This window comes from Hibiscus syriacus, unplaced genomic scaffold (assembly GCF_006381635.1).
Source record: "Hibiscus syriacus cultivar Baekdansim isolate YM2019G1 unplaced genomic scaffold, ASM638163v2 tig00110816_pilon, whole genome shotgun sequence".
Lineage (NCBI taxonomy): Eukaryota > Viridiplantae > Streptophyta > Magnoliopsida > Malvales > Malvaceae > Hibiscus > Hibiscus syriacus.
The window spans coordinates 409,675-513,722 of NW_024062873.1; the positions used below are offsets into that span (position 1 = coordinate 409,675).

The following is a 104,048-nucleotide window of genomic DNA, read 5'->3' on the forward strand; positions in this document are numbered from 1 at the left end:
ACTAGTAAAAACAATGGACATTTCAAGCTGAAAATGAATAATTCAACATAGGAGGGTCTAGCAAGACTTTTCAGCTAAAAAAGAAAAAAGAAAACCAAAAATGAATCAGTCAACAGTCAAAACGTTAACAGCCATATATTAGCGGATGAAGCTTAGAGACACAGCAAAACGCACTCACATCCATTCGAACGTTGAAAAAACCGAGTCTGTCAAACAAATTTATAGTGTAAAAAAAAGACAAACCCTAGAGCTAGGGGAAAAAACCCAGACTGATCGAAACAGATTATGCAACACAGAGAAAGGGATCAAAAACAAAAGGAGTATGCTAAAATTTCCTTTTTTGAGCTAATCTTGCCACTTTCTGAAGTGATGGGAGATAAAAGCAAAGATGTAAAGAAAAAAGGAAAGTCAAAGAAAGAAAAGATACCTGAAAGAAAAAGACAAAAATGAAAGTAAATCTCAGAGAGGCTGCTGAAGGCTGGCTTCAAAAATCTATGAGAACCAAACTTAAGAAGAAAAGAAGAAGACGAAGAAAACTACATTAAGCTCTTTGCTTTCTGAGCTTCTTCAAATTACTTCAAGTTTTCTTTTTCTGCTATGAAGAACTCGAAAGAACAAACAAATCCCAAATGGGAAAATCAAACATTTAGTGTGAGAGAATGATGATAATGATATGGTGAAAACTACAGAGAGAGAGAGAGAGAGAGAGAGAGAGCTGTGGGTCCATTTTCTTTTCCTCTTCCATAGTAGTAGTATAAGTGAGCTTTTGATTAAAGTTGGGTAAACTATATTTTTTATTTTCTGATCAGATATTTTTAATCTTATTTCTTAAAATAAAGTATTCTAATTTCTTAACCAACTAACATCCATCTCACTATCTGCATGCCACAAAATACTGAAATAGTATGTAAAGTTTAATTGGTGAGTGCTCGAATGATGGGTGATCATCACGCTTAGGCTGTTAGCGCGTGTGAAGAAATGATGGTCGAACCGCACAACAAATATATGTATATGTTGTTCAAACGCATATAATTGTATAGTTTATAAATAAATCGAGATTGAATAAATAAAATTATATTTTTTTATTTTTTAAATTATTTATAATTTATTCGTGTTTATTTAAATTTTTAATATTATATTTGTATTTTTTATTTATTTTTAAAAGTATTTTTGTTAATTCATTCAACGTTAGTGAATATATTCATTTAATATTGGTGAAGATGCATATTTAAATTTTGTTTAATATTCGGTAATTAACAATCTTTTTTATTCTTTTACAAACTAAAAATTGGTAAAATTGCGCCACTAGTATTTAAGTTCCTTAGACTTTATAGTTTAAACTCCAAAGTTTACCTTATGTCCAAAAAATAAATTAGAGTAAAAATAAAACAAAATAAACAAGTTTATAAACGAATTTGTTAGTGAATATAAATAAATCGAACATGCATCTATTTTATGTTTATTCGTTTATTATATGAATCTAAAATTTTTATTTATAATCATTTGTTTAATTTAATAAACAAACGTAAACGAACATTATATAAATTGTCTATCGTAGACTTTCTTGATTTAAATTCTTATAGGAAGGTTGAGACATACTCGACAATACGTTGACATGTAGGGTTTTAGAATGATGGATCCGGTATTATCATTTTATATTAGTGCGAGACATACGCAAGCTTGTTCTAGATTAATCATCTGATAAATTAGCATTAGGGCTTCTCAATTCAATTTAAATAAATTTGTTTGATTAATTGATAATGCATGCAAGTGGAGGTAGTATGCCACTTTTGTGTTGACCAAAACACCCATGTCATCTTTCTTCAATTTGGTTTTGGTCACCAATTTCCCCCCACCTCACTTCGCTAAGGATTATATTTCTTATGTTTTGCAAAGTGTCATCAAATAAATAAACAATAAACCATGAAATTCTCCCACTACTAAATATGTTGATATTTTATTGTTTATCAGCAAAATAAGCAAAGTGAAGCCTAACCAATTTTGTAAAGGCTAACCTTCTTTTCTTATTCTATGGCACTTAAGGAACTTAAATCTGTAAGAGTTGATTCTTCCAATGGGGAGGGTTTTGTCTTTTGATCATTCCCCAATTAAATCAATCTCCAAAACACACTATAATTTCTCCGGCAAATCAATGTTTTCCACCAAATATTAAAATGGCATTCCTGACTCGTCAAATACAAACCCAGAAAAAGAAAGCTCACTTGATATTGACCGAAGAAACCGCAGAAGTAATTTCCCGGCATCGTGGATCGCCGCTTTCTAAGCAAACACCTCGAGGGTCTTCCCTAACTAACAAGGCCAGGGTATTGTGTGAACTCCATGCATTTATCATGTTCCCGCTGGAATCGCCCAAGGTAACAGCAAAGACGGCATCAAATCCACCTGCTCCAGGAACCCCAGCCAATAATACTCCTTCCATGTCCATAGTAGCATCCAGAAGTTGAGTCTGTGATTCAGGTTCTATCTGCAAGTTGAATGCCAAAAACATTATAAAGGATGTAGATTTTTAAGGTAATGTGCTACACTAAAACGATAATCTAACATTTTGAAATCCATCATAGAATATACCCCTGTTCTTTTCTGCTAAACGTTGATGGAAGTTCTTGAAAAGTTTGATACCTATTAACCTTTGATTGCAACTGTTAAGTATTTTTTGGGAACATCCCAAAAAAAAAAAGATGGTCCATTTAGGGTCTAGCATTTCAACAGTAATAACCTCTTAATAGAATCAGATGAAATGAGGATAAAAAGTTATTCAATCTCTTACTATTTTTTCTACATCTTTAACAGACATAAGAACATAAATTTGAACATTTATATGCATCAAATCAAAGAAACAATAACATACCGGAATGCCTGCTGCCTCTCCCATCGTTCGCATTTGATTTCTGATATCTAGCATAGCATTCCTTGCCTTTAGCAATGCTTTAACAACTGCTTCTTTGATTGGCTCAGTCACTCCCTCCATCCACTGTCCATGCAAGTGATTTTGGAGACCATCTTAAAAGTCAGCATTTGGAAGGGAAGAGAACACAAAATAAAACGAGAAAACTAGACATTTTAACCAAACAATCGCACCAACTTTCTGAACATTTATGATGAATGGAGCCTTCTTTGATTATTGATCCAAACATCTACCAAATATACAAACCAAGAAATTGAAATCGAAATTTGACCTACCCATGCAATAAAAACAAGTACACAGTTCTTTTACAGCTTTGTAGATCTTCGCAGATCATAGTGTTGTGTGGTCTTGCCAACTATGATTATAGCTTGACATGCTTGGAAGGATATCACTACTTTGAAAAGAAGCTGATGTGGAACTAAGGATATTGTATACAAAACTAGGAATGGCAATATCCAGCCAACAGAGTCGACCTCTTCCCCATTGCTATCCCCACATCCACAAAGACACACATATAATCAAAAATGCATACAGCACAATTATGGATCGCTTTAGATCTTATCTTGAGTTTTGATCATTAATTCATTATTACAGCACATTGGAAATCTTGCTGTAGAATCTCCACCAAATTGTTGAGGTCAGCCACTTGGAACTATCCATTAGGCTACGTTTTATAATTAACAATCTTATATCAGGAAAGCAGTATTAACAATCCTTTGGTTTATAGTAGAGTGCAGCTGTCTTTAAACTCCCAATTGTCCTAAGCACTCGAGAATCTTTCTGAGCAAGAGACTACTGTGAATAATGGGTGTAACAAGATTCAACAAATCTTTAGCTATTAGTAAAGCAGTATTATTTTCAGCACTAGAGTATATTTCTCAGCAGGAGATCACACTGAAAAACTGGGTATGACAAAATTAAATAGTCCATTAGCTATGAAATCAAAAGTCTGCCTAGAAATGCAAAATTTAAAAAAAAAAAACAGTAAAAAGTTCATAAGGAAATTCTATTTGTTGAGTTCTTGAATTTATTTAGAAGTCTAAAACAATACCTTTGCTGGTTTAAGCCTGCTACAGCTATCAATCACACATTTATAGGCATCCCAATGTTCTTTGGCTAATTTTCTTAACATGTTGAGTTGGGTCTCAAGTTCTGAATTAGCCTCAGCCAGCTTTCTCCATGTTTCTTGGGATTTTTCAGGATCAGCCTTCTGCCATTTTTTAACAGCACCTACCATTGACGGTGTTGATGATCCACCAGTTCCTGGTTCTCCTAGTAACTGTGACAACCAACAAACTTTTTTACCATAGAATACTTGATTTTTAGTAATAGAATTGATATAAGATGTACAAGCCACCATTCATTTTCTTCACAATATAAGCAAAAAAGAAGAAGAAGAAGAAGAAGACATATTAAGTTCATAAGTCATAAGGAGCTAATTTTCTGACAATATTTAAGCAATTAAGCAGAAACACAGAGAAAAAGTACCATAAATGCTCCCAAAAGCATTACAGTCTAAGTGGAAAATAGTGAAGCTCATAATGCTTACGAGTGTCATTAATGGTGGTAAAGAGAATTCAGTCCTCTCATGGTCCCATTTTCCATTTAGAATGTTCCGAATTACTTCATCTAGTGGCACCCCTTTCACTGCAGCCTGCAACATTGCAAGAGATCTTATAAAGAACCCAAATAAGTCACTAAAACAGTCAAGGTGGTTAACAAGCAGCACTGCAATAGCATTAAATGATAACGCGTACACCTAGTATTATCTCACTCTATATCAATCTAAGCCTGTACACCAGAAAAATAAGGTTGCATAAATTTAAGGACTACAAATATTTTATGGGTAGCACCACTGTCCGACTGCCCAGAAAAGTATTGGTATTGCTTTCCTGGTCATTGAGCTAAGTTTATGTTTTCAGAACATCGTCATTGCACATTATTCCAACCTCCCAACCTTAGAGAACGTGTGTGTGAGAGAGAGAGAAAGACCTGAGCAGCAGAAAGCACTTCAGGTGAAAAACGAACATAACGCTGACTCCCATAGACAGCAGAACTGACATCAAAGCCACTGCCGACTTTTCCTTGGGCAATACAGTGGGCACTTTGAGCTATCATATGCACGATATCAAGATCCATGGAATTTTTATTTTGTTGGTGTTGATCTTCAGATGAGGTGGAAAGGTTAACAACACCAAGGTAATGAAGTAAAGCAGCAACTACAGCTGTAGTCATTGCTGCAGATGAACCCAATCCAGTTTTTGCAACTTCAGGTTTACAATTTCCTCCATTTGATTCCTCAGAATTGAAAGTAATTGATGTAAAAGGTGGTAGAGTAGCCAATGCTTCTGGTGTCAGTGGAAGTCCAAGTGCTTCGATCTGTGGAGGAACATGTCAGCAGCTTATATTGCAGTACTAACATACAAGAACAGGTAACAGTTACTAAATAGTAAATGCTCGTCTCAAGAATATGTATTTTATTTCTATAAAGAATATTAGAGAAACACTAAAATACCTGATTCCTGTATGAGTAAAAGTCATTGCAACCTAAGATCGTGATATCAAGCCCTGCATGATAAGTTCAGCTCCGTTCTTAGATCCCTGAAGCTATGGTTTCCATAAAAAGAAAATAAATAAATGCAACGTTAAATATTACCTTGTAAGAGCAGTTTATCTAATGCATCCTTCTTATTCTCATCAAATGTTGCATGTGCAGCTGCTACAGTGTATTGAATTGCATTCTCTACAAAAGGGTTTCTTGATTCACTGGAATTATATGCAAAAAAATTAGTGAACCAACTTAACAATCCTTAGCTTCTTTAATAATTGGCTATTTGACTTATATTTCGTACAACAATTGGAATGATAAAAGGCACACTTAATAGCTATTTAAACTTATTTAATGCTAGATACACATCAATAATAGAAAAGATGTGATCCACGATACTAGATAGACATCCATGATGAAAAGGATGCAATCTACGACGCTAGATGTGGGAGTAAAAAACTTTGATTACATGATGGAACTTGCCTTGAAGATACACATTGAAGTATTAAATGTTTCCGAGACAGTTCGTACATGCTTTCTCTGGAAAGCTGAGGAGATGTTAGTTTGACATCGGACCATGACTGAAAGACAATACAGAGGACATGAGTAAGTGTTACAACAAGCAAGAAAACTACTGTCAAGCCTCTTGTTTTTAGAGTAAGGCACCGAGCAAGGGATCAATATCATACACACAAGCAGTGAAGTTTTAGAAACTCTGCAAGCGACTTTGAATTTTGGCCATGTTCTTTAATCAAATGAGTTAACTTTCCAATTCAGTATCGGATTTCCTTATTTACCATTAAATTGAAACATGATAACCAATTAATCATTCATAGAAACTGTCAGATCAGAGCTTTCAAAAGGATGGGAACAAAAGGATTAAGCTACCCGTGCCCAGCTTTCAGGCTTGACATCTTCATAAATTGGCTTCACAACAGCAAAAAATCGTGCGCTAGTGCTCAGAACAATCCCAGAATTTGGCCTCTCCAAAATTAAGTACCCACCGGTCATCAAAACCTTCCCCGGAGCAGAAGCAACACTGTATATTAACATTAATCAATCACAAGAATTATCGAAAGGAAGATACCTTATCATGATTCGTGCTAACCTACAACAAAGTAAATCAAATTAACAAATCTGGGTCGAATGAACTTAAACTTACACTTCCATTGTCGTCAACGATTATGATTTGGGAGTTGAAATCTGGGTACCTCAAATGGATTAAAGAAAACTGAGAAATTTGAAGGCTTTAGAAAGAAAGGAAATATTTTATTTTTCTAATAGGGGCAGATTGATCTGTTGCCCGACCCCGTAATTGATAGGGAAAGCTTGAAGCAGAGATTCCGAAACTCAGTAATCAGCAAACGAAACATGAAGAGTAACCCGGCAGTGGGCAGTCAGCACAGAAACATACTGAAAATAGGGCCATTCACCAACCATATTATCACTTTCTAATAGAATATAGTTAATTTAATAATTTACGATGAATCAAAAATTAAAATGCTAACTTGTCAAATGTGTCAACTATAAAAAATATCATTCAAACATTTTTTTTATAATTTGGTATTTCGTTTTTATTTAATTGATTAATTTAGATAAAATATATACAAATTAATCTAATTTTTTAATCTAATTTTCATTTCATATCATTGGAATTTAGGATAAAGTACACAAACGGTCCTTGACTCTAAGATATTATTTTGTTAAGTCATGTAACTATTAAAACTTACAAAATGGTCTCCCGATTATAGAGAGTTGCGTAGAGTTCCTCAACTATTAAAATTTATAAAATAATCACTCAATTATTATTATATTCTAAATTTATCCTTTTTCGTTAAAAAATTAACGGTAGTCTAAGCAAGACATTAACATGCTTACTGAGATATGATAATTTGATCTCATAATCTCAAACGACTATCATATCTCAACCAGCATGTTAACTTCCAGCTCAACAATAGTTATTTTTTAATGGAAATGACAAATTTGGAACATAATGAATAGTCGGTGACCATTTAATAATTTTTAATAGTCGAGGGACTCTACAAAGCTACAACCCCATAGTCAGGATACCATTTTGTAACTTTTAATAGTCAAGTAACTTAACAAAGTAATATCCTATAATCAATAGACCATTCATATACTTTACTCTAAAATTTAAATCTTTAATCATATATTATAAAAATTAATTATATAAATATAAATTATTTCATTCATAATATCATAATTTAATTTTTTTTATTCAGTAGATGTTATGATATAATCATTGTATGCAGCTCAAATTTAAATTAATTCGCTATACTGACTAAATTATTACAACTAATTATGTATTATAATTCTAAATAGGCAAAATATAAAAAATAGCTCGCAATGTTTATTAAGATAGTCATTTTAGTCCATGTTTTCTTTTATTTTTGAAGCATTTTGGCTCCCCAACGTTTCACTTTGGGGCAAAAAGCTCCATCTATAGATGAAAACTATTAGATAACACATGATTAACGTTTCAAAATATGAGCATTTTTAACCTAAAATGAAACGTTGAGTGCTAAAATGTCAGACAAAAAAAAGAGTAAGGGACAGTTAATTTTGTTAAATGTTAGGGGCATTTTTACTCTAAAATAAATCATTGGGAGCCAAAATGTTCAAAAAATAAATTATAGAGTAAAATGATCATTTTGATAACGTTAAGAGTTAATTTTGACATTATGTCTTCTAAATATTAAATGAATCTAAGTTGAGCTCGCCGCTTTCTCTCTACTTGAACAACAAAAGGAGAAGGATTATATTATTAACATTTAAAATAAACTTATTATGCACGAAATTTGTGATTTTAGTAGTTTAAAAAATAATTGTTACTTTTAGAAGATTTTAAGTTTAAGCACAACATTTTTGTGTTTAAACATTCAGTGTAAAATTATTGAGAATTTTTTAAATAAATATGATATTATAATCATTTTATTTATAAATATTAAATTATGGAACCTAATAAAATTATACAGATAAATAACACCATTAATCGTCAACTTATTATTGCTTTCTTATTTTGATCATCAAACTCTTTTTTAGTAAAATTGTCACTAAAATTACTTTTTTTAAAATTTTAATCATTACTCATTAAAAAATTAAATACAACATTAATGTAATTTTTTACGATATATTTTCTCTCTTCATTAATCATTTACGTGCTATTTTAAAATAATTTTATTTAAACTAATAAGAAGATGATACGTGTTTTCGTATAAAAATCAAAATTTGACTTTGGGGAAGCTTAGACTCATGACCCCTTTATATTTAACCAAAGTATAAATTTAATTTTTATTTTAGATGATATCATGTTATTGTTTTATTAATTTAAATAAAATCATAAATAGTACATATACGATAGAGAAGAAAATGGTGTTGCTTAATTATAGTGTTGCTTTGTTAAGTTTTCGTACTATTAAAAATTATAAAATTATCTCTTAATTACATATTGTTATTTTTGTTGAGTCTCACGATTGTTAAAAATTACAAAATGGTCACATGATTATTTATATGTTCTAAAATGATTATTTTTGCTAAAAAAATAACGCTTGTTTAAGCTGGACATTAAATTGTTTACTGTGATATGATAAAAATCATATTTTAATATTGTATAGTGGCACCATTGTTGCTTTTAAGCACTGACTCGACAACATAATGTTTTAAGCACATGCTCAACGATATAATGTAAACATAGATTCAATATACAAAATACAATCAAAACGATTCTAGGATCAGACTTTATTATATATCGATCAACATGTTAACGTTAACCTCACGATCGCCAACTTATTAACTGAAAATGATGAGTTTGAAACATATGAATAGTCGAGTAATCATTATATAACTTTTAATAATCGAAGAATCTGATAAAACAATATTATATAATCGAAATACTATTTTATAATTTTTAATAATAATGACACTCAATACTCTATAAATTAAAATGCGTAATCCTATTTTTTTTTTATATAAAGATATTTAACCAAGCCCATGTTTTAGTAACTTGTGGCTGAGTCTGACGTTCGAATCGACGGGCATATTCGAACACGTGATGGCAAAGCCCTAAGAACATGGGTAGCCGAAACCAGAATTAGGATATCCAAATCTCATCCCCAAACTCCCCTCAGTCTGTACTGTTCCAATACAACTACCTTCTTTCTTCTGCTCGATATTTAGCGAAAACCCTAAACCCCTCCCTCTAAAATCCTCTTTTTATTTATATTTTTTCCTTTTTCTTTTTCCTTATATATACGTTGCCTGTCCCATTTACAACCCAAATTAGGATTCTGCCCAGAAATTCTGGAGTGAAGCCCACTCTTTGCAAGTCTGACTCTGGTCATGAGGTATTTTTTTATATATCTTCTTTCTTTCTTATCTAAAGGTTTGGGGATGAGAAAATTTTGATTTTGCTTGGAGTAAATATCACTGTGAAACTTGGTTTTGATTATTTTTTGGCTTCAATATTTTGATACATGTCCTTCCTTCAGCTATTGGTTGGAAAAAAATTGAAAAGCTTTTGTTTTTATTTAATCTGAAGTTGGATATGGTTTTGGTTTAGCATTCAAGATTTTTAGGCCAGGACTCAATCGTGTTTCGATATTCTTTTTTTGGAATTACGTTGTTGAGCTGTATAAAATTTGGTTGGTTAGCTGTTTCTGGAATTATTAAAGTTGTCTCATTCAACCTGCTTTTACCTTTAGCAATTTAATCATTTTCTTTTAGTGGGGCAATTTACTCTTTCAATGAGAGTAAACAATTAATCTATGTTTGAGGAGTCTGTTACGTGCTCAAATAATGAATCTTGAAGTTCAATAGATTGCTCTTGTTTGGTGAGTGGTTGGTCTCTGTTTGGTTTTGGGATCGTTTGAGAGAAAAGCGATGAATACAATCTTCAAATGGTAGTATTTCTTATCATTTTGATATTTAGCTTCTATCGATATATGTTTTCCTGTAATTGGGTCATGTACAAAATTGCAAATATACATATATATGTGTGTGTGTGTCAAGCTTTCTTAATGTCATATTCTTGCTCTGTGTATGTGATAAGTGGTATAGACGTCATGCTGACTGATATGGGCGAGATATGCTTCATGGTTTTGCAGCTTTTTGTTTTGCTTGCTTTAAGTTGAAGTGTTAAGATTTATTGAAGAAAGAAGTGCACTTTTGGGATTTAATGGTTGAGTTGGAGACTTCCAATGATAAGATTTTTCATTTGTTCGCTGGATGATCAATATGATCCCCTTTTGTTGAACATTTCTCCTTTGTGAAGATATAAGTTATATTTGAGGAACCATAATTTACTAACTGGTTTTTATTTCATGTTTTTGGGAAACATTTCTCCTGTTTTGCAGGTTTGATGCCATGTTGGCGCAATAGTAGATTTTAGACATAGAATTACGTAGATGGAGATAGTTGAATCAATACTCAATCTTCCAGTGCAAGATCCAGCAGAACAGGAGTTTTCTTCTGCTGATTTGACTTGGACAAAGTTTGGCACAGCTGAGCACCATGATGATGTAGCACTCATTCCTTATGCTCGAGTAGATGAATTTATAATTGGAGAATGCTCCAATGTGGAATGCCCAACACGATTTCATATTGAAAGGGGACGGAAACGATCAATGGGCAGTTTAAAGGAGTATAAGAGTGACGAATATTTGGAATATAGACTGTAAGTTCGAACCGTGGTTAACAATGTTTCCCATTCTGTGTTCTTCTAATATCTCTTTTGATTGATTCTATCTTCTGTGTAACAAAAACCTGATATATTCTTTAAGTGTTAGAAGATTTGATATTCATTTTCTCATTAATACGAGTTCTACCTGAGATATAAACATAAGTTTTTATGTTTTCCTTGTATGTGTGAAGATATTGGTGTTCCTTCGGTCCTGAAAATTATGGGGAAGGTGGAGGTGTATTACCTAGTCGAAGATATCGCCTAAACACCCGAAATCGGGCTGCTAGACCTCAATCCATGCGAGGATGCACATGCCATTTTGTAGTCAAACGTCTTTATGCTCGTCCATCGCTTGCACTTATTATATTCAATGAGAGACGCCATATAAACAAATCTGGCTTTGTTTGCCATGGACCCCTTGACAAAGATGCCATTGGCCCCGGTGCTAAGAAAATTCCATATATTTCCAATGAGATTCAACAACAAACAATGTCCATGATCTATTTGGGTATTCCTGAAGAAAATGTGCTGGAGAAACACATAGAGTATGTTCAACGATATGGTGGTTCAGATGCAACAGTTAGTACCCTTGCTTCCCAATATGTCCGCAAACTTGGGATGATCATTAAGAGGTCTACCCACGAGTTAGATCTAGATGATCAAGCTAGCATTCGGATGTGGGTTGAACGCAATAAGAAATCTATATTTTTCTATCAGGACACTTCTGAAACAGATCCTTTCATTCTTGGGATTCAAACAGAATGGCAGTTGCAACAGATGGTTCGATTTGGCCATCGCAGTCTCATAGCAGCTGATTCAACATTTGGCATTAAAAGGCTCAAGGTAATAAAATGGTTGTTTTTTGTTTGTTCAGAGCTTTAAAAAAGCTATTTCAGTTAGTATTACATTATGGTGTTTCTGAATGCAGTACCCTTTATGCACTCTTCTTGTCTTTGATTCAAGACAACATGCATTACCTGTTGCATGGGTCATTACCCGTAGCGTTGCAAAGTCAGACATGGCAAAATGGATGAAAGCCCTACTTGATCGAGCTCGGAGCATAGATCCCGGATGGAAGATCAATGGTTTTTTGATTGATGATGCAGCTGTGGAGATTGATCCCATCAGGCAGGATATTTTTTATCAGAAAGTTTGGCTTGAATAAAGTGTTTCATTTTCTTACTCCTGTTTTGTCTGTTTTATCAGGGATGCTTTTAGCTGTCCTATCCTATTTTCCATTTGGCGTGTTCGAAGATCTTGGTTGAGGAATGTTGTTAAGAAATGTTCCAACATTGAAGTTCAGCGGGAACTTTTTAAGCGCCTGGGAGAAATAGTTTACAGCATATGGGGTGGCGTAAACTCTTCTGTTCCCTTAGAAGAGTTAATTCTGGATTTTGTCGATCAATCTGCCTTCATGGAGTATTTCAAATCCACTTGGGTGCCTAAAATTGGTTAGATCTCTCACTATTTCATATGCAAAAATGTGCCTATGTAATGACGATTCCCTTGTTTAATACTTGCGTTTATTTTGGTTTAACAGAAATGTGGCTTTCAACGATGAGAACTCTTCCACTTGCAAGCCAGGAGGCATCTGGTGCCATAGAAGCATATCATGTGAAGCTGAAAACAAAATTGTTTGACGATTCACATCTTGGTGCACTTCAGAGAGTTGACTGGTTAGTACACAAGCTGACAACTGAGTTGCATTCAGCATATTGGCTTGACCGGTATGCAGACGAAAGTGATTCTTTTCTAAATGTCAAGGAGGAATACATTGCATCTACATCTTGGCATCGGGCGCTGCAGATTCCTGATTCTGCTGTTACATTAGATGATAAGAACCATCTATTTGCGAAGGTAACAAGTCAGAAAGACAGCAGCAGAACACATTTAGTTTGGAACCCTGGATCAGACTTCGCTTTCTGCGACTGTGTGTGGTCCATGCAAGGAAACTTTTGCAAGCATGTCATCAAGGTCAATATGATCTGTGAAAATGCCAAAGGCTACAAACTTTCCATGTCTTCTTGGTCATTCAGGGAGATATTGATGGATCTTTGGAAGAAACCAATGGACGACTCGATTGGTTTAGATGAGTCAGTTGCCTGGACCCACCAGATGCTTGATCAAATCAAACAACTTGTTGAACTGAATAATTCAAATGATATTGGCGTTGTGGTAAACAATATGCCATTGAAATGGGTTTCTAAGAAGGGAAGAACATTTGTTGGTATACCAGCTTCCCTTCCTGCTCTTGCATCTAGTTCGAAGGGCGTTGCAAAGAATCTGCAGAAGAATAGGAAACGAAAAAGATTATCAAGATTAAGATGATCATGGAAGTTGCTTATATTTGCCAGCATTTAGCCAACATCAGACCCTATGGTGCAGGACGCCTCTATTTGAAAATAGTCCGTTTCCATATTGGGTAACATCAACAATCTTCATTTCTTGCAGCACGAGAAGCCAAACTATTCTTTAGATAGAATGACTTTAGCTTCCAAAGACGGGTTTCAAGGGAATTAACCATGCCAATATATTCATTTCAGAGGAAAGCTCCAAGAGTTATCGACACATTCATGTTCACTCCAACACTCATCTATAGATATTTAAGGCCAACATCTCGAAAAAGAAGGTATGCATCTATCAATCAATCTATCCATGTTATTGAGGTTTGTTTTAGAATTTGGAACCCGAGTGTCGTCTTTCCTTTCTCAGGTCTTTATGTACGTTCTCTTCAGGGAAAACAGAGCAAAGCATCAGGCATCTTGCCAATGGATCCATGACTCACTATTTCTATTGATAGGCAATTACAAAATCATGAGCACTGTTCAGTTGATATTTGAATTTGAGCTTGGCATAGAAAGATTATAGTACATTATGTTTATTTGTATACCTTTATTAAGTATGATAAAAATTATACAAGATCTTTGTTTTCTTGAATGCAAAACTCAATTATGACTGAAATGGTTATTCTTGTTATTGAGGTATATCAACGGGTAAACTACCCTATTGGTTACCTAACTGTTACGACTTGTCTAGTTTGGGCAGGCAAATGTGCTTGTTTTTTAAAAAAATTAATGTTGACGAATAAGATGGCACGTGTTGCCCCTTATTGGTAATCAAAATTAGTTCAAACACATGATATATGTCTCTATACGCCATCAGTTGGGATGCCTCGAGCTGGGCCACGGTGGTGGCATAATCAAAGTTAACTACAACTACGCACCTTTCACGGCCGAGTATTAGAGAGCTGGTCCTCGAGGGTTGCTCTACAGATTCCGTCCAAGAATAACCCGACATCACTACCAGCAAGGACAAGGATGCCAGGTTCTTAACGCCAAAACGGCGAGCTGCTGCCATACAGAAGATCAGGCAGCATTATATATGCTACTCGTCCTCTTATGACGTATGTCATAGCCCCAGGAGCTAAACTTCCAGGTTGTGTACTTGATCCGATCGAAAAGGAAATGGTTAACGGATGCCATTAAGGGTGTTCAGTTAAAACCGAATTAATCGATCGAACCGAAATTTCGGTCGGTTAACAGTTAATTTTTTTTCTTTCAAATTTCAGTTTCGGCTAATTCAGTTCGAAATCGGTTAATTAAAGAATTAATCAAAATTATTAAATATTATATATATATATAATAATAATAACTTTAGGGGTGTTTGAAATCGATTTTTACTGAATTAACCGATCAAATTAAAAAAAATATTAAATATATATTATTTATAAATTTTGATTAATTCGGTTAATTTAGTTAACCGATTAATTAACCGAACTTAGTTCGATTCAGTTAAATTTTTTTAGAAAAAATTCGGTTCGTTTAACGGTTAATGGGGAAAAATTCTATTAATAAAATTTGAGTAATTCTGTTTGGTCGGTTAACAGAATTACCAACACCCCCAGATGCCATAAGAAGCAAGCTTCATTTGTGACCAGTAGCAAGCTCATGCCGTGGCTGGCTGCATGTGGTTTCGTTTCATTTCATCGCATTTCGCGTTTATGGGATGGGACTCGATTGAATCTAATCTCGGAATTATCAACGAATCACATATATCTAACTTTCAAAGAATTGAGTATACAAATGTGCAACCTTTCCCCTCTGTTAAAACAATACGTATGGAGAGTACAACGTCAACTAAATCATGGGAGTTGGAATGACCCTCCAATATCAGAATTTTGTGTCGGAGGCTTGATCGCCACACAGAGTAGAGAAATATAGATAGTAATAAGACCTGACCAAACGTATACGATCGTCGGCGTTTTCCCTTTGCAAAGGGGTAGAGATGAGCTAATACCTAGAAACTGAAGAACACAACTCCTAGCAGATGACTCCATTCAGGATCGGTACTGTATACCGTACGAATAATTCCGTAAGCGATGGCGATCAAGTTAACAAATATGATGGTGAGTGGGGGTATCATGAGAGATGTCCACTTGAAGATGTAGAGATCAGCGAAATCATCATCCCCTTCGTCACCGGCTGATTTTTCGATGCCTGCAATCACCTTTAATAGCCCCTGGAGCACTGCTGCAAGATGAGCACTGGTGCCTACGATCAACCAAAACTGCTCATTCCGCCACCACTCTTCTAGTTCAATGCCGGACCACTTGATCTCTAACACCGCTAGAGCGCAAAGGGTCAAGGCAGAGTTTCAAATAGCGGCCGAATAGCGGTGTCGCGGCCGTTATATCTCGGTCGCAACGGTGTCCGAAACCGCTATCGCAAAAAATAACGGTGTGAAGTGGATCACATCAATAACGGCAGATCGCGGCCGCAATTTAACGGATCACGGCTAATCGCGGCAATAGCAAACCGTTATTTCGCTATTATTCCGTTATTTTAATTTTTTTTAAAAACAGGTTTTTTATTAAAAAAATCAGCACCTTCGGAAAAAAATTCATGATCGTGATACCCGCAATGACCGTAATAGTATCCATTATATCCGCAACCGTGAAGATAAGCAATAGACGATGAATTGATTCGAAAAGAGGGGAAGTGCGGGAAGGAAGCAGTAGACGATGAGGAATATGGAAGTGAAAGGGTATATCCCAACGTTAAGATAAGCAATACTCTGCAGAAACATAAGCCTTGGGCTGCCTAGTAGAGCATTGTTGCGTGAGAAGAATATCTCAACCGAGCCAGTGGCCCAACGAAGAATTTGGTGAAGCCTATCGGTCAGATTTATCGGAGCAGTGCCACGAAAAGCATCTTTTTTGGTCAGACAAATAAACAGATCTCCACCCTCGATTATGCATCCTATACCCTGTAACAACATCTTCTGTCACTGATCCATAAATCCACCCTACACTTTGCCCCCATTCAGTCTTGTCCTCGTACCAGCACGGGATAACATTGATTGCCTCTGCAATTGTGGATGGATCAAGGGGCTCCCGAGGCACAGTGAGAGCAGTGGACGCCCATATTCGACAGAAGGATGATCTGCAAGGGGATGGCCTTGAATTGCTGCAACCCGGACAGAATAAGTAAATTTGAGTTTCCAAACTTCTTAGGAATGAGAGCAATATTCATTTCATCATCCTCCCTCAACTGAGCATCTTCAGTGTCAACATCAGGGGCAGAAGCAACAGTTGCGGGTTTCTTACAACGTGGAAAGCAGCAGCTGCAGCAACCTGGGTTATCTTCTAACCGAGGTGGCTCAAAACCATAGAGGGCAGTGCGACGAAAGAGGCATCCTGTTCCAACATATACCGGACCCTGAAGTCCATCAAGAGCTCGCATGTTAACATCAAAGAAAACTGTGTTGTGATTGGCATAGCGATCAGATGGATCAATTCCTTCAAACCTCTGAGGAAACTGGACATAACAAATACGCTCCCCATCTCTGTCCATCATAAAGCAAATTCCTTCTCTCATTGCTAGGGAATTGTAAATGTAGTGGTCACAATCAAGATTAAGTATGAAGGGACCATTGGACATGATTGCAGAAGCTCGAACGAGTGCATTCATGGCTCCTGCCTTCTCCTTGTGATCATAACCAGGTCGCTTCTCACGAGTAACATAAACTAACATTGGAAGACGAATATCAACCTCACTCAGATCCATGGAATTTCCATCACCTTCTGTACCATTTTGAGGCTCAGCACGGGGAGGGTCCAACATCACCTGCAATCAACAGAGTTCAGTATCTTAGTTGACATAATCACACCATCATTAGAAATAATTAGCAAAATCGTTCTAAGATTATATTAAAAAAATAAAAAGGAATTACAATTATCTCAACCTATCTAATGTTAAAATTATCGAATGTAATTTAACTGAGATATGAAATTACAATTATTATATGTACAAACTCCTTATATCCTTCTAAGAATATAATTCAATTAATGTTTTTTTTCACTTAAATTTTCTCTTAATGTTTTTGTGCCATCTTCTTTTCTTTTGACTTTGTTTAATCGTCGGTGACATTAGTCTTAATGTTAGTTGTCGACCGCTGGTGATTTTCAGTTCTTTTTTTTTCATAACATGTCATTTTTTGGAGTTTTTTTTAATTGAATAAAAATTTATGTTCTTGTGACACGTTTTTCTCTGATCTGGTAACACATGCTTTCTCTATTCTTGTGGCGTGATCCTTGGGACTTTTGGTACGTTTTTTTGCATACTTTTACGGTCGTTTTGATGCTCGCACAAACGACATTTGTTTTCTGATTAGTTTGTCGGTGGTTAAGTATAGTTAAATCCCTCTTTAGTAAAGGTTGTTTGTATATATAATCAGAATTGTGTAGCGAAACATCCTGTCAGATAATTTGATTTGCTCACCACTCCTTATCACTTCGTAAAGCGTCTCGTTCGACAGAGGTTAGAATTTTATTAAGGTTACTGATTTTTTTTATGTTGGTTGTCATTCTCAAGAGAATATTTTATTTTTTTCGTATCTTTAGATTTAATAATTTTGTTTTTGTATGAGTTTTTTGATATTATTGTCTCCATTTTTCTATCTGTACTGCATTGTAATTTAGATTCATTCTTTTATTTTAATTAATAAAATCTAGTTGATATTGTTAAAAAAGAAAAAAAAACTCTTTAATTCACTCTGATTTAAACTACATCCATCTGTTGATATATTTATTTTCTTCCTATGTTATATAATTTTTTATTTGAGATTTAAAATTCTTTTATTATTCTATTTGAATTTATTTTAAAAATCAAATATTTTAACTATTTAAATAATATCATTTTACATTAACTTTTTATACCTATTTTACTTTAATTATATATCATATAATTACATAAATCGAACGAAATGATCGAGAGATTTATTATTATCTTTTAAAGTTTTATTCCGATAAGTTGGCCACCAACCAAGATGAAATTTCTAACTTATCAACTTAATTTCTAGACAAATCTAACAAATCTCCACCTTGGCTTGAAATTACCAAGCCTACTCAACTTCTTCAACTCCCCAAATTTGTAGTGCCTCTAATTGTGCTCACAAGCGCCACACACCCGAAGGTGTTCATACTTTCAGGATGTTAATCAAGTTCAAACAATGATTGAATTTGATTACTGTTACCACCTTGGTCATCATATCTGCAGGATTTTCTGATGTCGCAAATTTCTGAAGTAGAATCTTTCCTTCTTCAAAGATCTCCCGCACAAAGTGACCTCACGTCGATATGCTTAGTCCTTGAATGATAGACTTGATTTTTTGCTAAGTGAATAGCGCTCTGACTGTCACAATAGAGACTAATGTGACTTTGAACAACTCTCAAGTCTTCCATCAACCAGTTAAGCCAAATTGCTTCCTTTACAGCCTCTGAAACTGACATGTATCCTGCCTCTGTAGTAGACAAGGCCACCGTAGATTGCAATGTAGACTTCCAACTTACTGGGGCTTTAGCAAGAGTAAACAAATACCCAATAGTTGATCGACACTTATCCAAATCACCAGCATAATCGAAATCAGCATATCCAACCACGCACTGACCAAGTGCTTCATCCTGTTCAAAAACTAAACCAACATCCACGGTTTGTTGGAGATACCGTAGAATCCATTTCACAACTTGCCAATGTCCTTCTCCAGGATCATGCATGTACATGCTCACAACTCCAACTGCTTGTGAAATGTCAGGACGCGTACACACCATTGCATACATCAAGCTCCCAGCTGCATTAGCATATGGAACTTTTGCCATATACACTCGTTCTTCGTTAGTTTTAGTAGATAATTGAGAACTAAGTTTCAAATGAGAAGCCAATGGGATACTTACATGTTTGGTATTTTCATTCATGCCAAAACATTATAATACCTTTCTCAGATACTGCTTCTGTGTTAAACAAAGCTTCCATCTCTGTTTATCTCTGCTTATCTCCATACCAAGAATCTTCTTAGCCTCACCTAGATCTTTCATCTCAAACTTTGATTCAACTGATCCTTTAATTTGTCTATCTCCTTTTGACTCTTCGAAGTGATCAACATATCGTCAACGTACAAGAGAAGATAAATGAAAGATCCATCTTTGAGCTTTTGCAAATACACGCATTGATCATATTTGCTTCTAGTATACTTTTGCCTCCTCATAAAACTATCAAATCGCTTGTACCACTGCCTCGGAGATTGCTTCAATCCATATAACGATTTGTTCAGCTTACAAACCCATTTCTCACAACCACCATCTTTGTATCCTTCTGACTGAGTCATATAGATCTCCTCTTCTAAATCATCGTGCAAGAAAGCCGTCTTTACATCAAGTTGAGCTAGCTCCAAATTCAACTGTGCTACCAAGGCCAACAATATTCTAATGGAGGAATGCTTCATAACAGGGGAAAATACTTCATTGTAGTCGATTCCCTCCTTTTGAGCGTAGCCTTTAGTTACCAACCGTGCCTTGTAGCGAACATATTTCTTGCTATGAGATCCATCTTTGTTTACAAATACCCACTTGCATCCAATGGCTCTTTTACCTTTCGGTAATTGTGCCAGTTTCCAAGTGTTGTTTTTTTGGAGAGATTGCATTTCTTCATCCATGACACTTTTCCACTTATCATTGTCCAAGCTTTGTATTGTTTCTTGGTAAGTGATAGGGATATCATCATCAACAACTGGAAGAGTATAGGCCACCATATCAACAAATCGAGCAGGTCTACGAATTTCTCTCCTTGGCCTTGTAACTGCAAGTGGTTCTGGTGTCTCCAATGGTTCTTGGGTTTGAACCTCTTCATCTTCTGATTCTTCTATTGGAGTTAAAGAATCAGCTGCATCAACTTCTGGGATCATCGTCTGTTGAAACTCCACCTGTTTTGGAGTATACTCCACCTGATGCGGAGTACTACTTGTCTGGACAGCTTCACTTGTTACCTTCTTTACTAGGGAAGATTCATCAAAGGTAACATCTCTACTACAAATTATCTTCTTGGTGTCTAAACACCAAAGGCGGAATCCCTTCACTCCATGGGTGATTCCCATAAAGAAAGTATTCTTTGTTTCTCGGATCAAGCTTAGATTCATTCACATGATAATAAGCAGGGGATCCAAATACATGTAAGGAATCATAATCAGTAGCAGGTTTTCCAAACCATACCTCCAATGGTGTTTTTCCTCCTATCGCTGATGACGGCAGACGATTGATGAGATGACCTGTATATGTCACAGCCTCAGCCCAAAATGCTTTGCCTAACCAGCATTAGACAACATACATCAAACTTTCTCCAATAGTGTTCGATTCATACGCTATGCCACCCCATTTAGTTGTGGTGTATATCTAACAGTGAAGTGTCGAACAATATCATACTCATGGCAAACGTCAAAGACTGGTTAACTTTTATATTCCCCTCCATTGTACGTCCTAAGACGTTTGATCTTTCTACCAGTCTGGTTCTCGATCATATTTGTCCATTTAAGGAAAATTTGAAGCACTTCATCTTTAGACTTCATCGGATACACCCAAACTCTTCTGGAAAAGGCATCTACAAAAGTTACAAAATAATGGTTTCCTCTCAAAGACGATGTCTTTGAAGGACCCCATACATCTGAGTGAATATAATCTACAATACCTTTTGTATTATGTACAGTGGTGCCAAACTTCACTCTCTTCTGTTTTCCCAGAACACAATGCTCGTAAAAGTTCAATTTGCAAGCCTTTGCACCTTTCAACAATCCTTTCTTTGCCAGAATTTGCAAGGATTTCTCTCCAGCATGTCCCAACCGCATATGCAACAAATGGGTTGCGTCCAAATCATCACCTCCGGAAGCTGCTGCAACTGTTCCAATAATTGTTCTACCTTGGTAGTAATACAAATTATTTTTCCTGATGCCCTTCATCATCACAAGTGCGCCATATGTGACTTTTAAAACTCCATCTCTCATAGTGACTACTGAGCCTTTGGATTCCAAGGCTCCCAACGAGATGAGATTTTTCTTCAAACTGGGCACGTATCGGACATCCGTCAGAACTCTGGTTGATCCATCTTGATTCTTCAATCGAATTGAACCTATCCCAACAGTTTTACAGTCATTGTCATTGCCTATATAAACAACTCTTGCATTTAGTTCTACTAAATCAGAGAACCACTCCCGATTAGGAGACATATGATAGGTGCAACCCGAATCTAATATCCACTCATCGGAATGGAATGTTGTTAATGAAGCAACCAATGATATGTCAGAGTCATGTGCATCATGCTCTGCAACACATGCATCTGGAGCAACTTTTCCTTTCTTCTTCAGCTTCGGACAATCTTTCTTCCAATGGCCTTTCTCATGACAAAAGGCGCATTCATCTTTTCCCAGTATGGACTTCGACTTTGATCTCCCTCTCCACTTTGGATTTTGACTTTTCGAGCGACCTCTTGCCACCATGGCCTCCGCTGCTTCGTACTTGCTATCCTTCTTGGTTTTCTTCATGAGTTCATAACTATACAAAGCAGTGTACATCTTTAAGGGTACATTATCCTTACCATGAAGTAACGTTGTCTCAAGGTGCTCAAATTCATCTGGAAGAGATGACAACAACATCAAGGCCAAATCTTCATCTTTGAAGGTTTCATCCATGCCCAATAAGTCTTCCACTAGCTCATTGAACGCAGTGATATGTTCATTCATACTGGTGCCTGGTTGATAATCAAATCTGAACAATCTTTTCTTCATGTGGAGACAATTCTAAGAGCTTTTCTTTAGGAATTTTTCCTCCAATGCTTTCCACATCTTACTTGCAGAAGTCTTGTTCTTGTAGCCATACTTCTGCTCTCTGGAAAGACAAGATCGAATCGTGCTGCACGCCAAACGATTGATTGTTTCCCATTCTTTATCTTCTATATATTCGGGCTTTTCTTCCTCAATGGTGATGTCTAGACCTTGTTGGAATAAAGTGTCTAACACCTCGCCTTGCACATGCCAAAATGACCGGATCCATCGAACAACTCCACCGAGAAATTTGCATTTGACATTACCCTCCTCACCGGTCCAGATGAAGAGTTTGATGTCTCAACTGATCCGTATTTTGGCATTTTAATTCTAACAACAATATTCAATATCACGAACTGTATCTTTTCAGCAACGGAACCACCAGGATAACCTCAACCAAAGCTTAATGCCAATTGTTGGGGAAATGGGTTATTTCTCACACGAACGTAGTTTCAAAATTGACCTAAAATGTCAAGATCAAACCACCAAAGGTTGTACAGCGGATAAATCTATCAAACTATTGGATATTGAAACACAATGGAAAAACCGAATAAAAAACAATAAAGGAGAGAACACACAAAATTTACGAGGTTCGACGAGAATATCGTCTACTCCTCGGGCACCACACCGGATGATAACTTCACTATATCGCCAATATCACAACAAATGGAATTCTTTAGAATTCCCAAAGTGGGAGAATGAAGAATACAAGAGGAAGAGAGAACTTGTTTTGGGATGATTTCTAATGGAAATACTTAGGCCTATTTATAGTTGAGTTTTAAGAACAATATGTTCAAAGTTTGGTCACCTACCAAAAAATTTTCCAGTGTGTAAGTTAGCCACCAAATATGAAATTCACATGTTCAAAGTTTGGCCACCAACCAAGATGAAATTTCCAATAAGTCGGCCACCAACCAAGATGAAATTTCCACCTTGTCAACTTAATTTCTAGACAAATCTAACACGGGTTTCTTACAACGTGGAAAGCAGTAGCTGTAGCAACTTGGGTTATCTTCTAACCGAGGTGGCTCAAAACCATAGAGGGCAGTGCGAAGAAAAGGCATCCTGTTCCAACATATACCGGACCCTGAAGTCCATCAAGAGCTCGCATGTTAACATCAAAGAAAACTGTGTTGTGATTGGCATAGCGATCAGATGGATCAATTCCTTCAAACCTCTGAGGAAACTGGACATAACAAATACGCTCCCCATCTCTGTCCATCATAAAGCAAATGCCTTCTCTCATTGCTAGGGAATTGTAAATGTAGTGGTCACAATCAAGATTAAGTATGAAGGGGCTATTGGACATGATTGCAGAAGCTCAAACGAGTGCATTCATGGCTCCTGCCTTCTCCTTGTGATCATAACCAGGTCGCTTCTCAAGAGTAACATAAACTAACATTGGAAGACGAATATCAACCTCACTCAGATCCATGGAATTTCCATCACCTTCTGTGCCATTTTTGAGGCTCAGCACGGGGAGGGTCCAACATCACCTGCAATCAACAGAGTTCAGTATCTTAGTTGACATAATCACACCATCATTAGAAATAATTAGCAAAATCGTTCGAAGATTATATTAAAAAAATAAAAAGGAATTACAATTATCTCAACCTATCTAATGTTATAATTATCGAATGTAATTTAATTGAGATATGAAATTACAATTATTATATGTACAAACTCCTTATATCCTTCTAAGAATATAATTCAATTAATGTTTTTTTCACTTAAATTTTCTCTTAATGTTTTTGTGCCATCTTCTTTTCTTTTGACTTTGTTTAATCGTCGGTGACATTAGTCTTAATGTTAGTTGTCGACCGTTGGTGATTTCTAGTTCTTTTTTTTCATAACATGTCATTTTTTGGAGTTTTTTTTAATTGAATAAAAAATTATGTTCTTGTGACACGTTTTTCTCTGATCTGGTAACACATGCTTTCTCTATTCTTGTGGCGTGATCCTTGGGACTTTTGGTACGTTTTTTGCATACTTTTACGGTCGTTTTGGTGCTCGCACAAACGCCATTTGTTTTCTGATTAGTTTGTCGGCGATTAAGTATAGTTAAATCCCTCTTTAGTAAAGGTTGTTTGTGGATATAATCAGAATTGTGTAGCGAAAGATACTGTCAGATAATTTGATTTGCTCACCACTCCTTTATCACTTCGTAAAGCGTCTCGTTCGACAGAGGTTAGGAATTTTTATTAAGGTTACTGGATTTTTTTTATGTTGGTTGTCATTCTCAAGAGAAGATTTTATTTTTTTGGTATCTTTAGATTTAATAATTTTGTTTTTGTATGAGTTTTTTGATATTATTGTCTCCATTTTTCTATCTGTACTGACTGCATTGTAATTTAGATTTCATTCTTTTATTTTAATTAATAAAATCTAGTTGATATTGTTAAAAAATGAAAAAAAAAACTCTTTAATTCACTCTGATTTAAACTACATCCATCTGTCGATATATTTATTTTCTTCCTATGTTATATAATTTTTTATTTGAGATTTAATTCTTTTATTATTCTATTTGAATTTATTTTAAAAATCAAATATTTTAACTATTTAAATAATATCATTTTACATTAACTCTTTATACTTATTTTACCTTAATTATTCAGTGCTCGAGAGATTTATTATTATCTTTTAAAGCTTTAATCCGAACACCACATATACAATGGCCCTCTTGTTCATCATTTGTCCCTTTATCTATACCCACGCAGCATCTCCACTCTTGACATTTGAAGCAGCAGCAGGAACAACTCAACCTGCATTTTGGGCATTTCGGTTTCCGACAGCAAAACCACTTCGGTCACCGGCAACATTTGCACTTTGGTTTTGGACATTTGGGGCATAATTTAATCTTACAGAACCCGTTACTGGTAACCGAGGAGATGGCATTCGACCTTGCTGGTAAACCGAGACTCTGCCGAATCCTTTTAAGGCGAGTCGATGTTGTCGTGTTCTCCATTTGATAAACAAACTTGCAAAGATGGCGAATATAATCAGGGTATAGCTCCAAGTTGCAGTGACCACCTCCTTTGATCCACAGAGGCTCGTTCGGTTCCCTTGCCATTTTCCAAAGTCCATTTCCTTGCAGCCAATTGACAACATCATCTTCCGTACCCTGACTAAAATGTTCGATCCGATTCCGACCAACTTTGAAATTCGATACAGGAGCTAATGAAAAACAGAAATTTGAAAGGTACTTGCATGAATTACAAGGACAGGACACTTCACCTTCTGAATCTTTTTTATGTTCTGCGATTATGAACATTGTAATTAGGTCAAGCATAGCAGCAGATATATAGACTACAAAGTACAAACACATCGATGCTGCTCGAATTTGGTTCACAGGCCATTAACAGTCCCAACAGTATAACCGACAAATTATCGGTTCTTACCGATTATCAGATTGTTCCTATAATTGATAATGTTGGAATATCTTCCTCAGAATGCAAACATAGATATATTACTACCTGATAAATGTCGAAGCAGAACGAGAACTTAACATGGCAGAGCACACTTAGGCCGGAAAGAATGCTTCTATGCAAAACTACACCTCTTAGCCTCGGAAGTTTAGCTGCCAAATGCAACATCGGTCCGCTTCCAACCGATTCTCCATATAAAATTAAGTCTTCCTGACTGATTCCATACTCGGTCTGAAGACACTGATACACCGCCTCTATATTAGCAAAGACACCACCATTAAGATAGCTTGAGAAGACAAAATACAAAATCCGGGACGAATCGACTACGACGATAAATATATTGAATAGTGGATGATCATCCCTGCATATGCATGATTGAAACAGCCATAATTAGAGCAATGCAGCATTATAAAGACAATGAGCTACCTTCCCAGTTGATGCACCATAGCCAGAATAGTCATACCTGGATCAATTGATAACATGATAGTAAATAGCAGAGTAAAAGAACAGCTAAAGCGATGAAGTAACATTTCTGCAACATCTGATTGTACACGAATTGAAACTAAAGTGATGAACAATTAGAGATGTAAGCCAAATAAGAAAAGCACTTAAACAAGCCAGTTGAATGACTTGTATAAGTGAAGTTGACCATTATTTTGAACCAGAAAATAACTGGAAAAGAAGAAATACTTACCCCCATGAGATTGACTCTGAAGTTGACCTTGAGCTGGACAAAGAGGTCATAGAGTTGGCCAAGGTCAGCAGCAGTGCCATGAGAGTAGAGCACGGCAAGACGTGCGTATGGGTTTTTCAAGTAAAAGTCAACAATCTTGTTCCCGTGTTTGGTGTCGATCAAAAGCACATCCAAAGAAGGATCGTCAGCAACGGGAGCAGGCATTGAGGAAGACGAAACCACCTTGAGTTTCCCATTGTTGTCGTCCTTCTTAATCTGATAAGTTGGTGGAGATGGTGGGAAAAAAGCAAACTTGGCAACCAACTGAGAAAACATACGCCCCATTCACCCCCCGAGAAGAGGAGCCAAGACAACCCAACTCATTGAAAAAGGAACAAGCTTGAGTGCATGACAGAAAAATGAAAGGAAAAGCTTGTAGAAGTAAAAGATGCACTTTAATAGGATGTCTTTACTTATGATGCCGAAGCAATGGTGGGGGAAGACGGGATTTTGCCTAGCTAGAATTGTGAAAAATCATTCAGTTTCTTTAACTTTTAATGAGGGGTTAGATTCTGCAGGATGATTAGGTGAAATAGCTTTTCAGATGGAGAAGAAGAGAGAGTGCTGAAGTAAAGTATATGAGTTGGCAAGTGAAGAGAGCTTTGGAGAGCTAAGCAACTCCTTTAATGAAGACAATGGAAAACTATGCTTTTCCAATGAAAGTTTCTCAATTGATGATTTCAAGAGAGAAGGAGATAGTGAAAGTGAAATGGTTGACTTGAATGTTGAAAAACAGAAATGGAATAACAGACAGTCTGAAACTGAAATATGTATTCGATCAAAACAAAAAAGAAGAAACTGATATGTGTAAGTTACTTCGTTGAGTGGCAGTAGAACAGTACAGAGGATGGAAGGGGTCAATAATCAAATCCTTATCTTTGCTACCATTTCTATTACGTGACAAATATCTGTCTTCGTCTTTTTTTCCTTTTATGATTTCTCATTTTTGGGTTAAACGATAAAATGACTACTGGAGTTTGGCTTAGATTTGACAAATTCCATTAAATTGACATTTGGAATTTTTTTAATTGTTCATAAACTTAATGAGTTGTTATAAAGATTTCATATCATTTGGTTAAATTTATCAATTTTAAAAAGGTAATTTGAATATTAATTTACATTAATAATTGCGTCTACGTAATACGTGTACATTTGTTTTTTTATCTACTCTCTTGTGTGTTAGGACATTAAATTAATCGAGTGCGAATAAATAAACTTTTATTCGTTCATTTGTTTATTAACTTTATCTATGTTTCATTTATATATGTTTAAGATTTTAAAATTATGTTTAATTATTAAAAATATATATATTTATGTTCATTTATTAAATATTTATAAATACATTTATTTAATATTCGCAAACATATTCCCGCACACCAAATGAACGTACAACTACAAGTATTTTCATTCGTTTTTTAAAATCTGAAAATAATGCTATCCAATCATAGCTGATTAATAGTAATAAACATAATCGTTCTTCATATTTTGTGTGCTAATGCTCAGACATAATCATTACATTAAAATAAGTCAAATTTGATGCCAATTAAGATATGCATGAAAGAGAAATGCATCAACCTGCTCTTTTAATTGCCAAATTTCATCATTAATTACCGGACCATCCTCCCAAGCTGCGTTTCATCTACTCTTTAATTTCCAAGACAAACTTTACCTAATAATGTTTACATGGAATAATATATTATAACCATTCATTTAAAAAAACACATAATATTATTTGATTATCCCATTAAATCCAGCTATTTATATTACTACTATTAAATAAATATAAATATCATGATAATAATATTTGATCAAGAAGCTGTCAGAAATCTAACTCTAATTAATTAATTACGTGCCCTCAAATGCAGGGTTTGATCAACTGTAAAACACCCATCATAAATCAGGTTTTATTTCCAAGAAACTGGAACATTATATATATATAACCTGCATTGAAAACAAACATGAACAGAGTGAAAGGAAAGCATGTTCGTGCTTTGTTTGTTAGGTTTTTTAGAAATGAGAAAGTGCCGGATATCTTTTCCCCTATGCACAACTAACAATAACATCAAATACGATCATATATTCAGCATGGGAGCTTCACCTTATAAACCTATAACTGCATTTATAAATGTCAAAACACACACATGAATATATATTACATGTGTTTAGCTTCTCTTTGTTACTTACTAATGTTGTTTCTTCACAACTGTTGTAACTGTTAACATTCTCATTAAGCCCTTCGTAAAAGGCAAAGATCACCCCCATTGCATCTGCACGTATCTCTCTTTTATTTATCATTCTAATATGATCACAAGATAGTATCTATATCAGATTTTAAATTTGACTAAACTCACACTTGCAAATAAAATTGCTCAAAGCCAAGTCACCTAGGGAGAACAATATTCCTTTCAAAACTGGAACAGTTCATTGGTTCTATATGATTTTTTTTTTGAATAGTCTAGTGTGATTACAAGATATCTATTTAGAATTTTTCTTAGTCTACGTACACACCCTGCAGATCAAACCTAGATCTTCTAGGGAGAACAATATTTCTGCAAATCGCACCTAGATCTTCTAGGGAGAACAATATTTCCTTTACAATTGAAGTCACTCAATGAATTCCTCTGCATGAATCTCTACCTTTTTAGAATGGGTTGCAAATGGCCAAAATATGCAAAATAGATTGCCCATTTGTAGTGATGCATTGCTGTTATGGGCTGGCTTACCAATGGAAAAGGCCCTTTTCTTACCAAATCTAAACTGCCTTATGTGAAAATCCATCTCGGAAAGTAATCAGAATGAGCAAATCAATACTAAAAAATCTTTTGTTTCCCATAAAATAAAAAATCTTACTACAGTTTGGGATTAGGCGTGTGCTGTGCACAAAAGCAAAATGGTGACCTAAGGATTTCATTTCAAGTTATAATTATGAATCACCACCAGAAACATAGAAAACAGCATCCCAGCAAACCTGGAGATACAATTTTATCCAAGGAAATTCATGATCACCAAATGGAGAACCAAGTTGCAGAGTACAAAATCTGCAAAAGCTCGCTCAGGTGGTAGATCCTGCAATTGATACGAGCGTATTATCAATTTGCAATTTAACAAGCAATCAAATGTTCACTCCTATATACATACATGAATACACCCTGTTCCCACAACTCAACCTTTGGGTGATGGAAAACAACTTCAAAGGAAAAATAGGTTATTCCAGCAGGTTGAATTGATTGAACTCCACAATTTGGAGTTCGATGGATATTAAGTTGACCTGATTTTCCTCCCCTGACTCAGTAACAGTAACTACTGGAATGTAAGACAGAACTTGAAAATGCTAACCTTGAATTCTTTGTTTTCTTTGTTCACTTGAATACGGAGACAAACTGCATCCGATCAGAACCAAAATGGTATTAGACAGGTCTTTTTTTCTTGCAAAGAGTGATTATATAAATTGTGCTTACCAGCAAGGACAGCAGTCCCAACACAAGAAAGTACTCCAGAAAGAAAAGAATTGAAAGGAAATGATCCCACAGTAGCCATGTAAACCACCTGTGGATCCTCAATGGAAGCCAAGATTCAGGAACGATCCAATTCAAAGAACATTTGATTAAAAAAAAGAACTAACTGTATTGAGATAAAACTACTCAAACAAAATACATTCTATTTAAAGCTGGTTTTCATGAATTTCAAAATGTTCAGCATGATATTTATCAAACTCATTAGTTCATTAAATAAACACTCGCATTTCCAATTTCTTATTCTGATTATCTACTTGTTACGTGCATTTCATGGAAATCTGCAAAGGAAACTATAAATCCCGCAAGAACAAATCCATGAATTTCAATGACTAAAGATCAAGGAAAGGAAACCGAATTCTGAAGGTGGATGGAAGTACCTGAATCAGAGCGGTGAAGACTGCAAAACCCACATATAGATCAATAATCTGTACTTAGAACAACCACCCCCAAAAAAGAAGAAGAGTAATTAGAAAAAGTAAGTGAGAGTGGAAAGGGAAGGAAAGAGAGGGCGAGAGATACCTTGAGATTGACGGGAGTGACAGCATAAGCAGAACGAAGAGAATTGAAGAGAGCTTGAGCGTTGTCCTTGCTAGATTTTTCTCTCGCCATTTTTGCCCTAAATTCCCAATTGCCAAACTAGTAACAACAACGAATCGCCTCGCATAATCAATAAATATACTCATTAACCGTGATTGGATCTCAAGATTCAATCCCGACCATCCATTCTTCTAATTTTATTAAATATATATTAATCAAATTGTGAATAGAAAAAAAATAATTACGCCTTCTACTAATCCTACCGTTATACCATAACCTTAGTAAATATACTACTTTGTTCTACCATAAAAATTCAGTATTAATTATATAATAAATTTAAAGAATTGAAGGTTTGAATACTATTAGCTACTAATATATATATATATTCTTAATTATTTCACAACAAAAGTTTAAATACTTTTACAATCTCAATCGCTCGAACTTAAAACCTTTAAAGATAATAATCATCCCTTTAATTATTGAGATAACTTAATTCGTGTTAAAAGGTGATATATATAATATTTTTATTTTGAAATATATATAATTCTTCGAAACGATTCAGACATTATGTTAGGTGTTTAATATTTTATAATTTAAATATTAATTAAATAAAACTTATCCTATTTTTTAAATTCAAATATTTAATAAATCCTTTTTTTTTACTTAAACCAATTTAACTTCTCTCGGTATCTGAATCTCGTAATAAGTATGTCCCTACTTCGAATCCAAATCAACAAAAATGAATGTTAATAATTTTGATGGCTAATGGCTTTCCTAATACTTTGAACAGTGCTGAAAAAACAAGCAACACGTATACAGTACAATCCGAAGTCTATACAAAGTACCAAGATCATAAGCAGCAATGTTCCTTAAACCTTGCAGCTGTAATCGTAATCAGATAACTTCTGAATTTGTTCGAATATCCGAAATCTAAGCATGTTGTCCGGATTTCGTATATTGGCCATACATTCGTACATTCCTCTCTCACCAGACCCAATATTAGGAACCTCTCGCCCTGTAACAACTCACTCCCGCATTGCATAAAAAGGATGCATATCACTGCTTTTTCTGGGCAATACTCCGCTCAACAAGGTACCTGCATATCAATGTCAAACTTCCATGATTAGAGAGCTCAACACACAACTCTATCATTTGATTCGATATATGTGTTAAAAGGCACACTTGCAAACATTTTCATTAATAGCAGAGGTTAACAAACTACTGTTACATCTGAGTAAGGCAGTGTAATGAAATTACTCGATGAAAGATATAATTTTGCAGATGCTCATTCAACATCATCATTCGAAGAAAAATATGAATTCATGTTTCTGACAATCGAGAGAAGTGGCATTGTGGAATTACTTACTTTCCTGTGTAGAAGCCCGCAGAATACCAGGCATTCAAAAGTACACTGAGATTGGTTTCACAAAGACGATGATTCATTTCCTCTTCACCATCTTTCTTCTCCTTGTTCTCTGCACTCAATGCAAACATGAATTTATGAAAAATTAAATAAGTACATGAAAATTTTGCTAAACAAAAACTTCATTTTATCAGACAACAATAAGGCACTGTGCGCTAATCAACTTGGTCTAAATTTATAAGCATTTCATTTCTAATAACATGTTACAAAACATGCTTGACAGAATAAAACAAAAGCCTGATAAACATTTTAGGACACTTGGGAAAGCATACTTACCTTCATTTACATTTGGATTAATAGGAGCATTTGTCGCCAAAGAGGATCTTTCTGCAGCATCCATAGCCGTTTGAACAATGTCAGAGTTTATGATCTTAGGTGAGTTTCCATGACTTGTTGAACCATTTCGATCGGTGATTGTTTTAACAACAGATGTCCCATCTAAAGAACAGCAAGGATATGATGTGCATGGAGTCCCCAAAGTTTGACATACATATGGGCAACAAGAACAGATGCCGGTGGACTGTGAAGCTTGACTTGTAAGAATGGGGTATTCTAGAGAAACACAGGAGGTACCACATTGTGCACCTGTGCTAGAACCCTCAGCTGAATATTGGTAATCCCAATTACCATATTGCTGAAGCTGCTGCAGAATAGTCTGCCTCTTCTCTTCAATCTCGTAATATCGGCCTATTAACTGGTTATAGTCTTGCACGCGTTGCGAATCCAAATTGCCATTATTCCCATCTTGCTTATCTTGCATTGGCAGACCTATGTAAGGTTCCGGATCTGTAACTTAACAGTATGATTGTCTTTAACCGGTTCAAGATCCTTAGCCCCCTCTGTTTCTGTTCCAGTAATTACTCTGGCATTGCTGTTTTCTCCTGCATCCCTGGGTCTTCAAGAACGAACAAGAAAACAAAATTACCAAATGTTGAGCTTAGATTAACATTACATTCGATAAGCAAGAGAAATTACGGCATTCCCCAGTCTAATAAAATAAGAGTATATTCCATTGAATAACAGTTTCAGCAAATTCCGCAAAAAATTACACATCTGCAAATAACACACTATTATTACCCGTAAAACAGGACAAATGAAAAAGAAAAGAAAACAAAGGCTTACTTGATTGCCTCGTCACAGCTTTGATGAACAGAGACAGAGACAGAGACGTTGGCTCTTTTCTTTCCATGCATGTTCTGCAGCAAAAATACAAATATCATTGAACCAAAATCATAAACCCTAAACCCCAAATAAAATTGAAGGTAAAGAATGGAGAGGGAAACCTTGTATTTGGACATGGCGTTGTCGAAGGCGTCGATAAGGGCAGAGTCGTCCCAAAGCTCACTTTCTTTGCCCATGTTTTCGCTTCTTCTTTTTCGTTCTAAAGGTTTCCGGAGCAATTGGAAGGAAAGACAAACCCTTCTTCCGTTCTTTGTTTCTTTTAGGCCTAAAGCCATAAACCCCCTTGGAATTAGTCCAAATCAGCACTGGGTTTTCAAAATTTAGGCCCAAGAGAAGTTTTTTAAACTAAAGTCTTTAATATAATATTTGTTTAGAATCATTCTTAATAAATAATAATATATACTTTGTAAATATAATTTCTTAAACTCAAATTATTTATAAGAAATAATATTTTTACTATAATATTTGTTTAGAATCATTCTTAATAAATAATAATGTATAGTCAATAATAATTTTTTACCACTTGCTTTAGAATGTTTTTGAGTAATAGTCCCTTTTTTTAGGATCTGTCCGATTATGGTTACCAATTTAAAAATTAAAGGAAAATGGTCATTAACATTATTGGTCTGTCTAGTTTAAGTCCCTACGTCGTTAATCCTTAACGAATATGTGGCATAGCTGAGAGACTAAAATCGAACATATCGATAACTTATGAACTAAAATCGAACGAACCGATAACGTTATGACCATGTAATCTTAATTTTTAAATTAATGATCAAATTCGGTCAAACCGAAAATAAAATGGACTATTCAAGTAATTTACCCTTTTTTAAACAATTGCTTTCTTGAATATAAAATAAGAGATGATTGTGTATAAAATATATGGATAATATCAAGTATTAACTAATAAGTAGAAGTGCTGTGCATACCAAGTAGCATAGAATAAAGAATTTGGACCAACTGGCTATATCATTGACAAGTAGAGAAATGGAATATATTTATTTTATTTTCGGGTCGAATACTTGGGCGACAAGTTACTGACGTCATATCGGATAATTATTGTCCATACATTCCCACCCAACTAAACAAAAATGAAAGTCTTTTCCACGTTAAATTATTCTACTCATTTAAAAGTTCAATCAAATCACTTCACTAAAAAAATCAAATCCGCAATAATTAAGTTAATAAGGATTTTAAAATATTGTATCAATTAACTAAATAAGATAATACAAACATATTTTTTTTATTTCTGTAATTTAATTAATTAACTAATAAGATAATACAAATATTTAATATAATATTATCTCATGATTTTATTTCTAACTCTAATCTTATATTTCATGATTTAAATATATATATATTTCTTATAATCTTTTTCATAAAATAAAAATTGATTAATTAAAAAATAGTAAACGGAAAAATATAAAAAATGTTTAAAATATATATATATATAAACACTTCGTTAAAAAACAATATTGGAAACATACGTTGAAATTCAATTTAGACTATTAATATCAATCTGAAACTAAAACGATAATGATAAATAGCGATATGGGACCAACAACCATGTTCAATCCGGCACTCGACTATATACGGACACAAGAGATGGACGAAGCTTCTCATAGGTATTATTCAGAAACAAATACATAATTTTATATTAGAAAAATAAATTTTTTAAATTTTAAGATGAGAAAATTTTATAAAAGTTTAAAAAGATAAAAATAACTTAATACAAATGTAAAAAAATATTTATATATATATATAAATTGAAATTTTTAATAGGGTGATTACCATTACTGTCTCCCTCTCAATCCATCCATAATATTAATACTCTATGGGTTCTTTGCATTTAATTCGAAAACCAAATAATATTTTTAGGTTTGACAATTTAATATATTAATTAATTATTTTGAATATAATTTTATATAAGTCCATAGATGCAATCTTTTTTATTTGTTATATTTCATTCGTAAATATCAAAATTTAACTTTTAAATTTTATTTAAAATATTTTAATATTTTATCCTGAAAATCATATGGTTATAAGTAAAAATAAAAAAAACCTGGTATTAAAGGGCGTTTAGTTAATTGAATATAACATTACCTTTTGGAATATGATTATCATATGGTTATATTACAGGGAATATAATATTATTATATTTAGTTTGTTTGACAGGAATATAAGATTACAGTGTTTGGTTGAATGAACAAAAAATTATTGGAATGTATATTTTATCAAATTATTATTATATATTTTTATAATTTGAATTATAAATATTCAAATCAAAATATTTAAAAGATTACAGTAATAAAAAATGTAATAATCGGTTATGTCATCGTCCTATGTAAAATGCGTCAAAAAAATATAGACGATAACATAACCGGTTAATTACTGGAAACATTATCAAGCACAATAACATATTAGGAAGCGCTTATATAACGTAATATGTAGCGCCTTTTTAAAGCTGATGGGGCTTTGGAAATCTGACGATAACATAATCAATTAATTATTGTAAACATTATCAAGCATAATAACATATTAGGTAGCACTTATATAACGTAATATGTAGCGCCTTTTTAAGTTGATAGGGTTTTGGAAATCCGACAATAACAAAATAAGTTAATTACTTAATTTGTTATTAGTATTATTAACATATTAGGTAACACCTAAAATGTTACCAAAGTTTAAGCTGATAGAGCCTTAGAAATCCGACGATAACATAACCGATTAATTACTGGAAACATTATCAAGCATAATAACATATTAGGCAACGCTTATATAACGTAATAGGTAGCGCCCTTTTAAAGCTGATGGGACTTTAGAAATTTGGCGATAAAAAAATAGGTTAATTACTTAATTTGTTATTTGTATTATTAACATATTAGGTAACGCCTAAAATGTTACATTGAAAGTTTAAGCTGATAGAGCCTTAGAAATCTGACCATAACATAACCGGTTAATTAATGGAAACATTATCAAGCATAATAACATATTAGGTAGCGCTTATGTAACGTAATAAGTTGCGCATTATTAAAGTTGATGTGGCCTTAGAAATCCGACGATAACAAAATATGTTAATTATTTAATTTGTTATCAGTATTATCAACATATTAGGTAACACCTAAATGTTAACAAAATTTAATTAATGGAGCCTTAGGAATTCGACGATAACATAATCGGTTAACCATTTGATTTGTTATCAAGCTTTATCAACATGGTAATTGTTTACGCATATTATAAATGATACCGATTGACTTTAACCGTTTTCATTGGAAATTAATATATTAATTTAAAGTAATAGGTTTCAAAATTATAAGTATGGAATATGTGTATGTGTCGATACATTTATAAGTATTTTACCATTAAATCGGTATATTTTTACAGCTTACATTATATATTTACTTATTACTTTAAAGTAATCGATTTCGAAGTTTTAAGAATCGATATTTTTCATACGTTTATCGATACTTTATAGGCGCAATTATGAAAACCGGTTTTGTCAAAAAGATGAACCTGCTATGTTATTTTAAAATCGATACCATTACCCTTATAGAAGTATCGGTACTTTTATGTACAATATTGATACTTTCGAGACATTTCGTTTTTTTCAAAACCGATAGATATTTACCGTTTTTTTCATATTAAAACTGGTTTTATCAATTTTTAACATGTTATATTGTCATGTATCGATATGTGTGTCATAGGTATCGATACTTCATACCTGCATCTAGTTTGGGAAGCATACTGGACAACAAATATCGATACATATACCAAAAATATCAATACTTTACATAAACGTATTTTACCATTAAACTGATATATTTTTACAGTTTACATTGTATATTTACCTATTACTTTAAAGTAATTGGTTTCGAAGTTTTAAGAATGTATATTTTTCATACGTGTATCAATACTTTATAGGCCAGTTATGGAAACTGATTTTGTTAATTTTTTTTCCTGTTAAGTTATTTATATTGAAACCAGTTTTGTCAATTTTTAACTTGTTATATTGTCATGTATCGATATATGTTTCTTAGGTATCGATACTTTATAGGCGCAATTATAGAAGCTGGTTGTGTCTATTTTCAATATGTTATATTTAATCGATTGTTTAAAATTTTTACCATTTTCTCAAAATTTAATCGGTTTAGAAATTATAAGTATGAAAACTTTGTTGTCGAGATTATAAAAAATAATACTTTAATAATGTAACACCCCAACCCGTACCCGACCCGGATACGAGTCCTAGATGTCACATTGAAATTTTAAAACGATGTTCTTCCAAAATAACCCTCAAAATTTAATCGGTTTAGAAATATAAGTATGAAAACTTTGTTGTCGAGATTATAAAAAATAATACTTTAATAATGTAACACCCCAACCCGTACCCGACCCGGATACGAGTCCTAGATGTCACATTGAAATTTTAAAACGATGTTCTTCCAAAATAACCAAACATTTGAACTCATTTTAAGAAAATACGATGATATATTATTGAATTATGCTTCATTATAAAAATTTAAGGCAAAAACGTATTCATGAACAGTAAAATACGGTATAAACATTAATGAACAATACCGTGAACAGTGTCGTGAACAATGCTACAATGCATCAATGCATTGCTACAGTGCACCGATGCACTAAAATTTCGGAGTAAATTTGTGCATTGATGCACTGCTACAATGACTTTCGTAAAACTTCATAAAACTCGTAAAAATTTAACCGTTCATTATATACATTTACATTTACATAAATACGTTTAAAACATTACAAAACTTGATCAGAGCATAAATACTTAATTTACCAACTTTGTTTATATGCCAACCTATTTTCATATAATACAACATACCATTTAATCTACTTCTGATCTGACCTTCAAGTGGAGTTATGTTGTTCTGCTAAGCTTAGCTTTGATCTTCCTGCTTCTCAATACCTACGTGTAAATGCTTGCACGCTAAGTCATAGACTTAGTGAGACATGTAAATATAATAATAATCCATTCTGTATGAATATGAACATGCAATCTATCCATTCAATCATATCATATGCAATTCAATATAAACAATAATAATATGATAACATATAAGTATAATAATACACTTACCTTTGATAACCTTTTATAGGCCCATGTATATTTTTGAGAACTCAAGGTATTCGAGTACATTGAGGTTGTGCACTATTGTTGTCACCAAAGCTCGTATGGGGTCTCACTAGGGGCTATGAAATTGTCCCGAATGACCTATGTATTGTATTTGTCCTGAATGACCACTCCTTAAGAACCATATACATATTCCAATGGATCAAATATGTCTCAAAAGACCCTATAAATGTTCCAAAGGATATATATATATACGTCCTGAATGACCATGTAGAACCCTCGACTCTTGGCATGCCAACTATACCTATAGCTCTCATATCGTATACCATGGGCATTATTCTTATGTTTCATGTGTTCGTGTATTCATGTCATTTCTCTTGTGATCACATAACTCATATAACTTATCATATTACATGTGCATTTGGGACTTTTAAGATATATCATTTATCAAATCATATGAACATATATACTTTATGCATGTATCATAATAATCATCATGTATGCATGTATCATAATAATTATAATGTATGCATGTTCATAACTATTGTACTATGAAAATCAAAATAGGAATTAGACTTATCACAAGTCTTATTCCATTACATACTTATAGTATGCACTCACCTATATCCCTTTTCCTTTTCTCGATCGATTACTTGTCACTTATTCCGGAACTTGTTAGGCTCAATATCTACATAAATATAATTTTCAAGACAATTATAAGAAGCCTAAACCTTATAATTCGATACTGATACTTGAGCTAATTTAATGAACCCAATTTCAGTTTTTCCTTTAGGAGTGTATCGATGCACTATGGGTGCATCGGTACACAAAATAGCTTCGAAATCTCCATGCATCGATGCACCCCTTAATGTATCGATGCACATTCAAAAATTGTCTTAGTACATCGGTACACACTCATAGTGCATCGATGCACTTGCCCAAAATAGACTATTTCCACCCGAAATTCATCAATACTTCACCCAAATTTTCATGCATAAAATTCTTATTATGCTACTAAATTCTTCTATAACAACTTTAACCAATTCCTATCAGTCCAACACCTTATAATCTTCCATATTTCATCCAAATTCTTAAGGCTAAGAATCATACCAAATTTTCTATGTTATCCAAACTTTGATTTAACACTTATAACTTCTTATTCACTCCCATGACAAGTCAAATTTAGTTTCAAATTCAACTTATCAACTCTTTTCCAATAATTCACTTAAAAACCCATTTTCTTTAATCTTTCATAACTTCTCCATCATTTGATTTTAAGATAACTTAAGTTTTCCTTAAGCTTAGTTATCATCTAATGATCAAAACCCAATCTTAAAATTAACAAATAATTAACTAAATCGAAAACTTATCTTTATTGGAGACCTACGGAGAGAAGAAGAAGGAGAAGAATATAAGCTTCCAGATGCCCATTCAACCCCCATGCTTATCTCTTAAATAAGAGATAAATATCTTTTTCATGAAAAGACCACCTTACCCTTCATACTTTCCTTACTCACAATTTAATCCAATACCAGAATTTATCACTTTAAAATTCTAAACTTTTCAATAAATTATACTTTAATCACCAACTTTTGAACTTTTTACAATTTGGTCACTAACCCATAGTTTGGGATGTTAAACATTTACAGACAAATATAAAATACTTTAATAACTAGTATCAATATTTCAACAATCCTCAAATATAAAATATAGATATGTGTAGTATGTGTATCGATACAAAGACGTAAATATGGATATAAAATATTGAGCAATCAACTAACAACGCTTCAGAGATAAAATGTCGTTATATATTCGGAGCAATCAACCTTAATGAAACGCGAGGGAAATCCCGACCATCATAATTTTGAGTAACAAGCAGAAAGATTGGATATGTGAAGAATGCCTTCCGAATAGTATTCATTTCATTCAGCTCATAAAGATAGGAGAACCGTAAACTGAAATCGTCTTAGAGAAACATAGTTGATGTAGAAACAGCTACATATTTAAAATCTCGAAGGCGATCTAATTGGTTCTCTAACATTTAAAGCATCAGAAGCATATAAGACTTATGATTTGGGTGTTACAAGGGAAATACAACAAAATGCAACAAAAAATTATTGAGAATTAAACGCTAGATGTTTTAATAATAATGTTAAATAATGGAAGATACACACGTAAATTATAAGTATCAGTACTTGGAATTTCAAAACCTATTACTTTAAAGTAATAGGTAAATTAACAATATAAACGGATAAAAATGCTTCGATATAATAAAAATAGTCGTAAATGACAAGTTGAGACGCTTGTCATGTACGCCTATTATCATTGCACCGGTAGAATTTTACCATTTATATTGTTAATTTGGCTAAGTATCGATACTTTATACATGTGTATCCTTCAATTATTTTTATTATTATTACAAGTTGTAGCCCTTAATTATCAGGAATTTTAGTTGTCTTTCGTTGCATTTTCCGTATACCACCCAGATCATACGTTCGAAACGTTTCTGACGTTTTAACTATTTGAGAACCAAATGCATCATCGTTACGATTTTAAATCTGCATCTGCTTTTACATCAGGTATGTTTTGCTCCGAAGGTTTTAGTTTAGGGTTAACATATCTCAATCAACTGGCTGAAATGGATAATATCCGAAAGGTATTATTCACATATCCAATATCCCAGCTTGTTCCTCAAAATTATGAAGGTCGGGATTTACGTCGTGTTTCAAATTGGGAAAAAAACAATGGAAATTATGAATAATCAATGATAACATGCAAATTGTCTAAGTTATTAAGTATTGAAAAATGTTGTTGTTACCTTAGAAATGACATTTGATGTTACCTCCCGATGCATTGAGCAAGTTGTTGTTTGAATGAAACAAATGCTCCAGCTCATATTTATAGTGGAGCCGAAATTTAAATTAAAATTCAAACTCAAATTAAAATTGAAATTCAAACTCCAACTAAAAATGAAATGAACATGAAATGCAGTCTTAAATTGAACATGAAAATTGCATAATTGATTTCTATTGTTCAAGTAACATGTGTTATGTACCATCAAGTCACATGAGAATAAAGCAGTGACATGGAAGAGAAGAAGAGATAGATAGATTGTTACATTTGCACTGCCCCATCCGAATGGAATATTTACTGTGTAAGTCACATGTTCTACTGTGGAATATTAAAATATACAATTATTGTGTTATATGTTTTAGTATATTTAAATTGAAAATAGTGCATTATGTGTATTATGTGAATCGAATGAAATTATACACACAATATAAGCAAACCAAACATACATACACAACAATTTTATACATAATAATGTTCAAATAATCCACCCACAACGAAATTAATCTGAAGAAAAATGGTTATTTCTAACGAAGTCCAAAACATTAGGCGTCTTTGTAACATCCCAAAATACGTGTTAGTGATTAAATTGTAAAGTTTCAAAATTTGGTGATTAAAGTAAGATGATTGAATAGTTCAATGATTTGTTCATAAATATTTCCTGAAAGTTATTAGTAATTATCAAAGGAATTAAGGGGCAAAATGGTCATTTATCATGAAAGATATTTTTTTATCTCTTTAGGAAGAGATAAACGTTGGGGGAGAGTATTTAGAAAACTCTTCTTCTTCTTACCTTCTTCTTCTCCAACGTGCAGAGCATAAGGTAAGGGTTTTCTGATTTGTTGATTATTTGTTAAATTAAAGGTTATGTTTGGATCATTAGATGATAAATAAGCTTAAGGAAAGCTTAAGTTGTATTATAATCAAAAGATGAAGAAGTTATAAGAGATTTAAGAAAACGAGTTTTTATATGAAATCATGGAAAAGAGTTGATAAGTTGAATTTGAAGTTAAATTTGACTTGTCATCATGCTAATTAAGGAATATGAAGTGTTAGAATTATATTTAGAAAATATTAAAATTTGAGTATGATTCTTGAATTACATATGAAGGATAGGATTTTGAAGTTATAGATGATTTTCATGGATATAAGTTGGTTTAAGTAATGGTAGTTGAGTTTAATGACATGATAGTGGTTTAAAATAGAAGAATTAAGTGAAGAATTGATGATTTTCGGGGTTAAAATACAATTTCTGGGTAGAGGGAACCGATACCCTATGAAGGGAATCGATTCCCCCTCTTGGACGAAAATTCCAGTATGTGTAGGGGGAACAGATTCCCCCTGGGGGGGTATCGATTCCCCCCTAAATGAAAAAATGGAATTTGATTCATTAAACCGGTTTAAGTTGTTAACATCAAGGTTAAGGTTTAGGCTTCTAATAGTTGTTTTGAAATGTTATATTTATGTAGATATTGAGCCTAAACAAGTTATGGAATAATCAAAGGATTAAAATTGATTCAAATCAAACAAGGCTAAGGTGAGTGCAATTTTAATTATACTTATATTATTGAACGAACATTGGCTTGCGATGAGTCAGTGATGGAGTTACTATGGTAAGAAGTGACTCCTAAAATGTTATTTGATTGGTGATTCTTATATGTGCATGAATACATGAAATGAGTATAGGTTATTATATATGTTACATAATATGCATATGTGATATATGTTACGAGACATGACCAATGTGAAATGAGATAAGCTATGTGACTATATGAAATGACATATGAATATGCAATACGTGATACATATGATATGATATGAAATGACATATGAATATATAATACGTGATACATGTGATATGATATGAAATACATGGTTACACATACACATGTGGTATATGATAGAAGAGAAAGAACAAGTGATGAGAAACATATTCATAATAAATGCCCATAGTATATGATACGAGAGTTATAGGTATAGTTGGCATGCCAAGAGTCGAGGGTTACATATGTCCTATAAGACATATGATAGGTTCTACGGGACACAGATTACATCATTCAGAATGATAGGTCCTTCGGGACACAGATGATATCCTTCGGGATGATAGGTCCTTCGGGACATTTATACGAGCTGTGGTGACAACATATGTGTGCACAACCTCAGTGTACTCGCATACCTCTATTCTCAATAATATACATGGGCAATACAATTGAAAGATAAATTAAAGTGAAAGTGGCACAAGAAGGTAAGTTTTACATGTGCATGACATGCTTATATATGTTATCGTGTAATAGATACATGCTTGTTGAAATGTCATGATCAAATGATAAGAATGTATATTCATGAATTGGTTGTTAAATGTTTATTTATTGCCTCACTAAGTCTATGACTTAGCGTGTAAGTGATTTACACGTAGGTACCAAGAAACGAAAAGAGCAAGAATAGAAGTGGCCAGGACAATATTATTACTAGAAGATCAGATCAGAAGTAATCGACAAAGTATGTATTTTGGTGTGTATAGAGTGTTGGCATGTAATAAGTCGTTAATTACGAGTACTCTGATGGTGTTTGTATTTTGTGGTCATTTTTATGTAAATTAATGTATTTTGCTTTAAACAAAGTTTTAAATTTCTCTGTTTTTCAAAAGAGTCAAATTTTGAAAAGTCAATGTGACACCTCAGACTTGTATTCGGGTCGGGTACGGGTTGGGGTGTTATATTTAATGGTATCAGAGCTAAGGTTTAGTCGATTCTCGGCATAAAATGGAGTCTAGAGCGTTTTATAAGGTATACATACCAACAAAATAGTGAAAACTTCTGATCTGATGGAATAGTAAGTGTATTGTCTTGCTAATAGAATTAAAATACTATGTTATATTAGATATATGATCATAAGAGTTTCTAAAGTGAAATACAAGGTGATAGACTTGAAGGTAATAGCATTCACCTGCCCTGGCCAGGAAGGGAGAAGAGCGAAAACCTCAGGGAATGCCTGTATAAGATTAAAGAGTGATTCATGATGTTGAATGATATTATGATGTGTTTTAATTTTATACTTCTATAATTCATAGAATTAATGTATTAAAATAGTTGAGAACACCCGAGTTTAAGGGTGAATTTGAGAAATGTTCCATTGTTATGGAAATTTGATTAAATGGTAGGAATATAATATTAGAAAATTTTCATTTCTCCAAAGTGGAGAAGTTAAATTGAGTAGTTTTATTACTACGTAGGTAAGCTAGAAGTATGGTGAATAAATGTCACCATAAGAGGGTTAAAATATAAAGTGACGTGGTTATCATTTGTAGAAGAATTTATGAATAAGTACATGAATGATCCCTTTATAAAACAAATGAAGCTCGAATATATGAGATTAACAAAGAAGTTACACATGCATGTGTATGAGTATAAGTTTAATAACTTAAACAGATTTATTGTTGTGTTGATTTTGATTAGGAAGGATAAGGAAGAATATGTGATTGGTTGTTTAGGGCTTGCGCCTTAAATTAAAAGAGTGTTACTGGTTTTGAAATTTTTCTCAATTCAAGAAATGATTAATCGCGTTAAAATTCTATTGAGTGCTAAGAATAAAAGGATTGGGACAAAAATTCAGATGATTAAGAGAATTAGTGTTTAATAGAGTTAAGCACCATTAAAGAAAGTTAGAGATTCCACTTTCAACTTCAAACCAGATATGAATTAGTTGTATTCTTCGCCAGAGAATCAAATCAGATGAGAGTCAGACAGACTAAAGCAGTAGGGTCTGATATTTGAAGATTAAATAAGGAGTTAATTGATGACAAGTCAGAGTTAAAGACAACCTTTATGAATTGGGTTAAAAGCTTTGTTAGAAGTTATGAAAATTGAAGCAAGAAAATTATTTTAAAGGGATATAAATGAGTTTAAGTATGTGTATGTGAGATAATGATTTGAATGTTCAAGAGAAGATATAGAGTAATAGAAAAGTTTGAGAATGAGTAAGTCGGTGAACAATTTATAAGATAAAGGAAGTTATAACGTTTGATTTTAATCAGAGAAATAATATTGCGTGTGAGTAAAAGTCCAAGTTTGAAAAGTTAAGTAAGATATCATTGGAATATATATATATATATATATATATAATAATAATAATAATAATAATAATAATTTGATTGAAAATATGGTATATGATTGAGTGGATAAAGGTTGTAACCTAGATTAAAAATTAAAGATTTCGTTTAAAAATTGAGGTGCTATTAAATAATGTTAAAGGATATCCACTATTATAAAGTGGAGAATTTAAATGAGATAATTTAGTTGCTATGCAGTTGAGCTAAAATATGGTAAATAAATGTTGTAATGTAAATAATGGAAGATTTATTGATGTGAATATTGTTTCGGAAAAAGTTTAAGAAATATATATGTTAGTAATTATTGTATAAGATAGAAGATGTTGAAATGTTAAGAGTGAACAAATAAAATTTCATGGTACATGAGAATGAATGTGGATTTGATAAGTTAAGTAAACTATTGTTGAGATAATTCTGATTGGAAGAAAATATAAAGTGAATTAATCAAGTATGATATGGATTTGAATATGGTTAGGTATTTGGATCCTATATATATATATATATGATTAAGGCAATGAGAAGAATATTTACAGGTTTTAAAAGACGCTTTGAGGAATAAAAATAATGCAAGTATAAGAAATGATAAAGAATAAAGTTATGTGAAAATAATGTTAAATATTAAGATTATGAAAATGTGATAAATATTATTAATCAAATATAAGTACAAGTGTTATTATGATGTTTTTCATATAGATATGAAAAACGTAATGGAGTAAAAAATGAATGAAATGATTAAGATTGCAAGGAGATTTTGATTTGTGAAGGAATAAAGAGATAAGGAAATTAAAGGATAGAGTTTAAAGGTTTAAGAATGAAAAGGGTTATGATGAGGTGTAAAGTATAAGTTTGGTATAAAAGTAAGAATTTTTTTCAATTCTAAGTGGAAAGGATAAAGAGTTATGAATTTTGTATCATAATTTCAGTAAAGACTAAATTTGGAGGTTTATGAAGAAACTGATTAAGTTAGTATCCTTTATAATACTGAGGTAAATATTTATTGGATAAGTATGTAAGGTTATATGAAAAGATTGTTGGATTTTGTAAATTGTATGTCTTAATTATATCTGATGAAGATTTAAGATTATCTCAAAGTTGTGGAAATCTTTGAAAAGGTCTTAGGAATTTAAATTAATTGTAGCATTGATATCTATGCATAGACAAATAGTGAGTTTAACATATGATTCATACTTTAAAAAGGACATGTATGATTGAGTTCAAAGAATCTTGGGAAAATTATTCACCTTTAGTAGAATTTGTCTATAATAACAATTATCAATTGAGCATTAAGATGACTCTGTATGAAGTTTTATTTGGGAGAAAATGTCAGACATCATTAATTTGGTTCAAGTTAAAGGATCGGAATTTATTTTCCAGGATTTATTGAAAGTGGTTGAGGATAAAGTAAAGATAATTTCAAGATGACATCTAATCGACAGAAGTATTAGGCATACTTGAGGCAGAAATAAATTGAATTTTATGAACACGATAAATTTTTCTTAAAGTATCGTATTAGAAAAAAAATCATGCAAAGGGGAGAGTATAATAGAGTTTAAAAGATCGGAAAAAGAATGTCAGACTAAGTTAACCAAGTGTAACATGTATTGGTTTAAGGTTGTGTTTCATAACCATGTAAATATAGTAAAAGAGATAAGGATTTATTTATATGTATGAAGGAAACTTGAGATATATTTGAATGATAGTATTCTCTCTAATCAAGTTGTTAAAGATAAGCATGTTACTTTTGAGATGATAAAAAGAGTATTGACATCAATTTCAAGATTGATATGAGTAAAATTTAGAAAGAAAGGTGTATAATAATTTGGATGAAGATGGTATAAGAATAAATGTTTGGTTTATGTTGTAAGTCATTAGAGATTGATGAAAGAAATCAACGGACTCATGATGTTGAGTGATAAGGATTGAGATTACCGTATGGATGGAACCTTATTATTTCCATGATGAGCGACATTATATTTATACGAATTTATAAAGATTAAAAGGTGTAGAATCGAATAAGTGAAAAGATAGGAATGAATGTAATTCCTTGTTGATTGAAAATAAGTTTAGTAATTGCAGCCACGAAGGGAAAGTTAAAGACTTAAAGTCAGATAATGTTTTCATAGGAAGAGTTATTATTGAGTTTATTTAATGAGTAGTAGGTTCGCAAGTAAAGAAAGATATCAAAATAGTTTTTTTTGTGGCATTGTGTAAAAGAAATGTTGGAAACTATTAAGTTAGTTGAATAGAAATATTGAGATTTTGTATGGACGGATTGGATCAAAGAAGTTGAAGAAAAGTGGAAAAAAAATTAAGATAGTGGATAGTTAACAGAAGTTCTATATATAGTTTAAAAAATGGAATTTTTAGATAAGTGATAAAGTATTTATTAATGTCTTGTTCCGAATAAGATTCTTTGTATAGTATAGCTCAGTCCTACATTCATTGGACCTTATGGACCTTTAAAAGAGGTGGATATGTAGTATAATATGGAAGTACAAATATGATATAAGTAGACAATTCCCATCTATTTGTACAGTGAAAATTCGAGGACGAATTTTCTTAAGGTGGAGAGATTTGTAACATCCCAAAATACGGGTTAGTGATTAAATTGTAAAGTTTCAAAATTTGGTGATTAAAGTAAGATGATTGAATAGTTCAATGATTTGTTCATAAATATTTCCTGAAAGTTATTAGTAATTATCAAAGGAATTAAGGGGCAAAATGGTCATTTATCATGAAAGATATTTTTTATCTCTTTAGGAAGAGATAAACGTTGGGGGAGAGTATTTAGAAAACTCTTCTTCTTCTTACCTTCTTCTTCTCCAACGTGCAGAGCATAAGGTAAGGGTTTTCTGATTTGTTGATTATTTGTTAAATTAAAGGTTATGTTTGGATCATTAGATGATAAATAAGCTTAAGGAAAGCTTAAGTTGTCTTATAATCAAAAGATGAAGAACTTATAAGAGATTTAAGAAAACGAGTTTTTATATGAAATCATGGAAAATAGTTGATAAGTTGAATTTGAAGTTAAATTTGACTTGTCATCATGCTAATTAAGGAATTTGAAGTGTTAGAATTGTATTTAGAACATATTAAAATTTGAGTATGATTCTTGAATTACATATGAAGGATAGGATTTTGAAGTTATAGATGATTTTCATGGATATAAGTTGGTTTAAGTAATGGTAGTTGAGTTTAATGACATGATAGGGTTTAAAATAGAAGAATTAAGTGAAGAATTGATGATTTTCGGGGTTAAAATATAATTTCTGGGTAGAGGGAACCGATACCCTATGAAGGGAATCGATTCCCCCTCTTGGACGAAAATTCCAGTATGTGCAGGGGCAACAGATTCCCCCTGGGGGGTATCGATTCCCCCTTAAATGAAAAAATGGAATTTGATTATTTAAACCGGTTTAAGTTGTTAACATCAAGGTTAAGGTTTAGGCTTCTGATAGTTGTTTTGAAATGTTATATTTATGTAGATATTGAGCCTAAACAAGTTATGGAATAATCAAAGGATTAGAATTGATTCAAATCAAACAATGCTAAGGTGAGTGCAATTTTAATTATACTTATATTATTGAACGAACATTGGCTTGCAATGAGTCAGTGATGGAGTTACTATGGTAAGAAGTGACTCCTAAAATGTTATTTGATTGGTGATTCTTATATGTGCATGAATACATGAAATGAGTATAGGTTATTATATATGTTACATAATATGCATATGTGATATATGTTACGAGACATGACCAATGTGAAATGAGATAAGCAATGTGACTATATGAAATGACATATGAATATGCAATACGTGATACATGTGATATGATATGAAATGACATATGAATATATAATACGTGATACATGTGATATGATATGAAATACATGGTTACACATACATGTGGTATATGATAGAAGAGAAAGAACAAGTGATGAGAAACATATTCATAAAAAATGCCCATAGTATATGATACGAGAGTTATAGGTATAGTTGGCATGCCAAGAGTCGAGGGTTACATATGTCCTATAAGACATATGATAGGTTCTACGGGACACAGATTACATCATTCAGGATGATAGGTCCTTCGGGACACAGATGATATCCTTTGGGATGATAGGTCCTTCGGGACATTTATACGAGCTGTGATGATAGTATATGTGTGCACAACCTCAGTGTACTCGCATACCTCTATTCTCAATAATATACATGGGCAATACAATTGAAAGATAAATTAAAGTGAAAGTGGCACAAGAAGGTAAGTTTTACATGTGCATGACATGCTTATATATGTTATCGTGTAATAGATACATGCATGTTGAAATATCATGATCAAATGATAAGAATGCATATTCATGAATTGATTGTTAAATGTTTATTTATTGCCTCACTAAGTCTATGACTTAGCGTGTAAGTGATTTACACGTAGGTACCAAGAAACAAAAAGAGCAAGAATAGAAGTGGCCAGGACAGTATTATTTCTAGAAAATCAGATCAGAAGTAATCGACAAAGTATGTATTTTGGTGTGTATAGAGTGTTGGCATGTAATAAGTCGTTAATTACGAGTACTCTGATGGAGTTTGTATTTTATGGTCATTTTTATGTAAATTAACGTATTTTGCTTTAATCAAAGTTTTAAATTTCTCTATTTTTTAAAAGAGTCAAAGTTTGAAAAGTCAATGTGACACCTCAGACTCGTATTCGGGTCGGGTACGGGTTGGGGTGTTACAGTCTTCCACAAATTTTCCAAATACTATCGTATGGTACAGCCTTTTGCTGAGGACATATATAAATAATTGCAATTATCAAACTAATCAGGTGTAATTTTACTAACAATAAACTAATTTCGTATAAGCAAGAATAAATTTGTTTCATACCTAAAGCATTGTCCTCCGAATACGAAACGTCAAAGGGATGTAGACATATGTAATTGTGTTGTTATATAAAAACATAAATTGTTAACCCATTCTCTCATTAAACTGGTATATGTTTACCGGTTACATTGTATATTTACCTATTACTTTATAATTATCGGTTTCGATGTTTTAAGGATCGATTCTTCTCATACATGTATCGATACATTATGTGTCCATCTCGTTTAGGATTCATACTAGACTAAAAGTATCAATACTATTTAAATAAGTACTGATACTTTATGTATATATATTCTCTCATTAAACTGGTAAAAATATATCGCTTACATTATAAATTTACCTATTACCTTCAAATAATTGGTTTGGATGTTTTAAGAATCGATACTTTTAATATTTGTCTCGATTTTTTATTTACTAACTTAAGCTTGGGAAGCATATTGGACATAAAGTATCGATACATATTAAAAAGTCTCGATATATTATGTTTACTCATTTTGTCATTAAAAAGTCTATTTTTACCACTTACATTGTAAATTTACCTATTACTTTAAAGTAATAAATGTTGAATTTGGTAGTTATTAATTGTACATACCTAAATATGTCCTAAGAAATTAATGTTGTACCCATCATTCAACTACCACATCCTAATATAATTGAAAGCACCACTAAAACATGTTGTTGTATGAACTTTTACTTACATCTCGATCAACTCCTGTTGGGACCACTGAACTTGCACAAGCAAATTTTTGTCGTTCTTTTGAACCATTAGTGATGGATCATACTGCATCAGACAATGTTAAGCCAACCGAGGAATGCAATGAAGTACATATTGTTGATGAATTTGACCGATTGGTTGGTCATCTCTTCTCTTCACGTGAGGAAGCTTGAGACTTTTACAAGGGATTCGCACGGAAACATAGTTTTAGTGCACGTCAGGTAACAACACGCCTTGATATGGAAGGGGAACTGAAGACACAAGAATTTTGTTGTTCAAAAGAAGAGTTTCGAGTATTCAAAGTCAATAATGTTAATCGTCAACGTGCTCATACGCCAGTCACAAAAAAATGAATGTAAGGCTAAAGTCGTAATTACAACAACAAATACAAACAATCAGTGGGTTGTAAGTAAGTTTTCTTAGCAACATAATCATGCATTGTGCACACCTGCTATAACACCATTTATGCATTCAAATAGAGCTATGAGTAAGGCTGATGTGGATGAGGCAACAACATTAAAAGACGTCGGTGTTGGCACATCGCAAGTAATGACTTATTTAACGCAGCAGACAGATGGTTATTATAATGTTGAATTTACACATAAAGACCTTTACAATGCACTTCAAAGAGGTAAAGCAAAGGAAATCTTCAATGGGGATGTCAAAGCGCTTATTGCTTACTTTGATTATAAGAAACATGATGATCCTGGGTCTTTTATGACATACTCGGTAGACGAATCAGGGGCATTGCATAATCTTATTTGGTCTGATTCTATATCGAGATCAGATTACACGTGTTTCGGTGATGTAATTACGTTCGACACAACGTACAAATATAATTTGTATGGTCGACCAATTATACCTATTATCGGTGTCAATCATCAACATAACACAATAGTGTTTGCTACTGCCATAATCGCCGACGAAACATCCCAATCTTTCGAGTAGGTGTTAAAGAATTTTTTAGAAGCCATGATGAATAAATCACATATTTCTGTTGTCACCGAAGGGGAACCAAAGACACAAGAATTTTGTTGTTCAAAAGAAGAGTTTTGAGTATTCAAAGTCAATGATGTTAATCGTCAACATGCTCATACGCCAGTCACAAAAAAATGAACGTAAGGCTAAAGTCGTAATTCCAACAATAAATACAAACAATCAGTGGGTTGTAAGTAAGTTTTCTTAGCAACATAATCATGCATTGTGCACACTTGCTATGACACCATTTATGCATTCAAATAGAGCTATGAGTAAGGCTGATGTGGATGAGGCAACAACATTAAAAGACGTCGGTGTTGGCACATCGCAAGTAATGAATTATTTAACGCATCAGACAGATGGTTATTATAATGTTGAATTTACACATAAAAACCTTTACAATGCACTTTAAAGAGGTAAAGCAAAGGAAATCTTCAATGGGGATGTCAAAGTGCTTATTGCTTACTTTGATTATAAGAAACATGATGATCCTGGGTCTTTTATGACATACTCGGTAGACGAATCAGGGGCATTGCATAATCTTATTTGGTCTGATTCTACATCGAGATCAGATTACACGTGCTTCGGTGATGTAATTGCGTTCGACACAACGTACAAATATAATTTGTATGGTCGACCAATTATGTCTATTATCGGTGTCAATCATCAACATAACACAATAGTGTTTGCTACTGCCATAATCGCCGACGAAACATCCCAATCTTTCGAGTATGTGTTAAAGAATTTTTTAGAAGCCATGATGAATAAATCACATATTTCAGTTGTCACCGAAGGGGATAGGGCAATGCAGAGGGCTATCAAATTTGTTATCCCTTCTGTTAAGCACATATTATATTCTTGGCATCTTTCTCGCAATGCACAAGCTAACATTGGTGACCTGAAATTTACAGCAGCATTCTCAAAATGCATGACTTCCCAGAGGACAACCGAGGAATTTGATATTCAATGGCGTTCAATTGTTTCAGAATTAAATGTCAAAAAACATATATGGGTGATTGAGAAGGGAAATACTCGACACTTACGAGCACAAACATATATAACTGGCCATTTCTTTGCCAATATTCGCTCAATATAAAGGTGTGAGTTTATGAATGCTTTACTTGCGATTGCACTAAAAAACAAGAAGACATATTTAGATGTTGTCGTGCACTTAAAGAAGAAATTAGTAGAATGCGTATCAACGAGTTGAAAGCGGATTACTTAAGTTCCCAGAAGAAACCCTTCCAGATCACAAAACTGATTGACCTTGAAAGCCATGCTACTGAGATTTATATCTGCAAATCTTTTCGTTTGTTACAAGAAGAAGTTCAACGAGAGACATTGTATCGGCTTCAGGAAGAAATCCAATCCTTATCAGATGAATGTCAAAATTATATTTTGACTAAGTACAAAGAAAAAAATATGACATTTGAAATTATTTTGATTTTGGTACAAAAACCCTAAATTGCTCGTATAGAAAATTTGAAACCGTCGAAATTCTATGTCACCATCAACTTCACGTTTTGAAGCACTTAGGTCACACATCTTTGCCCAAGTCTTTGATTCTAAGTAGGTGGACTAAGGATGCGAAGGCATGTGCACCCGATTTTATTGACTTGAACGTTCCTCCAGAAGTAATGCAAATGGCAAGGTTCACTGTACTACGTGCAACGTCAAGTCGGTTATGCTACATTGCATCAAAGACAGATTCATCTTTCAAAACCGCAAGAGATGAGATGAAAAAGACTACTAGTAGAATTTAAAAACTCATTTGGTTTGAATGATTCAGTCAACCGAAGTAGTGTAGTGAACAACGTTCGTGACTCTAAGAGAAAACAACGCAAGCGAAAAGAAGTAGCAAAGAACAGAGTCGAGAAGAAAATTAGGTGATGTGGGTTATGCAACGGTGAGGGGCATAAAAAACTAACATGCCCTCAATTCAAGCTCAGTTTGGAAACAAACACACAACCAACATCAACTAATTTTTTTGAAGAATAATGGAATGGTCGACCGATCCCACAAATGATGACAATTATGTGAGTGACATTTGGAATACTGTAGACAACAATCTCATATATCGTAAGTATCAACATAACTCCTACTATGTATAAGAAACATGTACAACAAGCTATTGTTAACTTTTCTCATCTCATACATAATTACATTCAGATACAAAATTATAAATCATATATAAAATTTCACTTACATCATGTGTCTGATGGAAGCCTTTGTCACCTCCTTTCTCCGTCTATTTTTATCGTGGCTTATGAGATCATTAAATATTCGCATACGATCCCATTCTCCAACAACCTATATTAAAATTGCCATTATGTTAAGTATTGTTAACCATAGTATTCAATCTACGACTTTTAACATTTTAACTACAAACTAATTTTTCATTCCACTTACAAAATCATATGTTGACCCTCTATAACCGATCGCTTTCATCCGCATAATCACATAAATATCGCAATCATATCTGTTATAAAATTTGGATACCATACATGTCAATTATGAAACCTATATAAATTGCATTTTCTATTTATGATAACATCTCATACCCATTCAATTGTTCATTCATCTTATGCTCCACAAATTTGAAATGTTTCAATGGGACCTTTAGATGCCCACATGCTTCTACAAAAATGTGTTCCTTATTATATTTATCTAATATTGTCATATGCATTAAAAAATATCAAGTTATGATCCAAACAAATTGTGCATTATAAATTACATAAATTCCTTTCATACATACCAATTTCTTAGCATAATTCACTCTATTTTTTACCGTTGGAGATGAAAATAGACTATCGTATACCGTTGAAACATAAGAAACCATATCCAATACCAACAGAACTAATGGGTACCATGGTCGTTTATTGTGATAAGGATATGTAATAAATTTCACACCTAATTTGACAAAATTCAACATTATATCTCCCAAAACATCATTTGCAAATCGTATGGTGTCTTACCGTGTCACAATCAGTGAATTTCGAATAGTCATTCAATATCATCTCCCAAAAGCTCACAACACCAACAACAGTTGCATTGTCGTCCAACATCATTCTCTGTATTTACGCGACAATCATTATTAATTGACCATCTATGACATTACTTTTCAAAATTTATTAATTTAACTCACCGCTAACTTGTATGGAATGTAGCTAATCTTCCTATTCAATGGTAACTTATTCGATTCGTAAACCAAGACCCAATCGACCTAATTAATAACCTAACAAAATTAATTACACAATCAGAACATATTCACTAGTTTTAACATTTTTTACTTTCTACTTACCACACCGCCATCTCATTCCATAGGCTTCAACGTTTCAACGTTGTATACTGAAGCGAATTGATTTTCCATTTCAATTACAATATCTCTGTATGAAGCATTAAGGTTAATATTTTGTCATGAAATATTTAAATATCACCCACAAAGCAATATATTTCACTTACGTCGATTGTAACCCACTATTCCATATATAATGACACATTGCATCTTCGTATTCACCAATTCCGCTTGGTATTTTCTCTTTTTCAACTACAATTTTTCTTACAAATTTTTGTCACAACACAATAATAAAATCAAATTAAGTTTTCTTTTATTCAGCTTACCTTCTACTTCTTCTTGGGTGCAGGACATTCTGAATCCAAATCTGCATCTATTACACTCTACGGTGTCTGCATAACATCCACATTCTTCCTCTTACTTCGTCCATATTTTCTTCTTCATCTTTTTTCAATTCATCGTATTTTTCCTTCGCATAACTCTTCATCTCTTTTATTTCACCCTTCATTTTTCCCCTCATCCAAATTTTTCTCAACCACTCCTATCACCCCTTAAGTTCACCCCTCAATTCCACAACTTTCTTCACCACTCCATTAATTTTTCCATCCATCATTATCTTAAGTTTACCCTTCAATTTCATAATTTCTTTCACCACTCCATCAATTTTCCACCAACTTCCCCCTTAAGCCTCTCAATTATCTTTGCAAACATTCATAAACGACTTTTTTTACCTCCGCCAAATTAGACATCAAAATGTCAAATTTACTATTTTTCCCCTCACCGTCATCCCCCTACTACCATATCTTCTTCCTTCTCTTCTTTCACTTCTTCCTCCTCTACCTCCTTGCCAATAACCTTCAAAATTAAATTACAATATTAATACATTGATTATATACTTAATATTGTGTAATTAGATTTATTACCATTTCTTACTTGGTTGGTATTTCCAACTTTAACTTCACTACCACTCTAACTACTTATTCTTTCCCCCATGCACGGATGTGTGCCACTTCGATTCTTTCGTTTGTCGACACACTATTACAATCCGACAAAAAATCGAACAGTACAACTTGCATGTATAATAAAATTTATCAATTTATATAATAACTATACTATCATTTTATATAAAAACAAACACGTCCTTCAACTCATTTACCTCTAAGATTGCTATGCACCCTTTGAGGTATATTTGGCGGCCCTTTTGAAAGTTGATTATTGATTCAATTAATCTGGAATGGACATATTCAGCCCAATTGAATTCATCTTTCAAGCCTTCATCGCAAATCAGCTTCATATTATCCTTGCTCGGGGATGTATCACCCATTAGACAAAGAAAGATCCTGACAAGGTACAATAAAACTCAGGCCTTCAGGTTATCCCCCTTGTAAGATCCACTTTTGATTTCCTCTTCAAGTTCAGCATATGTCACCTTGTGCTTTAAATCATATTTGGAAGCAAATGCTTTCCAGTTCTTAGTCTTAATGATTTCTTCAACACTTTTGCCTTTATCTTCTACCCCAATACGACTACAACATATGAGACCCCTATAGAAAATGAATATTCACCATATTTAACTCTACATTGTTCTACATTGAATTGCTCCACCAAGGATCGACACAATTCCCTCAGAATTGGTTGATCCCTTACTCCGATCAAAGATCCAAACCTCATTTCTTCCAGCACATTAACTTTATTATTTTTCTTAAGGTGTTCAATGAATGAGTTCACTCTTTTTATGTTACACCTTGTCGACACTTCCTACATTTTTTTTAAAAATATATAATGTTATTGTTCTTATATATCTTTTATCAAAGTATTTACAAGTTTAATAAATACATTATTTTCATGTGATTTTCTCCAAGCTTTGTATTGTTGTCTATCATTTTTTGACTGTGTCACGTAAGGTTCTTTCTCAGCATCAGTCATCGACTTCCATTTCTCCAACACATCATTTTCACCTAAAATTAAGCATAAACGCTTCTTAATCAATATGTTAAAGCTAAATAATACTCAATGTCAATTTCATTTTATATACCGAACCGATGTGATTACCAGCTTCCTTTATCCTTTGGCATTCGGTCATACTATCAACATTTAAAATTTATAATCAATTTAAAGTTATTAAATACTTTAATCCAATTACCATTTCAACAATAATAACAAAAATACATGATACTTACTAGAAGTACATATATCCACCCAGTGGATGTTTTCGATTTACTTCATTGTTCATACTGTCAGACTCAATTTCAAAGTCATATTCACCAACAACAATTGCAAGTTCTGTTGACTTCTTTTTTCCTTAATATATCAGTTTACGCAAATCAAAATCAAATACTGGTTACATACACTTTATTCAATATACAAATATCGATAACTACTCTTGTAGTAAAACAGTTTCCTTCAAAAGAATTTGAATGGTAACTACTACAAGTATCAGTACATTTATACAACCTACAATATCATTTTCTACCTATAATATTATATACATGTATTGATATTTATTTTCTACCTATAATATTATATAATCGGTCTCAAATCCTTATTGGCTTCGAAATCTCCAAACCAATCCCAAAAACCCTAACCCTTATTTCCTTCAAACGAATGAGAATACTCTATACTGCAAGTATCGGTACATTTATACAACATATAATATCATTTTCTACCTATAATATTTTATAAAAGTATCAATATTTATTATCTACCTAGAATATCACTTTCTACTGTAATCGGTCCCAAAATTTTTTTTACTTCGAAAACCCTAAACACATAAAACCCCTATTTCGATTACTGTAATAATAAAAAACTAGGGTTTCGACAACGTACTTTTCGATTCGACTGCAGCAACAAACAAAAAAACTTCGCTTTAAAAACGTATTCTGAAATGCAGCAATAATTACGCTTCGATTTCGAAAACTACGACCGTGGATTATCTGTTTTAAGAGGAAATTTAGCTATGCCTTTGATATTTTAACCGGATATGTTATTTATATTTAATCGATACAATTACCCAAGTCTCGATACCTTTATGTCAGGTGTCGATACTTTCAATATGTTTTCATTTTTTTCTTTTAAAAGTATCGATACCTTCAACATATCCGGTAGCGCTTTACCGATTTTGTCATAATGAAACTGGTTTTGTCATATTTTTACCTGTTATATTGTTATGTATCGATATATGTTTATAAAATATCGATACTTTATAGGCATTATTATTGTTTTTCTTTTAAATTCTAAAAGTATCGATATTTATTTGAATGATATCGATACCTTCAACTTATCCGGTAACGTTTTACCAGTTTTGTCATATTGAACCTTGTTTTGTCATATTTTTACCTAATATATTGTTATGTATCGATACATGTTTATAAAATATCGATACTTTATAGGCGCTATTATTGTTTTTCTTTTAAATTTCAAAAGTATCGATACTTATTTTAATAGTATCGCTAGCTTCAACATATCCGGTAGCGATTTACCAGTTTTGTCACATTGAACCCGGTTTTGTCATATTTTTACTTAATATATTGTTATGTATCGATACGTATTTGAATGGTATTGATACCTACTGACAAGTTAAATTTATCGGTTGCCAAATTTTTTTAATATTTCTTAATGATTTTCACTATAATATTATTATTACTCAACATTTTCGTTAACGCTAAATCAACTTTATTAAATATCTTATTATATTTTCGATAACATATTATATTAATTATATATTAATCCGCATTTCCTCATAGAACTTCCTGCTCGGGGCTGTGGTGTCCATACATGCTTCTCAAAATTTGAAGATTCCCACGAACCTCACAAAGTTTATTTATTCCCGATTGGACCCACCCTCCATTATTTTTATCGTTTTGAACATTCGAAAATCATACTAGAGCAAGTCGTCAACTATGTACTTTTGTTCCAAGTTTACCCCGATTAATATTTTCGATTCCCCAAATAATCCCTCCCAACTACCGCCTTTGAAATTGAATGATTTCTTAAACACCGAAAATGACCCTTATCTATCCAAACCAATCAAAATGTTTTCTTTTTCCTACGGTGAAACCACTTAGTCAACCAAACCAGGGATCCAATCAAAACCGACACGGTGGGAGATCATTGTATGACAGCTGGTAACTTTATCATTTCCCCCGTTTCGAAAAGTTGATTCCCCCTGCATTTCGTCAAGCAAGGGAAATAGAAGGGCAAATGAATAAGGAATTCACGGAAAAGATCGAAAGAGTTACAAAGACTGCCGACTGTGAAAACTCCGTCAACGTTGAGCGATATAAGAGAAAGACCTGGTTTCCTATAACGGCGTCGTATATCATTCCGAGTTAGGGTTTTCTCTCTCTCTTCTTCCATCCGCTGCCCTCCCCTTCTCCGAAGACCAGAAAAAAGGAGAGACAGAAAAATAGAAGAATAAAATAAATGAAAAATTCTCTCTTATGAAAAGTGAATCACTACGATATATATCTTGTCGCAGGTAATATCATTCATTTTATTTTAATTCAGGATTTTTTTCTTTTCTTTTTACTGGATTTTTATTCTTTAGTGCGATTCGTTATAGATCGGGCCAGATCTTGAGATCTGAAGGTTGCTGAATTGATTTTGTCGAACTTCTGGTTTTTTAATGGTTGGTTCCAATGAATTTGTCTTTTTTTGGAAAAAAATCATGCTCTGGGATTTCATTTTAGTTTTTTCAATCTTGTAGTATTTGAATGAAACTAATATTTACCAAAATGTTAGTTTTATGGTTTCGAGCCAAGAAAAATATTTTCGGTTGTTAAATATTTCCTGAAATCTATTTTTGATGGATACTATGTTTTCTTGGTTTCGTTATTTTTCTGCTCAAAGTTATTGACATCAGTCTGGGATTTGAATTTCTCAGATAGTTTTGTTTGTTTTAGATTTACGTTTTTAGGTCACGGCGTTTTTTATTTACAAATTCGTCATATTTTCTAGAAAACGCTCGTTATTTAAGGCAACGCTGTTTCTGTTTCAAGGTTGATGTAATCAGTGATTTTGTCAGTAACTCTGACCTGAGTAAAAGTCTATAATTTATTTAGATGTTCGATCTGCAAATTTCATTGCTCAAAAAGAAAGAACTGAGAAAAAGAGATTAAATATTTATAATTTATAATTTATCAAATTCTCTACCACAATATTCTTAGGTGCTCTTCTTTGATGCAATAGGAGGCAGTGCTTCTTAATGCTGTAGACTAGATAAGGAGGTCGCATCTCCTTTTTATGAATTGCTTGGAGAGTAAAAAAATGACGATGAACATGTGCAACATGGATATGTACAGCTTCAACACTAACTCCAGTTTTAGGTATGTTCCTCTTGCTGTAGGGTGATTCAAAATATTGGTTTCATATGCTTCCAGCGAATCCAGCCACTATGTTTGATGGGTTGCTTGTGCGGAGTCTGAACTTTCTTATTGGTGTGAGCTGATATACATGTCATTTAATGTCCTAACCTTTATTTTTATTTTGTTTCAGGATTTGCCTAACCACTTTTAGGAGACAGTTTTCTTTGGTTCCGTAGAAGATTAACCTTCATAGTTGTTTTTACGTTATTAGTATTGGTTTTAAGCTTGTTGATAGGGATTGATCTTGGTAGAAATGGAAGAACAGAACGCCATGGTATTGGATAGTAAGCCTAGGTTTCTGCAAGGCAGGAAGAGGAAGGCGGCTGCGCAGCATACAACATATTTTCCTGGAGCTTCGCATGCAATATTACAACAATTGCCCAGCTTTAGTTTACCATCCCAGAAACATGGAAAACTGAGGAGATTAGAGGATCACAAAGGAAAAGTTGTTAGATGTGGTGATCCTTCGAACAGATCTTTGTTGCTGTGCTATTCAAATTTTAAGAAAACAGGCACTCCAAAGCGCATTATGTTCTTTGAGAAAGGTGAATGGACTGATTTTCCCCAAGATCTCATTGCTATGATTAGGAAAGATCTCTACACAAAGAAGCCATTTATTGAGCTGGAGAAAGATGGTCAATCTTTTGTGCTAGATTTCTTGCATATGTTTCTGTTTGATCGGAAAACTGGCTTGAAACAATCAATTGCTTGGATTGACGAGGCAGATGGCTGTTTCTTCCCGGAGACTTTTGCTGTAGAGGATGAATCTTGTCGTGGCTGTGAACATGAACATGAGAATGATAATGAATCCATGTTTACCGGATCATATGCCCCCCCTGAGATCAAGCTACATCTTGAAATTGACATTAATGATGTTGATCAGTCAAAGATGAAGGAATGCAGTGGTGAGTCAAGTTCTTTTGTTAGAAATGTTCAAATTGCTCAGAAACCTGCATTCGGTCCTTGTGCTGTAGAAATTGAGGATAATTGCAACAGGGATGCTGATGCGAAACACAGCAAAATCGTCGAGGATAATCAGCAGACGAGGTTAAACTTAGTCCCTGAAAAGGAGCTTGTGGATATAGAGTTGGGCGCACAGTTGGATTTTTCAACTGTTGAGCAGATGTTCCTTATGGGTATGAGCCCTTCAGGTGGTGTGGATATTATTGATATAAAGCCTTGCTCCAGTTCTTCATCTAAATATAGACTAGAGCGTTTCCTAAAGCAGGTACAAATTATGGAGAAGTACCGGGGGGACGCTAATGTTCGATATGCCTGGCTTGCCTGCTCCAAGGCATCATTGCCCATGATTAGGATGCATGGGCTTGGGGATTGTGGTCTTTCCTCAATTCCACAAGTATATGGTACTGGCGTTCATCTTGCTGCAGCAGAATTTACTAATACCAGGTGGGAGTTCTTTTTTATATTATTATTTTTCTGCGAATACTTTTGAATATGCAAGTCTTCTATTGTTTTAAGTTCCTTTCAAGAGAACGCTGATTTAATGACTAATATTTGTGAATCAAGACTGTTGAACTGTCTCCTTGTTGTCCTTCCCTTCTACCTTTTGTTTTAGGTTTTCCTCGAAGGGAACATTATCATCTTCCACATTAATGGCCCACTGTCTAGTGGTTTTGTGTTTTCCTTCAGTGCTTCCTTCCTGTTTTACTTGATTTAGATTCACAATCAGATGAATGCTTGTTTACCTTTTTATTTCATATATTATTTTTAACCTCATTTTCCATGCCCTGGTGATGTGCATTGAAGTTTATCTTTTATCTGTGCAGTGCAAACTATTGCGATGTTGACGAAAATGGAATAAAGTACATAGTATTATGTCGTGTAATAATGGGAAAAATGGAGCTTCTTTGCCCTGGAAGTAGACAACGTTTTCCGAGCAATGAGGATGTTGATAGCGGAGTGGATGATCTCCAGCATCCAAATTACTATATCGTCTGGAACATGAATATCAGCACTCACATTTATCCGGAGTTTGTTTTTAGTTTCAAACTCTCCAATGCTGAAGGTGATATATTTCTCCTTTAGAATGCTGTTTATTTGATGAATATATTCATTCTTCCTTTATTTCATCTAACATCAAATTGGGAACTCCTCGCAACTCATGGAACATGGTGATTAAATTTTGATGGTTCCACAACCGTTCAATCTCCATTTCAAACTTGGATGGCTAAAGTTTATGTTTTTTAACTTAAGAATCAAGGCTTCTTCCATGATTCGTTGATATCTCCTCTTGGTGGGGCTTTTATTTTTTTCATTCCAGAGATCACAGATCACTCCAACTACCGGTTCAATGAGTTAGTAGTTGGCTGTGTCTTCTGCAAATTCTGTATGGTTATCATATGTTTCCTTTTCTGAAATATTTTCAGTTCTTTAGCTCTTGAGGTTTATGTTGTTCCCACAGGGCATTTGATAGGAAGTGAGATTAATCATGCAGTTTCAGGCGTCACTGCATCTACGCATGGACTTGAGGGTCGTTTACCAGTGTTGTCATCTGCTGGTGAATTGGTGAGTAATTTATCTGTATTATGCTTCCACCCCACCCCAATACAGTTCCACATCATGATGGTCTAATGATAAGTAGGATAATTAAAAGACTTGATCCTACTCTGGTGGACCGCCACTGGTGCCTGATACTGTTTTGGTCTGCAAGCAGTCTCTTGAAGCTGAGTCATTTATCAGTCCTTGCATCATAAGGCTGTCCTTGTGCCTATGTTTTATCATACATCAACTCAAACAACATTTGTACCAATGATAGTTGCAGGCTGAATACTTAGTTTTTGATAACACTATATATTTAGGTTAACTTGTGTATACTGTGATATTAATTTATCCTTAGGGGAGTATTAATCGCCAAAACTCAGAATCAGGGGGGTCCCAAGGCAATGATCCTAGCTTGGGTTCAAGCACTTCAAAGACCCCCAAATCCCCTTGGATGCCTTTCCCCATGTTGTTTGCTGCTATCTCGAGCAAAATTCCTCGTACAGATATGGATGAAATTACTAAGCATTACGAGCTATTCAGGGTATGTCGAATAATATGTTTTATTGTTAGTTTCATGTGTTTTTTAATAAGGTTTCTGATTCTTTTGCACTATTTATTTTTGACACTTCATCAGGCAAAGAAGATAACTCGTGATGATTTTGTCAAAAAGTTGAGATTGATAGTTGGAGATAGCTTGTTGAGATCAACAATAACAGCTCTGCAATGCAAGGTATGATTTAAATTTCAAGTGAGAATTTATTAGCTCTATAAAGCTAACACAATACGGTAGGTTGGTTTTTGATATAAAGCTGAACTAATAAATTTTTCTGGGGATTTGCAGATACCAAACAGGCAGAACATGAAGGTTCCTGGAACCCTTTGAGTTTGGTGATCTTGGAGTCTTTCAGTTTGGTGCTTGTTGCATAATGTGTCGACTTGATTTGATTGAAGGTAATATAGGGCTTAGATTTGCTTTTTGTTCTAGTGGTGTAGTGTAATTGATAGTTGGATTTCCATAAAACTGAATCTGGACTTATTTTGAACCGAAGTGGCGGCTTAGGGCCCCTGTCGTAGTCTTTTGTTGTTTTTGATGTGGACGTGTTCGTTGTTATCATATGATATAAATAATTGTTGCCTGGGACCTAGTCTTCCGGTCTTTCAAGGAGAACTGTTCAGTTTTTGGATCTGAGATGTGTGTAACTACAGATGGAAGTTGAGGTGAAATTCCACTTCGTTCAGACAAAGCTGAATAAGCCAATCAACTAAAGTGAACCTGGAAATGACTTGAACCCCAAGGCATCAAAACTAGAAAAGTTTTTTTAACTTCATAATGAACCGTTCAGTGTTTGGAGAAGAGATACGGTGAACAATAACCAACTATAGTTGGAAGTCGAGGTTGTGTTCAAAATTCAAGACGATGTGAAATACACTTTCTTCAGACAAAGCTAAGGCTATATACTTGAAAGTGAACCTGAAGTCGTCAAACAAAAAGAATTACCTGAGCCTTACGTCTTGGAAAACTAATCTTCTGATCCGAGAATTGTGATATTCAGATTCGAATGACTTGAATTTGAAATTGACTCGAACTAAATGATTTAATTTTGTAATGTTTTACCTGAGAATTGAGATGATCTCGATCGACCCAATCAATTTGATCTGCTCTGATGACCGGTGAATTTTGGATAAGGTGCTTTCTTCAATTCAGTCGTATATAATTTCCATTGACTGTGTAAATTTGACTCGTGCTCATGTGGAAATGCCATATATAATGTAAAGCTTTACGGCTCTAATTATATGGACTAAGAAAATAAAAATAAAATGGAAATGCAGGCAGTGAAATTTGTTCTATGCATGGCTATATTGGTGTGTTGAAAAATAATCAATTGGACAATGTAGCAGGTGGTGGTACATCAGTAGCAGTTGACAGATCCCACCCCGTGGGTTGATGTTTGGCCAATCCCCGCGACATCCTAACCTTATATAAAGGCTCTTCAACCTTCAATTCAAACCCAAAATAATAAGAAAAAGATCAGTGTTTTATATATCTGATGCATACACATGTGGAGAAAGACGGAACTTCCATTTATGAAATCGTATAATTTGATGCATAGATAGATATATATATATACCTGGAAGTTTATTGTAAGATAGGATTAACCGTTTGAGGAAGCTCAAGGATGCCTGAGCTACGCTTTTGGCATGGTCACAACCACAACCTGGAAGTGCTTTCTCACTTCCTCCTCCACCAAATCTTCGTCTGCATCTGCATCGAGACTTCAACGGTTATACTGAATTCATCAAGATTCCAGACATATGGACCATCACAAGGTCCCACAAGTATTAGGGGCCTAATTACATTTACAACTATTTCACTAGCTAAAATGAGATGTGGTATGTAAAGAACTCACAGCTTATATAACATGGTGATGGTAGTTTAATGTAAAACCTCAGTTGAATGGCTAGGTAATCATTGGTTTTTAAAGAAACGGTTTGCTAAAATAGAGGGTTCGTAGCATGTCCATATGAAAACCAACTGGTCCCTGAATTGTCTCGTGATTAGATGACTAAATTGGAAAGGATGCAAAATTACCTAATGCTTCTTCAGTCTGTGAACCAAATACTAAACCCTGAATAAGGATGCCTCCTTTATCAGTCCTTCCTGCAGCCCCATGAGACTCCAACGACCACCCAACATGACTGACAGAACAAACAGTTGAAAGTGATGTCTTTTTATATGTACTTAATGACCAAAAAGAAAGAAAAGTAAATGAATACATACTCCATACCTACTTAAGTTTCTAATATTTCGCTTTCTGCTTCAGCCACAGAGTCAGAGCCTTGAGCAAGCACCCCTGCAATAGATCAAGCTAATTAATAGCTGCAAGCTGCTTAAGAGAGAGCGGCCTGAATTATAAGTAAACCGGCTCTTTAAGTCATTCAACATCAAAAAGATATGATGCAGACATAGTCCACTCTCGGAAAAAAAGGTGTGCAGGAGTTCACACTGAAATAAGGGTTCCTACTACTGACTACAATGTACAAGACAAGCTTCAAAATGGCAACTACATTTCTCATCGGTGGTTTAATGGTACATAGATTACAATCCACCCAGAGATATATTCACGGAGATATATCCGTATCCATGAACATGTATCATCTATGTAACTTATGCGTGAGAGAGGGACCTAGGTCTAGTCATATGCATATACTTGTGCCTAAGGAGCTAGGTTTAATGACTAGCATCCAACATTTAGTGAAACAAAGAGATACACTCCATGAATCGATAGTTTGCTTGGGGAAAGTTTCTAACAATTCTTTTGTAACAAGTGGAACCATATCAACTAATCAAACAGTAAGGGAGAAGGATGCAAATTAAATATACGTCGGTTCGTAATCATCTATAAGCAAATCAAGACACAGTAAATGTAGCTATAACACAGTTTTTGCTTTTAATGACTTAACTTATAGTCTTACTATGTCACTGAAGGCAATGCACTTTAGGACTGTAACAGGACGAGTGGGACGTAGAGCAAATACCCAAAAGCAACGGCGAGTTCTCGAGCCACTTTTTGGTTAATTTTAGTGGAATCCCTGACAATGTAGATTGATGTTCCTTTAAGGAGTTGCATAGAACCAGCTGACTCGGATCCTGATTCTTTAAGCTAATAACAAGATAAGAAAATGAACACAAATGTGCAATGATCTTAAATAATAAAGTACATTCATACTCAGTGCCACTAACCATATTGCTTCAGCAGGCATTATCTTCTCAAACAGAGTATTAGTATCTATAAGTGTGACGACGGACCCAACCTGCCGTAGTTTAATAGTTAAAGAAGTACTGCAACATCCTCCACAAGTATATCATTGGCACTTACATCATCTTTGCCACCAAGTTGCAACCTTAGTTCCACTTCGGATGACACATCAGAGAACTGCAACATCCTCCATGGAAACATAACAGGAAATCCAGGGAAAACGTTCTCAAATTCATGAATTCTTAAAAAAAAACTGCTTTTCTAGTGACCCAAATTGCAGCAATATACAATTGTGATTCGTTTACATTCAAGCTTAATTAAACTAATTGGCATAAATAATGTATCTAACTATCAGGATAACAAGAAAGAACCGAGACATGCAAAGAATACGTTTTTTTTTCTTTTTCTTCTTTACCTCATAATGGGTAATGTTTGAGGACAAACATTTGCAGGATAAGCCATGAAGTGTACTAATGACTGGTTCAACTCTCACGGAGTTCCTCATAAAGGGTTTTGATCGGCTTCTGCATTGACCAACAGAGCAATGCACTGGCGCTCGCAATTGCACCAGCCATAGCTTACTTCATCTGCTCCTCCTGGAGTGAGACAGAATGGATGGGCTGAATCCAACAGATTGAAGTGGGTTTGGCCTACTAAAAAATGGGCATAATTTTCAACCCAAAAATGTCTTGGATGTTCATGAACTTCTAGTCTTTGAGGTTAAAACCAGGCCGAGACATAACCTATCGGGTTTACTTTCTTACCAAAGTTGCAGCCTTTGACAAATAAAACAGCAGCTCCAAAGTTTGTTTTTGGATAAGCGAATCTTACAAGTACTTCAACAGATATACCTCTCTTGGTTCAGAGTAAACAGCAAAGCAAGACCCGCAAATGTCAATTACCGGCCATCACCTTGCTTTAAATCACCCTTACATCTTACCAATCCCCTTAGCTTAATACTGTTGTTTAACCATTGCATATATGAACATGTATCATTAATGCAATTCCAAAATACTACAACTTAATTCTGGTTTCTCCTATACTGTTCGACTTTGGCCTATGAGTATATATATATCATCAGTCCACTGTCATATTTGATAATATATATTTTCCCTTTGGAATATTCTTTGATGTCAGATATAAAATCATCTGCTCAAATAAGTTTGGGAGGATATACATGATAAATTAAAGAATAAATCAAAACAACTTTAAGTAAGAGTTTAATGCACATAACTAAGATTGGTCCTACCACAAAAAATATTTGTCATGTTTGCATGGATTTATATTCGAAATTGAATTAAGTCGGATGTGATGAAGTTTCCTTAATATTATTTGTTGGTTGAATTTGTTGAAATACAAATTGAAAAGTCAACAATAGCTGCAAACCACCAAACTTTCGGTGGAAATTGATTGAGAAACTTTCGGTGCAATTGGAGCAATTGGAGTAATTGGCAACATGATTTTTATGACTTTTGAAATGGTAAAATCTAAATTTTAGTCATTATAATTTAGGGTATTTACAAAATTAGTCCTTAAGCTTCAACTATAAATACCCTAGCTCATTTAGCTTCAAAACCATCCCAAAGCATTCTAGCTTTCTTCTAATACTAGAGAGAATTTAGAGAGTTTCTTGAGAGTTGTTTTCTCCTTTTTTTTTATCAATAGAGAATTATCATTGTATTCTCTTTGGTAGATCGAGAGAGGTTGCAATTCTTATTTTTCTCATAGTGAAATTCTTCTACCGTTGCCCGTGGTTTTTACCCTATATTATTTAGGGGTTTTCCACGTAAATTTTGTGTCTTTTTTATCTTCATTTTTATTTTCTCAAATTATCAGTTGCGATTTTGCTCTATCCGATAGCCGTCTTCTGCAACAATTGGTATCAGAGCTAGATTAGAGTGTGTAATATCTGCTTATTGTCTTTGTGGTTGCCACCAAAAGGTGGATCCTCCAACATAAGAAAATAAGAAGTTATTACCCATTCTTTGAAGGTTCCAGAGAATTATTCACGATAGTGAAATAGTGGGAGCTATCCGTAGAAGAAGCTATGACAACAAAATTTGATATTGAAAAATTCAATGGGAGAAATTTCTCATTGTGGAAATTGAAGATGAAGGCCATCCTAAGGAAAGACGGATGTCTAGCGGCTATCAATGAAAGGCCGGTGGATTTCGCAGATGACATTAAATGGAACGAGATGGACGGGAATGCTATTGCAAACTTTCATCTAGCATTAGCAGATGAAGTATTGTCAAGCATCGAGGAAAAGAAGACAGTTAAGGAGATATGGGATCATCTCATCAAATTGTACGAGGCCACATCACTGCACAATAAAATTTTCCTTAAGAGGAAATTGTACACTATCCGTATGCCAGAATCTACTTCAGTGACGGAGCACTTAAATACACTGAACACCTTATTTTCTCAGCTTACATCCTTAAGCTGTAAAATAGGAGAACAAGAACGTGTTGAACTTCTACTTCAAAGTCTACCTGATTCGTATGATCAACTCATCATCAACTTGACAAACAGTAATGTCACCAGTCTAGTCTTCGATGACGTTGCAGCTGCTGTTCTCCAAGAAGAAAATCGGCGCAAGAACAAGGAAGACAGACAAGTAAATCTACAATAAGCAGAGGCATTGATAACGATGAGAGGGAGATCAACAGAACGTGGCCAAAGCAGCAGTCACAAACATGGTAGATCGAAGTCGAGGAGCAAGAAGAATTTAAAGTGCTACAACTGTGGAAAGAAGGGTCACTTGAAGAAGGATTGTTGGAGTCTAAATAAAAACTCCAATCCACAAGGTAATACCGCAAACACTTCAGATGATGGAGATGCTCTATGCTGTGAAGCGTCAACCACCGTGGAAGGCAGAAAAAGATTTGCAGATATATGGCTCATTGATTCGGGAGCGACATATCACATGACCTCAAGAATAGAATGGTTCCATCATTATGAACCTGTCTCAGGAGGATCTGTGTATAGTTGCAATGATCATGCCTTAGAGATCGTTGGAGTGGGAACCATCAAATTGAAGATGTATGATGGAACAATTAAAGTTGTTCGAGATGTGCGGCACGTGAAAGGCCTAAAGAAAAATTTATTAACCTACGGATTGTTGGATAATAATGCAAGCAAGATTGAAACACGGAAAGGAATCATGAAGGTGTTCCGTGGAGCGCTTGTGGTGCTGAAAGGTGAAAAAATAGCAGCAAACTTGTACATGTTGAAGGGAGAGACTTTGCTAGAATCAGAAGCCTCTGTTGCCTCATGTAGTTCAGATTCTACAATGCTATGGCATCAGAAACTTGGACACATGTCAGAACAAGGAATGAAAGTCCTTGTGGAGAAAAAGTTACTTCCCGGCTTAACAAATGTATCACTTCTTTTGTGTAAGCATTGTATAACAAGTAAGCAGCACCGGTTGAAATTTAACAAGTCAAATTCTAGAAGCAAAAGTGTTCTAGAATTGGTTCACTCCGACGTATGGCAAGCACCAGTTACATCCCTAGGCGGAGCAAAATACTTTGTCTCATTTATTGATGACTACTCCAGGAGATGTTGGGTGTACCCTATTAAGAAGAAGTCAGACGTGTTTTCAACTTTCAAAAACTTCAAAGCGCGGGTGGAACTTGATTCTGGAAATAAGATCAAGTGTTTCAGAATAGATAATGGAGGAGAATACACAAGCGAAGAATTTGATGACTTTTGCAAGAAAGAAGGCATCAAAAGACAGTTCATAGTGGCGAACACTCCTCAACAAAATGGAGTGGCAGAGCAGATGAACAGAACCTTATTAGAAAGAACAAGAGCAATGTTGAGGGACGCAGGCCTAGAAAAATCATTCTGGGCAGAAGCAGTCAATACCGCGTGCTATTTGGTGAATCGAGCACCATCAACTGCAATAGAGCTGAAGACACCAATGGAGATGTGGACTGGTAAACCAGTTGATTATTCAAACCTCCATGTATTTGGAAGTATTGTGTACGTGATGTACAACGCCCAAGAAATTTCAAAGCTGGATCAAAAAACCAGGAAATACAAATTCTTGGGGTATGCTGATGGAGTAAAGGGGTATCGCTTGTGGGATCCCACTGCCCGCAAAGTGATCATTAGCAGGGATGTTATCTTTGTAGAAGATAAACTACAAAGAAAAGAAGACGATGATAGCGCTGAAAAGTCAGAGACTACTCAGATATATGTGGAAAAAGAGTTTGAAGAAGGAGATTCTTCTGAAGCAGAACCAGCACATGATGAACAAGAACCAGAGAGTTCTGAAGCTCCAACAACTCGTCAATCAGATCGTGTGAGAAGACGTCCCAATTGGCACTCAATTTATGTTATAGAATGTAATATTGCATACTGCCTTTTAACAGAGGACGGTGAGCCATCAACATACCAGGAGGCAATAAACAGCTCAGATGCTTCACTGTGGATGATGGCAATGCAAGAAGAAATTGAAGTCATTCATAAAAATAATACATGGGACCTTGTGCCACTACCACAAGGAAGGAAGCCAATTGGTAACAAATGGGTTTTCAAAATCAAGTGAAATGGTGACGATCAAGTGGAGAGGTATCGTGCAAGACTGGTGGTCAAAGGATATGCTTAGAAAGAATGTATTGATTTCAATAAAAAAATTTCTCCTGTGGTTCGACTAACAACAGTTCGAGTAGTCTTGGCAATGTGTGTTACATTGAATTTACATTTGGAACAGCTAGATGTTAAAACAGCTTTTCTTCATGGAAATCTTGAAGAAGAGATTTATATGCTCCAACCTGAAGGTTTTGAAGAAGACGAAAAGAAGAACTTGGTTTGCAGGTTGAACAAATCTCTGTACGGTCTAAAGCAGGCGCCGAGGTGTTGGTATAAGAGATTTGATTCCTTCATTATGTGCCTTGGATACAACAGACTTAATGCAGACCCTTGTGCTTATTTCAAGAGGTCTGGTGATAACGATTTTGTTATATTGCTGTTGTATGTGGATGACATGTTGGTTGCAGGACCCAACAAAGATCATATTGAAGAATTGAAGGCACAACTGGCTAGGGAATTTGAAATGAAGGACTTGGGATCAGCAAACAAGATTCTAGGGATGCAAATTCACCAAGACAGAAGTAATAGGAAGATTTGGCTTTCACAAAAGAATTACTTGAAGAAAATCTTGTCAATATTAGCATGCAAGATTGTAAGCCAATTTCTACCCCTCTTCCTATTAACTTCAAATTATCCTCCAATATGAGTCCTAGTAGTGAAGAAGAGAGGATGGAGATGTCTCGAGTACCGTATGCATCAGCAATGGGAAGTTTAATGTTCGCTATGATATGCACAAGACCAGACATTGCACAAGCAGTGGGAGTGATTAGTCGGTACATGGCGAATCTAGGCAAAGAGCATTGGAATATTGTAAAGAGGATCCTAAGATACATCAAAGGGACCTCAAATGTTGCATTATGTTACGGAGGATCAAACTTACTAATCAATGAGTATGTAGATTCTGACTATGCAGGGGATTTGGATAAAAGCAAATCTACTACATGATATGTAATCAAAGTTGCTGGTGGAGCTGTAAGCTGGGTTTCAAAATTGCAGTCAGTTGTGGCTACGTCCACAACAGAGGCAGAATATGTAGCAGCTACACAAGCCAGTAAAGAAGCAATTTGGTTGAAGATGCTATTGGAGGAGCTTGGGCACAATCAAGAGTATGTCTCTCTGTTTTGTGACAGTCAAAGCGCCTTGCATCTAGCAATGAATCCATCATTTCATTCAAGGACTAAGCACATACGAGTTCAGTACCATTTCATTCGTGAAAAGGTGGAAGAATGGAGATATGTAGAAGATCCATACCAAAGACAACATAGCAGATTTCATGACAAAGGCGATCAATGCTAATAAATTTATTTGGTGTCGATCCTCTTGTGGCCTGTCAGAGACGTAAGCAATATGAAGGTACAAGGTAGAAAGAATGGTGTGAAGATATGATTGTTCCAATCAAATCTTTAAGTGGGAGATTGTTGAAATACAAATTGAAAAGTCAACAATAGCTGCAAACCACCAAACTTTCGGTCGAAATTGATTGAGAAACTTTCGGTGCAATTGGAGCAATTGGAGTAATTGGCAACATGATTTTTATGACTTTTGAAATGGTAAAATCTAAATTTTAGTCATTATAATTTAGGGTATTTACAAAATTAGTCCTTAAGCTTCAACTATAAATACCCTAGCTCATTTAGCTTCAAAACCATCCCAAAGCATTCTAGCTTTCTTCTAATACTAGAGAGAATTTAGAGAGTTTCTTGAGAGTTGTTTTCTCCTTTTTTTTTTATCAAGAGAGAATTATCATTGTATTCTCCTTGGTAGATCGAGAGAGGTTGTAATTCCTATTTTTCTCATAGTGAAATTCTTCTGCCGTTGCCCGTGGTTTTTACCCTATATTATTTAGGGGTTTTCCACGTAAATTTTGTGTCTCTTTTATCTTCATTTTTATTTTCTCAAATTATCAGTTGCGATTTTGGTCTATCCGATAGCCGTCTTCTGCAACAGAATTATCTCTATTTTCATCCATAAAACTCTGTTATATACCTTCTTCGAATCTTCCCACAAACAATTATGCCAAACAAGAGGTGTCCTCTAAAGGATTTTCCTCTCTCGGTCATAAACTCTAAGGTTTTATATATTCCAGTCATACATATTTTCTTCACATAACTACTATTAGATCAACATGATTTATCATAATCAAATCTATTATCATACCGTTGAACGTATTAACCTAGGAGTAATTATTATGTACCTAAACTTTGCACTTAACCCTAACTCGTAGTGCACAGTAGGCATGAGTGTAAAGAGAGGTTTTTGATGGTAAGAAAGATAAGATTGTCGTTGGCATTGTAAATTGTAATTATTCTAGATTTGGTTCGTTTGTACATTAGAGCCCATAGTAAGTGCCGGGCAGATAAAGACATGACTGCCCTTAAGAAGGGGGGAAGTAGGGGCAGGCCGGTATGGTCGCCATCACATTGCCCTTGTTGCCCGTTCTTACAATATCAGTCCCAAGGAAACGACAGACCTGTTTTCGCTGCCCGAGCCCTTCTGTTTTCTGTTTCTTTCTTTAATCTCATTTTACTTTTGTTGCAGCAGCTGCTACGCCGACAGCACTGTCAGATAGGCATCAATCATGAAGAATGGATTGCAAAATCATTTCTTTTGCCTTAATTCTCGCGCCTTTCCCTCTTCCTATTGGTCCTGACAGTGCCCGTATGTGTGTTGACCATATCCCTTCTCTTAAGCCGTAGCTCTCGCGAGATTCTTGCCTTGTTATCCGTTGTCTTGTTACGAAAATTTAACATCTCCATTGAAAGAATGAATGAGAATTCGGATGTCAGAGATTTTAACTGTCCAAACTCATCCAATTTAATCTCTCATTTCTCTAATTGCACCATCAAGTCCTTCTAACTTTGCCAACTCCACAATCAGATCCCCGCCATCACCAAGCCCCTAATCAGGTCAACATACAGTGTCAGACGATAAATACTTAATTATTAATATTCCGATCGACTGCAGAATCGAAAGATCATTCAACACCTTCAATAATATATGTAAAATAATTCTCAAATGTTGGGTTGGAGAAACAGCATAAATGGTGTATATATGTGGCGGCATCCATAGCAAAAGTCAAAATCATTTAATGATGAAAAATCCAACACATAAAGTTATTTGTGGACCTATATGCTCTTGAGTTGTACGTAATGGTATGGTAGAGTATAGCTGTTTTCTTTTTGTTGGTCTTCTATGTATAATAAATGTAATGTATTGATAAAAGAAGTCAATAATTGTATGCTAATTAATATGCGTTTTGACTTTTGACTATACTTAATAACTTGGAGCAATTCGGGGTAAGAAATTGGGATTGAGTCTCAATTCCAAGATTAGATAATATTTTAATAAAATAATATTTTCAAAGAGCTATTAAGATTTTATTATTACGAGGACTTGGTTTAGGGTTTTGTAATGTATACTTATTAAAGTGGCATGAACCAAAATATTTTATATAAAATCATATTTATAAAATAAATTTAATAAATGATTCATTATGTCCATCTTCTCTCATATATTTTTATTATTAAAAATGACCAGTCTTAAGATGAATATCAGAGGTGTTAGTATCAATGTCAAATAATTAAATGATATTTTTAAACAAATATTATATTTTACTTATCGCATATTAATCAATACACACATGAGAAAAAGGAGGGGGTTGAAAGTGGGTAAGAATAATAATGAATTAATTGTAAATAGCAACTGGTACAAAACGAAAGGAAAGGAGTTAAATTGCATGAATATACCATCCTGTTGTGACAATATGACTTAACAAATGGGCCCTCCCTCCCACATTTTCATTCAAAAAAAAAAACTCCTCGAGCTACTCAATCACTGCAACAAATTTTCATTTATGAAACAAAAAAACCTTTCATCCAAGTGCAGCAGAGAGAGAGAGAGAGAGATGAAAACAAGGAGCGTCAAACATGGCGTCCACGAAGGGTCACATCCTATGAATCCTATGGTAGGCAGCGTCTCCAGTGGTCGACATCAACCCAACTTGATGTTCGATGCATGTAAACAAAGAATAATGAATGATAGCGTAATGATGATAAAATTATTATTTTGACATTCTGTACACCCTCTTTTCTCAATATATCTCTTTGCATAATACGACAGTGCTGTGCGCAGTGAGTTGCTGGCTTTCATTTATGAATGAATGAATGAGATGAATTCACTGATCACTGAGTCTGACTCACTCTCTTGACCCCTACTGCTGTGTGGGGGTGTTTTTTCTTTTAGTAGCTCAAGGCTTTTTAGCCTAAGTCTTTGTCTATCGTCGTTTACTTGTTCCACTGCTGCACTGCTTTTTTTGCTTACTTCTCTCTGTTTGTACAATTCCTCCTCAATAAGCAATTTGATTTTGATATATCATTTCTTTTTTTATTTAATTTCATGTATTTTCAAGGCTTTAAATTTATGAAATGTCCCCATACCCCCTCTCTTTAATATGTAATTGTTTTTCCTTTTAAAATCTTATCAACGTTTCATTAAATTTGTAGTACTATTCGTCTAGGGCATTGGGTAATGGTTATCTACTATCCTATATGCATTAGTAGGCCAAAAAGTGTGGTTAATGTCTTTGGTCAATTTGATACTTTTAATACTTAGGTACCGGTTAGAGAGTATGAACGGAAATAAAATTTTATGTTACTCGAATTTACTATCTTAAAAAACAACACTCTTTTTAACTACGAGATTCGTGCAATAAATTCGAGTCCACCTAAGACTAAAATGTATAATACTTAATAGTAAAAAAATGGCGAAGGGAGAGAGGTGCAATGATGAAGGCAATAATTGCTAAAAAGCTACCATGCAGAGAGGAGAGTCCATAAAAATTGCGACGAGGCAGCATCACAATCGTCAAGTTCCTAAGGAAGACAGCCGGTTCTTCCTTCCTGTCCATTTATAAAGTTGTAAGGACACTTCACGCGCCGCCGGTGAGTGGTCCATTCTCCGGTTTATATGTTGTCCCTTATGACTTTGAAAAAGAAAAACCCACAAATTTCTTATTTTTAAGTAAAATTATTTCCCCCATGAAATCAAATACTCACACGTTCATGCAAAATCCACAAGTTAAAGCTAAATTCCATGCTACGCAGCTACTGGAATGACATCCATGCAAAAACAAGGTTTAATTTAAAATTAGGTATTCTGAAAACATTATATTATTTTTTTATGTAGGTATTTCTATTTATAAATCCATTTTTAATTAAAAAATATCTAGTATATGTTATCTTTTTGTATAGATACATGAAATTAGCATATGATAATAATTAAATAAAGGAAAAGTTATTCTTACACCCATGACGAGAGATGGATGGAGAGGACGAAAGAAGTAGTAAATTTTTAAATTCTCTTATATTTTAGATTTTTTATATATCTTTTTATTAATAATATATTTTTTTAATTTTTTTATTAAATCACTTTTTCACATAAAATTATCGTCTGTTGCTGCCCACAGCCTTCCTTTTTTTTTACTTTTCATCAAATCACTTTACCTTCACCCGTATGTGCTAAATCTTAAAGTCTTCAACTAACCTAAAAAGAATGGTTAAAAATCAGACCAGATCAGATCGATTAATTGAATTTATTTCGTTTAAAGTAAAAATAATAGCTACTAAAATCAGACCAAATCAATTAATTGAATCATGAATCAATGATTTAATTGATTAAACTCTACGAAAAAACCAACAATTTTTTTAGTCAACTCGATTTTTGGTTTGAAATTATGTTTAATTATCTTCTTCTTTTTTTCATTTATTTTTCTTCATTTAAAGCTCATTTTGACCAAATTTGAACCACATGCTCTTCAACCAAGGTATAATACATATTTAACATTAATTCATATACTTTTACCATAAATTTCTTCTTTTTGCAATTTAGTCCCTCAATTTTACACAAGTTCATTGTTTCTTAAATTTATCTTTCATTTTAAGTTTATTTTTTTTAATCAAACTAGAACTACATGCTCATCTACCATGGTAAAATATTTATTAACTTATATGGCTCTTTTTGACAACATTTTTTATTTTATAATTTAGTCAATCAAGTTTATGTTTATTCAATTTAGTCCTCCAATTGCAACGCTTTGTAATCCCCCACCCCATCAATTTCTTGGTTTCTTTATATTCTCATCAACACTATTTTTTTTCTCAAAAAACATTTTTTTGAAAAATAATATTATAAATCTTACTTACACGTACAAAAAAGAATATATATATCTTGTATTTTTAGGGAGAGTTGTTTAAATTAGAACAAATTAATATTATGACATTATAAATAATTATATTTCAATTTCAATAAAACTTGAATAAATATATTCGACTCGACTCGAAAACATTTAAAATAAAATTTAAATGATAAAATTATACTTGTAAACTCCACTAATTCAATCTTCTCCCACTCGAGTTAATGAGCTCGAAAGGGCCTTGTTCCCCTTTAAAAATGGCAATTTTTCAATTTTAGTCTCTTTAAATTCTAAAGTTTAATGTTAGATAATGATAAACTTATATTATGCCCTATAAATGATAAAATTTAATTTAAAATTATTTTAAAAAATAATAAAATTATAAGCTAAAAACGATAAAAAAGAAAATTAACCTTTTAAAAGTTTATCGCATGGCAAAGTTGCTACTCATGAAGCACTCATGGTTTTAGTAAGGAATTGTTATTCCTATTGGACATATATATATATATATATATTATCAAAGCGATGGGCATATATGACCTAACTTTCCACCTTCAAGCTATTGCACAAGGCATTTCTAGCTTTAGGGATTGCCAAATCATGGAGGAGATTGGAGACTAATATCATCCTTTTGTGGACCAATTGTCGTCTCAATTTTGTTTTTTTCTCCCAAAGAGAGGATTTTGGCTGGATAAAGCTAGCTAACGTTAGAAACATGGGCCATGCAATAATAATAAGGTACGAACTTAAGAATTTACGTTAGAGGTAAATTTTTATATTTTAAGGAGATAGATTTATAAAATTTTAGGGACGAAAATATAGTATTAATTTAAAACGACTAAAATATATGAGAATTTGGAATTTTCAGAGATTATCCCACGAGCCCCCTCAATCCCTCCCTAAATGCAATCTTCACAAAATATTCCCTTCTTCACAGAGATCATATGAAAGCTAACAAAAACCAAATTAAAAGAGGGATAAACAATCCTATCATGTGATATAAAAGAACTAATTGAAAATTGATTTCTTTACCTTTTGCTTTTGACTATAACTTTTATAAGCTTTGATGAATATGTGATCTTTTAAGAAAGGGAATTGAAAGCTTTAACTTTTGAAAACACACTTTCCTTTTTGTATTTTACCCCAGTAATTTTAATATTGGGTAATAATTATACCTTTATGCATACAAAGATTTCATAGCTCATATTCTTCAAAGCCTTTTAGTATTCTCCTTTGATTTTCCTTTTAATCCCAAAGTGTAAAGCATGTGAAAATGCCTAGGAATTATGAAAAAAGAATGTAAAGTGGTCCATTACAATTACCAAGGGATCACTTCATACTTGAAAAGTCACTCACTCACTCGCCCACTTTCCCCTCTTATTTCCTTCTCTTCATATTTACTTAGTAACATAATTTTGGGGATAATTTTCACCCCAGTCCCCATTTCTTCTTTTGTTGCTTTATGTCATTTTCTTGTCTCCTTCTCTACCTTTTGTTCTTGAATATATATTTTTTCTGAAAGGGTACCAGATTCTGTTCACCAGCTTCAGAGATTATAATCATTTCAAAATTAGTAGTAGTGTACACACACAAAGATATAAAAATAATCATTTTTTTAATATAAATCCATTTTCCCTTCACTTTTTTTTATATCAATGTGGCAGTACCCCCAAGGTGAATTCCAAATTAGGCTTCTTGGGGCTTGTCCCTGATAGGCTTGATGAGCTTCCATCTGATAGTCTCTCATGGCTTAAGCACTTTGGATCCATATCCTTCTGCAACTAAAAACATAAAGCAAAGCAATGAATATTACTACTGCCTAGCTTATTACCACCTTTCATCAAGCAGTTGAACTTGTGCATGGCTGAATGAAGAAAGGAGAGCAAAAAGAAAGTTATTTGGTTCATAGCTATATATATAAAAAGAAAGAAGAAAGGGTTTGGAATTAGTACCTGGAGAGATGGTACGTTTCCAGCAGAATCCTTATGTTTCCCATGCAACCAAGCTTCCCTGCAGAGGGAAAACAAAAAAGAAAACTTTTAAAGACCAATACACTGAGATAAAATAAAAGCAAACTGAGGCTATCTTTTACTGTCTTGTTTATGTTAATAGTAATAGTATTGTTGCTTCACACGATTCGAACGAATCATCGAAACGATTGAATCGTGTAGACAACTGAAAAAGAAAAGTTTGCATGTAATGTAACCTGTTTGAATTTGCATGCATGTGATAGTGGGGAGAGAGGGAGAATATTAGTAGGTTCTTTTTAGTTTTGATTTTTATTACAAACATTATTAATATTCATGAACTAGAAACAAAAGGTCCAAGGAAAGGAAAATAAACTGTTTGTCTGTTCTTGTCAAACAAAGGGACTGACAAGTTTCTAAGATTTGTCAAACCAAAACAACACAAAACAAGAATCAACTCTGTTGAAGAATATTAATGCAATTGCAAAACGACCAAACAAAGGGAAACAACATGATAAACTGAACTCGGACTAAAATTTTCAGGGGGGGGAACAGAAAATTTTCTGACTACCCAAACAGTGGAATGCTTATACAATATAAAGGAAGGGAAATACACATATCAATACTAACCTTGATGAATTGCTCCACAGACCATGGTATTCCTTCTCTTGATGAGCACTCGATGATGATGATGATCTTCCTTGCTGAACTGATATATCCGTTCTCCTTGGGTTTTGAATGTCAATCATCAAATCTTCGGAAGTATCCCCAGACGATCCATTCTCAAATGCATCTGATTGTCCTGTTTAAATTAAAAGAATTTATCTTTATTTGAAACCCCCAAGTTTAAGTTTAATGAGAATCGAAAAGATAGGTTTAAGCACTATTCTCGAGACCAGTGGGAACAATGGGCTCCAAAAAGGCTGCTGAAAATTTCTGGCTATTAGAACAGCTTTGGAAGTGTGTCAGGAAATGAAAAGCCGAAGTGTCAATGGTTTTGGTCATCGAATCAGGCCAAAAAAAAAGTTGAATTAATCAAGCAGTGTCGAAAATAGAAATTGTATACTTCTTGAAGATGGAAGAAACTGGCAAAGTGCAATTACATAAATGTAGTTCGAGGGGAAATGTGTTTGCAGAATCAACATGATGAAGAAACATTGCATACTTACCAGAAGTTGCAGCTGCTCTGTCTGTGGTCTTCACAGTTCGATACATCTGCAAGATAATTAGCTTGTTAAGGAGTAAACAAGATGAATGCATTAGAGTAGGCTGAAGAAGAGTATGATAATCAAACAAAATCAATTTAGCATAATTTATATCCCTTTTTTGTAGCTTATATATAAAAAGAATAAATAAAGTTAAAAACCAGGAAGTAGACCAATAATAACTGTTCTTTGTGTGCAACACAGTGCATGCAAGTACTAACTGTTAAAAAGAAAGGGATATACATACATACATACATAAATATAGTTTTCCCCAAAGGCTTAAGTTTTTTTTTTTTTATGAAGTTTAATTTTACATAAACTTTGAAGACGAGAAATGTCGAAAATGAGGGTTTAACTGTGCTTAAGAAGATATGTAGATTATAGAGGCTAGAAGAAATTTTATCATTGTAAAATGATTGTGCTGTTGTACTTGAATTTGTTTATATCTCCTTTTCTCTTTCTCTCTCTTTTTTTCTCTCAGCTCAGTATTTAGAGAAAAGAAATGGGAATGGAACTGCGCTTGTAGTAAGAAAAGGAGAAACCCAAGGTTGAAGATAACTTAAAAGTGAAGATTTGAAGATTATGAACAGATGAAAGCCTGCAAGTAGAAAAAGCCAGAAATTATATGAAGAAAAAGGGTTAGCATAATTATTTACCTGAAGATGGGATTTAACATGTGCTAAGGTAAGATCTTTGACATCCATTAGCTCAAGAACTGACTTGGGTGTAGCTCCTAAGACAGCCCCACAAAGAATACAGAATAAAATCAAATGAAGCAATGGTGAAAACAAAAGGAAAAAAGGGGCTGAAAAGTGAACAGTAGAGGGAAGAAAAAGAAGAAGATTAAACGAGAGATGAAGGGAACATACTTTCGTGACCACCTAATAACTCGACAGCATGAACAAAGCGAGCGTGGAGTGTACTAGTCCACCGCATCCTAGGAGCTCTTATGCTTCGTTTGGCCGGAAACCTCGACATGAATCTCGATCTCATCAACCCTTGAGACTGGAAGGGGGTGAAGCTGGTGCTACTAGTGTTAATGTTATTACTAACCAAACATGATTCCAAAGGTTGTTGAGCAAATGGAAAATGAGAAGGAGGGTTTTGGTAGACGGGAATTCCTCTTATGGGTCTCAAGAAACCAAGCTCTTGTTCCAGCCCTTGCTGCTGCTGCTGCTGCTGCTGATACAGTAGCGGATGTTGCAGATGCTTGTGAGGATAAGTTTGGAATTGGTTTTGATGATAAGCATGGAAAAGATTACCATTGCAACTGGCGCTACAGTTTTGGAGAAGCTGAAGGTGGTTGGAGTTGGACTCTGAAATTCTCGTATTGGACAAAGATAGGTCGAAAAAGTTATCAGGTTTCGCCATTGAAGCTATGGAGTTCCTCGAGTCGAGGGATCTCTTCCAAAAACCCAAATCCAAATCTTCCTCCGTTGTCGTCCGACATGTCGATGTCGGTTTGCTGTTCGGTGAGCTGATTTGCAAGGATAAATCTGGGAATAGCTCCATATTTACTCCCCTCCCTCCTCCTACTCTTCGCAGTAAGTCTATATATCAGATAAAGGATCAGGTTTTATGTGTATATATGAAGAAGAAGAGGTAAAAAAAGGGTTAGACACAGTTTTTGCAGGTGAAAAATTCTGGGGTTTTCTTTTTCTTCAGATTTGGTGTTTGATCAAAGGGTTTTGAGGGGGAGGGGGAGAAAGAGAGATAGAAGGTGTTGAAAACGACACTTGATACTATACATACATTGCAGGAAAAATAATAAACAAAAGTAAAGAAAAGAAAGGTAGGCCTACTCCTAGTTTTTTTTCTCTCTATCCTTCCTTGCTTTGCTTTTGTGGATGTGATGTTAAAGGGAAGACACTGCTTTTGTGTTATTAATTTTATTATTATTTAAATAATAAAATTGATAAAAAATTATCTAAAATATTATAATTTATACCTAAAACATGAATGATTTTTAATAATTTTTATAAAATATCCAGCAATAATAAAAACGATAGAAATAATAATATTTTTAATAATTTTTTATTAATTTTTTATTTAAATAATAACAAAATTGATAATGTTTTTAATCGTATATTAAAAGTGTTGTATGTGATATTTTTCAAAATTAAAAGTTTTTTTAGGATGACAAAGAAATAAACAACCTTGATTGATTCCTTTTTACTACTACTCTTTTTCCTTTCTTTCTTTTTCCTTCCTTCTCTTTTAATAAAAAATTAATTATTTTTATGAAGATATATACCAATCCTCGAAAAATTCTACATTGTATATCGTATACCACAATATACCACTAAATTGAACGTATCACAAGAAAATTTATCCTTATTATGTAAATATTAAAAAGTATAAGAATTTATTTAAAATTAATCATTTATTAAAATTAATTATAATTTTAACTTATATAACTTAAAATCTTAATTCTAAACAAATTAAATTACTTAAATCAATTATTATTTTTAATAAAAATTACAATTAAATTATATTTTTTTATTAAAAATAATAATTAATTTAAGTAATTTAATTTGTTTAGAATTATGATTTTTAAATTATATAAGTAGAATCAGTTATCAACATCAGTCATCGTCGACGACCACCTTAACTCGTCAGAAAATCAACTGCTACAACATCCAGCGTTTCTGTTTGTCGTCGCCCAGTTCGTCGTCGCCCAACATTCGACGCTCCCGAAGGAGAAGCTTTGTCATTTGCATCGTCCATTTTTTTTTTCTTTTTTTTTACGCACGGTGACCTTTGAAGATTCATCCCTGACCGTCACCTATCCCAGCCATACCAATAATTCTAAATAAAATACAAATAAGGGGGGTGGAATGTAATTTTACCATTAAAGAAAACTAATGGAAAAGATGACCAGAGAATTGAGTGCGATGGACTTACACGCGGTGGCAATTGAGGATGAACGAGAACTAGCAGTCGTGGTTGGTCTAACTAGGATGAATTACGTCCGGAGATGATTCTTTGAAGGTCACCGTGCGTAAAAAAATTAAAGGAAAAACAAACATACGATGGCTAACGCAAAAGGTAGAGATTCTCCTTCAAAACGGTTGATTGTTGCAAACAGAGCGACCACAAACGAAAGCGCTGGATGTTGTAGCAGTTGGTTTTCCAGAGAGTTAAGGTGATCGCCGACGGTGACTAATGATGATGACTTGTTCTAACTTATATAACTTAACAATTGTAATTCTAGACAATTAAATTACTTAAATTAAGTATTGTTTTTAATAAAAATAATATAATTATAATTCTTTTAAAATTATAATTAAATGTTAATAAATGATTAATTTTAAATAAATCCTTATACTTTTTAATATTTACATAATAAAGATAAATTTGCTTGTGATACATTTCAGTACGTTGCGGTATGCGACGTGCGCTGTTGACTTATCCACCAATCCTCATATTTTAGTAAAGTTTAAAATTTGACATCGGTGATAAAAATGAAAGAAGTAGCATGATTGTTTATAATTTATCTATTTTAATTTGAATAAAGAATGTACGTTAATTAACCTTGAGTTCCTCTTTTACACCCTTATTGATGTTAAAAAGGAGGTTATTAAGAGACAGGGATGGAGCTAGGATCAAACGTTAAGGTGGGCAAAATTTGAAAAGAGAGCGGATGGTGATTAACCTTGAGTTCCTCTTTTACACCCTCATTGATGTCGAGAGGAGATTATCGAGAGGCAGGGATGGAGCTCGGATCAAATGTTAAGGGGTGAAAAATAGTTTTATATAAAAAAAAACAATTATTAAGAATTTAAATCTAACATCTGGGAAGGACAAAGACCTTATCTAACTACTATTTAAACTAAAAAAGACCTAAAATGTTATTATACTAAAAAATTTCGAAGAGGCAACTATCCCTCCCAAGCACCATGTAGATTTGTCCATGTCGAGAGGGAGAAAGAGGAATGATGTTTCTTTTTTTAAAGAGAGAAACCATCTATGTATCTTTTATCTTATGTGTCACGTGATGATACGAGATAAGAGAGAATTAATCTCTTATAATTGACATTTTTTTATTCTCAATATAAACCTAATAGTTGTTTAATGGTAAAATTATTAATTGTTTCTTTCAAGTTATTTTGGAGGTTAGATATTATGTCAATGAATTGTTGTAAGAATATAACTTGCATTTGATATTTTCAAAGGTTTATCGTTCCGGAATGAAATTTTAAATATTAACAATGACCATGATAGATTAAATTAAAAATATTAGATTTTTTAAATGAAATTTTCAGTAATACATTAATCTCAATTTTTGTTGAATTATAATGAATATTTTGACTTCTAATTTTAAATATAATAAAATTTGAATCAATACTTTTTTGTCTAAATGAAAGTCGAGTGACTTTTGTGCGACTCATATCATTCCGAATTAGTTAGGACGGAGCCATGATAGATTAATTGCTTCCCAGATTCTCTCAAGCTTTTAATCAATTTAATTAAACAAGTGAATTACATGTTTAGTTCTTTTGAAAGACTGGAACTGTATGGATTGAGTTTAATTTAATTGATATTATTGTTGGTACATTGTGTAAGAGCGCATGAGATCAAACATATTCAAATGTTTAATATTTTCTAATTTTGTGATGCTTATTAAGATTAGGATGGATATGGGATTCGGACCCAACAGATTTTGACTCGATATATATGATTGATTTTCTTTTAAATTCGGGTTTAAGTTGGATGAAATTTAGTTTTTTAAGAGTAAGAACGAGTCTGGTTCAATTTAAATATGAAAATCACTTATGCATATGAAGACTTTTCAACCATGTATTTATTTATTTATACATGCATTGTTTTATCTTGATTTTTTAATTTTCTGACTGTCGGAGGTCTTCTACGGAAGCTACTCTCAACCTGACGTTGGGGGCAACCTACTACCCTACCTCCCCTTTATCCCATTGCATATGAGAATAGGGTTTTGTTGTTTTTATTGTAACTCGACCTAAAATAATAATATAGTTATCATTTATATATTTAGGAATAATTGTAATATTACTAATCTCTTTATATTATTTCAATTAGATCCTTATTTTACTATTTACATACATCGTGTTAGGTCGGGTTAGGTACATATTTTTATCCAAAAATTGGGTGAGGTTTTGGATCGAGTAAAACCTTTCCAAATTCAAATTGAATCGAGTGAAAAGTGATAAGATAAATAATCAAAATGGGTTTAGGTAAGCTAAAATCCGACCCGAACTATATCCGTATCTAACTAAGATTCTTCAAATTGCTTAAATTGTCTAAACATTGCAGCATTGGTATTCCATTGACACCATTGATGGTGCCTAACTTTTTGATGGATGCCCCTAGAGTTGCACTTATTTTCATTAATGAAACTGTAAATCTTAGATTAATAATGTAAAAAGTTGAATTTCAGTAATAAATATATTACCCGACCCGTTTACAGCCGCAAATAAATAAAAAATATATTTAAAAGGCCCTAAACTATAACAAAGTTTATTTAATTAACGCATGTGCATTATTTTGTATATGTGATATGTCAGATTTGATGTGCTTTGAAATTTGAATGTCTGATGCCCCCAAATGCCCTGTGAATTATTGAATATTACTTACTTTGCCATCCCAATTTATTAATTTATATAAATATTATAAGAATGTGATTAAATTTATTAATACATATATTTATGTTTAATGATGATTAAATGAAAATAAAATAAAGTGAAATGTTTTAGAAACGTGAATGCCATTAATTAGGTTTAGCTGCTTTCGAAATTTAGATAAAGCTGAAGTTAACTTTTCACTTTATTATGAAAATCTTTATAATATATGCAAAGACTTTTAGGCAAATAAGGTCATTGTCTCCGAGTTATTAATTCAAAATTTTAATGTCATGCACGAACTAAACAATCTCGGTGATTAAGAAATTTATTGTTTTGTCGTAAGGTATTAGCTTCGATTGCTACATAATATCTTTTACAATCTGATTGATAGTCCTTTTAACTGATTCAACAATTTGAGTATATATTTCTCTTGCCATTATGTTGTTATCAACTCCCACCACAAAGCTCGAATCTATCGAACTTGTCTTTGGGGTTTACAACACTACATTCATTATCACAATTTTAATCTTTTTTTTTAGATTCCCAAACAAAATATTTGTTAATCAGGGAAATTTTATACTAATATATTTGAAATTATTACATAAATAATGTGAGGAATTGGATTGTCGTCTTTATTGAGGCATCTAGCTCCTTGTCCCAGGCCATCCATTCTCATTAAGATGTCAACAAATCCGACCTTGAGATCAACAAGATACCATAGACTGGGTTTCCATTGAAAAAGACATTTGCGTATTAAAATTCTTATCCATTGGAACCCGAGAAATAATACTGGCAGTGCAACCGGATCAAGCAGATTCGTGGTTAACTTGAATTTTCTTCCATGTAAATCTAACCCTAGCTAGGGTTCCCGACAGCATTGGAAACAATGTTCTAAACACACATATTTTACATGTATGTTACAGCTACCGACACCGAGAACAGAAATGGAAGACTGAGTTTTTTTGTTTTTTTCCTTTTGGTAGCAGATGAAATCATTACAGAGAAATCATTAAGGAGGGGATTAAAGTAATGGGGGTGAATGTCAAACCTATTCCTTGGGAATGAGAAATAGGGTTTTAAAAAAGGACATACATACGTGTTTTGAGGAGTAATTTTTATTTAAAAAAAATCTGGAAGCATCTATCTTGGTCAGGGAAATTCCATTTTTGTATTGTTTACTAATCCTTATCTTAGTTTTCCAAGGACATTGAGATCAAGCCCAAGGAATCTTACATTAATACCTCTTCTTGATTTTTTCCCGTTAAGTTAAATTTTATATTAAGAGACGAACTTATAAAATTTTAGAGGACGAAAATAAATTATTAATAAAAAATATAAAAAGTTTTAAAAATATATAAAAAATTTAAACATTTTAATAGCCCACTGTCGGGTTCACCTTTGATGCTCGGTATGCTTATTTGATCTCTTTGGAGTTCACATTTCATGTATACGTATAAGTGGACCTTTATGCATACGATAAACCCATGATTTTGCAACACACTTGTTCAGGTTCATTTCCAAGACTGCGCCTAAGAGGTCATTTGCCCTTAGAAGGCTGAATTAGCCATTGAAATTGATCGAAGCCCCAACCAAGTTAATTACGTCATTTGTCTTTCAATCATTGCTAAGTAAATAATACGCGCGCATGCAGTGCGTGTTAACACAAACATAACACAAAACAACAAGTTGGATGAATAGCAATAGCAACGCGTGTAAGGTCTATGTCACTTTACACTCAATAAGGTAAAGAACGGTGTCTTATAAAGCATAAACCCATCTAGAAACACTTCTCTTCTCAATGTGGGAGTAATTGTCTTTATTCTCTTAAGCATTACTAACAGAGACAAAAGAACTTGGACCAACAGGGACATGATTGTTCCAATTTAATTAAGGTCCCATATTTGAAATCTTGACACATGATCATATGCATAGGAAAATTTAATGGCTTCTATGAGTGCATTGTCAAATACAATTAAGGGGGAATGGATTACACGGGGGGTTTGAATCCAAATTCTTCATAGAAATATGTATATATATATTTTAAAAAGGTATGGGATATTATACGTTTGAAAGTATAATTAGTGGAAGAGTTGAATAATTAATATGCCCTATCCTTACAATGAAAGCGACTTTTGAAGGAGCACAAAGAAGAAATGATGGTGGATTATTTTTCCATCACGAGAAACACCAATATTCTTAAGGAACTTACCACACTTTAAAAAAGATGATTATCCCTTCAATCAAACCCACTTAATCACCCCTTTTCTAAATGAGTTAGAAGGTAGCAACATGTAGGATCATATTTGCAAATCAACATAATATTTTAAAGCAAAAGTGGAAACATTTTGAATCTTTTCCAACGACTTGGAGCAAAAGTGTACAAATCCGATGTGAAATTTGTAGATTTTGACAACTTATTTATTTTGATTTTGTTCCTTGTCTTTTCTTTTTCATTCTCATCCCACACGAATTTTCCTTGGTTTCACCTTGCACTCCACAACTTTTATTCTCTTGAAATTAAGGTGGGGAATGATTAGTGTGGGCATTGGCCCCACGAACCTTAAGCCACCTCAAATCCGATCACTCCGGAATTAATTGGCAGATCAGTCAAGGAAAAAAAGGGGTTGTAGCCGCCTCAATTTAATTAGATTTTATTTAACTTTTAATATAATTTCAATATAGTTAATTTTTTTTATTTGAAACTAAATAAATGTGGAAAAATATATATGAGGATAATAATAATCGATGGAATTTTCATCAAACCTCAAGGGTCTCTGTCTACTTCTAAAAAAATATTTAAAAAATGAATACTTTTATTGGATAAATCATTGACTATCTTTCAACAGCTTGAGTCAACTTGTATTAGAGTAACAATAATTTTTGAACTTGTTTCCTATAATTTTTTAACTTCTTAATTATATATATATATATATATAAGAGGAAAAAATACGATCAACAAAATAGCCATGAAAAAATTTAAAGCAGTGTGGTTTTACAATGTTGGTTGATTTTGAAAAACCAATAACCTGTTTTGATTATTATTAGTTTTTCCAAGTATTCATATCAATTGTAGCCAGCAGGGCCCATTGTTGTTAAAGGTTGCTGTCCAGTGTCATCTATGACACAAGAAACAAACAAAAGAGAGAAACTGTAAAGGTGATTTCTTGTAATGTTCCGTCGTTGTTGACTCTCAGACAATGGGGTTTTGGAAATGAAATTGTGTTACAGCGGTAAATAACGATGAGACTCTTTGCCTTTGGGTTGGGTAGAAAGAGTTCTTTTCATCGTCTTGCCGGAAAGAAAAAGGTCAGCGGAATCATTACTCTGCATTTTATTTAAACAGTATACAACATTCGCTACATGAAAAGAATAAAGAGGCTGGCAGGGGAAGCAGCATACGTCTAAAATGAATAAATTTACAAGAAAGTAAATTACACCAACCCAAATTCTACATTTTGGTAAGGTTGGTTCTCCTGCCATAGACAGAAAACACCTCAGGCGTGAGTTAGAACCGCAAGAATCGCTACTACGACGTGCAATTTGCCCCAGTTTTGGAGGCCTGCACAAAGAATAAAAATATTAATATCCTAAGCTTTGGTTAATCTTGCACTGCTGCTTCCTGAGCTGAATTCATCATTTGGAATTTCAATGTTGTTGTTAGAACTCCATTTAGAGGGAATGTAGCTCAATCCGAGTCCAGGGTCACAAACCATCAGTTTCTGCACACCTACAACTTCAAACCAGTCTGCTATATGAATCTAGATAAACTGGCCCTCTCACTTTAAGGCTCTTTGGACCAATCTCTGAAGGAGGTTCCCTCTTGCTTTTTCCTAACTCCTGCCGCAACCCATCATTTCGGTGGTGCTCTTGCTGCCTGCTCATTTCCGCCTCACCCTCCAGCTTCTTATACTTGATGGAAATGGGAATGGGAAGGGCAACTCTTCCAAACCTGTCCTTCACATCAATATTTGGAGCTTCTTTACAATAAGAACTGCGATTAATATTGCGATTTGGTTGGTCATGTCTACAACATTCGGATTCAGATGGCACTGGCTGCTCACATCTTCCTTCATGTTGGAGTTTCTTTAACCGTTTGAACCCCTGCCATATGGATAAATGGTGTCAGGACAAGATACAAAACGATGGGACATTATCCAAATTGAAGACAATCAATATAAAAATGTGGAAACATAACCAACGGTTTTAATTGTAACTAATTTAATGCCAAGTCAAAAACTTGTTTATTATCCTCTAGCGATCCATCAAAAACTTCACTAGAAAGCACGTAACTGATGAGATGCTTATTGAAAAGTAAATCGATACTAGGGGCCAACCGACGAACAACTACCACCCAACAGAATGATAACTGGCCAATGGAAAAGTAAAGAATACAGTCTTCCATTCAACAAAAAGGGGAAATTTAAGCACAGCAACAACATGATTTGAAATCTTGCTCAGTTACTCTTTCACTTTATCTCTAAAACAAAAAAGATAAGTAAAGATAATTATTGTCAAAACCCAATATAAATCCAACTCTCTCATGCCTGAAACTATTGTCATGCAGTTGGTAGTTTGTCAGAAATTAAGCAGATTATCAGTGGCACGAATCAGTTTGTGCACCTTTTAGTAGGGGAGAAAAAGCTTAGACTTTAAAATGTTAGTGAACAGCGCTTCTATGTAAGGGATGGAATTACACATTGACTTCCCTAACATCTTAAAATCTCACCTAGATTGTCCACGGGCCCAATGATAAGTCAAAGCTAAAATAAGGTTCTTTACATAGTCAAATAACTTGTAGTAATTGCATGAAGAAATTGCATCAAATTAATCTCAGCTTTTTAATCAAATAATAATCAGATAGTTTTCAAAATGAAAATAAAGGCATCCCTGATAAGTTTAGTAACTTTATAACAGACATAAATATAACTATGGAAAGCTAAAATTATACCTGTTGTTCTGAGTTCTTTGATGACATGGTGTCATTCACAAATCTCTTCTCAACCTTCAAAAAGGAAGGCCGTTTAACCCTAAATATCGGTGAATCAGAACTATCGCTGTCTCCGTCCATTATAGACCTATTAACTGGTTTATGAACATTATCCAGAAGGATACTTGGATGATCTTCACATGACAGACAAGAAGCAGATGATTCTTGTCTATTTTCTGAGACTTCTTCTGGGAATCTTTTACCAATCGCGCTTACTTGGTTAGCTACCCTCTGTACCTGCTTTGAACATATAGCAATTGTCACTTAGTGCAGGAGCAGGAGCAGGAGCAGAGACCAACATATAATTCATGTGTCAGACTAAGAGATTCAGCAGGAAGAGAGCTGGATCTTACATTTTTTGGTGAGGATCCAACTTGCTCCAAAATGGTAAAAGGAGTTGATGTGGCAAAAGAAGAGAAAGCATCAGTCAGCTCAGTTTGAATTTTTCCGGAGTCCTGGTTCATAGAAGATATATTTCCTAGAGGTTCACCCGTTGTATTTATTGAAGCAATCTCAGGACTCAATGCAACATTAATCTCACAGTATGGGAAGTATAAATCCTCTACATCAGTCTGTAACTTAGTTGACAGTGGATAAAAATACAAGTCATCACCATTTTCAGGTTGTTGCTCAATTTCTTTTGATATGGCATCATCTTGCTCAAACTTCTTGGCAGCAGCTTCCATCTCTCCAACATCAACCCTCAAGAAAAGACCATAATAGCTCCCACAGGGGAAGTCTAGTGACTTGATACCTGCAGAAGGAAAACAGGCTCATAATAAGACAATCATAATCAAAGGGAAACTACCAAAACAAAGCAGGATCCGGGATATACTACCATGTCGCAGGCAAACAGGATGAGCGTAACAGCTGCAGTTAATGAAAGCAACATAACAATCACGTTTGCATAAAGTGCAGACGATTGTTCTATAATAATTTGGGGATATACTGGCGCATGCCCTTGATTTCATGACAGACCAACGCGCCCGGTGCAGGAAACGCATCAGCTTTACGAATGAAAGCTTGATGCAATGATGAGAGGCCAAGTCTGCCGGTGAATAATCCAAATCTTCCAGTTCTAAACCTGTATACAGAAGCATAGCTTCTTTGCAGAGAAGTTCCTCATGCGGAAGGAGAGGAACCCTGCTGAGATGTGCATAGCGCAAGCTAGCTACAGCCCCCAAAGGAAACCAATCACCGATAGCAAAATTCACAGCCTCGCCACAGTTGAAACCTAAACAATTATAGTTAGAAACATGTTCATTAACTCCGAACAAGCAAATAAGAAGAAATTAAGTAAATATGACTTACCATGACTGAATCCAGCATGATATGCGCTTGGAAAAGTAATTACGAACTCTCCAGGCTTCTGCACAGCCTTGTAGACAGGGACATCATGTTTCAGCAAAATACTTGGAGGAAATAACGTTGTTTTCCCCAAAAGCGCATCAAAAGCTCCATCTTCGCCATCCACAGATAGGATATCGTTAGTGTACACATGATCTTTGACAACCTTCTCAAAATTTAAAGCAGCGTGACCAGGCACGCTGTACCAAGTTTTTGAAGCCCCACAGTGATGATAGTTAATGCTGCCACAAAATTAATAAGAAAAGGATTATATATAGAATACTAGCAAAGAAAATAACTGAAAAGGAAATTAATGTTTGATAACATTTACCTATACAAATAGTGATCTTCCACATGCCAGGCAAACATACTAAATAGCATTCCTATGTAAAGCATAGGATCAGTTACTCCCTGAAAAAAAGACGGTTCAATCAAATAAATGTGAGCATATCAATTATTTGTAGGTATATAGTGCCAAATTTATATTAGGATCATTTCGATACCGGGATTGCTGTTTCAAGAAGGCGCAAGGTGGACTTTTGTAGCCGTGAGAATAGCTGAAATCAAACAAAAGTATATAAAAAACAAAAGAACCAGAAGCTAGAACAGAGACGGAGAATTCTGGGAACTATACAACATTACTTTATCTTAATAATACTGATAAACAATACAAACAACTTCCCCACTTGAAGCAGACCTTGGCAACCAAGAAATAGAGAGGTATCAACTCTGTTGGACCCTCACAGAATCATTTTTGCAACAGGAAACATCTAAGATATCACCAAATAGATACTGATGGAAAGATTTATCAAACTAACATAATGGTTGCTAAGGCTGCTTTACCTATCTCCATAATATGCGCATATGAAGCCATAGTATCAATCTTATTCCATAGCATCTCATAAGGTTAAAATTTAAGACCAAATCTATACTTTAGTTTACTATGGCCAGTCCAATACAGTTTTATTAACAGGAAAAATCTTTTAGACAATTTTTTTTTGGCAGGAAAAGAGTTTGTGATTCTTTGTTTACACACAAGCGTAACTTATGCTACCAACTGCCATTGGGGATTTGATTTCAATCCAACACATATGAACATATAAACTTGTTACACTTTATGAAGCAGTGTGATAAGAGAGGATCAAAGAGAGCAGAATCTAGAATAAAATACATGAATATACAATAAAATGACTCAAGAATGAGATCAATCACCTATGCAAAATAATATCTATTGTAGTTTTCTTTTCTTTTCTGTCTTTGGTAAAATTAAGTAAAACAAAGCCCTACAAGAAGCATTAAAAAACAAAAGTGAAGATATGATAGTACTGAAATCAACACCTCTAAATTCCATTTGCTACTTCCAAGTGGATCACTGGGAGAAGAAGAAAAGGCACTACCCTCAACATCACAAGCATATTCAACACTTTCTGTCTTCCCATAAGCAATTTCATGCCAAAATTCTTTTTCCAAGTATGTTGCGGAAAGACAACCAGCACTATAATATCTACGAGTAAACACCTTGTTCGCCATTCTCTCGAAATCACGAAATGTATAATTTCTGAAAAGTCACGCTAACATTCAAAACCAGAAAGAAAAAAAACTGCAGGCACAAAAATAACATCTGTTTCAAGAGAGTGAGCTCACATTCCACTCATGAAAAAGGTGATTCTGTCATCAGTATCCCACTCGGCAAGACGAAACGGCTGTACTCTAGTTGTGAACTTGAAGCCTACTTTCTCCCTCATCAATACAACTCCAGCTGGAACAGTAGCAACCACAGGGGAAACAATCTTGCAAATACCTAAGGAGCATATACTCGTAATGTTCCATTATTTATTAATAAAAATGTAAAGAGACAATCTTTAGAAAATTTCTTTCAAAATCCAAACATTTATATCCCTTCTTTACTTGGATTTTGTAATATCATCATATAGAATGTTTCATATACCTTCACCTAGGGGTAGAAAGAGGGAGGATATTCAAATAGTTAAAGATAGAGAATAAAGGTGTTACCATATCTCGAAGCTTCGGGAGCTATCTTCTGCAAATAAACCAAAGGATCTTCAAACTCTTCCTTTGTAGGGCAGTACACAGGACATTCTGGAATTTTTTCAGTCCATTCTAGATCACAAACGTCAAACTTATCAACCTTGTGCTTAGAAAAGACATCCTTCTCACATGAAACACCATTTGACCTAGAAAATGACTCTGCAATCCCTTGTAACCTCACTCCACATGATGCTGAAACTCTCAAAGCATCTCCTCCACTTCTAGCCATCATACTTATGACATCAGAAGCTCCAGAGACAGATTCTGATTTTATCCGTTGAAGCCTTTTATGCTTCAATAATTCTAACCCATTTTTAACCTCCTTGGACAACGCACCCTTCATTCCACCTATAAAAATAAGCAGATAAACACGTTTAGAAAAACCACTTTTATAGAAGCATACTTGAGAAACACATAGTAACAATACAAAATTAGCCTACAAAATTAGCCTTTATGTTTATCATATAAAATGTTATATTACACTTTTCAATTGTGTCGGCACCTAATTGATATCCAAGTGACCTACACGCACGTCCGTGCAGCTATAATATTTATAATACACTACATGCACACAACAAAAACCATTAATTTACAAAGTATTCAATTAGTGATATTAGTTCAGACTCTGCAGAAGTCTAACTACGATCAGCTTGACTAATGGAAAGCATAGATTACAGAAGAGCTTTTAAAAAAAATTGTCCCACGCTTCCAGTATTTAGTTTGCGCCATTCTCTTGCTAAAAATAAGTGGGGAACTATTGTGGTCACACAAACAAAGATCTTTGGATTTCAGAGCGATAAGTCTGGGAACAAAATTAAGGTGCAAAAGCGCAATCCAGTCCACGCGTATACAACAACAGCTCAATAAATTTTAATGAAAGAGCACCTACAGCTATGATAACCGAAAATTGGAACCAAATTCATTCAGAAATGATAATAGAAACAATAAATTTAGTAACATGCATAACCATTTGTACCCAAAACTGAGAACGTGAAAGCAAAAGGCCCACGCCAATCTGAACCAAGATAATTTCTAAGGCATAAGAAGGTTGAAGCTTGGCTGAATCTATTCAAAGACCCGATAATAGATTAAATTCTACAACCAATTTCTCCCATTAAAATCGTGCTTCAAAGGTTAATGACCAGTTGAAATCATCGTACTTAACATATGCCACAAAAATAAAGTCAAAATTTGAGGAATTCGTAAAGCCAATTAAAAACTAGAAAATTTAAACAATAATACACTGTATTACTGGATCGACTTTTTTAGGTAACAACAGTATTAATGGAAAAAAAACACTCAAAAGAATTTTATCAAATTTTACCTACAATTTTACATAACGTAGGGAGGGAACGGGGGAAATTCAACAAATACACATGTGAATTCTCTTATTATTAGGAAAACAAAGCATTTATCATTCTGCTTCTCCACGGAAATTAATTCTGATATAACAGATAAAAAAAATAAGAAAAAAGCTAAGGAAAATCTGTCCGATCCAAAATGCATGATTTGTGGTGGTTATTGCATGAAACTTTTTTTTGAAGAGGAATAACTTTTCTATATTTCAAATTGTAATTTCTGCATTTTTAAAAGATGAGAAAAAAATGTATGAAACCAGAAAAGTAAGGAAAAGTTAAGAAACGGTTTCAAAATTAAAACATTGTCAACAAAGACAAACAAAATAAAAAGAACCGGGACAATTTTCATAAAAATAAAAAATAGAAAGAACTCAACAGAAGAATTAGCGTACCATCTCAGGCCGCAATGATTCTTTGCGCGCCACCGTTTTGCCGCGATTCACCAAAACGAACGATCCAATGGGAAAAAAACGCAAAATGAGCAAAAAGCAGAAACTAGGTCACGATCTTCAGCATTTGCTATCAAACCAGAGCGTCAAACGTCAACCGAACTCGCCACATTCTCACAACGAGCCGCGCACTCAACCGGACCTGGTCAAACTCGGAGATCCAAATCTGAGTCACGACCCAGCGAACAAGACTTCCTTAGTCGGAGAAATAGCTGTTGGCGGAGGAGGGAGGCGGTTTTCCGGCGAAGGTAACAGAAACAATAAATGAGAAATGGAGAGAGAGGGAGAGAGGAAAAGGAAAGGCTTAGAAAAACAGAAAAGAACCGCAAGTGGATAATTTATACATTTTATACTCAAATGTTAATGCTTTTCCCTCTAAATATTACAACAAATAAATGAAATAAAAATGTAATTTAAAAGATTAATTAAAAGGAAAAGTGGTTGTTCTTTACTGGTTAGGTGTTTCAACCAAACGCCTTGCTTGCCGGCGAAAACGCGCTTTTTTCGTTGGCGCGTTTATAAGGAACCTTCCATTTTTGTCTTTTTTTTTCCCTCCCCGTTACCCTTGGATACTGTGAAGAGCTTTCTTGTTTCGGTCAGAGAAAAGAAAGTGTAAGGAAAATGGCATAATCACGTGTACTCAATTACAGAAACTAAACTTACTTAAATTAAATCCGGCCATCAATTGAACCTAATCATGACGATTAACGGTCAAAAACAAAAAGTAACGAACTCTGAGGATTCGGCGTCTTAGCTGGCCTGTAATTGTTGTTGCTTTTGAACAGCTGAGTTGTACACTAACAGTCTCCTCTCCTACCTTTCTTCTGGCCTAGCTTTTCTATTTCCAATTTTTATTTGAAAATTAAAGATTTTTATTCGATTTTGATCAATTTTAATATTTGATCATATTTTATTTGTTTTTAATTATTTTTTATTTTGGTTTAAAAACTGATTTTTGACTACATCCAATCTAAGTAATTTTTTTATTCAATAAAATAGAAGGATTATTAAATTTGTATAGAGGTTTTATGGCAAAAAATACTCAAATAATATTGTGGAAAAAGTTTCTTATATAATAATTACATTGTTTTATTTTTTTCAAATAAGACAGTCTCTATAATGTTGTAAAGAAATCATATGGATCATTTGACGTCTTTTACGAAGATGTACGAAAGATTCGATGTCTTCTCTCAATATGCATGCATATATGCAAGCAACAAGATTACAGTTTGAACAGTATCTTTCCAAAGATGATGTGTAATTTTGACATCTTTAAGAAGTCGTCAAATAATCTAGTCGTCTTTCATAATGTATTGTAATAATAATCTTATATGAGAAGATAATTTTTCAGCAACGTGAGAAAAATATTTTTTTCAACTACAATATGTAAAATAAATTACCGAACTTCTAAAATAATAATTTTCAACTATTTAAATTTAAAATAAATGTGTAAAATCCAAGCTTATTATTTGTCGGGAAGTGACTTTCTATTAAATATTTTCATGTAACTGCCGCAATATAAGTACAACATAAATACTCCATTGCTCAGACCAACCAATCTGCTTCGGGTTTACGCTTTTGTACTTTTACCAATCCTCGACAGCTGTCGAAATCAGGCAAGCTCAAATACAATATCAAAGTTTCTTTTGGTAAAATCCCGAGTGTAGTAGGTAACGTTGCGATTCTAGAAAGTTCTCGAATTGACGAAAATGCCTGCGTCAACAGTGCGAAATCACATCAATACCCAAATGTCACTTTCACATTTTTACTTTATGCATGCAAATATAATAATTAGATAAATTGTAAATAATTTATTTTCTTAATAAAACACTATTTATTGTCAGAATAATATTAAGAAAGTTCAAGTTAACTGTGAGGGTATAATTGATGGAGTAACATATTTTTGGGTAATAAAATTTGACCACAAAAAGGTAATATCGAGCACAAGCAAGGCATGGGACCTATATTTAGTTAAAGTTGGATGAAACTTTTTAGTGTTGGGTAGGCCGTAAGTCGGTAGATAGTAGATACACTATGTGCATTTCATAGATTTTATGATGCCGTCTTTAATGATCACCGTCACTTAACCTTGTTCAGTCCAATCGGCCAAATTTATAAAAAAAATACATTTTAATTTATTAAAAAATTGAATAATCTAAATTGATTTCAAGATAATATTAGTTACGAGAAAGTAATTACACGACACAATGATTTTATTATGTCATTTCTCATTTATTTAGTATTATTATTGTGCTAGTAAATACTAACGTCTTTTTTATAACATTATTTAATTAACAATAACTATAAAATATAAGATACTATGTCCGTTAAATAATACGTAGAATCTAAATATTAACTATATATCAAAATAGATTATATTAAAAACATATCTATTTCGGATTAATTAAAATCATACGATAAGAATCAAAGGGTGATGATAAGGTTCCTTTAAAAGATACAATAAAGGCCAAAGCTTTCTCTTGAACCAAACCAATACTATTTGTTTAATTGGTATGTCTTTCATTTTTGTGCGTCACATTCTCAGTGGTTGATTCCTCGAGGGATCTTTTCTCATATCATATGTTATATATACACATCACCATCTTACCTACTATTCTCTTCATCCGCGTTATTTTTCCAATCCAACAACAATAATGTCAACAAAGGCCATTAATTTAATTAAACAAAATCTTATGGATAAAATTTAGTACCGTTTACTTGTAAGTTCAGACCCCGAATTTACGTTGGGAGGTAAACTTATAAAATTTTAAGAGATGAAAAATTTATAAAGTTTTATATAAAAGAATTAAAAATATTATAATTTGAAATTTTCAAATGAACACGACCCTCAACCACCCATCTATCTATTTTTAGGGTAAAATATACAAATGGTCCCCTGATTATATAACACTGTTTTATTTAGTCTTTCGACTATTATATGTTATAAAATTGTCCCTTGACTGTACGATGTTGTTTTGTTGAGTATCTCGACTATTAAAGTTAGAAAATGGTCACTTGAATATTCATATGCTCCAAACTCCTCCCTTTTCCGTTAAAAATTTGACTGCAGTCTGAGCTGGACGTTAACTTGCTGACTGATATATGATAAAATATTATCTCATAATCTCAAACGACTATCATATCTCAGTTAGTATGTTAACGTCTAGCTGAGACGATTGTTAATTTTTTAACAAAAAGGACGAGTTTGGAACATAATGAATAGTCGGGTGATGATTTTGTAACTTTTAATAGTAGAGGGACTCAACAAAGTAACACCCTATAATCGGATGACCATTTTGTAACTTTTAATAGTCGATAGACTAAACAAAGTAATATCTTATTATCCGATGATCATTTGTGTACTTTAGCCTTTTTTTTATATGAATTAACTGAATTCTATATTGCGCAAGGTGAGCCCCCAACCAATCAAAATCGTAGAAGGCAGATTATGCAATAAAAAGTTGATCGACCAAATCATGTATCAAAATATGAATTAGTGGTGTACATATCAGCTAAATACAGCGTGTTATGTGTCATGTCGTGTCCCTATGGTGGGGACACGATCACATATAATGATTATAGATATTATAATCTAAAATTTAGATTTATAGTATGTAATATATTTATATAAATTAATAAAATTAAATTTTAAATTCAGAAATTAATGTTGCATATGACCATGGCTTGAAAAAAAAAGTCAAAGCTTGAACAGAATATTTATAGATATGAATTGATTTACGTAATTGATAGATTCCATGTGCCTGCATTGATAACAACGTTTAAAATATTGTAAGTTGGGATCCTCCTTTGCATCATGAGCTTATGGGTTAAAATATTTGTAAGTTGGCGTATGATAATTGATAGAACATGTGGGTGGTTATGCGGTGCGACGCCTAAAAAACGGCTAATATACGGCGTGACCGGTTAAACAAGTGACCGGTTAAAATTTAGACCGGTTATGTTATATTATTTAACCGAAAATATTATAAAGTACAATAACATACTAGGTAGCACTTATATAATGTAATAGGTAGCGCTTATATTTACCTATTTTATAAGTAAACCGGTATATTTATACCGATAGCATTGCAAATTTACCTATTACATTATATTATATTTAAAGTGTCCATACTTTTTATAAAAAGGATCGATACTTTAACAGTGTTTCATGTTTTCTACCTACAATATTAATTTAATAATTTCATTTGCACAAAAAATTATTTGATTGTTTTGATATTTTATAAAAATATTTAGAATTTTTAATTTAATAATATATATCGTAACGTAAAAAATAAATCATTAGACGCCTATAATTACTAAATTAATATCTTAAAACTCACTCAAAAGATAACCTTAAATTAATGTTTTCCACAGTGAAAAAAGTATGGACACTTTTATAAAAAGGATAGACACTTTACAATATAACCACTACCTATTACATTATATAAACGATACCTATTACATTATATAAGGGCTACCTATCACATCATATGTTTACCTATTATATTGAAAGTGTCCATACTTTTTATAAAAAGGATCGATACTTTTTTTAAAACTTATGTAATTTATGTTTCAATTTTTTTAACAGTGTTTCATGTTTTCCACCTACAATATTAATTTAATAATTTCATTTGCACAAAAATTATTTGATTGTTTTTATATTTTATAAAATAATATTTAGAATTTTTAATTTAATAATAATATATATCGTAACGTAAGAAATAATCATTAGACGCCTATAATTACTAAATTAATATCTTAAAACTCACTCAAAGGATAACCTTAAGAACACTTGAAGAAGCAAGAGAACAACTATCCAAGCAATCAAAAACGAGAAAATCCCAACATGATAACAACTGAACATATCATATCAATGTTCAAACTCAAGTTGTAGATTTTGATTTCCTTTTGCTTGGCATCATATGAGATTTGGATTTGGATTTCCTTTTGCTTGGCACCATATGAGCTTTGGATTTTGATGAGCATCGGAAGTATTTCAGACTTATGATTTGGGTGGTACTCAACTTATGATTTTAGTTGCTATTTGTTACATTTCTTGTATACCACCCAGATCATACGCCCGAAACGTTTCTGACGCTTTAAAGTTGACCAAAAAATAAAATGGTCGGGATTTCCCTCGCGTTTATACGTTGGAAAAAAAACAATGGAAATTAGGAATAATCAATGATAACATGCATATTGGCTTGGGCTAATATTTATAGTGGAGCCGAAATATATATTGAAATTCAAACTCAAATTGAAATTTAAATTCAAACTCCAATTACATATGAAATGAATTTGAAATGCAGTGTTAAATTGAACATGAAAATTGCATAATTGATTCATACTGTTCAAGTAACATGCTTTATGAACCATCAAGCTAAAAGACAATATTGATTGAGTTCAAAGCTGAGTTGTGAGTTGATGGAGTTGTCACACTTGTCACATGGTTGGAATAAAGTACTCACATGCGAGATAGATTGTTTTGTTATACATAACCCATCTCAACGAAATTAATCCAAATAATGTACCCATAACAATGTTCAATTAATGTACCCACAACAATGTTTAATTGATTTGTTGTTTAATTTTCAATTTGAATTATTTGATTTAATAATTTCATTTGCACAAAAAATTATTTGATTGTTTTGATATTTTATAAAATAATATTTAGAATTTTTAATTTAATAATAATATATATCGTAACGTAAAAAATAAATCATTATACGCCTATAATTACTAAATTAATATCTTAAAACTCACTCAAAAGATAACCTTAAATTAATGTTTTCCACAGTGAAAAAAGTATGGACACTTTTATAAAAAGGATAGACACTTTACAATATAACCACTACCTATTACATTATATAAACGATACCTATTACATTATATAAGGGCTACCTATTACATCATATGTTTACCTATTATATTGAAAGTGTCCATACTTTTTATAAAAAGGATCGATACTTTTTTTAAAACTTATGTAATTCATGTTTTCCACCTACAATATTGATTTAATAATTTCATTTGCACAAAAAATTATTTGATTGTTTTTATATTTTATAAAATATTATTTAGAATTTTTAATTTAATAATAATATATACCGTAACGTAAAAAATAAATCATTAGACGCCTATAATTACTAAATTAATATCTTAAAACTCACTCAAAAGATAACCTTAAATTAATGTTTTCCACAGTGAAAAAAGTATGGACACTTTTATAAAAAGGATAGACACTTTACAATATAACCACTACCTATTACATTATATAAACGATACCTATTACATTATATAAGGGCTACCTATACATCATATGTTTACCTATTATATTGAAAGTGTCCATACTTTTTATAAAAAGGATCGATACTTTTTTTAAAACTTATGTAATTTATGTTTCAATTTTTTTAACAGTGTTTCATGTTTTCCACCTACAATATTAATTTAATAATTTCATTTGCACAAAAAATTATTTGATTGTTTTTATATTTTATAAAATATTATTTAGAATTTTTAATTTAATAATAATATATACCGTAACGTAAAAAATAAATCATTAGACGCCTGTAATTACTAAATTAATATCTTAAAACTCACTCAAAAGATAACCTTAAATTAATGTTTTCCACAGTGAAAAAAGTATGGACACTTTTATAAAAAGGATAGACACTTTACAATATAACCACTACCTATTACATTATATAAACGATACCTATTACATTATATAAGGGCTACCTATTACATCATATGTTTACCTATTATATTGAAAGTGTCCATACTTTTATAAAAAGGATCGATACTTTTTTTAAAACTTATGTAATTTATGTTTCAATTTTTTTAACAGTGTACTGCGAATTTAAAATGATAATATACTTGTAGTTATTGTACATACCTAAATATGTACTGCGAATTTAATGTTGTACCCACCCTTTAACTACAGAAACATGTTCAAAATGAACCTTCGTTTACATATCCATCAACTCCTGGAGCACTGAACTTGCACAACAAAATTTTTGCCATGGATAATACTGATGTAGACAATGTTAAGCCAACCGAGGAATGCCATGAAGTACATAATGTTGATGAATCTGACAGATTGGTTGGTCAGCTCTTCTGTTCACGTGATCAAGCTTGGCACTTTTACAAGGGATTCGCACGGGAACATGGGTTTAGTGCACGTAAGGGAACAACACGGCTTGACGTGGAAGGGAATGTGAAGACACAAGAATTTTGTTGTTCCAAAGAAGGGTTTCGAGTATCAAAAGTCAATACTTTTGATCGTCAACGTGCTCATACGCCAGTCACAAGAACAGGATGTAAGGCTAGAGTCGTAGTTACAGTAACAAATACAAACGATCAGTGGGTTATAAGTAAGTCTGATCAGAAACATAATCATGCATTGTTCACATCTGCTATGACACCATTTATGCGTTCTAATCGAGCTGTAAGTAAGGCTGATATCGATGAGGCAACAACATTGAAAGAGGTCGGTGTTGGCACGTCACAAGTAATGAACTATTTAACGCAGCAGGCAGGGGGGCTATCATAATGTTGGATTTACACATAAAGACCTCTACAATGCACTTCAAAGAGGTAAAGCAAAGGAAATCGTCGATGGGGATGTGAAT

General features: G+C 33.6%; 8 protein-coding genes and 2 pseudogenes across 14 annotated transcripts; 2 read left to right on the forward strand and 8 right to left on the reverse strand.

Annotated features, from left to right (window-relative positions):
• Positions 1-2,198: 2,198 nt before the first annotated feature.
• LOC120141965 (phosphomevalonate kinase, peroxisomal-like) lies at positions 2,199-6,866 on the reverse strand. Of its 2 annotated transcripts, XM_039156730.1 has the most exons (11): positions 6,790-6,866; positions 6,637-6,703; positions 6,363-6,513; positions 5,958-6,055; positions 5,583-5,692; positions 5,442-5,494; positions 4,919-5,305; positions 4,476-4,580; positions 3,978-4,205; positions 2,870-2,992; positions 2,219-2,485 (listed from the first exon to the last, which is right to left on the reverse strand). In XM_039156730.1, the coding sequence occupies exons 2-11, from the start codon at positions 6,642-6,644 to the stop codon at positions 2,219-2,221; spliced, it is 1,530 nt and encodes a 509-aa protein (XP_039012661.1). In that variant the 5' UTR covers positions 6,645-6,703; positions 6,790-6,866. The 2 variants fall into 2 exon arrangements, with proteins under 2 accessions (XP_039012660.1, XP_039012661.1); XM_039156729.1 differs by lacking the exons at positions 6,637-6,703; positions 6,790-6,866 and having other exon boundaries at positions 2,199-2,485; positions 6,363-6,527.
• Positions 6,867-9,602: 2,736 nt separating this feature from the next.
• On the forward strand, positions 9,603-14,061 carry LOC120141961. The gene is made up of 7 exons (XM_039156723.1): positions 9,603-9,838; positions 10,847-11,166; positions 11,364-12,015; positions 12,101-12,300; positions 12,379-12,623; positions 12,713-13,801; positions 13,885-14,061. The coding sequence occupies exons 2-6, from the start codon at positions 10,898-10,900 to the stop codon at positions 13,498-13,500; spliced, it is 2,154 nt and encodes a 717-aa protein (XP_039012654.1). The 5' UTR covers positions 9,603-9,838; positions 10,847-10,897; the 3' UTR covers positions 13,501-13,801; positions 13,885-14,061.
• Positions 14,062-15,436: 1,375 nt separating this feature from the next.
• LOC120141903 lies at positions 15,437-17,359 on the reverse strand (annotated as a pseudogene).
• Positions 17,360-25,120: 7,761 nt separating this feature from the next.
• Positions 25,121-26,779, reverse strand: LOC120141918 (alpha/beta hydrolase domain-containing protein 17B-like). The gene is made up of 5 exons (XM_039156678.1): positions 26,436-26,779; positions 26,156-26,203; positions 25,788-26,062; positions 25,522-25,569; positions 25,121-25,435 (listed from the first exon to the last, which is right to left on the reverse strand). The coding sequence occupies exons 1-5, from the start codon at positions 26,755-26,757 to the stop codon at positions 25,121-25,123; spliced, it is 1,008 nt and encodes a 335-aa protein (XP_039012609.1). The 5' UTR covers positions 26,758-26,779.
• A 2,592-nt stretch (positions 26,780-29,371) lies between these two features.
• On the reverse strand, positions 29,372-30,626 carry LOC120141924 (dolichyl-diphosphooligosaccharide--protein glycosyltransferase subunit DAD1). Its single transcript, XM_039156682.1, has 5 exons — positions 30,507-30,626; positions 30,365-30,412; positions 29,931-30,018; positions 29,809-29,852; positions 29,372-29,538 (listed from the first exon to the last, which is right to left on the reverse strand). The coding sequence occupies exons 1-5, from the start codon at positions 30,594-30,596 to the stop codon at positions 29,455-29,457; spliced, it is 354 nt and encodes a 117-aa protein (XP_039012613.1). The 5' UTR covers positions 30,597-30,626; the 3' UTR covers positions 29,372-29,454.
• Positions 30,627-31,336: 710 nt separating this feature from the next.
• Positions 31,337-41,881, reverse strand: LOC120141922. 2 transcript variants are annotated; one of them, XM_039156680.1, is made up of 6 exons: positions 41,871-41,881; positions 33,231-33,318; positions 33,070-33,143; positions 32,224-32,842; positions 31,891-31,999; positions 31,337-31,620 (listed from the first exon to the last, which is right to left on the reverse strand). In XM_039156680.1, the coding sequence occupies exons 4-6, from the start codon at positions 32,705-32,707 to the stop codon at positions 31,581-31,583; spliced, it is 633 nt and encodes a 210-aa protein (XP_039012611.1). In that variant the 5' UTR covers positions 32,708-32,842; positions 33,070-33,143; positions 33,231-33,318; positions 41,871-41,881; the 3' UTR covers positions 31,337-31,580. The 2 variants fall into 2 exon arrangements, with proteins under 2 accessions (XP_039012611.1, XP_039012612.1); XM_039156681.1 differs by lacking the exons at positions 33,070-33,143; positions 33,231-33,318; positions 41,871-41,881 and having other exon boundaries at positions 32,224-32,898.
• A 5,292-nt stretch (positions 41,882-47,173) lies between these two features.
• On the forward strand, positions 47,174-63,903 carry LOC120141967 (probable inactive poly [ADP-ribose] polymerase SRO1). 4 transcript variants are annotated; one of them, XM_039156732.1, is made up of 10 exons: positions 47,174-47,185; positions 49,672-49,686; positions 59,282-59,526; positions 60,237-60,373; positions 60,543-61,819; positions 62,200-62,438; positions 62,835-62,938; positions 63,270-63,455; positions 63,549-63,644; positions 63,756-63,903. In XM_039156732.1, the coding sequence occupies exons 5-10, from the start codon at positions 60,666-60,668 to the stop codon at positions 63,795-63,797; spliced, it is 1,821 nt and encodes a 606-aa protein (XP_039012663.1). In that variant the 5' UTR covers positions 47,174-47,185; positions 49,672-49,686; positions 59,282-59,526; positions 60,237-60,373; positions 60,543-60,665; the 3' UTR covers positions 63,798-63,903. The 4 variants fall into 4 exon arrangements, with proteins under 4 accessions (XP_039012663.1, XP_039012664.1, XP_039012665.1 ...); XM_039156733.1 differs by having other exon boundaries at positions 62,874-62,938; XM_039156734.1 differs by lacking the exons at positions 63,270-63,455; positions 63,549-63,644; positions 63,756-63,903 and adding an exon at positions 63,005-63,237 and having other exon boundaries at positions 62,835-62,969.
• Positions 63,904-64,793: 890 nt separating this feature from the next.
• LOC120141919 lies at positions 64,794-67,247 on the reverse strand (annotated as a pseudogene).
• An 11,855-nt stretch (positions 67,248-79,102) lies between these two features.
• LOC120141968 (probable transcription factor KAN2) lies at positions 79,103-82,350 on the reverse strand. Of its 2 annotated transcripts, none has more exons than XM_039156739.1 (6): positions 81,503-82,350; positions 81,290-81,366; positions 80,598-80,643; positions 80,059-80,230; positions 79,414-79,471; positions 79,103-79,236 (listed from the first exon to the last, which is right to left on the reverse strand). In XM_039156739.1, the coding sequence occupies exons 1-6, from the start codon at positions 82,143-82,145 to the stop codon at positions 79,114-79,116; spliced, it is 1,119 nt and encodes a 372-aa protein (XP_039012670.1). In that variant the 5' UTR covers positions 82,146-82,350; the 3' UTR covers positions 79,103-79,113. The 2 variants fall into 2 exon arrangements, with proteins under 2 accessions (XP_039012670.1, XP_039012667.1); XM_039156736.1 differs by having other exon boundaries at positions 79,103-79,242.
• A 7,237-nt stretch (positions 82,351-89,587) lies between these two features.
• On the reverse strand, positions 89,588-96,758 carry LOC120141951 (lysine-specific demethylase JMJ706-like). Its single transcript, XM_039156711.1, has 12 exons — positions 96,364-96,758; positions 94,578-94,961; positions 94,209-94,365; positions 93,903-94,122; positions 93,068-93,121; positions 92,896-92,975; positions 92,529-92,806; positions 92,056-92,451; positions 91,571-91,971; positions 91,179-91,454; positions 89,994-90,331; positions 89,588-89,960 (listed from the first exon to the last, which is right to left on the reverse strand). The coding sequence occupies exons 2-12, from the start codon at positions 94,954-94,956 to the stop codon at positions 89,933-89,935; spliced, it is 2,607 nt and encodes an 868-aa protein (XP_039012642.1). The 5' UTR covers positions 94,957-94,961; positions 96,364-96,758; the 3' UTR covers positions 89,588-89,932.
• Positions 96,759-104,048: the final 7,290 nt, after the last annotated feature.

What these genes read in the sequence shown, in the direction of transcription:
- LOC120141965 (XM_039156729.1), bottom strand. Translation starts at nt 6,527, where the DNA reads ATGTTAATATACAGTGTTGCTTCTGCTCCGGGGAAGGTTTTGATGACC. An exon ending in AGCCTGAAAGCTGGGCACGG is followed by an intron (nt 6,056 to 6,362) that starts GTAGCTTAATCC and finishes ATTGTCTTTCAG; the next exon opens with TCATGGTCCGATGTCAAACT. An exon ending in GAGAGGCAGCAGGCATTCCG is followed by an intron (nt 2,486 to 2,869) that starts GTATGTTATTGT and finishes TTCAACTTGCAG; the next exon opens with ATAGAACCTGAATCACAGAC.
- LOC120141961 (XM_039156723.1), top strand. Translation starts at nt 10,898, where the DNA reads ATGGAGATAGTTGAATCAATACTCAATCTTCCAGTGCAAGATCCAGCA. An exon ending in TTGGCATTAAAAGGCTCAAG is followed by an intron (nt 12,016 to 12,100) that starts GTAATAAAATGG and finishes TTCTGAATGCAG; the next exon opens with TACCCTTTATGCACTCTTCT. An exon ending in GTGGAGATTGATCCCATCAG is followed by an intron (nt 12,301 to 12,378) that starts GCAGGATATTTT and finishes CTGTTTTATCAG; the next exon opens with GGATGCTTTTAGCTGTCCTA.
- LOC120141918 (XM_039156678.1), bottom strand. Translation starts at nt 26,757, where the DNA reads ATGGGGCGTATGTTTTCTCAGTTGGTTGCCAAGTTTGCTTTTTTCCCA. An exon ending in CTTCAGAGTCAATCTCATGG is followed by an intron (nt 26,204 to 26,435) that starts GGGTAAGTATTT and finishes TCAATTGATCCA; the next exon opens with GGTATGACTATTCTGGCTAT. An exon ending in AACTGGGAAGGTAGCTCATT is followed by an intron (nt 26,063 to 26,155) that starts GTCTTTATAATG and finishes TTATCGTCGTAG; the next exon opens with TCGATTCGTCCCGGATTTTG.
- LOC120141924 (XM_039156682.1), bottom strand. Translation starts at nt 30,596, where the DNA reads ATGGCGAGAGAAAAATCTAGCAAGGACAACGCTCAAGCTCTCTTCAAT. An exon ending in TCACTCCCGTCAATCTCAAG is followed by an intron (nt 30,413 to 30,506) that starts GTATCTCTCGCC and finishes TTCTAAGTACAG; the next exon opens with ATTATTGATCTATATGTGGG. An exon ending in AAGAAAACAAAGAATTCAAG is followed by an intron (nt 29,539 to 29,808) that starts GTTAGCATTTTC and finishes TATCAATTGCAG; the next exon opens with GATCTACCACCTGAGCGAGC.
- LOC120141922 (XM_039156680.1), bottom strand. Translation starts at nt 32,707, where the DNA reads ATGCAAGATAAGCAAGATGGGAATAATGGCAATTTGGATTCGCAACGC. An exon ending in TAATCCAAATGTAAATGAAG is followed by an intron (nt 32,000 to 32,223) that starts GTAAGTATGCTT and finishes CATTGAGTGCAG; the next exon opens with AGAACAAGGAGAAGAAAGAT. An exon ending in GCGGGCTTCTACACAGGAAA is followed by an intron (nt 31,621 to 31,890) that starts GTAAGTAATTCC and finishes ATTGATATGCAG; the next exon opens with GTACCTTGTTGAGCGGAGTA.
- LOC120141967 (XM_039156732.1), top strand. Translation starts at nt 60,666, where the DNA reads ATGGAAGAACAGAACGCCATGGTATTGGATAGTAAGCCTAGGTTTCTG. An exon ending in CAAACTCTCCAATGCTGAAG is followed by an intron (nt 62,439 to 62,834) that starts GTGATATATTTC and finishes TTGTTCCCACAG; the next exon opens with GGCATTTGATAGGAAGTGAG. An exon ending in TGTCATCTGCTGGTGAATTG is followed by an intron (nt 62,939 to 63,269) that starts GTGAGTAATTTA and finishes ATTTATCCTTAG; the next exon opens with GGGAGTATTAATCGCCAAAA.
- LOC120141968 (XM_039156736.1), bottom strand. Translation starts at nt 82,145, where the DNA reads ATGGAGCTATTCCCAGATTTATCCTTGCAAATCAGCTCACCGAACAGC. An exon ending in CAGAGCAGCTGCAACTTCTG is followed by an intron (nt 80,231 to 80,597) that starts GTAAGTATGCAA and finishes TAATTTAAACAG; the next exon opens with GACAATCAGATGCATTTGAG. An exon ending in CTGTGGAGCAATTCATCAAG is followed by an intron (nt 79,472 to 80,058) that starts GTTAGTATTGAT and finishes TTCCCTCTGCAG; the next exon opens with GGAAGCTTGGTTGCATGGGA.
- LOC120141951 (XM_039156711.1), bottom strand. Translation starts at nt 94,956, where the DNA reads ATGAAGGGTGCGTTGTCCAAGGAGGTTAAAAATGGGTTAGAATTATTG. An exon ending in TTCTTGAAACAGCAATCCCG is followed by an intron (nt 92,976 to 93,067) that starts GTATCGAAATGA and finishes TCTTTTTTTCAG; the next exon opens with GGAGTAACTGATCCTATGCT. An exon ending in CAAAGAACTCAGAACAACAG is followed by an intron (nt 90,332 to 91,178) that starts GTATAATTTTAG and finishes TCCATATGGCAG; the next exon opens with GGGTTCAAACGGTTAAAGAA.